This window comes from Carcharodon carcharias, chromosome 1 (assembly GCF_017639515.1).
Source record: "Carcharodon carcharias isolate sCarCar2 chromosome 1, sCarCar2.pri, whole genome shotgun sequence".
NCBI lineage: Eukaryota > Metazoa > Chordata > Chondrichthyes > Lamniformes > Lamnidae > Carcharodon > Carcharodon carcharias.
The window spans coordinates 154,682,905-154,804,800 of NC_054467.1; the positions used below are offsets into that span (position 1 = coordinate 154,682,905).

Sequence of the window (121,896 nt, forward strand, 5' to 3'; positions counted from 1 at the left end):
CAAAGGAATCTTCATCCCTCAACCCATCTCCATTGCAAATTTGCATTCAAATTTGTTTTAGATAGAAACGCAAATCAATTATCTTTAAATTTAAACTTATCCTTTGATCTGAAAAGTATATGGATACTTCAAAACCTGCCTTTGTTTACTAGTTGCCTTCAAGTCTTCTCTGATCTGGGGAAATTACAAGAATAATTTAAAGACTCTCTGCAGCCCTCACCGACAGACTATCTTCTCAAGAGATAGTTAACGAGGCTCTCAATGTTTAATTATTCAGACATCACATCATGGTTTCAGTAAAATAACAATGGCCTCCTTTAAATCCATATTTACCCCAGGCCAGTCAGCCAGCCCCTCAGACCAAGTATTCTTTAATTTATCCTACATTAAAAATTACAATTTGCAAACTAAAACTAATCTTACGGATATAAGTTTGTAACACAAGGCCCTGAATGAACCTAATTGGCTACCCACCTCATAAGAGTAGGAACACAGCCAGTGTTTTCTGCCCCATCTACCTCAATTCCAGACCTCGGCAGAGCCCAAAATTTACCACCACTCAGCTTTGAATCGCATTGTTTTATCCTGGCTCACACTTCTTTATCCCAGCTCCCAGTGCTTTAGCCCTGCTCTCACTCTTGCAGTTTTATCTCCGTTCTGATCCCACCACTTCATCCAAACTCCCGCTCCCACTGTTTTATTCTAGTACCTGCTCCCGCTGCTTTATCCCACTCTTACTGCTTTATGTTCCTACTACTTTATCCCAGCTTCCACTCTTGCTGTTTTATTCCATTCCCACTCTCTCTACTTTATCCCAGCTCTGCTCTTGCTGCTTTGGATGAAAAAGTTCTAGGATAAATTTAAAGCAATGATTAGATGATGCTATTTTTTTTTCTTTATGCCTGATTAATGTACAATGAAACAATGATTGAGGGAGGAAAATAATACTGCAGTTTTGAAATCCTAGGAAAGATTGCATTAGAGTAGGAGACAGTGTAATAAGGCTTCATCTCAACACAAAGGGGTTGCATCTCATATGATTGAAGAAGGTACTCCCTCCAATCCTGCAACTACCACATAGGCCAGTTGAAGAGGAGAAATTACAATCCCCAATCACACAGCGACCACAGAGACTCAGGCTTCCTTTAACAAGTTTTATTCAAGCATATGCAAGGGAGCCACAATCATTCCTAAGAATGAAGACCCAGCTCCCAGACTGATTACATTTCATTACTTTTGTACTTTTTCTTATCATAATACATTTGAGTATATTTGAATACATCCAATCGGTGACCGACACACCAGTCCCATGCTAACTCTATCCTATTGAGTACATAAACATGTGATTTTGCTAACCAATTATTCTATAGGATGTATACATAATTACATTATCCAATCAAAATTAAAACATATACGCAAAGACCTTGATTCCCACAGCTCAATACTGTTTGTCTTTCATCAAAGCCGCCTCTTTGTCTATTGTATGTCTTCCGATATCTAAGCTAAAACCATCTACCCCTTCCCTATGTGAGAGGGGAGTACACCTAATCTAACTTATGTCCTTTCTTGTGTCTCCAGTCTGACTCTCAAGGCTGTGCAATGTTCATCTGGCAATCTTCAACTCTCAATATGTTTCGCAACTATATCTGCCTGGAGTTTTTAAGTGTTCTTCAGTAAATTCTTAGTGTTCTCTTTTAGCATTTTTAATTTTCCCCTAACGTGATAAAGGCCCATAAATTCATTGCAATATCTTTCAAACAAGCTTCAAACTGCTATGAGCCAACAACTATTCATTTTTCATTGGTCTAGATTTTTTTCAATGCTGCTTTCTGAAATAGGTGAATTGCAATTTAACAATTCTTAAGATCATATGAACATATGTACAAGGAGCAGGAGTAGGCCATTCAGTCCCTTGAGCCTGCTCCGCCATTTAATAAGATGATGCCTGATCAGATAGTAACCTGAAATCTGTATCTCACCTACTGCCGATAACCCATCACCCCCTTGCTTCCCAAGAATCTATCTACCTCTGCCTTAACTCTGTTTCCACCACCTCTTTAGAGAAAGAGTTCCAAAGACTTACAACCAGATGTTATAAATGGGCGATCACTTATTTTGAAACAATGATCCCAATTCTAGATTCTTTCAAAAGAGGAAACATCCTCTCCACAACCACCCTGTAAAGCCTCCTTGAACTTTTGAATCAAGTCGCCTCTTACTCTTCTAAACTTCAGCGGATACAAGCCTAGTCTGTCAATCTTTCCTCATAAGATAACCCTCCCATTCCAGGTATTAGTCTGGTGAACCTTCTCTGAACATCATGTGTGATGCTCAGTTTAATCTCTCACTTTGAAACAATTTCTCCAGTCTGACATTTCCATTACATTGAAGTACTCCTTCTTTTCTCCTTTTTGTGCTATTCACACTCAAAAGGTTCTCTCTGAAAAAGTTGTTTCAGATTTAACAGATAATATTATCAATTTTGTATAATATGCTATTCTGATTTGTTCCACATCTCCATTCCTGAACCATAATGGGTACTGGCTACTTTCTTAATCTTGATGATATTTATTTCATTTCTGCTGCAATTTCTCTGTGCCATTCTGAAAGTATCATAAGTATTTTACGTCAACTCTTTTCTTTTCCGCCCATGCTGCCAGACCTTCTGAGTTTTTCCAGGTAATTCTGCTTTTGTTTTGGATTTCCAGCATCCGCAGTTTTTTGTTTTTATCTCTGTGTTTAATTGACTGCCACTCCTCTTCAAGAAATGCCTACCTTGAAGAAGTTTTGTTCCTCTCTGCGACAAGATTTCTGTATCTCTCTTTTGCCTTGCTCACCTTCATTGCTTTCCATTTCTCTCCTGGTATTTGACAAGGTGTTTACTAAAACCCGCTTTCACAGCCATATCTCCTTTCTCAGTGACTGTCTCCGTCTCCGACTTACCCCACGTGGATTTCAACTGAAATTCCACCCCTCATGTTTCGAACCCACCCAGGATTACAGGTATGTCCGGGACATAAAACGTTTCTCGGACTGCTGTTCCCGTCACATTCTGAGATCCACACTCAGTGCCATGCGCCGTCATATGAACACACTCGACCTCTCCCTCCAGCAGCACCGTCGCACCCTTTTTCAAAGCTGCGCGTGCCCCCAGTTTCATTTTATTCTTCGTCTCATCCAACGCCTCAACAAGAAACTTTTTCTCTTTCTCTCAAGTGCTAAGGAACGCAAGCTCCAACAACTCATCGACACCAACACCCATCTAGGACCCTCCACCCCTGCCTCTCCCTCCGTCCCCACCCCATCTTCCAATCCCAGCCCCTGCCGTGTATTCACTATACCCCCTGACCTTCACCTCTCCGACGCTGAACGTTCAGTGCTCAGCAAAGGACTTAGTTTCATACCCTTACGCCCTCTTCTCAATGAATTTCGAGCTCGGCACGATGCTGAACTCTTCTTCCGCCGTCTTCGTCTCCGGGCTCACTTCTTTGGGCAGGAGTCATCTCCCCATTCAATGGATCCTTTTACCCACCTCCAATATTCTCCCTCCATCTGGACTCCTCCCTCTGGATTCTTACCTTCTCTTGATCTTTTCATTGAGAACTGTCGGCGCGACATTAGTCGTTTCAATTTCTCTGCTCCTCTCATCCATTCTAATCTGTCTCTCTCTGAACTTACTGCATTTCATTCTCTCAGGTCCAACCCCAACATTGTCATCAAACCCGCTGACAAGGGTGGTGCTGTTGTTGTCTGGCGCACTGACCTCTACCTCACGGAGGCTGAGCATCAACTTGCAGACACATCCTCCTACCTCTCCCTGGACCATGACCCCACCACTGAACATCAAGCCATTGTTTCCAAGGCTGTCACTGACCTCATCTCCTCTGGAGATCTTCCTCCCACAGCTTCCAACCTGATAGTCGTCCAACCTTAGACGGCCCGCTTCTACCTCCTACCCAAAATCCACAAACAGAACTGTCCCGGTAGACCGATCGTGTCAGACTGCTCCTGCCCCACGGAACTCATTTCTCGTTATCTTGACTCCCTTCTCTTTCCACTTGTCCAGTCTCTTCCCACCTACATCCGTGATTCCTCTGACACCTTATGTCACATCAACAATTTCCAATTCCCTGGTCCCAACCGCTTCCTCTTCACCATGGACGTCCAATGCCTCTACACCTCCATCCCCCACCAGGAAGGTCTGAGGGCCCTTAGCTTCTTCCTCGAACAGAGGCTCGAACAATCCCCATCCACCACTACTCTCCTCCGTGTAGCTTAACTTGTTCTCACACTGGCCACCATGCAGGAGTCCTTCAACTGCACTGAACAATTTGTGACAACACTTTCCAGGAGGCCAAAGAGAAGAAACAGAAGATGAAAGAACCAGAGGAAGCCTCTGCCAGTAACGAGGCCGCAGCAAGCCCGGAGGAGCTGTCACTCAGCCTCCTACCAGGCCAGACCAAGCTGTCATCCATGCCCACAACACAAGCCACTCCCAGGCAACTGGAATTTCTCTTCTCATGATACTAAGTTATCTTGAGCGAGGTGAGTGATTGCTGTGTCAATGTGTCTGGGAAGGGAGGAGGGAGCTTAGACAGCAGCAAGTGAATGGTACGGTTCCCTCTCCTCACTACCTCCCTCTTTCCCTTCTACAACTCTCCAACAATGAAAAAATGCAAGGTACAGCATGGAGACAGACTTTCTTCCTATAAAATACATGTAGCCAAAATACATAAAATAAAAACCTGAAAGGTTTTCTTGCAATCTGGTTTGCAAGTATTGAAACTTTCCCCCAAATATGAATTTAGTGTCACCATGTACGAAGGGTGCAATGTGCAGAACATATTAATGAGGGAGTCACCAAAATCAGTGTTATCACCTGAACAGTGTTATAAATAACTAAAGGGATATTTTTCCTGTCAAAGTAACAATATTTCATGCTGTTAAAATAAAACCTGTACTCTCCAGTTTGTTTAAATGCCTCAGTCCCCAGAAGGAAAAACAGTAAAAACTGGGAATTTAGCACACTGGTCTGAGCTGTTTTTTCCTTCTGGGTAGAACCACCTGTAGGGAGCTCACAAGCTAACACTGTGTTATATCATTGCTGCTCTTAATATTAATAACCCATACTGCAGATATACAGATGATATTTGTATTTAGATGACAACAATGGGCATTATCATTTTACTAGGACCTTTCTATGATTGTTTGGTAAATTGATTGGTGAATCTTAATCAGAGAAAAAATAACATCCATGATTGAGGAGGAAGGTTAAAGGGGATGGGGTAGGGGTGGATGGGTGGAGAAGGGGCCTGGAAATAATAGAAGCACTAGGACCCATGATTTATCTTCCTGGCCATGGGCTCCAGTGATAGGGAGGTGTGAGACTGTGGAGAGATTGAAAACAAGGTTGAGAATTTTAAAATTGAAGCGTTGCTTAACCGGGAGCCAATGTGGGTCAGTGAGCACAGGTGATGAGTGAACAGGACTTGGTGCGAGTTAGGGTATGGGCAGCAGAGTTTTGAAGGACTTCAAGTTTATGAAGGTGAAAGGTGGGAGAGTAGTAAAGATGCGTCGGAGTAGTTTAATCTAGTGTGGCATGGATGAGAATTTCAGCAGCAGATAAACTGAGACAAGGACAGAGTTGGGCACTGTTAAGGGAGTGGTTCTGTGATGGCACAGATATGTGGTTGGAAGCACATCTAGAGGTCAAAAACAACATTAAGTTATGAACGATCTCTTCAGTCTCAGACAGTTGCCAGGGAGGGGATTTTAAAAAGAGCGGGGAGAATGGGGAGACATCATTTTAAGTAGAGTGGGGAGTGAAAGGGGATTTCATTTTAAAAAGAGCAAGGAGACTTCATTTTAAAATGAGTGCAGAGAACAAGGAGACTTAATTTAAAAACAGTGCTGAGAGTGGGGAGACTTCATTTTAAAAAAGAACGGGGAGAATGGAGAAACTTCATTTTATTAAGAGCATGGAGAGCAGGGAGACTTAATTTAAAAAGAACGGGGAGACTTCATTTAAAAAAGAGCGCAGAGAGCAGGGAAAGTTCATTATCAAGAGCAGGGAAAATTCATGTGAGACAAGCGGCAGAGTGACGTCACAAACCACAAAGTGATGCAAGTGCAGGGAAAGCAGTTGTTTGATGAATAGGATTGCTGAGTATTTCTAGTCTTTAAAGTAAAAGTAAGGTCTTTATTTTGCGTTTAGGTCCCTAGTCCATTTTTCTTAAAAGTAGCTTGTTAAGTATAAGATCGATACTGGTGTAAAAAAATTACAATGAGGTGTATAGAGTGGGGGATTCTTCAAGTGTAAAGAGTAGGGATACTAGAGTAATTAATTAATATATTAAATAAAATACAATAAATGGTGATGGTAGGACGGGTGATGTGTTGCTGCTACAGCACTTGGGTTCTGCTGGACCCAAAGTAAACATATCTGTCGTAAATATTTGCAGCTTTAAGTCCAATTTTAAGTCCAGAAGGCTGTAAAGTGCCTAATCGAAGGATGAGGTGCTGAACCTCCAGTTTGCTTTGGGCTTCACTGGAACATTGCAGCAGACCAAGGGTAGATATGTGGGCATGAGAGCAGGATGGTGTGTTGAAATAGCGAGTGACAGGAAGGTCTGGGTCATGCTTGCCGATTGAGCGAAGGTGTTCCACAAAGTGGTCATCCAGCCTGCATTTCGTGTTCTCACTGTAAAGGAGATCGCATTGGGAGCAACAAATACAGTAGACCAAGTTGAAGGAGGTGCAAGTGAAGCACTACTTCACCTGAAAGGAGTGTTTGGGGGCCTTGGACTGTGAGGAGGGAGGAGGTAAAGGAGCAGGTGTTGCACCTTCTGTGATTGCAAGGGAAGGTGCCATGGGAAGGGGTTGAGGAGTTGGGGGTGATGGAGAAGTGGGCCAGAATGTCACAGAGGGAATAGTCCCTATGGACTGCTGACTGGGGGGTGAGTGGGGGGGTGTGGTGACAGGAAGATGTGTTTAGTGGTGGCATCATCCTGGAGTTGGCAGAAATGACGGAGGGTGATCCTTTGAATGCGGAAGCTGGTGGGGTGAACAGTGAGGACAAGGGTGACCCTATCATGGTTCTGGGAGGGAGGGAAAGGGGTGAGAGCAGGGGCACTGGGGATGGGTCAGACACGGTTAAGGGCCCTGTGAACCACAGTAGATGGGAAACCTCAGCTAAGGAAGACGGAAAACATGTCAGAAGCGCTATTTTGGACAGTGGCATCATTGGAACAGATGTGACGGAGGTGAAGGAACTGAGAGAATGGCATGGAGTCCTTACAGGAAGCAGGGTGTGAGGAGCTGTGATCAAGGTAGTTGTGGGAGTCGGTGGGCTTGTATGAATATTGGTAGACAGAGAGGTCAAGGAAGGGAAGAGAAGTGTCGGAGATGAACCATGTGAAGGTGATGGAAGGATGGAAATTGAAAACAAAATTAATAAATTTTTCCAGGTCCAGAAGAGCATGAAGTGGCACCAAAACAGTCATTGATGTTCTGCAAAAAGAGTTGTGGGGTGAGGCCTGAATAGGACTGGAACAAGGAATGTTCCACATACCCCATAAAGAGACAGGTATAACTGCGGGCCATGCGAGTACCCATAGCCACACCTTTTATTTGGAGGAAGTGAGACAAGTTTAAGGAGAAGTTGTTCAGTGAGAGAGCAAGTTCAGCCAGGTGGAGGAGTGTGGTGGTAGATGGAGATTGTTCAGGCCTCTGCTCAAGGAAGAAGTAGAGAGCCCTCAGACCATCCTGGTGGGGGATGGAGGTGCAGAGGGATTAGATGTCCATAGTGAAAAGGAAGCGGTTAGATCCAGGGAACTGGAAGTTGTTGCTATGACATAGGACATCAGAGGAATCGTGAATGTAGGTGGGAAGAGGCTGGACAAGAAGAAAGAGAATGGAGTCAAGACAGCATTGCAGGCCTACTGGCATGCAAGGACCTGTCCTTGGCCACCATCCTTGGTATTGTCAAAGCAATGACAAGGACCATAGACCAGAAGGACCAATGCTTAGACTGAGAGAAGACCACCCAACTCTGCAATGCACATCATCAGCCCACAGGCTACATAACACTATTTGAACTAAATATGTATACAAGTTCTGAATTTGCAAATTTCATACTGCAGAACCAACACAGAATTACTATTTGACAGACAAGTGTGGACAAATCTCCCAAGTCATCATTCATCGTTAGTCCTAGGAGTACATAATGCATGATTCCCACGACCAGCATGTGGGTAACAAATTACTCAACCTGAGCATCGGACAAAGTTCAAGTACAACACCCAACTGATGGTACCTGGAATCCAGCAGATATTGTCAGCATATGCCCCAAACCAAGATCATATCAAGTATGAACACCAAATAGCATGGCAGTGTGACAAAACAGATGCCAAATCAGAACAATACCACAATCAGATACACCAAATAATTCTATTGCACCTAGAACATGGTCTAAGATGCAAGAGAAATAAAGCATCCCTAACCAGCATTCTGAAAATTTACAGCAGTCTCCATCACCATAACTAAAGCTGAAAGGATAAGCAAATCACTGATATGTTTCAGAAACTTGTAAATTTATTACTCTATGTTAAAGTTAATTCCGACACAATGTTATTTTCCTTTGCTGTCATGTAAATAGTTTGATTCTTTAAGTGTAAACTTTTAGTTCAAAGAAATGTTGTGATATGATCTGTGTACACCTTAAGCAACTGTCAATCAATACCACATTGACAAGATGCGATGCATTAGTCCCATGCCTTGTAGTCAGTTGGCAAGCAGTAGGGTAGAGATCATATGTACGATACTTAGTCTCCCAGTGAATGCTATCTGTAAATAGTCTTATCTTCAAATAAAGAACGCACATTATTGTGTCATCAATCCTTGTGTATCACTGGTACCGTTTACATCAAAAAGAATATAATATAAACCTCCTACCTCTTACCCTAAATCTATGCCCCTGACTATGGGCCCCTTAACTAAATGGAATAAAGAATTTCTACCCACTCTACCTAGACCCTTTATAATTTTATACACTTCAATTAAATATCCCCTCATCCTCTTCCATTCCAGAAAAACACAACCCTAACCTGTCCAATCTTTCCTCATAATTAAAATTCTCCAATCCAGGCAACATCCTCATAAATCTCCTCTAGACTGTGAGAAATGGTAATATTATTTTTAATCTAAACTTGTGGTTGAGACTTGCAAGGCTATCCAACCCAAGAACTTTGATAGTTTAAATGAAATATGGAATGCTGTTTGCTGTAGGCAGGTGTAAAGCAATTAACCAGACTTTACCAACTAGGCTAAAAGTCTTTTCAAACTAAAGTAATCTATTAAAAGGTGCGCCTTTCTTTTTTTTTACAGGTAAACAAGATCATCGGACTTTAATGGGCAACAACAAATTAAAGCCGTGAAATGTTTAGCAAGAGGCCCAAAGATCATAAATAGTACTGAAACCAATGACAGCAATATTTCAAACCTTTGTTTTACATTGATGCAAATTTAGAACCTTATAGAAATTTCATTTTTCAATAAACCTGATATGAAATTAAACTGGATGTAGCCAAAATTTCTGGGCTGAATTTTCCAGAGGACCTTGAAATCCCACCACAGAGGCCGAAAGCGGGAGGTGGCTGTCTCCATTGGGCTGGGAAAACTTAGCCCCTGTTTCAGGGGGTTGTGAAGTCCAACCTCAGAAATAAAAGATAAGCATGGCTGAACATGTTTAAAAACTCTAATTCACCTGATTTAACTGTTGCACAGAGTGTATTGAAAGCTGCACGAAAATGGCACAAAAGCTGATATTCAATGATGATATCAGGGTTTGTTTTCTTTTGAAAAACAGAGCTGCTCTTTCCAAAAGCAAGTTTTACCAGAAACATGTTTAAGAAACATGGAATGTATCTAGGTGAGATTTTACCCTATTGTTTGAACAAAGAATTTTAAAAATCATTACCAATTGTATATTATGGTGGAATTTGAGCATCCCTGTAAACATCTATGCCATGGAAAGAAGAGCATAAAGATCATTGCATGGAATAATTTGATGCTGCAGCTAAGCAAATTGATCAGTGCTGAAGAGTATAATCAACAGGAGGTGACCACCCATTGAACAATACAAGATAATGAGGGGGCTTGATAAGGTAGATGATGAGAAGATAATTTCTCCTCGTGGTGGAATCTAGAACTAGGGGCACAGTTTCAAAGTAAGGGGCCCCCCATTTAACATGGAGTTGAGGGGAATATCTTCTCTCAAAGGCTGTTAATCTTTGGAATTCACTGCCCCAGTGAGCAGTGGATACTGGGGTCATTGAATATATTCAGGGCTGTGGATTTTTGATCTATGTGGGGTCAAGGTTATGGGGCAGGCAGGAAAGTGGAGTTAAAGCCACAAATCTGACTAACAATGATCCTATTGAATGGTGGAGCAGGCTCAAGGGGCCACATGTCTGTCCACCACTCCTATGGCTTATTTTCTTACATTCTTGGGTATGTATAACCTTTTGTTACATACTTGTGACTAAGAGGTGTTTCATATTGTTAAAGGATGTATTGTATTGCTAATGGAAGTATGGATTTGTTCACTGCTATTACCACCAAACCTAATAAAGACATTAGAGCTATTTGAGCTTTGAATGGTGTCTTCTTATTTCTTGCAATTCTTCTGTTCAAACTATAATCTATCAAGGGTAAAAGGTTACAATTTACAGTACCTTTTTCTACTGCAATCGTATCTAACCTATCATCCGGTGACCAGACCCACATACAGAACTCCAGCTGTGGCCTAACTAGTGTTTTATACAGTTCCAGCATAACCTTCTGTTGAAGAGTCATACGGACTCGAAATGTTAACTGTGTTCCTCTCCGCAGATGCTGCCAGACCTGCTGAGTTTTCCCGGGTATTTTTATTTTTGTTCTGGATTTCCAACATCCGCAGTTTTTTGCTTTTATCCAGCATAACCTCCCTGCTCTTAAATTGTATGTTTTGGCTAATAAGTACCTGGATGAGTGAAGCTCCAACAACACTCAAGAAGCTTGACAGCATCCAAGACAAAGCAGCCCTTTTAATTAGCATTCCATTTTAATTGTCAACCAAATGGCTATTTTTGTATTATTTGCACACTTCTTAATCTTATGCTCTAGAATCAAGTCCAAAAACCACAAAGAGCAAGGGGCCCAGAACTGAACTCTGTGGGGTGCCACTGGAAACAGACTCCTGGTCACAAAAACACACATCAACCATTCTTCTTTTTCAGGTAGCGTCCTCGATAATGTGAGAGTTGCAGAACCATGGCTTATGCCATGATCTTTCGATAGTGCAGAGCAAGAAGACAGATTCAATGTTTACCTCAGGTGGAATGGAGATTGGACCCTATGCTGTTGGCATTATTCTGAACCAAAGGCTAGCCATCTAGCCAACTGAGTTAACTACTCCCAATTAATCATCACCCTTTACTTTCTACCATGTTCAAGTTGTTACAATGATGTGACTTTTGCATAAATGATATCAATCTGACATTTCACTGGCTGATCAAACATATAATGAACAGTTTAAAAAGGACTTTTTAAAAGCAAGAAAATACACTGACTTAAGATGGCTACCACAAGTCACCTGACATCGATATTGCAAATAAACCGGTTTTTGGAAAGTTCCAATGTGAATTACAATTTAGACATGCCACAACATCCTTCTATGAAATTTCACACCTGCTTGATGTCAAGAACTACTTCAAAAGATTTACTGAAACTGCATTGGACCTCACATTTGCATTTCTATAAGGCAACCTCTCAAGAGAAGACAGAAAGTCTACTAGGACAATTGCTACAGGGAAAGGAGCTCTTCCTATCTCATCAAGATGGATAATGGATATTCATGAGTTAATGGATGGGATGTTATGGAATCTAATCACCTTGGCCAGGAAGCAAAAGCCACAGTCTGTCCAGAAATCAGCTAAGCAGATACCTTCTGAAATCATTATGGGGAGAGAGGTCATATGACTGGAGTAACCATTTTTAAAATCTCTTTTAATAGCATGTAGGCTGCTAAAACAGTAGTCTGGAAAAGTTGCTAATGAAGCAATAATGAACTTCTTTCTCTTCTCTCCCAAGTTAATGCCCTATCTCTATTCCAGTTAAAAATCCAGCATAGAGAAAGTGAATTGCCATCAAAAGGAACCTAAAGTGCAAAAATCATCAGGTCCTGGAAAATAAGGATTACATTTTAAAAAGAAATTGTCTCTGGCATTACAGTTTTACGTGATCTTCAACTCCACATTAGATATGGAGGTGGAGAGAGATTGGACATACATTGTGAAAAGGAGACCCTTAGGGGCAGGAAACTGAAAACTGTTAAAGTGGTGGGCTGGGTTGGAAGAGTCACAGGGCTAGATGGAAAAAGAATTGGACAAGGGGAAAAAGTAGAATTGAAATAGAAAGAAATTAGTTCTGTGGAGCAATAGCAGGTTGAATGGGTTAACCAGAACAGTCCTGTTTGTGGATCTTGGGAAGGCTTTATAGAATTGGGGGCTATGAAGTTGGAAGGTGTTGAAGGATCTCCAGAAGAGGTCAGTAATAGTGTTGGAAACAGTGGTTTGATATTCAGTGCTGAGGTCATGAGGAGGTGTAGAGTGTTTATGTTAAGTCTCTACTCAGCTTGTGAAACAAAACGCCACCGTTGTGAGCAGATCTAATTAAAATGTTTGTGTTGGACTTCAGGGAATGGAGTGCTGCAAGTTTGAGGGAGATGTGTTGAAAGGAATGTAGTTAGAATAAAGAAAAAACAGTTCAAAATTGTCAAAAACCAGTACCACTGGGACCAGTTATATAGGAGTTCCATTTTCAGGTACACAAGACCAGTTCAGCCAGGACCAGTTATTTCCAAATTTTACTGCTTTTACCTTCTGCACGAAGTTCATCCTGTACAATTAAACAAAACAAAGTGAAAACTAAATCCGTTAAACTCTCAGATGTTCCGAGGAAAAAGACTCGAAGTGTGAATTTAGAGTAGTTTGGGATTATGATGCATCCTCTCCATTGAGAGCTGCCTAAGAATTGATTTGCCAGTCTCAATCATGGTTGTTTTCCTGTTGTCACATGTGCCTGGCGGGGCGGGGAGTTTTGGGGCGTGGTGGGTATGGCCGGAAGTGACGGAGCGGACTAGTTTCCGTTCTGGAATGGTGGCTGTTGGTTGTTTTTGAGGATCGGTTCGTGTCGGTGGGGCCTCGGGCTCTTGTTGAAGGTAAACACGGGGGATGGGAGTAGCGATAAGCGGGAAGAGAGCTGGAGTCACGGCGTTTGGTAACAGAGGGGCGGTTTGCTGCAAGGAATTTGATGAACATGCCTCTTTAAATCTGGAATGAAAACAAAACATGCTGGAAAAGCTCAACATCTGTGGAGAAGATACTGCCAGACTTGCTGGGTATTTCCAGCATTTCTTTTGTTTTTATTTCCGATTTCCAGCATCCGCAGCATTATGCTTTTGTATTAGGCTTTAAACTTGAACGTCAGTATTTTATTGTGATAATAAACATACATTACAAAGTAGGAAATGCCATCTGTTATATGTTCCTGTATGTTAAATACAGAAGTGACATTGAGGCCATTTCCAGTTCCTCCACTGGTTGGACCTATTTTGATGAGCCATTAAGGGTGATTGCAGATTGCCAGTGTCACTGAAAAAGAATCAGCACAAATGTCTCTTAAGGTGCTACTGAGTTGCTACATGCCAGAGCTGTTCAACTTGGCAAGGTTGCATGCCAAGACCAAAGTGTGTAATGTACTGGTCTGTATCTTGTGTGCTGATGATGCCGTGCTGGTATCCCATACTGAAATTCACTTGCAGTAGCTTGTAAATCAGTTCTTCCAGTCCAGCAAGGAGTTTGAGCTGACAATGAGCACCAGGAAGTCCAAAGTTAATGACCAGGACATAGAGACTCCACCTTCCATCAACATGGATGACTTCACTCTGGTGGTTGTTGACAGCTTCACATACCTTGGATCAAGAATTACCAGCAACCTGTCGGTTCATGCTGAAATCAGCACCAAGATTGCAAAGGCCACAGTTGTCATGTCAAAGTTGAAAGGTTGAGTGTGGACCAACAGCAAATTAACTGAAAATACAAAGCTCCATGTGTCCCAGACTTCTGTTTTCAGCACCCTCCTTTACAGTAGCAAAGTATGGACAATTTATGCAAGCTGAACATCTTTCATTGCTGCTGCCTCAGATGAATGTTGGGCATCTCCTGAATATGGAAATAAACCAGCATGCAGGGATCCCCAACATGTTTGTACTCTTGTGAAAGCGGTGACTCTGTTGACTGGGATTTGTGAGCTGACAGCCACATTCCCAAAGACATTATTTATGGCGAGCTTGCTATCACCTGCAAGCGAGACCTCAAGTTGACCTGGATTGGAGTTGATGCATTGGAAGTCCTCACTGCAGACTGAGTGCATGAAGTCAAGCAGCCAGGAAGGGTGTGGAAAAAGCGGAGGACAAAAGAGATGACCGCCGGAATGAAAAATGCATCAGTCAACCTTAGACCAACCATCTGTATTCATTGTACCAGCTGCAGAAGGGACTGCCGCTCATGAATCATCCTCTACAACCACAACAGAACATGTTCGATCCATAAGTGACATAACACCTTGGGTGCGGTCCGTCGTCTCCCGAGACAGATGGATGCGAAATATAAAAATGAAGCATATGGTCCAATCAAAATAAAAGACGCTCAGCATAAATTTTTTTTAAAAGTCTCAAGGAAAGTTCCAATTAAATCATAATAAACTCCAGTGCCCACAGGTTGTGAAAGATCCCCAGACACTCCATGTTCTATCTCCAAGTCCATCCAGACACAAGAGAGGCAGGCAGCCAGGGTGACCACTGTCACTGGCCAGACTCATCCTAGATCTGTAACTTGGCAATACCAACTGGTTAGGCCAAAGGGTTTGTTATGTGTTGTATGTTCTATGCAATTGAGGTTTCTATGTAGTATTTAACATGTAACAACTGCATTAGTAAATTTTGGAATTAGTATTTACTTACGCCATCACACCCCTGCAAAATTCCTTTGGTCTGAGCCTGTCTTGGACCAAGCCACCAACACCAGCCTTTTTGATTACAGCTGCAGTGCACTATCTTTGCCCTTACCATCCTCTCCATGACATTTAATTCAATGGACCATTTCAATTTCCTCCATTGCTAGCCTATCCAGCGACGCCCACATCCCGTAAATGAATAAAGAAAAGTCTGTGACACTGCTCATTTCATTTCACTGAAGCCTGTTCCAACGCAGCCTGAAAAATCTTTCGCTCTTACTGCTACATGGAATTTCCTCCACATTCCATTCCTGATTCCTTCCTACATGCTGTTCCATGGCAATATGAACTGACAACATGGGACTGGTTTCTATTTGTATGCCATTGATGGCTACTTCCCCTTCCTTGCCTACAGCTTGGGTTGTTAGACCTATCTGGTGGCCAAGTCATTGAGAACATTTGGCTCTCGCCCTAATTCCATCCCGCTCTTCAGTTACTCGGTCTGGCTGAACCAGACTCTGTCTCCTCAGTTCTGTTTGACCTTAGCTTCAAAATCCATATGGTACCAATCATCCAAATTGTTTATTTGCTCAGTCACAAAATTTTTTGTCCTTTGACTTGCCTTACTTGCCCTGCTGCTGAAACACTCACCCAATACTTTGTTGCCCCATCTATACTGCCTTAGTTGGTGCCTCCAGTTCTCTGTGCAAGCCTTAACTCATTTTAATGGCCTGCCACACATATTTTGTTTATCGTACCTGTCCCTATAGGTCTCCATTGGCTTCCAGTCCCCTAATACATTGATTATTAATGTATTAATACATGTTCTAAATTACAAATACCTCCACAGTCTCATCCCACCCTACCTTACAGTGTTCTACAGCTATATGTGCCATTCCACACACTTCTAACTCTGGTCTCTGTTCAGTATCTGAACTTTTATCTGCCTAAACCCTTCTGTCTTACCATTTCTCTTCTCAGCGTCCTCAAAATCTCCTTTTATGTCCATATTTTTGGTTATTTCCCCTAAGTCTTCACCAATTGTTCAGCATCCAATTTTACTTTTGTGAAATACCTTGGAATGTATTTACCTTAAAGGTGCTGTATAAATATGTTGTTATTGTCCTTTTAGGCTTTGTTTGTATTTCTAGAAACATTTACCATTTTGTAGTTTTTAGTCAATTTATTCCACAAAGGTAGCTTGCATTGCGCTTTTAAGTACAGAGTTATGGTCAAAAGTCAAAACACTGAAGGAGTCAAAAATCTGAGCAAATGCTGGAATGTTCAGTGGGTCAGGCAGCATCTGTGGAAACAACTGAGTTTATGTTTCAGTTGTGGATTTTTTGGCATGTTTTTAAAAAGGATTAACACCCAAAATGTCAACTACAGTGTTATGAGGTTTGAATTGCACTCTGAAATGTAACAATATAGGTTTGAGCTAGAGAAAAAAATGCTAGAATTACAAGCTTGGACAGAATAAAGTGAGCTGAACCTTCAGTTGATATCATTTTGATTTAAAAAAAAATTCTGATGGCAGCCACTTCCTTGTGTTTTATAAAGTCATTTAAACTGAATTTTGTCATTACAAGGTACAGACATGATGTAAAATTAACTTACTTTCCCTCCCAATCTTCACCTACCGGTCTTAATTCAGACTTGATTCATGAATTGTCAGCATGGATTCAAGAGGGAAAATCTTGCTTTACCAGCCTTATTGATTTTTTGAGGAGGTAGCAGAGAGAGTAGACAATGGTAATGTAGTTGATGTAATTTATCTAGATATTTGATTATCCAAGATGCCCCATAATAGACTAATGAATAAGATCAGAGAATGTGGACAAGTGGCAGAATTGATTGTTAGCTGGCTTTAAGACAAAACGCAGAGAACAGGAGTAAACGGTAGTCATTTAGAGTGGCAGAAGGAGGGAAGTGGTGTTCCACAAGGATCCGTTCTTGGACCAATGGTGTCCACAATTTACATCAATGGTTTGGATTTTAGAATCAAAAACAATTTCTGAATTTGTAGATGGCATCAAATTAGGAGGGATAGCCATTACTGGCACGGACTTGTTGGGCCAAATGGCCTGCTTGTGTGACGTATAATTCTGTGCTTCTTTCATGAGTGAAATGCTTTGTTTGGAACTTCACGTGGAGCCACCTACACATTAGTTTGGATTTTGATCAGGTGATAGAATGCTTGCCGTTCATTTTGCTTCCAGCTACCAATAGACCTTTTGTGGTTATTACCTGGCAGCTTACTGCTATCAGGTATCTGGTCTACCACAGTGCTTATTTTGAGGAATTTGGGACCTGTGTGAACAGGGCAAGCATCAACGTATCTCTTCAACCATTCAGATTAAAGATCCTTACTGAGGCATACAAGAGTCTTGTAAATGAGAATACTTAATTTGTTGTGATTCTAGCTGATGTTACTACTAGACAAGCCAGATTTCAGGGTGGACCAGACTTGATGGATCCTAACTTTAATTTTTTGTTTAGAAATGTGGATGGTGGCTGATGGATTTTTAACAAAAGAATAAAACATGTACCAAACAAGAAAAGAACTATATTATAATCTTTCACCCACAACTATACTTTTACAGATCTATACAGATTTGCAAGGATAATACAAGTTACAAAAGCTATGTTATACTCTCATGTTCACAGCAAGTAAACCAATAGACGACCTGTGGTCAGGCACAACACTCTGAGACCAAGTGACAGATGCCACCCCAAACAGATGCTATGGATCTCTCATCAACTCTCTCTCCCCCCCCGCAGCCCAAGACACTTGACACACCGTGCGCCAACCAGTCTCACTGAACTCCACCTTCACACGAGAGTTTCCAATCTCCACTCCCCAAGAGCCCGCTTTGCAATATTCTCCAAAATGATGCTTTCTCTCAAACGCTTACCACTAGGGTCCACCTCCAGGGTTTTAAGCTCTCCTTCCGATGTTCCTCTCCCTGGATCACCATGTGCATTCAGGCTTTGCCTTCCACGCCCTCTCATGCTCAGACATGCAAACAGAACAACATTGCTTCACATGCCCATAGTAAGGAGTCACCAACCTTTGGCTGTCTCCTCAAATCTTATGCCTTCTCACAAAGCAACCTTGCTTTATGTCTGTGCCCTGGAGCTTTCTCCCTTTAAGCTGGTAGTCTTCCTCTTTGCTCCTTACTTTCAATTCTACCGAACAGGATCTTATTTCTCTCTTAATTTCACTGTCTTCCTGGGACCTTTCTGCTATTCCACTTCCTGGTTTTGGGATTTTCCATTCTTTGGAACTTGCTTCCTGTAGTTCCCTCTCCTATTTCCAGCTTGTCCTGGCATCTGCTTCCAACTGAACCAAAAAAACTGCTGTTCTGTTTCCCCCTGTGTCTGTGGGCCCCCTGTTGCTAGACAACAGCCCAGTTTTCTACTTTGGGTCATAAAACCTCATTTAAAATGCAGGTATACCAACAAACCCACAGATTTGCAGGCAACTTTTAAAATGAAATCAAAACTCAAGTTCCTCCTTTCTTAACACACATTACAGAAATACAAATTAAGTTTAAAGCTAAAACTCATTCCTAACACCACAAATACAAATATAACTTAGTTAAACTATAGTTCCTAACAAATTTAATTTAAAATAATCTACAGAAAGAGAAATAAAGAGGGAAAGAAAGATGGAATTGAGAGATAAGAGACAAGTTAAATACGTCATTAATTTTTAAAATCTCCAACAATAATTAAAAATTGTAAGAATGAGATTCCATGTTGTAAAAGTAAATTTTCAGTGTGAGAAAGGTTGCTTGGTTGTAATTGAGATGCTGTTAAAAATGGACATGAATGGACAAGCCTTAACAATTTTGTGGCATGTTTCGTTGGCAGCTAATGGGTAAGTATGACATCTTCAAGTCCTAATGTCTTTCAGTACCGAGTGTAAGTAACGTATCTTTTTATTTCTGTTGGATTGTTGTAAAGAACATATATTTTTATTTTCTGTTGGACTGTCGGTTAAAATTACAATGGCTGCAGTTTGAAAGACATGTCCGCTGGGACAGGATGAGAGATATATGCAATGTTGCAGTTCTGGAACAGAGTGTGCCATGAAAGACAGAATGTTTCTGGAAAGGAGTCCTGGACCAAGGGAGCTGCCTGACAACAGCATTTTAATTCGCTCCTGACCAGGTGACCAGCGTTCTGTGAGAGCAGTACAGCTGAATAGCTCCTAGCCTGAAAGGAACAAGACCTAAAACCTCTTTCTCCTGTGGTGTGGAAGATTCCAGTAATTCCACAACAATGCTGTTAAAAATTCACTTACACATGAATGGACAAGCCTTAACAATTTTGTTAAGCCATTAGGCTGGCTTTTTCTCCTCGTATCACTATAACCTGCTCTCTCTCTGAAAACCCCTGTTAAGAGGCAATGGTGAAAATCACTGTTAGAGACATTGAAAGGCATGTGCTCAACCAGTGAACTAAATACTGAAAGTCCTGGAAGACCACCTCGTGTCATCAACAAGAACTGAAAAGAATTTGGAAGACATCGATAAAAATCAACCTATTGAATCCTGTACTCTGGAGTTGGTGCTGTTGAACTGTTTTATCCTACCCTTAGAATCCATGTTTTTTTGTGTATCTTATGTGTCTTGTATATCTGTGTATAGGGATTTAAGAAGGAGTAGCATTTAGGTTATGGAGTTAGAAATTCGCAGTCCACGTTTTTTTCTTTTGCCACTGGTTAACAACAGTTTGTTCAATAAACAGTTATTTACTTATTAAGTTTACAAACCTGGGGCTTATGTTCTGTTAACCTAAATTAAACAGTTAAGTAGAATTGGGGAAATCTGGTGGTTTGGTCAAACTTTTCACATTTGTCATGGCTCGGGGAACAGTGGGGCTTGATATTACAGCGCACTATTCCCTGTAAGTCGTGACACAAGTCTTTTGTCAAGGTACCGGTGTAGCGAAGTTTGTGGACGAGCAAGGCAAATCAGACAGCAATTTCCTGATTTCTATGTTAACAGCACATGTACAGAGGCCAGAGGTTAGTGTTTGATTTATTCCTTAATAGCTGTAAGCGCTGCAGCTTCACCATTAGTCATATAGTAAACTCCTGGGCCAGTAAATGTATGATCAAAGGAACCCAGCTGTTTTTAGTTGAGCGCTTTGTTACATGCTGTAGCATAGTAGATAGTGGCAGCCGTCCGTCTCATAAGATGATTGTTTGCACCATAGTGGTCAATTCTGTGTTAAGCATTGCCTGGTGTGCTTCAGGAGCCCCACTCTGGCATGGGAGTGTCTGCTGCATTTCCTACAGAGGAAGACAGTGGGCTGAGAAAGTGCAAGATTCTCTGGCCTCTATTTTCTCTGGGCCCTCTAATCAACCAGCTGAGCTTTTCATTTCTGCTTGCTACTCCTAATTCCCATCCAAACAGTCAGCCTCTAGAGATCACAGCCATTAGTGACTGTCTCCCAGTTGTCAGTGTCAATGAATGGCATCTTCATATCTCACTTGCAGGTGCCCTTGTAACGGAGTTATGGATGCTCAGGAGGTCATGACCCAATGGCCAGTTCACTGTACAGAAGGTCTTTGGGTATACGGCTGTCAGTTAGCTTAACGTCTGTCTTTGGGAAAATGTTTATATTATAAAGTATGTAATAGCAGAGCATTTAGAATTACATAATCTAATCATGCAGAGACAGCATGGCTTCATGAAGGGGAAATCATACCTGACAAATTTAGAATTCTTTGAGGAGGTAATTAGCAGGATCGTTAAATGGGAACCAGTAGATGTAATATATTTGGATTTCCAGAAAGCGTTTGATAAGGTACCGCACATAAGGGTACTGACTAAGTTAAGAGCCCATGGTGTTGGGGGTAGTATATTAGCATGGATAGAGGATTGGCTAACTAATAGAAGACAGAGTTGGGATGAGGGGGGCATTTTCAGGATGGTAACCTGTAACTAGAGGCGTGCCACAGGGATCAGTGCTGGGGCTTCAGTTATTTACAATATATGCTATTGACTTAGATGAGGGAAGTGAATGTACAATCGCCAGATTTGCAGATGATACAAAAATAGGTGGGAAAGCAAGTGATGAGGATGACACAAGGAGTCTACAGAGGGATATAGACAGATTAAGTGAGTGGGCAAAAAAGTGGCAGATGGAACATAATGTGGCAAAATGCAAGGTTATGCACTTTGGCAGGAAAAATAGAGGAGCTGTTTATTATTTAAATGGAGAAAGACTGCAGAAGTCTGCAGCAGAGGGATTTGGGAGTCCTTGTGCATGAATCCCAAAAAAGCTAATATACAAGTTCAGCAGGTAATGGAGATGACAAGTGGAATATTGGCTTTTATTTCAAAGGGAATGAGGTATAAAAATAGGGAAGTCTTGCTAAAACTACACAAGCATCAATTGACCACACCTAGAATACTGTAAACAGTTTTGGTCCCCTTATCTAAGGAAAGATATACTGGTATATGAGGCATTCCAGAGAAGGTTCACTAGACTGATTCTGGGTATGGAGGGATTTTCTTATGAGAGGTTGAGTAGGTTGGGTCTATACTCATTGGCGTTTGGGAGACTGAGAGGCAACCTTATTGAAACATAAAAGATTCTTAGGGGGCTGAGAGGCTGTTTCCCCTTGTGGGAGAGTCTAGGCCAGAGGGCATAATCTCCAAGGGGTTCCCAATTTAAAACCAAGATAGGGAGGAATTTCTTATCTCAGAGGATAGTTAACCTGTGGAGTTCTTTACTGCAGAGAGCTGTAGAACCAGGGTCATTAAGTATATTCAAGCAAAAATAGACAGATTTTTTATCAGTAAGGGAACCAAGGGTTCTGGGGAAAACACAGGAAAATGGAGTTTGAGGATTAACAGATCAGCCATGATCTCGTTGAATGGCGGAGTGGACTCGATGGTCCGAATGGCCTGCTTCTGCTCCTATGTCTTGTGGTCTTATTCATCCAATGAGCATGACCGAGCCAGTGTAGGCATCGTTGGCTTAGCAATGAGTGTATGCTGCTGGAATTAGCATGCTCCAGGTCTTCTGAGTTTGTGACCTTATTCTTCAAGAGGTGCTGAGGGTATATCTGAGACTGCAAAGTTGGAAATTGTTCAACCTTTTCTCCTGCCTAGCGTATGTTGTCCAGGCCTCACCACTGTAGAGGAATGTGGTGACGATACAGGCTTGGTAGACTTACTGCTGGTGTTCTCAGTCACGTTGCTGTTGTTCCACACACTCAGCTTGGACATAACACCTGCGGCTTTTGCGATGTACGTGTTTGTGAAGCCTAGATATGTGAAGCTATCAACAACTCCAGGGCCACATTGTCAGCGCTGATAGATGGCAGTATGACAAGTAAAACTGCAGAATGACATCAGGTTGCATTTTGTTTTCAAAAAGAATGGTGTGCCTGTGTATGGTTTTTCTTAGTACTTGGCTTGGATTTTTTTTAGGCTGTTGTGTCAGTGTTCGTTTGGGAATAATTTGCACAATTAGAGGATTTCCCCCTCCCCTTGTATCGGTGATAATTCAGAAAACATTTGCCAAAACAACTGAGGCTGTATCATTTTGGGGAGAAGGGGAACCCAGGGAGCAGCAATTGTTTAAGCTACCACTACCTCTGGCCGCTGAAGCCAGGTCTCAAATTTGATGTCATTTTAATGACCCAGACCCTGAAAAATGTATTAAAATATTGTACCAACAGCTTGAATCAGAACTGGCATTGACTTAAAGCAATTGTCAAAATAAGCAGAGCCAATACGGGGAAAAGCTTTTTTGCACAGTGGGTGGTTTTAATTTGGAATAGACAACCTGGTAGGATGAGGAATACAAATTCAAAAGCAGCCTCCAGGAGGGAAATAGATAAATACTTGGAAGAAGAAAACAATTGCAGGGATATGGGGAAAGAACCAGGGAGTGGAATAATCTTTGAAGAGAATTACTCGATGGGCTCAATGGCTTCCTTTCATTCTGTACTATTCTATAGCAACTGGCAGAGGCATTTGGAGAAAATAGTTAATTTTGCTGCTTATCTCATACATAGAATAAGTGATATATACCATGTACATGCTGACCATCTATTAATGCTGACATAGAATTATCGACCTGAAACATTGTCAGTTTTCCTCTCCATAAATGCTGCCAAACCTGCTGAGTAATTCCAGCATTTTCTGCTTTTTTAAAAAATCTATTATTGTTATACTGGGCCACGTGCATTAGTAAACTGTTGAATATTATTTTAAAGTCATACATTGGTTCAGTCGGTCCCAGCCAAAAGTGAATTAAATCCCATGATTAGTGACTTGCTGTAAAATAGAATATTATATAAATGTTTATTTAGCTTTACTTGAGACCAATATAGTGGACACTTTAATATCTTCTATGCCTTTCCTGAAGTGACTTCCATCTTTTTCTGCAGGAATTTTGTCAAGATCTTGACAATCCTACCAGTAAAGATAAAAATTAGAAACTGTAACCAGGTTTGGCATCAAAAATATATTTTGAAATGACTGGTTCCATAATTATTGGAAATCTGAACACGGAAACATAAATGATTGTTATACTGCAAGCGTACAATGGTCAGGGCCATGGAACCATAGAAAAGTTACAGCACAGAAGGAGGCTATTCGGCCCATCTTGTCCATGCCAGCCCGAGGACGCCCATAGCCGTGCAGCTTACAGCACTTAAGGTGTAGACTCAGGTACTTTTTAAAAGAGTTTAGAGTTTCTGCCTCTACCACCAATTTGGGCAGCGAATTCCAGACACTCACTACCCTCTGCGTAAAAAACCTTCTTCCTCACGTCCCCCCTACACCTTCTGCCACTTATCTTCGATCTATGTCCCCTGGTTCTAGAATTCTCCACCGAGGGAAATAATTTTATCCTGGCTACTATATCCCCCTCATAATTTTGTATACCTCAATCAAGTCACCTCTTAGCCTTCTTTGTTCTAAGGAAAATAACCCCAACCTATCCAGTCTCTCCTCATAGCTACACTTTTCTAACCCTGGCAACATTCTTGTAAACCTCCTCTGCACTCTCTCCAGAGCTATTACATCCTTCCTGTAATATGGTGACCAGAACTGCACACAATACTCCAGTTGTGGCCTCACCAGTATTTTATACAATTCCAACATTATATCCTTACTTTTATATTCTATACCTCTGCCAATGAAGGAGAGCAATCCATATGCCTTCTTTACAACCTTGTCTACTTGAATTGCTGCCTTCAGGGACCTGTGTACTTGTACGCCGAGATCTACCCCTCTGAGTATATTCCCATTTATTGTGTAATCCCTGTAACTGTTTGACCTCCCTAAATGTATGACCTCATACTTCTCTATGTTAAAAACCATCTGCCATTTTACCGCCCTCTCCACCAACCCATCTATATTGTTCTGGAGATTATGGCTAACCTCTGCACTATCCACTACTTGGCCAATCTTTGTGTTATCTGCAAATTTCCCAATCGTGCCCCCCACGTTCACATTCAAATCGTTAATATCTAACACAAACAGCAAGGGTCCCAACACCAAGCCCTGTGGAACACCACTTGAGACAACTTTCCATTCGCAAGGGCATCCATCGACCATTACCCTTTGTTTCCTGTTACAAAGCCAACCTTTTATCCAGTTTGCTACATTACCCTGAATCACATGGGCTTTTACTTTCCTGACCAATCTGCCATGTGGGACCTTGTCAAATGCCTTGCTAAAATCCATGTACACAACACCCACTGCACTACCTTCATCAACCCTTCTTGTCACTTCCTCAAAGAATTCAATCAAATTTGTGAGGCAAGACCTTCCGTTAACAAATCCATGCTGACCATCTCTGATTAGTCCATGCTTTTCCACATGACAGTTAATCCCATCTCTCAGGATTGATTCTACTAATTTGCTCACCACCTATGTAAGATTAACTGGCCTATAAAAGTTTGGCATTTTCTTTGATTCCTTTTTAAACAGTGGAACTACGTTTCTCCAGTCCTCTGGTACCTCCCCTGTATCTAGTGAAAATCATCCTCAGAGCATCTGCTATCTCCTCCCTGACTTCCTTCAGCAGCCTCAGAAACAATCCATCTGGCCCTGGTGACTTATCAACTTTCAAGGATTTCAACCCTTCGAGTACTACCTCTCTCTTTATGACTGTCCCATCCAATATCTCGCAGTGTTCCTCCTGGACTACTATATTTATATCCTCCCTTTCCTTTGTAAACATGGAGACAAAATATTCATTCAAAACCCTTCCCACAGCCTCTGCATCTATACGCATGTCTCCATCTTCATCTCTGATAGGTCCCACTTTTTCCTTAACTTACCTTTTAGCATTAATGTATTGGTAAAACATCTTTGGGTTATCTTTAACTTTACTTGCTAATCTCTTTTCATGCCCTCTCTTTGATTTCCTTATTTCCTTTTTTACTTCGTCCCTGCACTTCCTATATTTGTCTAGGCTATCTGCAGTGCTTAGTTCTTTGTGCCTATCATACACTTTCTTTTTCTGTTTGATCTTCCTCTGTATTCCTCTAGACAACCAGGGGGGTCTAGATTTGGCAGTACTTCCTAAATATGTCTGTCTTGCTGTAAAGTAGAATTGTGAGAATGCAGACTTATCACTCATCAGGCGACATTCAGACAGTTTTTGTTTGTGCCGAATACATACACAAACCCGCATTTTTCATGAACAGAAATTATGCTATAAGTGCAAAATAAATTTGCTAATGTTGCCACTGGGTGATTAATGAACCTTTCTACTGTTGGCATATGCAATGGAAGTAGAATATAGAGCACACCTTGTGCTCCAGGACCTCTCCAAACCAGTAAAATAAAATCAAAATACCAGACCATATAAATTGAGTTACAAACTACTAATTATTATTTTTTTAAAGTGAAATTATACTGTACCAAGAATGAAACAGCATTCAAATATAATAATCACTGTGTTTAACCTTATACAGTTGTGCCCAAACAATAAGCTCTGAATAGTAAGTGGTTTCCTTCAGTAATATTTGGACATGAATCCATGATGAAAATGTTTGTGAGAAATGAGCCATGCAAAGCTCCCATTAACTGCAACTTGTTTAGTGATTTGCTGAAGTAAGAAATTAAAGAACATGATACTTCATTCTGGACATATGTCCAAGTTATCCTAAAGGAGGATGAATAAAAATGAGATTCTTTCCAACCACTTGAAAACAGGCCACTTTGAACTACTTTCTACACTGACAGCCCAGAAATGAATGGAGTTGCTTAGTGATGTGTATCCCAATATAGAAGGCTTTGCTATTCTTCCTGTTGCAACACTACCCTAGAGCAAATTTGGTTCTTGAATATTTAGTCAAACATGACTTGACATAATTGAATTCACAATTTAGGTTGATTCTCCATGTTTTATCAAAATGTATGTGTATAGTTGTCTAAACGGTCCAGGCACACACACACGTGCAAAGTAAACCGAATAATTGCAATAATTCTAGCTACAAATTTATTTGTAGAAGCATAAAAATATAAAAATTGGACAGGTTTTACTCCCATCATATGAATGCATGTTTATGATTCTCCCTATTTTGTTATATAACCAGTTCTTAGGAACTAATCAAGTCTGGAAAGATTTTCCTTAATACATGCCCACCCATTGGAAAGTCAAACCTGACTTTGAGTTTAAAGCTGTGTATGCTGGACAGGGCCAGCTCTCTACAATTCAAAATTACTCATAGACAATTACAGCACAGAAGGAGGCCATTTGGCCCATTGTGTCTGTGCCAGTCAACAAAGATCTGACTACACTAATCCCATTTTCCAACACTTGGTCTGTAGCCCTGAAGACTATGGCAATGCAAGTGAATGTCTAAATACTTCTTAAATGTTATGAGAGTTTCTGACTCAAGTTTCAAGTAGTGAGTTACAGAGTCCCACCACCCTGTGGGTGAAAAAAATTCTCCTCAATTCCCCTCTTACCTTAAATCTACGCCTCCTGGTTATTGACCCTTCTACTAATGGAAAAAGTACCTTCCTAGCCACCCAATCTCTGTCCCTCATAATCTTATACACCTCTATCAGCTCCTCTCTCAACCTTCGCTGCTCCAAGGGAAACAACCCCAGCCTATCCAATCTTTCCTCATTGCTCAGACTCTTCAGCCCAGGCAGCATCCTGGTAAATCTCCTCTGCACCCTCTCCAGTGCAATCACATCCTTCCTATAATGTAGTGATCAGAACTGCATGCAGTATTCCATTTGTGGACTCACCAGCATTTTGTACAGTTCTAGCATAACCTCCCTGTTCTTGTATTCTATGCCTTGCCTAATAAAGGCAAGTATCCGATATGCTTTCTTAACCACCTTATCTACCTGCCTTGCTACCTTCAGGTATCTGTGGATATGCACACCAAGGTCTCTCTAATCTTCAGTGTCTGATCTTTCCAGGGTCCAACCATTCATTGTGTAATCCCTTGCCTTGTTAGCCCTCCCCATTACCTCATACTTTTCCGGGTTGAATTCCATTTGCCACTGCTCTGCCCACCTGACCAGTCCATGATAGCCTCCTGGAGTTTACAGCTACCCTCCTCACTATTTACCACCCTACTCATTTTTGTGTCATCCACGAACTTCTTGATCATACCCCTTATATTTAAGTCCAAATCATTTATGTACTGCACAAATAGCAAAGGCCCCAGCACCAAGCCCTGTGGAACCCCACTGGAAGCAGACTTCCAGTCACAGAAACATCCCTGTACCAGCACCCTCTGCTTCCTGCCTCTCAGGCAATTTTGGATCGAACGTGATACTTTACCTTGCGTCCCATGGGCTCTTACTTTCTTGACCAGTCAGCCATGAGGGACCTTATCAAAAGCCTTGCTAAAGTCCATGCAGACCACATCAAATGCAGTACCCCCATCAATACTCCTAGTTACCTCCTCAAAAAGTTTGATCAAATTTGTCAAACACGACCTTCCCTTAACAAATCCATGCTGACTATCCCTGATTAATCCATGACTCTCCAAGTGTGCCTGCTAAACTTATGGATAGGCTTTTAAATGAAAGTTGGAGGGAGGGGAGAGGTGAAGGGATATTTAGAAATCTAAAGAAAAAAGTTTAGGGAATAGAATGGTGTAACAATTTAGATAAAAACAAGCAAGTGGACAAGAAGTGATAGCGAGTTTAATGGTCATGCTGCATCAGCAATGCAAGGTCAATGCAAAAAATTGAGACAATAAAATTAAGCACTCTTTAACTGCGCAAAGCATTTGTAACAAGATAGATGAACTAGTGGCAGAAGCAGAATAAGTCAGTCTGTCACCATTACAGAGGCATGGTTGCAAGGTGATCAAGGCTGGGAAATACATATTCCAGGGTACCTAATTGTTCAGAAAGACAGGCAAAATAGAAAAGGAGAATTTGCCTTATGTTAAAGGATGACATAAGGTCAGTAGTAAGAAAAGATCTTGACTCAGAGGATCAGAAAGTAAAATCAGTATGGGTAGAGATTAGGAATAAGAAGGGTCAAAAAGTACTGGGCGGAGTGGTGTATATGCCCCTTAATAGCAGTTATACCATTGAATAGAGCTTTAAGCGAGAAATAATTGGAGCTTATACAAAAGACAGTCTAATAACTATGTGGGACTCTAATCTTTACATAGACTGGACAAAGCAAATTGGCAAAGATAGTCTGGAAGATGAATTTGTAGAATGTTTTTGCGACAGCTTCCTAAAACAATACATTATGGAACCAACTAGGGATAAAGCTAGATCAACTATTGTGCAATGAGACAGGGTTAGTTGGTAATCTCATTCTAAAAGACCCTCTTGGTAGACTGCAGGGAGGATGAGCGAACTGACCACAGCACCATGGTACAGAGCGCCATTCAAGTGGGGGGAGAAAAGAGAAATGTAGTAGTAGTAGTAGGGGATAGCATAGTTATAGGATTGGATACTGTTCTCTGCAGCAAAGACAGAGAGTCCCAAAGGCTGTCTTGTCTACCTGGTGCCAAGGTTAAGGACATCTCTTCTGGGCTAGAGGAACTTGGAGTGGGAGGGGAAAGTTCCAGTTGCTGTGGTCCACATAAGTACCAACAACATAGGTAGGACTAGGAAAGAGGCTCTGCTGAGGGACTACAAGCAGCTCGGGGTTAAATTAAAAAGCAGAACCACAAAGGTAATAGTCTCCGGATTACTACCTGAGTCACATGCAAATTGGCGTAGGGTAAATAAAATTAAAGAGTTAAATGCATAGCTCAAATATTGGTGTGGGGGAAATGGGTTCCTATTCATGGGGCACTGGCACCAGTACTGGGGAAGGAAAGAGCTGTTCCATTAGGACTAGCTTCATTTGAACCATGCTGGGACCAATGTCCTGGTGAATTGTGTAACTAGGGTTGTAGATAGGACTTTAAACTAATTAGTTGGGGGAGGGCTTGATTGAAAGGAAGTTTAGAAAATCAAAAATAAGTGAGAGCAGAGGTGCAGGGTAGTGAAGAGACAAACAATAATCCAAGTGTGACAGGAAGGGGCAGAAAATATAAGCAGAAGAGTGCAGCAGAAATTAGAACAAGAAAGGGTAATAATGGTAAAAAGTCAAAGCTTATGGCTCTTTATCTGAATGCATGCAGCATTTGTAACAAAATAGATGAGTTGATGGCACAAATAGAAATAAATGGATATGACTTGATAGCTGTTACAGAGACGTGGTTACAGGGTGACCAAGACCGAGAACTCAATATTCAAGGGTTTTCGACATTCTGGAAAAATAGGCAAAAATGGGGTAGCTTTGTTAATAAAGGAAGGTATCGGTGCGATGGTGAGCAGTGGTGCAGGTGCCATAGATTGTGATGTGGAATCAGTTTGGGTGGAAATAAGGAATAGCAAGGGGAAGAAGTCACGGGTGGGAGTTGTCTATAGGCCTCCGAAGAATTGCCTCACTATAGGGCAAAGTATAAATCGGGAAATAATGGAGGTGTCTAAGAAGGGCACCACAATTGTCATGGGTGATTTTAATCTGCATATTGACTGGACAAATCAGATTGTCAGGGGTAACATGGAAGACTAATTTGTAGAGTGCATCACGGATTGTTTCTTGGAGCAATACATTGCAGACCCTACCCAGGAACAAGCTATTTTAGATCTAGTAATGTGTAATGAGGTTGGATTAATAAGAGATCTCATAGTTAAGGGTCCTTTAGGGGGTAGTGATCACAACATGGTAGAATTTCAAATTCAGCTTCAGGGCGAGCAACTTGGATCTCAAACCAGTGTCCTCAACTTAAATAAGGGCAATTACAGAGGTATGAAGAAGGAGTTGTCTAAAGCGGCCTGGGAAGGTCAGTGGATGAGCAGTGACGGACATTTCAGCAGATATTTCATAACGCTCAGCAAATATATATCCTGGTCAAAAAGAAGGACTCTATGAGAAGGATGAACCACCCGTGGTTAACAAAGGCAGTCAAGGAAGGTATTCATTCAAAAACTAAGGCATACAAAGTAGCAAAAACTAGTGATAAGCCAGATGATTGGGAATTTTTTAGGAACCAACAGCAGATGACTAAAAAGCTAATAAAGAGGGAGAAAATTGATTATGAAAGTAAATTGGCAAAAAATATAAAAACAAACAGCAAGAGCTTCCACAGCTATATAAAAAGAGAGTAGCTAAAGTGAGCGTGGGACCCTTGGAGAATGAGACTGGAGAATAAATGATGGAGAACAGGGAAATGGCAGATAATTTAAGCCAAAATTTTGCATCAGTCTTCACAGATTGAGGGGTGATTTTATTGAAACGTATAAGATTCTGAGGGGCTTGACAGGGTAGATGTTGAGAAGATGTTTCCACTGGTGGGACTAGGGACATAGTTACAGAATAAGGGGACATTATTTAAAACTGAGATGTGAAGGGTAGTGAATGTCTGGAACTCTCTACCCCAGTGAGTTGTGGATGCTGGATCACTGAAAGTATTTAAAGTGGAGGTGGATAGATTTTTGAAATATTGGGGAGTTGAGGGCTATGAGGAGCTGGCATGAAAGAGGAGTTGTGACCTGGGGCAGATCAGCCATGATCTTATTGAATGGTGCGGCACGCTTGAGGGGCTGAATGGTCTACTCCTTCTATTTCTTATGTTCTAAATAGTTATCATAATAGAACTGAGTTCCATGTTATGTTTGTGAGCGACATACTCAGTCCAAAGTAAAAATCTTAAACAAAGTCATTTACCTCGCTCGAGAAAGAGAGAGAGAAACCCAAAGGGCTAATTAGAGTTAAGAACTTTAACTAATTAACATTAGAAAAAGTATTCACGCAACTTAAGGGACTAAAAACTGACAAATATCCAGGACCTGATGGCCTACATCCTAGGGTTCTAAAAGAGGTTGCTGCAGAAATAGTCAATGCCCTGGTTATGATTCTCCAAAATTCACTAGATTCTGGAATGGTCCCAGTGGACTGGAAGTTAACAAATTTAAATTTACACCACAATTCAAGAAAGTGGGGGAGAGAAAACGGAATTACAGAGCAGTTATCCTGACAACAATTGATGGAAAAATAGTGGAAGTCTTAACAATGCACTGACAAAAATCATAGTATACTCAGGCAGAGTCAATATGGTTTCACGAAAGGAGAATCATGTTTGACAAATTTCGTAGGGTTTTTTTAAGGATGTAACTATTGGAGTAGATCAAGGGGAACTAGTAGATCTCATACATTTATAAGGGCTGATGGGGTGGGGTAATATATTAGCATGGATTGGTTAAAGACGGGAAGCAGAGTAGGGATAAATGGGGCATTTTCAAGTTGGCAGCCTGTAATTAGTAGAATGCTACAAGAATCAGTGCTAGGACCTCATATTTACAATCTACGTTAATGATTTAATCGAAGAGACTAAGAGTAATGTATCCAAGTTTGCTGACAATGCAAAGCTAAGTGGGAATGTAAACTGAGGAGGATACAAAGAGGCTGCAAAGAAATAAAGACAGATTAAGTGAGTAGGCAAGAGATAACAGATGGAATATAATGTGGGGAAGTGTGAGGTTATTCACTTTGATAGTGAGGTTAGAAAAGCTGAATATTTTTGAAAGGGATGAAACTTGTAAATGTTGATGTTCAGAGGGACTTGGGTGTACTCAAAGGAACACAAAATTAGCATACAGGCACAGCAAGCAATTAGGAAGGCAAATGACCGTCACCATTGCTGCCTCAGAAGGGAGAGCTTGTGATCCTCGTTGGGGGCCGTGATCCACAGTTTGGAACCGCTACTGTAACCCCTCCAGTCCAGAATGCTTGGGACCAAGGCATTTCTGGATTTTGGAATTTTCTAGATTATAGATTAACATTAGAATGCCTCACTACAAGTGAATGAACCAGCACTTGTAACGTAGTGCAATCCTAGCTTTGGGTCTACTGATGAACGAAAGGGTTTGCTGCTGATATTGAGCGAAAATATGTTGCATTTATGTTGCTGATTCTGTCTCATCTAATCTAATGAAATACAAAGTGGTGTAAATTATGCAATTTATATTAAACTCTGGTTTGACTGCCTGTGGTGTATGCATTCACTTGTGGGCACTGCATCTCGGGAAGGATACACTGTAACCCAGTGCTTCCCAAGTAATTTTCTAGCATGATCCCATTTAACGCTTGAAAATTAATGTGACCCTAGACGCAAGCAAAAATAGAGCAGCAATAAAGCAGCATAGTAACATTCAATATATAATCATTAAAGTTTATGTATTATAGATCAACATATAATAAATACATCATGTAAACATGAAAATCTATGTGTTTAAAATACTTTGTAAAACGGTTATTCTATGTACTCATGTAAGTTACATCCAAGCTCTCCATATTCTCTGGTAACAGAAGACTTAGTGAAGCACCGTTGCTCCACCACACCACACACATGCGCACATACACATATCTCAGGACCTCTCCTCATCCCTCCCGCATACGCAATAATCAACCCCTTTACTGTCACCACTTCGCCCTGCTGCGGCCCCACCCCTTTTGGTCTGATGCCTGTAAAGCACAGATCTCAGCACTGAGTAAGGAGCCTGTACAACAGGAGCAGAAATACGGTTAAACTTGAAGCTGCCACTCACTTGCCCAGCTCAGCTGCATGACATCCTGTTTTTCCCCACACTCAGTCAGTGCCTGAGTTACACTTGTCAGTATCTGCCGGCGCCAAGTCAGCACACAAACACAACACTCAAGTTTAAAAGTGCTTCTTGAGATTAAAGAGCGCTTTGTACTCACTGTCTGCCCTTTGCTGTTTGACAGCATTGATCCATTGGGTTCAGGTGAGAGTCTCCTCTCCACAATCATCATTGCTTCCTCAGAGGAAGGGGAGCTTGTGACCACCATTGGGGGTCGTGACCCACAGTTTGGAACTGCTGTTGTAACCTGTACAGTCCAGAATGCTTGGGACCAAGGCATTTCTGGATTTTGGAATTTTCTGGATTATAGATTAACAAATGAGTCTCGCTGCAAGTGTGTGAATCTGATATAAATGTGTATCTGTGACATAAAATGGTGACAAAATATTATAAAGTGCTAATTAAAGTTGTTTTATTTATCCAAATACTGCATCTTCATGTTTTCAAAGTACTCTACTAAACTCTACTATACTAAAGTGATGCTGATGACTTCGCAGAAGTAGGTGATTCAAGGTGACCTGGAATTATCACTACCAACAGGCCAGATTATTTACTAAGCATTCGATATATAAAGAAAAATTCCTTTCCCAGAAACATTGGAAATTGGCAGTGTGAAAGACTACAATTTTTAATTTTAATTCCAACCTGATTAGCTGACTTTTCTTTCTATGTAATCTATCTCTTCTCTGCTGCAGTCTTCCCAAAGGCTGTTACTCTTACCTTCAGTAGAAGCAAGACCATTAGAATAATTATAAAGGCCATCACATTCACTATTGTGGGATTTGTTCTGTGCAACAAATGGTGAGTCTGAGAGTTGTTTGGGCCTACTCAAAAAAAGGTTCTGGACAAATGGTATTTTCAGATTTTGGATTTCCGGGCTGGAGAGATTATAGTGTACTAGGTTTGGTGTGGCTTGAATTCACTAGAATGAAATGTGATTAGAAGGATTAAAATGTGGGAAATAGGCTTTTATTTCCTTGAGTATAGAAGATTGAGATGATCTAATTGAGTTGTTTGAGATTATTAAAGGTTTTCAAAGGATAGATCGAAACTATTTCCTCTGGTGGGGCAACCCAGAACAAGAGGACATAACTTTAAGATTAGCGTTAGGCCATTCAGTGGTGATGTGGGTAATGGAAACCTGGAACTCACTTTCAATAAACTGTTGAAACTAGTCATAGGAAAATTGAAAACTGAATTAGATGGATTTTTGTTAGATAAGGGTATTAAGGGATGTGGAGCAAAGGTGGGTAAATGGAATTATGGTGCAGATCAACCATGATATAATTGAATGGTGGAACAGGCTTGAGGGGCTGAATAGTCTACTCCTGACCTGTGATCCTATAAAGCATTATTGGTTTGTCTTGTTATTACATCCAGGGTGCAAAAAATGTTACTTTGCTGATTGTCGATTGGTTTCAATTTTTTTGCCATTCTTTGCTAAGTCTACTCATTCAGCAAGATGTTGATGTTGCTGCTTATACTGCTTTACTTCCATGAATGCAAATAGAACAAGTCAGGAACTGTCATCACAATGGAAATACAACTTGCTAAATCTGTGTTCCTTCCTTCCTACACTTTGTCTGTTTTGATCTCTATGCATTATTCCCTTGAGGTTTGTTCCTAGGTGTGTGGTTTGAGCTGACTGGTGGAGCATTTTTAAATGAGAATAGCCCCTAGAGTTTTCTTGATCACCTCTCAGAATAAGTACTGTACTTTGCGTCAATTCAGTCTCATCACTGAAATTGGAAACTTATTATGCGAGGAATCTGTTCTATGGCATTGCCTGAAAATGTTCTGGTGTATTTTTTCTGCGTGTTCCCTCCTTTTACATGTCTGTCCTGTTGAATTTGTATGTTTATTGTGAAGAGAGTTCTAAGTATTTGAAAATCGCAATTCTTCATTTTTAACATTTAGAATTAGCATCATACCAGGCGATGTATGTGTTATGTACGTTTAAAGTTCCCTCTACTCTGCCTCAACAGTGTGCCTCAAACAAATCAGTTTGTACTCCAGAATTATAAACTTACATTTGTACTGTCTACTTATACCTTGGATGAACTGTACTTGAAACTATTGATTTACAAGCCTAATGGGGCTTATTCTGAGTCCAGGCTATATTTGAAGCCAAGTTCCAAAGGTGTGTATGTTCATTATTCAAATCCAATAAGCTAGCCATTCCCTTGTGCAGTTTTTAAGATAATGGAAGTTTATTTCCTGATAACCTTTCACTGACAAACCAAATGAATTTTTTTTTGTTCATCTTAGTGTTCAGAATGACGGCAATCAAACATGCTTTACAGAGGGATATTTTCACTCCAAATGACGAACGATTGCTCAGCATTGTCAATGTTTGCAAGGCAGGCAAAAAGAAGAAAAACTGTTTTCTTTGTGCTACAGGTACAGTTTAACACTGTGTACAGTCAGTTTTAATTAATGTTTTATGAGCATATATGCCTAGGGATGTATAACATTTTTCCATTCACAATCTAAACCATTGTTTTTAATACAGTTAATCCATACACCTTTAATTTTGACTTCAAATTGACTGAATGTGGCAAACATCAGATTTCCATAATTTTTGTCTCTTTAACATGAGAAGCTAGTTGACCTTTTGTAAGTTAAGCTGACTGATGAAGGACAAGTTTTGTTAACCTTTTATATGTTAAGCTGACTGAAGCAAGTCGGCCTTTTAAAACTATTTTACTGTTAGTACTTAGCTAACTGCATCCTATCACTGATCAAGAGACAACTACTCTCAGCATAAGTTGGTACTGTAGGTTTTAATTCTATTGTGATAGTTCCCAATGAAATATTCAAAAAATGTAAATTAATTTAAATGTTGCAGATAGCACTCTTTGCACTATCACTTCCAGAAGCAATGATTCCTGGTTAAACAAAAGTGTATTTTATTAATGAAATTGCAATGATTGTTTTATTGAAGTATATAATTGAAAACTGCCTGATTCCACCTCTGCAATGTTTCCCAACTCTGTTTCAATTTCACCCCACTGCTGCTGAAATTTACAACCATGTATTCGTCATCTTCATGTTTGATGTCCACACTTTTGTCACTGCTCTTCCAAAACTCATTCATTTGCAGCTCCACCACTTCTCAAATCCATTCTTGATTCTTCTATTCTAGACTGCACCCTTCACTCCTTTGATTCTCTGCTGTGTATTACCTTCTGTTCTACTATTACCCTGCTGCAAATCTTGTATGTTTTCAAATCTTTTTGTCAATGCTTTTCTTCCTTCCCTGCCCCTTCATAAAGCAATTTGGGAATTTCCCTGAATTAAAGGTAGTGTAAATGTTATGTAAAAGATAATTGGGCTGACTGTAAATACTTTGGTCTATTAAAATATTAAGCAGTACAATACAAATTAGGATTTATTTTGCTTTCAGTTTTTGTTACGTTATCAGTAGTTTAGCCAGATAACTTATGTATGGAATTCAACTTGATTTCTGCGTTGTGATCCTGCTGCAGTTTTGATTAACATCTATATTTCTAAAAATGTGTATATATTTCACCTTCACATATGATAGAATACAGAATACCATAAAAATTACTACTCGTGTGTTCTGGGACTAATAAAGTGTCCCTTTTACTGTTTGCTTCCAGGCATGAAATGCACCCCCATCCCAGCAACAACAACTTACATTCATATAGCACCTCTTGCATCATAAAACATCCCAAGATGCTTCACAGGAGTGTTATCAAGCAAAATTTGACATTAAGTCCTTTAAGGGGACAATAAGACAGGTGACCAAGAGCTTGGCCAAAAGCTGGGTTTTAAGGAGCATCTTACGTCTTAGCATAGAAAGGCAGAGATGTTGAAGGAGGGAATTTCAGAGTTTAGGGCCTCAGCAGCTAAAGGCATGGCTGTCAGTGGTGGAACAGTTAAATTCAAGTTTGTGCAAGAGGCCAGAATTTGAGGAACACAGAAATCTTAGGGGGCTGTAGGGCTGCAAGAGGTTAGAGCAATGCTTCCAAAACTTTTTCCTACTGGGACTCTATTTCAAAGCTTCAAAATTGCCTTGACTCCCTGAGTGAGAGCTGAGAGCGTAGATGGGTGGGTGGGGAGACCTGCTTTTGAGGGGAACAGAGATTTTAATCTTAACATATTTTAAAAACTTACCTTTTCATTTGTTTCTTTTCGTATCAGGAATAAGGCCTCAAGTGTCAGCCATTTAGGCCACGCCCACCATTTTTTTAAAAAGCAAGGATTTAAAGGGACCTTTGCAGTTGTTAAGATTCAGTCGGAGCTCCACGGCAGATATTGTTACTGCAGAGCTTGTGACCCCAGAATCTCATCTCATGACCCCCAGTTTGGAAAGCCCTGGGTCAAAGAGATAGGGAGGGGAGAGGACATGGAGGGATTTGAAAATAAGGATGAATATCGATGCATTGCTTAACAGAGAGCCAATGTATTTCAGTGAGCTCGGGTGACTAGGTGCAAGTTAGGATGTGTGCAGCAGAGCTTTGAAAGCACTTAAGCTTATGGAAGGTGGGAGGCTGGCCAAGAATGAGTTGGAATAGTCAAGCCTTGAGATAATAAAGGTACGATTGAGGGGCTCACCTGTAGATGCTCTAAGGCAGGGGCGGAGTTGGGCAATCTTAAGGTGGCAAAAATAAGCTTTCTTCGTGATGGGGTGGATATGTGGTTGGGAGATCATCTCTCAGTCAAGTATGACACCAAGGTTTGAACAGTTTTATTCAACCTTAGACACATATCAAGGAGTGGGATGGAGTTGGTCATTATCTCTGTTCCCCCTCCTACCCTATGGTCCTCTGGGTACTCTGCAATCTTCTAATTCTGGCCCACTAACAAAAGGTACCTGCTGCTTTCAATAAGAACATAAAAAAGAGGAGCCAGGAGAAGGCCATTTGGCCCCTCAATCCTGCCCCGCCATTCAGTAAGATCATGGCTGATCTGCCCCAGGCCTCAAGCCTTTCGTGCCAGCTCGTTATGGCCCTCAACTCCCATATATTTCAAAAATCTATCTACCGCCTTTTTAAATACTTTCAGTGATCTAGTCTCCACAACTCTCTAAGGTAGAGAATTCCAGACATTCACAACCTTCTGAGAGAAGAAATTTCTTTGCATCTCGGTTCTAAATGGGTATCCCCTTATTCTGTAACTATGTCCCCTAGTTTGTGATTCCCCCATTAATGGAAACATCATCTCAACATCTACCCTGTCAAGCTCCCTCAGAATCTTGTACATTTCAAAAAGATCACCCCTCATTCTTCTAAACTCTAATGAATAAAGGCCTGTTTAGCCATCCTTGATAAGTCAACTCTTTCATCCCAGGAGTCAGCCTAGTGAATCTCTTTTGAACTGCCTCCAATGCCAGTATATCCTTTCTTAAATATGGGGACCAAAACTGAACACAGTACTTCAGGTGCTGCCTCACCAACACCCTGTATAGTTGTAACAAGACTTCCCTATTTTTAAACTCCAGCCCCCGAGCAAACAGGCCCAAAATCCCATTTGCCGCCTTAATTACTTGTTGCACCTGCATGCTAACTTTTTGTGTTTCATGTACAAGAATACCCAATCCCTCTGTGCTGCACTTCTTTGGAGTCTCTCTCCATTTAAATAATAGCCTGCCTTTTGATTCTTCCTACCAAAGTGCATTACCTCACACTTTCCTACATTAAACTCCATCTGCCAAGTTTTTGCCCACTCAACTTATCTATACCCTCTCGCACTTATGTCCTCATCACAACATTCCTTTTCACCCATTTTTGTATTGTCAGCAAATTTGGGTACATTACACTCTGCCAACTTCTCCAAGTCGTTGATATGGATAGTAAATAATTGAGGCCCTAGGACTGATCCTTGTGTCACTCAACTAGTTACGCCTTTCCAACCTGAAAAAGACCACTTAATCACAACTCTTGTCTTCTGTGTGTTAACCAATCCTCAATACACTATTACATCACCCCCAATACGGTGTGCTCCTACCTTGTGCAATAACCCTTTGTGACACCTTATCGAATGCCTTCTGGAAATCCAAATACACTACATCTACCAATTCCCCTTTATCAACTCTGCTTCTTATATCCTCAAAGAACTCCAGCAAATTTACCAAACATGATTTCCCTTTCACAAAACCATGTTGACTTTATTTGATTGCATTAAGCTTGTCTAAATGTCCTGCTATTTTATCCTTAATAATGGACTTTTAGCATTTTCCCAACAACAGCTGTTAGGCTGACTGGTTTGTAGTTTCCTGCTTTTTGTTTCCCTCCATCCTTGAACAGGGGCATCACATTAGCGGTTTTCTAATCCACTGGGACCCTCCCAGAATCTAGTGAGTTCTGAAATATTTCAACTAATGCCTCCGCTATCTCTGCAGCCACTTCCATTAAAACCCTTGAATGCAGGCCATCAGGTCCTGGCGACTTGTCTGCCTTTAGTCCCATTAGTTTATCAAATACTTTGTCCCTCGTAATAGAGACTGTTACAAGATCTTTTCTTCAATTAGCTCCTTGCTTAACTGGTATCTTTGGGATGTTTATAGTGTCCTCCACCATAAAGACCAATGCAAAATATTGATTTAAATTATCTGCTATTTCCCTGTTCCCCGTTATCAATTCCCCAGTTACACCCTCCAAGGGTCCCACGCTCACTTTAGCCAATCTTTTCCTTTTTATATACCCATAGAACTTCTTGCTGTTTGTCTTTATATTTCTTGCCAACTTACTTTCATAATCAATTTTCTTCACTCTTTGTTATTTTTTTAATCATCCGCTACTGGTTCCTAAAAAAATAATCCCAGTCCTCTGGCCTATCACTAGTTTTCACCACTTTGTATCCCTTCATTTTTGATTGGATACTCTCCTTGACCACGTTTGTTAACCACGGCTGGTTCACCCTTCCCATCGAGTCGTTCTTTTTGACCAGGATACATTTTTGTTCAGCGTTATGAATTATCTGCTTAAATGTCTGCCACTGGTCATCCACTGATCTTCCCCTTAGTCTATTTTCCCAGCCCACTTTAGACAACTCTTTCTTCATACCTCTGTAATTGCACTTATTTAAGTTGAGGACACTGGTTTGAGACCAAAGTTGCTCGCCCTCAAAGTGAATTTGAAATCCTACCATGTTATGATCGCTGCCCTCTAGAGTATCATTAACTATGAGATCTCTTATTAACCCCTCCTCATTACACATTATTAGATCTAAAATAGTCTGTTCCCAGGTAGGCTCTGCAACTTATTGCTCTGAGAAACAATCCCTGATGCACTCTACAAATTCATCTTCCATGTTACCCCTGTCAGTCTGGTTGTCCAGTTATTATGCAGATTGAAATAACCCATGAAAGCTGTAGCATCCTTCTTACACAACTCCATTATTTCACAATTTATACTTTGCCCTCCACTGAGGCAATTCTTTGGGGGCCTATAGATGACTTCCACCCATGACCTCTTCCCCTTGCTATTCCTTACTTGCTCCCAAACTGATTCCACATCACAATCTATTGCACCTATGTCACGACTCACCACCCCACTGGTACCTTCCTTTATTAACAAAGCCACCCCACCATTTTTGCCTATTTTCCTGGAACGTTAAATATCCTTAAATATTGAGTACCCAGTCTTGGTCACCCTACGACCACGTCACTGTAATAGCTATCAAAGTCCTATTCATTTATTTCTACTTGTGCCATCAACTCATCTATCTTCTTAAAATGCTGCATGCATTCAGATAAAGGGCCTTAAGCCTTGACATTTTACCATTATTACTCATTCTGATTCTAATTTCTGCACTCTTCTGCTTGATTATCATTTGCCTCTTCACTACCCTGCACCTCTGGTCTCTCGTTTCTTTTTGATTATTTAAACTTTCCTTCAATTGAATCCTGCAACCCCCCCCCCACACCACTAATTAGTTTAAAGCCCTGTCTACAACCCTAGTTATACGATTCGCAAGGACACTTGTCCCAGCGTGGTTCAAATGAAGCCCGTCCCAACGGAACAGCTTACTCCTTCCCCAACACTGGTGCCAGTGCCCCATGAATTGGAACCCATTTCTCCCATACCAATCTTTGAGCCACGCAGAGGTATAATGAAAAATGGATAGCACAAGAAGAATAAAGAAACTGGGATGGCTTAATGTTCAACAGGGCGTTGTTCACTTTTTGTGTGCAACCTTCCCAGAGTATGAAATAAACATTAGTTGTTTGATAGTATAGAATTGCGTATTGCTGAAAAAAGAGACATGTCTAAGCTTTTTGTCTTGCACTCATCAGGACTGTTCCGCAAGAATACTACTGTATGTGAAGAGAATGCTGATTGGTTGACAAGTGGACCCTGACTGGTAGAGACTTTGCCGTGGTGAATGCACCAGTGTTGGTGACTGACAGTTAACTGCCAAGCATTGTTTGAAATTTAAACGAGGCAGCTTGACCCTGATTGGTCAAGGCATTGCCCTGAGGAATGAGGCCACGAGCAAATGGTCGTCACTTATTTTGTTTAGCTGAAACAGGCACAATGTGTGTGCATGTTCTTTCTGTCTGCAAAGAACAGATCCCTGAGCATTTAGATATGTAGCAAAACATGTACATGTATATATGTATAAATATATGTAGAAGCTACATATATTAAGGCGCAGGGCCCTGTTCTTTGCAGACAGAAAGAACATGTACAAGCATTGTGTCTAAACAAAATAAGTGACAGCCATTCGCTGACTCATTCCTCAGGGCAATCCCTTGACCAATCAGGGTCAAGCTGCCAGGTTTAAATTTCAAACAATGCTTGGCAGTTAACTGTCAGCCACTGTCACTGGTGTATTCTCCATGGCAAAGCTTCTACCAGTCAGTGTCCACTTGCCAACCAATTAGCACTCTCTTCACATACAGTTTAAATTGTTAACAAAAATAAAAATAACTGGAAAAACTCAGCAAGTCTAGCAGCATCTGCGGAGAGGAACACAGTTAACGTTTCAAGTCCATATGGCTCTTTTAACAGAACTAAGTAAAAAAAGAGAGGTGAAATATAAGCTGGTTTAAAGGGGGTGGATGGGACAGGTAGAGCTGGATAGAGGTAGGTGGAGATAGCCAACAGATGTCATAGACAAAAGGACAAAGAGGTGTTGAAGGTGGTGATATTATCTAAGGAATTTACTAATTAAGGGTAGAAAGCAGGACAAGCAAGGTACAGAAAGCCCTAGTGGGGGTGGGGTGAAGGGAAGGATTCAAAATAGGCTAAAAGGTAGAGATAAAACAATGGATGGAAATACATTTAAAAATAATGGATATAGGTAGGAAAAGAAAAATCTATATAAATTATTGGGGAAAAAAGGGGGGATCGGAAAGGGGGTGGGGATGGAGGAGAGAGTTCATGATCTAAAATTATTGAACTGAATATTCAGTCCGGAAGGCTGTAAAGTGCCTAGTCAGAAGATGAGGTGTTGTTCCTCCAGTTTGCGTTGAACTTCACTGGAACAATGCAGCAGGCCAAGGACGGACATGTGGGCATGAGAGCTGGGTGGAGTGTTGAAATGGCAAGCGACAGGGAGGTCTGGGTCATGCTTGCGGACAGACCAAAGGTGTTCTGCAAAGCGGTCACCCAGCCTGTGTTTGGTCTCTCCAATGTAGAGGAAGCCACATTGGGAGCAACAAATACAGTAGATTAAATTGAGGGAAGTGTAAGTGAAATGCTGCTTCACTTGAAAGGGGTGTTTGGGCCCTTAGACGGTGAGGAGAGGGGAAGTAAAGGGACAGGTGCTGCACCTTCTGTGGTTGCATGGGAAGGTGGCGTGGGAGGGGGTTGAGGTGTAGGGGATGATGGAGGAGTGGACCAGGGTGTCCCGGAGAGAATGATGCCTGCAGAATGCCGCCGGGGGGGTAAAGGGAAGATGCGTTTGGTGGTGGCATCATACTGGAGTTGGCGGAAATGGCGGAGGATGATCCTTTGAATGCAGAAGCTCGTGGGGTTATAAATGAGGACAAGGGGGACCCTATCATGGTTCTGGGAGGGAGAGGAAGGTGTGAGGGCGGATGCGCGGGAGATGGGCCGGACACTGTTGAGGGCCCTGTCAACCACCGTGGGTATCTCTACCTTTTAGCCTATTTCGATTCGTTCCCTTCACCCCACCCCCATTAGGGCTATCTGTATCTTGCTCATCCTGCTTTCTTCCCTTAATTAGCACATTCCTTAGATAATATCACCACCTTCAACACCTCTTTGTCCTTTTGTCTATAACATCTTTTGGCTATCTCCACCTATCACTGGCCCGCTATCCAGCTCTACCTGTCCCACACCCCTCTCCCTTAAACCAGCTTTTATTTCACCTCTTTTCTATTTTTACTTAGTTCTGTTGAAGAGTCATACGGACTTGAAACGTTAACTGTGTTCCTCTCTGCAGATGCTGCCAGACCTGCTGAGTTTTTCCAGGTATTTTTATTTTTTTTTTTGATTTCCAGCATCCGCAGTTTTTTTGCTTTTATCTTACGGTATAAATTGTTGTTTTTCCCTTATGTTGGTAGTCTTGTGAAGTGTCCTGATGAGTAAAAGACATAAAGCTTTGACATGTCTCTTTTTTCAGCAATAAACATTAGCTCTGTAGTAGCATTTTAGATTGTTATTTAGTCCCCTTTAGTAACATGAAATACTATTTTGGTGTTTACAGCACATCTGATTTATCAACTTCTCAATGTTCAATATTTACAGTAACAACAGAGCGACCAGTCCAAGTAAATGTTGTAAAGGTGAAGAAATCCGATAAGGGAGATTTCTACAAAAGGCAGACTGCGTGGACACTGCGAGATTTGGCTGTCGTTGATTCCAAAGATGCCAACAAGGTATGATGTGAAGCAATTAAATGCCTCAGAGTCCACTGATAACCCTTATAAAGGTGTTAACTGTGAACAATTAAGAGTTTTTTAAATTCATTCACGCAATGTGGCTTCGCTGGCTGGGCCAGCATTTGTTGCCCGTCCTTAGTTGCTCTTGAGAAGGTGGTGCTGAGCTGCCTTCTTGAACCGCTGCAGTCTCTGTGGTGTAGGGACACCCACAGTGCTGTTAGGAAGGGAGTTCTAGAATTTTGACCCAGCAACAGTGAAGGAACGGTGATATATTTCCAAGTCAGGATGGAGAGTGACTTAGTGGGGAACTCCTAATGGTGGTGTTCCCATCTATCTGCTGCCCTTATCCTCTAGATGGCAGTGGTCGTGGGTTTGGAAGGTGCTGCCTAAGGAGCCTTGGTGAATTCCTGCAGTGCATCCTGAAGATGGTATACACTGCTGCTACTGTACATCGGTGGTGGAGGGAGTGACCGTTTGTGGATGTGGTGCCAATCAAGCAGGCTGCTTTGTCCTGGATGGTGTCAAGCCTCTTGAGTGTTGTGGGAGCTGCACTCATCCAGGCAAGTGGGGAGTATTCCACCACACTCCTGACTTGTGCCTTGTAGATGGTGGAGAGGCTTTGGAGAGTCAGAGGTGAGTTACTCGCCACATGATTCCTAGTCTCTGACCTGCTCTTGTAGCCACAGTATTTATATGGCTAATCCAGTTCAGTTTCTAGTCAATGGTAATCCCCAGGATGTTGATAGTGAGGGATTCAGTGATGGTAATGCCATTGAACATCACAGGGTGATGGTTAGATTCTTTCTTGTTGGAGATGGTCATTGCCTGGCACTTGTGTGGTGCAAATATTACTTGCCAGTTATCAGCCCAAGCCTGGATATTGTTCAGCTCCTGCTGCATTTGGACATGGACTGCTTCAGTATCTGAGGAGTTGTGAATGGTGCTGAACATTGTGCAATCATCAGCGAACATCCCCACTTCTGACCTAATGATGGAAGGAAGGCCATGAAGGCGGTTGGGCGTAGGATACTGCCCTGAGGAACTCCTGCAGTGATGTTTTGGAGCTGAGATGACTGACCTCCAACAACCACAACCATCTTCCTTTGTGCTAGGTATGACTGTAACCAGTGGAGAGTTTTCCCCCTGATTCCCATTGACTCCAGTTTTGCTAGGATATCCAAATTTGCCACTTTTTTGTTTAACCGGTCAGTCATTTTAGATGCTTTAAAATGCACATAACTTATCACTCTGAGCTAGTTTTTCCCTTCCCCATCTCCTGTTCTGCCATATTACCCAAATGTTGGAAAGACATTTTGGGTTTCATAACACTTAATTCATGACAGTTTAAATTAGATGTTGAATTGAATACTCTGAGGCTAAGTAAATTAGCAGGTGTGCAATGAACTCGAGAATAATTTGCTTTCATTCCACTGCGCAGCTGCATATGTTAGAAAATGGTTTAATAGGGAAAGAGAAATTGGCAAATCTCCAGATTGCATCCTGGAAGTGCACACTCTGTCAATTAATTGTGAAGCATTGGCTTTGTTAAGCATGGAAGTCCATAGCCCAGTGCAATATGCTACCAGTAAAAGTGGTGACAAAGAGAATACAAAATAGAGGTCTAATGGGGAAAAACTGATTTGAAATAGAAAGAAAGTGTGCAGCTATATTTTCAAGTGAAGCATTTCTCCACCCCCTAATCCCCCTGTGCCAAAAAAGGTAAGTTTAATTAACATTTAAAAACCCTTCCCTTGTAGGAGATATTAATCTTTATTTACTCTGTTCCACAGAGCTCCACCAATCTACACATTCAGCAAGATGTACCAGTACCCAAAAATGGGAGGGTGAGTAAGCTAAACAGCTCCATAGGAAATCTTAAAAGCTTTCTGATTTTGGATGCTAGTTGGGAAATGCCTCTGCTGGGAAAACAGAAATCCTGGGCAAATACAGCAATGCTCAGTTGGTACTGAAATTTCCCACTTCAAACCTCGCAAATAGCATCCAGAACTGGAAAGGATACTGATCTATAGGATTTCCTGTGGAATGTTTTGCTGACAGTTTGGAGCTGATGTTAGGTGAGCAGCTGCAGAGAAGGAGAGTCTAGAACTGCCATTGGCTCTTTTTGTTCAGTATTTGTGTTGACATCAGTTTGTGGAACCAAAAGATTTTATTCCTTTAATTTAGCACAATAATGATTACCACTGGGCTGGCTTTCTCCTTCCTGCAGTGCAGCCACTACCACAGCTGATGAAGATGATCGGACAGAAAGTTGCGCATTTAGTTCTTGTGAATACAGTCTTGCCATGTGCCTCTCATTGCCAGTGAGAATCTTCATTTTAGTTAGACAGTAAAATATAACTGGTGAACTTTGCTCTTAAAAATTGGTACAATTTAATGTGTTTTAAGAAGGTCACATTATGGGACACACTTGGCAATGAAGAGTATCACTTCTAACATTTCATGATATTGACAGCTCTATAGCTATCACTAGCAAATTACATTTATATAGAAACTTTAATGTAGAAAAACATCCCACAGTCCTTCATCAAAAAACCAGCACCAAAACAAGAAAGGAAATACTAGGAAGGGTAACCAAAAATTCCCTCAAAAGGCAGGTACTTTAGTCAGGTCTTAAAGGAGGAGATGGAGTTAGCAAGGCAGAAAAATTTAGTGAGAGAATTCCAGGGTGTGGAACCAAGGCATGTGAAGGAACAATCTCTACTGGTGGGACAAAAGTGTACAACAAGCTGGCATCAGGAATAGTGAGTGAGTTAGGAGAGGGATGTTGAGGAAATGGTTAAAAGCTCAGAGGAGGGGACAGAGAAGAGCAGGGGAAAGACCATGATTGGATTTAAATATGAGAGTGAGAAATTTAAATTTGGCTACCAGTCCTCCAACACCTCAGGGTCAGTGAAGAGAGGAGCAAGATTTGATGCAGGATAGGATACGAGTATAAGAATTTTGGATAAGCTGAAATTTACAGTGGTTGAAGACAAGAAAGCAATGGAAATGTCTGGAGAAGCTAAAGGCATAGGTAGAGTTACAGCATCGTGTAGGACACAGGAAATGGTATGGCAGTGGAAGTAGTTTCTTTTGGCAATGCAAAGAATATTGGGTTGGAAGTTCAGCTTGGGGTTTAACAGGACGGCAAGATTGTTAACAGCTTGGTTCACCTTTCCAATATTGACAGAAAAGAGCCCATCAGTCTTGAACCAAAATTCAAATGCAGCTTTTGAGCTCAATTCTTTGAATGTGCAGGGATTATTAATTTGAGTACACAGTTAAGCTGTGCAGAGGAGCCTGAAATGTATCCATAATATCCCAACTACTTCTTCACCTCAAATGTTTTTCTAAAATTCAGTGCTGTAACTAAATGGGTTTGTATTATTCATGTTTACAGGAGAATCCAGAGTTCGATTTGCACTTTGAAAAAGTTTACAAGTGGGTTGCCAGCAGCACAGCAGAAAAAAATGCTTTTATTTCCTGTATTTGGAAACTTAATCAGCGGTACCTTAGAAAGAAGATTGAGTTTGTCAATGTTAGCTCACAGTTATTGGAAGGTAAGACCTGGTATGATGACCTTTTTTAATAAAATTGCTGGTCTTTCTTAGTGGTAAGAAAGTTTAAAAATAAATTTCCTACCTGTGTTACATTATTGTGACGATTTGTCAGTCATTATGGACAACAAAGTTTCCTTCCAGTCTCTTTCTTACACAGCTTATTTTGTTCATTGCCTTTCTTTCCATGCCCTGTTACCTTTGCAGTTCATAGTATTTAAATGCAAATATGTGGCAGATGAGAAAGTTATTACTAAATATTCATGTGATGGATAATGATGTACGTAATTTAATATTGGTCTTTTTCTGCAGGCCTGAATATTAGATCCATTACAATTTTGGAATTTCGGCTTTGTTTATGATGGTGATTGCTTTAGATCAAGTCCAGTTGAAAGTAACACTATTGTAGGCTATTTCACTATGTTTTATCTCTTGTCCTTTCTAGAATGCAGTGTGGCCAATGACTGTAGGATGCCCTGCTGTACATAAAATTTGGATTGGTATAGTGCTTTGTGAATGAGTATTTTAATGGCTAGTCATCAGCATGTTCGCTTCTGTAAATACTTTTTTTATCTCTAAATTTTAAATTATTGAAAACGAAAACTTCACTTGCAATGCCATTACTTGAAAACCTATTGCGATGATGGATGTGGCAAGCCCAGCTGTGTTAGAGAGCTTACTGTAATATGGTACCTTTTGTAATCTGTATTGCTGTCTGTTGCTGTAATATTTCTTTGCTTACCTTCCTTTAATCCTCTTTCTCTATTCTTTCTCTGCAAAGAACTTCCTAAAGTTACAGAAGGTTGGTAACATTTTTCTTACTTTTGTCCTTTTGATGTAATTCTGTAATTTATGTGCCGCCTTATCTAATACAGTACAGGGGTTCAAATAAAGAAAAGAAAGAACTTGCCTTTATATAGTACATTTTACGCCTTCTAAACATCCCAGAGCACTTCGCGTACAGTGGCTTGTTTGTCCAAACCTCTGCTTTTCTTAGTAAAAAGAGACTTTCTGATATAATGTGTTTGACTATCAATAGGAATTATTGTAATGTACTAATGACCTCTGCATTGTCTGATAATATGGTTAACTGTGTTATGGATGGACCATCACCTTTCAGAGAGCTTATTAAAATACCTAGACCCCTTTCTTCCAAGGGTGCCTTTTTTTTTTCTCTCTGCCAAGTTTAAAAAAATACTTGATCTTTGGGAATTAATCCTTAGAATCCTGAATCTGACTTTATATCCAAAAACATAATTTAAAATAAAAATTACAAAAGATAAAAAGGATTGTTGACCTGTTGTTTCCTTTCCCCTCAAGCTCAAGTCTATAACGAAGCTCTCTTGTACCCCTTCTTTTACTTGAGGTATTATCTCCACCTGAAACATTAACCTATCTTTTCAGATACTGATGAACTTGTGTATTTCCAGCATTTTCTCTTTTAATTTCTAATATTTGCCTGCTTCCTGAGTTTTTTTTGTTCTGATTCTGAAAACAGGAGACAGCAGTGTTAGCAAGTGGGTGCCTGCTGCAGATCATTTTGGTTGGCATCATAAGAGTGCATCCATTCTGTTTTAAGAGTGTGACTGAAGGCTACAACTTTTCTTTTGAAAACTTGCTGTTTCATATCTTAAAATTATAGTTTTTGATTAGTTGCAAGTCAAAAGCTAACTGTAGTTTTCACTAGACTGCTCCATGTTCATTCATTGGATGGCAGGCCAAGTATGTCAGCTGACACCTGTGACATGGAGATTTTCATGGCTTGGAGAGAACAATAACCCTTAAAGTCAAAAAGTTGAATATTTCAAAGTGTCAGGAGAGGTAACTGAAACCATAGTTCGAGAGACGCATTTTGAAATAGAAGGTTTGGAGAGCATGTTACAAGCAGTAGTGCGATGCCAGCTACAGGCTGTGCCACTGAAGATGGGGATGGACGTGATGAGACATGCAAAGGTGAGTCAGAAATACACGGAGAAACACAATTCAAGAATTGCCAAAGCAAGTGTAGCCTTCAGCAGCCTTCAGACATCAGTCTGGGAGTGAAGAGGAGTAAGCCTGCCTACCAAACTGAAAGTCTATAGAGTAATAGCCCTACCCACTCTGCTCTACGTATGGGAGACTTGGACTGTGCACCAGTCACCATGAAGCTCAGTCACTTTAACTTGAGATGCCTTTGCATGCTCCTGAAGATAGATGGTAGGACAAAATATCAATTTCTGAGCTGTTCACCTGAGTTGGCATCCACACCACATTGAGACAGTCACAACTGAGTTGGGCTGGTCATGTAGCTAGAATGGCACTTGACAAAGCAAATCTTCTGTGGAGGGCTTAAGTCTGGGGTGCGCTGCCATTGCAGTCAAAAGAAGTGCTACAAAAATGGCCTGAAGGCATCATTTAAGAGTTTTGATATCAACTTTAAATCCTGGGAGAAGCTTGCCCAGGATCACCGCACCTGCCACAACCAAATATAAAGTGGCGCAGCCTCCTTCTAAAGCAATCACATATCAAAGGCAGAGAGAAAGCACAAGGAGAGGAAATGCTGAGCGAGCAACTCATCCAAAACTCGGTCGTCTCTGGTAACGTGTCCTATTTGCAGCAGAGCCAATTGGGTGCAGATCAACCTTAGCAGTCGCTTATGTACACAGAGGAACCCTACCAAATGCCCCAGATGATGAACATGGCCATTTTCACCTCAAAGGACGAAGAGGATAAATGATTTTGAATTTATGGAGGTCAAAAAAAGTGTTGGTAGAATCCACTCTTGGGATAATTATGGAGGTAATAATAAATTTGAGTAAGCCCATCTTTAAAGCTACTGTGTAGTTTTGGGCATTCTATTATTGGAACGATCACTAAACCCATAGAGATGGCATAGACTCAACAAATATGAGCTTAGATAACAAATTTTATTTTGAGGAGAGGTAAGAAACTATAATTATTTCTACTTGAATGGAGAAGACTAAAAGGAGATTTAATAGAGGTCTCTATTTGTTCTACCAATAGCATTATATATTTAAAGAAAGTCAATTTGCTCTGATTTGCTCGTCAGTGATAAGGGGCCATAATGGAAAGACTGAATTCCAATCCCTAGCTACTGACTTCATTTCTCTTCCTGGCAGTCTGATATTAAGCCAATCTGTTCACAGCCTTGCTGTCACATTTGATCCTGAGATGAGCTTCCAGCCTCTTTTCATGCCATCACTAAGACTGCCTATTTCCACCTCTGTAAAATTGGTGCTTTAAAATTTAAGTTCAGAAATTATGCTAAAATTGCAAGTGAATATCACAGAAAATATTGTTAGTTTGCTGTCAGAAGATATGTTAATTATATTCTTGTACTTAACCTTTTGCCTTGTAGAAATGAAGAAAAGCTTTCCTGCAAGATGCCACAAAACAATTATTTTTAATAAAGAATTAAATTAGGGATTTTGGACTGGAAAATATTAGTTATATAATCAGTATTAGTTTCAACATTATCTTTTCACAGTGTGAGCTTGACGATTTAGTGTTATAATTTTATGATTTATGAAAATGTAAAGAGGGTTATTTTTGACGAATATATATACCAAATGATCAATTATTCTAAAAGAATCATTGATCCTCTTGTTTTAAATATGCTAGCTGAACACTTTGTGGGTTTTTTCTCAAAAAATATTGAAAGGAGATAGTTCATCTACTCTGGCCCTTTTCATTGACTAGTTTTAAAAATAGTTTCATCAGGAATTGTGAATTAATAATGCTATTTCAAAAATAGGGATTTAAAATGTGATCTTTTGATTTTGAAGCAAAAGGTATTTGGACTTATCCAAAAATCTTATTATTCATAATGCACAGAAATCCTCAGCTTGTTAATCCAACCCTCATTGGAATTTGATTACTTATTTGAACCCCTGAGTACAATATGATCACATTATGTTGTGAACTGCTTTTAGATTTTTTTGTAGGCCTTAGTGAAATGTGCAAAAATAAGATACTAATGAAAAATGGAATATTTAACCCAGCATTCTTTAAAATACAAACAGTTTTCCTGTCATATAATGTGCATGTGTGATTAATATTACAGTATAGAAATGTATAGAAGCTTAGTAATTAACACAGTTCCTGGAATAACCAACATTTGTGCATTTCATTCATGTTTACCAACCTGCTGAATATACTCTGCATTATGCACAAATATTTTTCACATATCCATTAAGGATGTATCACTAAACCTTATAAAAGATGACTAATAAAGCATACCACTAGGTTTCTGTTTAACTGGAAAATATTTGTTTAAGTATGTATTGCCATACTTTTAAACTCAAAACTACTTAATGAGAGGTAACTTCAGAAAATGTCACCATTTTCAGTTATGCTAGGTTTCTGGTCCTTTTCAGCATGTTACCAATAGCATTGTCCAGTAAATGAGTGATGAAGTGTTGGAATGATCAGTTAATTGGGTAGTCACAGTGGAATTTTGGATCCAAATTTGTCCAGAGAAAATGATAATATAATAAGTTTGAATGTAAAATAGCCATTAGTTTATTGAATTGAAGGAAATCGCGTATAGCTGCTTTCAATTTTTTGTCCTATTGCTTAATATACCTATTGATATAAAAGATGGATATGCCATAACTGATGGTAGTACAATTTTTGCCTCTCAGTGGACTTGTTAGGAAATTTACATTTACTTATTTGAAAGTTGTGTAGTGTTAGCAATTGTAGCTGAAGAGTATTGCATTCTGTTTCAGGAGCTGCTTCTTGGTCCTAGTCTTAATCAGTGTGTAACTCTGAAACTTGCTGCATGGTTCATATGTCCTGTTAACCCTCAAGTACTTTGTTGAAGTCACCATTCTGCATCTGTGAGCCTTGATGATGATTGTCAGCACAGTATTTCCACAATAGGAAATATTGCAGTTGAGCCTGAACCCACATAGTTACTAAACGTGTTGTTGCAAAGCAGCCATGTTTGAGAACCCTGGTTTACATTCCTGTTAATGAAACTAGAAACACTGAAGCCTATGGGATCCCTCTCCCTCACCACTGCCACAGCTGAGATTGTATAACCCAGTACTGACCAAAACGACATGAGGGACTTCATTGGCCTGTATGACTCAACACACTGAATAAATTCAGTTGCGCACTTGATAAATTAAATCATCAAATGTATAGGCAGTGCAATGATCTACATCGCATCTTTTAACATAAGTGTGTTATTAAAATCTGTAATATTCATGAAAATCATCAAGCATAATGGATGTGTGCAATTTTAATTATGTTCCATCACATGTATTAAACATAAATCTACCAGCTTGCTTAATAATCACACACAAGGAGAGTTATCAGACAACGTTTGATATTTTCTGTGCAGCCAGTAACTAGTAAGTCATTTTAAAATTGAGAGATTTCCTTTTAGTGCAGTCATTCCACTGTTTTACCCCTTCACTTATTTAATACTGGTTCTGAACTATCTTTTTAAATGTGACTTTAAAGGTACCAAATGTGTTCGCCTGGAAATGATTTGTACCTTGCTGCCAAATTACGTAATTTTGAATCATATTGTGACATTATGAAATTTAATCGAACGGTATTTTATCAATTTCTCCAGAGTCTGTTCCGAGTGGTGAAAATCAGAGTGTGACTGGTGGAGATGAGGAATCCTTGGATGAATACCAGGAGCTGAATGCAAGAGAAGAACAGGATATTGAAATAATGATGGATGGTTGTGAATATGCCATCTCAAATGCTGAAGCATTTGCAGAAAAGCTATCTAGAGAATTGCAGGTGCTGGATGGGGTGAGTATTAGAAAATGAAAACCATTGCTTTAATTGTTTGCTCTATAGGACCATTTCCTGTTTAGAAAAGATGGTTTGTCTGAAATTTATTGAAACATGTGTCAAGCTTTGCCCATATATATTTGATGATTGATACATTGCAAAACACATTTGCTTCATTTTTTGGTCAGTTCAATCATTTGGGCTGGCTAAAGAATGATGACTGTGATAAAGGTTTGTTTGGCTGCCCCTTTAAAGCTCAGTCATTGTACAGAGACCTTATTAGCTGACAGTTAAGTATGTTAAGTTATCCGGTTTAAACACTTCCCTTCAGGCTACCATGGATGTCTTCTGGTCTTCAACAATGAAGCTCACCACAAGTAGGCCTGCAGCAGAGCTCTCCTTGAGGTGTTGCCTTCTAACAGCAACCAAGATGTAGATGTGTCCTGATAGCAAGCTGCTCACCTGCCATTATTTATATATGCTAGGTGCTGCTGCTTCCAATGGAGCCAGCAGAAGAACTTTCCTGCATGTTTTTGTGGCAGGGACCTACCGTTGGGCCCACTGGGGAGAGGGTGGCATAGTGATAATGTCACTGGACTAGTAATCCTGAGGCTCAGGCTTGTTCTCGGGCTGTGGGTTCAAATCCCACCACGGCAGTTGGTGGAATTTGAATTCAACTAAAGCTAATCTCTGTAATGATGACCATGAAACTATTATCGATTGTTGTAAAGACTCATCTGGTTCACTAATGTCCTTTAGGGAAGGAAATCTGCCACCCTTACCTGGTTGGGCTACATGTGACTCCAGGCCCACAGCAATGTGGTTGACTCTTAAGCATCCTCTGAAATAGCCTAGCAAGCCACTCAGTTCAAGGGCAATTAGGAATGGGCAACAAATGCAGGTCTTGCCAGTGACACCTACATCCTATGAAAAAAACAAAGAAACAATTTAAATTTAATAAAATCCAGATCTCTTGGTAACTTTCAAGGATATATGAGACTGTTGTGTTTGAATTGAGGCAGTTGAAAAGTCATGCGAAAGGCAGTGCTTGAAATTTCAGCAAAGCAGCCAATGGCAGTGACAGTTTGAAAACATTCTGACAGTTTCTCCTTTTTTTCAGGAATTTCCAGCTGTGTGTATTAGAAGTCATTTATAAGATATGAATTAGTTCTGAAAGTCGCAAAGTATTTTATGTTTGAACTCTTGGCGATAAATAAAAGACTTTTAATTTTAGTTGGAACTATTATGTCACTTATTGTATTCACATTTTTATTATTTGTGTTTATGCTTCATATTTTAAATATTAGATCAGATTAATGTGATTCTCTACCATTTTCAAAGGTTGAAATGGGATCTTACAGATGTATAAAATAGTGTAATACCTAAAAGCATTTACTGAACAGTACTTGCTTTTTGTTTCCCCGGGTTTCTGAAGGCATACCTAGATTTTAAGAGGAAGATGGATCAAAGATTTGGGGAGCTGGGACTCGTCGGTGAGAGTGATTTCAGAAACAAGAGCTAAAATAACCTACTCTAAGTGGTTTTAAAAAAAATCAAAAAATGTAACATTGACATATACTTTGCCTAACATGGAAATTGTCTTGTCTTCAGGCCAACATCCAATCGATTATGGCTTCGGAAAAGCAGGTGAACATTCTAATGCAGCTGCTGGATGAGGCACTTAAAGAAGTAGATGAGATTGAGCATAAACTGAGTAGCTATGAAGAAATGCTGCAGAGTGTAAAGGAGCAGATGGATCACATCTCTCAAAGCAATGACCTCATACAGCTCAGTAACACTAACAATATGAAGCTTCTGGAGGAAATAGAATTTCTCGTGGTATGTGAGATATTCTTTCTTCCCATCCTCCCATTCTAATAATGAATTATTATTGGTTGCTGAGTTAATGTTGAATGTGCCTACCTCTGCAATTTTGCAATAGTATTTGAAACACTGTACCTAAGATATACATACTAGTCAGTCACCTTTGGTATTTTAGTTCAGAAATCAAGACTAAGTAAATTCCCTACAGGATCAGAAGCCAGGTGATATTTGTTTGTAAAGTCATTCATTTTCCATTTTGCCCTCATTTTCATCTAATTCCATCATAAATTTCCTATAACCACATACAGAATGAAAGCTGCCTATGTAAACTTGTCAAATAGTGAGAATATCTTCCTTCCAGTGGTGGTGCTGCAACAACTAAATTGGAGGGAATGTTTAATTACAATGTGACATTTAAATAGGCAGTTTCAATTATAATGATGGGCATTAGAATTTTTAACAGTAAACGTTGGCAGGAGATATGCATAGATGTAAATTTTTAGTGGATTTTTACTCAATCTCCTATGGTATTATATATTATTACATATAAACCAAGAGCAAGTGAAGCAAGGTTACAGAGGTATATCAAGCCAGGCAGAATTTAATTCTCTTTTTAAATTCACACATTCTGTCCTTATTTTCATATTACTATTACTAACTCAGTTGGTAGGCCTGCTTGAGTCAGAACGTTTGTGTTCAAGTCCCACACTAGAGACAAGAGCTCAAAAGCCTCGGTTGACACTCCAGTGCAGTACTGAAAGAGTGCTGAATTGTAAGAGGTGCCCCCATTTAAATGTGACAATAAACCGAGGCCCGATCTGCTCTCTTGGGTAGATGTAAAAGATCCCATAACATTACATCAAAGAAGAATAGGGAAGTTGTATAGCCAATGAAGAAACACTGCATTAAAACAGACCTGCATTTTATGTAGTGTTTTTCATGACCTCAGGACACCCCAGAGCATTTTATAGGGCCATGAAGTAGTTATGAATTGTAATCACTGTTGTAATGTAGGAAATGCACAGCAAGCTACCGCAATCAGCAATGTAATAATGGCCTGATAATTTGGTTTTTAATGATGTTCATCGAAGAAATATAAATATTGGTGAAAACACTGCGATACCTTCCCTGCTTTTAGAAATAATGCCATGGAATCTTTTAGATCCACCTGAGAGGGCAGACAGGGTGTCAGTTTAACAGCTCATCCAAAAGATGGTATCTCCGCAGTATTGCGCTGGTGTGTCAGCCTAGATTTTTGAGCTCAAATCTCTGGAATGGGCCTCAAACCCACAATCTGGGGCAAAAGTGCTATCCACTGAGCCATGGCTCCTACATATAAGCTAATCAGCTGCTAGAAGGCATTAACCAAAGACATGCTTCTATATCCAGAGCTCACTGTTGAGCATGATTGGGTTGTATAGAGGTATAGTGGCTTAAGCTGTACATCTCCAGCTAGTAGAACGTTGCATAATGGGATATGGCATATGCCCATGCTACAGCTTGGGTGATGCACTCTCAAACTTTATGATGGGTTTTGCTGCTTACTATTCTGCTTGTGAGGAGCATCTTGTTCCTGTTGTCTGTTTAAATTCAAACTGCACCTTGCCAACTGGACTACCCTTCCATTCATAGGAAAGTGAAACAGTGGGGTTTTTTTTAACAGATCAGGATAGCTCCGCAAAGGCATGCATGATAATTTCACCACCAGCTAGAAACATTCAGCTCATTGGTACACAACATTAATAGGTTTTCTAATTATCTTATCTGGTCCAGGAATTGGTTTGCAGGGTGACAGAGGAGGGGATCAGGGTGTCGTGGAATGCTGACACGAGAATATTTGTTTGGTGGTGACATCATGTTGAGGTGACAGAAATGTTGGAGGATGATCCTTTGAATACGGAGGCACTGGGGTAGAAAGTGAGGACAGTGGGAACCATATTGTGGTTCTGGGAGGGAGGGGAAGGGACGAGAACAGAAGTGCACAAAATGTGTTAGACACAGTTGAGGGCCTTGTCGACCACAGTGCAAGGGAGGAAGTCTTCGGTTCAGGAAAAAGGAAACATCATGGTGGAAGGAAGCATCATCAGAACAGATGCAACAGAAATGAAGAAACTGGGAGGATAGAATGAAGTCATTACAGGAAGCAGGGTCTGAGGAAGCTATGTGAGTCGGTCGGCTTGTAAGGAATATTATTAGACAAGTCTATTCCCAGAAATGGAGACACAGAAGTAAAGGAAGGGAAGTGTCAGAGATGGACCATGTGGAGGTGAGAGGATGGAAATTGGAAGCAAGTAATGAATCTTTCCAGTTCCAGGAAGCGGCACCAATGTATTCATTGATGTATTAGAGAAAGAGTGGTGGGAGAGGACCTGAGTGGAACTGGCACAAGGAATGTTCCACGAAAAGACAGGCATAACCTAGGGCCCTTGCAGGTAACCGTGGCCATACCTTTTATTTAGAGGAAATGAGACAAGTTAAAGGAGAAATTATTCAATGGGAGAACAAGTTCAGCCAAGTGGAGGAGGATAGTGGTGGATGAGGATTGCTCTTCCCTACATTCGTGAAGAAATGTGGAGCCCTCAGGCCATCTTGCTAGGTGTTAGAGGGATTAACGTTCATAGTGAAGAGAAGCAGATAGAGCCAAGAAACTGGAAATTGTTGAAATAACAAATGGTGTTAGAAGAATGACTTATTTGATATTTATCCCCACAACCTCTAAACTAACCCTGACCTTCCTTTTTGTTTCATCTGACCCCCTACCCTCTTTTTCAGTGGCATAAGAGCCATCATATTTCTACCTCTCTTCAGTTCCAAAGAAGAACCATATTGGACTTGAAATGTTAATACTTTTCCTACCGCCACAGATGCTACCAGACTTGCTCAGTTTTTCCAGTACTTCGCTTTTATTCCAGATCTCCAGCATCTGCAATATTTTGCTTTAATTATAGCATGAGAAGTAGTATGAGAAGTTAAACTGTCTTGCAAACTAAAACACAATGCTCAGTTGCATTCTCAAAGCTGCATTTTGCACATACCCACTGGCATGCTTGAAGGCGGGGGTGTGCTTGTGAAATCCAGGACGTGGCCTTCCTGCAGCCTACCTGCCCACCCCTGATCGGTCTTAAATTTTACAGGGGTTGGTTGAGGCATTGGATGGCCTGCCTGCCCTTGGACCTATTGAGGCACTTAAGTTGCCAATTAATGGCCATGTAAGGGCCTCATCCTCACCCCACCCCCATTGCTATTCTACCCACAGTTGGTAGGCCCCTTCCTTATGGGACGCCAAGCAGCTTTAGCTGCGTGGGTTGGTGTCTAGCAAGCGGGGGGTGGGGAAACCTCCTTTGTGGATTCCCTGGACCCACCACCGCACCCCCATGCTGTCCCCAATATCATACCCTACCCCACTTAACTTGTTATCTGGCTCCAGCGATGATCTCCATTGGGGACTGCCTTTTATCCCACCAGTGGCCACTGCTTCCACCTGGGATTGCTTTGACTAAAGCGTTCCTAGCCATCCAATTGACCAACAGCTCTCTGAGATAGCACTGGCTGTCCCTGAGGGGTGGAAATTCTGCTTCCAGCCTGTTAACAGCCAATTGGCCAGTAAATGTAACAGGACAGCCGTTCTTTCCCTATTAAGGTTCTGCACCAGCTTTTTACCTGGGTGGGATGGGGGGACAGGGGGTGGTGGTGTGGTGGTGTTTGGGATGGGAGGCCAGTGGGGTGGGGGACATGGGATGGGAGGCAGGTTGGGGGGTGGGGGTACCCAATGTGCCCATTAAGATCTAACCCTATATCTAATTCATGCATTGTACATCTTTGTGAGATTTAACGTGCAATGGAATGTACAGTGAACATCTGCTTATTTTGCAGAACTATTTGGACTTATCCAAAGGCCATATTAAAGCCCTTACAGATGGGGATCTTTCCTCTTCAAAAGGTATTGAAGCATGCACCAATGCCGCAGAGGCCCTTCTGCAATGTATGAACGTAGCCCTTCGACCAGGTATTATGACGAATGTTTTATTAAACATATCTTAATCTTTTTTGTATGTAAATAATCATCCATCCACATTTTAATTTTCACATTTTGTTGCATTACTTTGGAAAACATAGAACAAGAGAAGTCTTTTTGGCATATGCATTCCATTCTTTCCACAGCACAGGATGCCAAATCATGGACCCAATGATGTTTAATCTGCAACTATATTAAAATCCCTATATTTCAGCCCAAACAAGTTGCTTTAAACAAATGGTATTTCTAAATATCTAATATCTTTTCCATGTGCCATCACGTGTACCCTTCCAATATTCTGGCAGGCAATGAGACCACACTGAGAGTATACAGTTATGGTCTCCTGATGTAAGGAAGGATATATTTGTCAGACAGCGAGTACAATGAAGGTTCACCAGACTGATATTTGGGAAGGCAGGGTTGTCCTATGAGGAGAGATTGGGGAAATTGGGTCAGTATTGTTATGATATGGAAGGTGATATGTGCCAGAAGGACCAAATCCACAAGGGAAACTTAGCCACATTATTATAGCAGTTTTGCAATTTGTATTTATTACGAGAAGGCTTATGCACTGAATTCAGAAGAATTGAGTCCACTAACACCTTCAGAGATTTTAAAATTAAGTTAAAATATTTATCAACAAAAGAAAAAAAATAAACACACACAAGATTACAGTTACACAGTTATTTAGTCTTAGCTGTTACCAAAGTTCTTAATTAAACAAGCTGCCAACTACACATCTTTAAGGCAACAGTCCAAAAATAGATGTGAAAATATAATATCAATCCAGCAAGGTTAGCACAGCACCCACTCGACAGTGGAATTCCAAAGGCATTTTCCAACTTTGGTTACTGGACAAAGCAGACTTCTTCAAAGGTGTCTCAAGGCTTTTCTTCAAGGACTGCTTCACATGGTGTACCTTTCAATCTCACATGGCCACCACCCACACCCCCTTTAATTTTCCATCCTTCTTTTAAATACATTTCTTCCTCTTTAATCTGTAAATTCCATTGCTCTCCAAGCCTTTGGAAATTTACCTTCCCACAATATGAAAATCTTTCATGTTGTCAATATAGCCTGTCCTTTTGGGAAAAATCAAAGTAATAATGTTACCCTATTCATCTTGCCAGTCATAAAACCTTATAAGAACTAAGAACAGGAGTAGGCAAGCCTGCCCCGCCATTCAATATGGTCATGGCTGATCTCATTTTGGCCTCAACTCCAATTTCCCACCCTCTCCCCATGACCTTTCAACCCATTACTAACTAAAAATCTGTCTATCATCTCAAATTTATTCAGCGTCTCGGCATCCACTGCGCTCTGAGGTAGTGAATTCCACAGGTTCACAATCCTTTGAGAAAAGTAATTCCCCCTCATCTCTGATTTAAATCTACCACCCCTTAGCCTAAAGCTATGGCCTCTTTCTAGAATGCCCCACAAGGGGAAACATCTGCTCCACGTCTACTTTGTCTACCCCCTTTAGTATCTTATATACCTCAACTAGATCTCCTCTCATCCTTCTAAACTCTAGCAAGTATAGGCCTAAACTGCTCAATCTCTCCTCATAAGACAATCTGGAATCAATCTAGTCAACCTCCTCTGAACCACCTCCAATGCAACTACATCCTTCCTCAAGTAAGGGGACCAAAACTGTGCACTGTACTCCAGGTGCGGTCTCACCAATGCCTTGTACAGTTGCAACAACACTTCACTATTTTTATACTCTATTCCTTTAGCAATAAATGCCAAAATTCCATTTGCCTTCCTTTATTACCTGCTGTACCTACATACTAGCTTTCAGCGATTCATGCACGAGGACACCCAGATCCCTCTGCTGTCTCCTGTAAAAATCCAGCAACTCTTCCCCTTATCTAAAAATGCCAATTTCATTCACACCTTATCTGTGGAACCCTCATCCTCGCTTGTTCATCTCCATTTCAAAAGTCTCATTTCCACCTAACTTTTTTTGATAATTTCAATCTTGCAGTCCACCTGACTCTGATGCAATTAAATCAGTCTCACAGACAGAACCATTCACGTTCATACCCATAAGCCTACAATTATATTATGAAAAATATTATAGGTTCGTAACAGTATTTTCTAGCATTTGAAGAATGAAGGCAATCTTCCTTACAGGGCTCGACAAAGTAAATGCAGGAAGGATGCTTCTCCGGGCTGGGTTCTAGAAGCAGGGGAACTCTTATCTCAGAATAAGAGGTAGGGCATTTAGGCCTGAGTTGAGGAGGAATTTCTTTAGTCGGGAGTGGTGAATCTTTGGAATTCTATATCCCAGAGAGCTGTGGAGCCTCGCTTTTTGAGTATGTTCAAGACAGAGATAATAGATTTCCGTATAGTAAAGACATCAAGGGATATGGGGATAGTGCAAGTAAATGGCATTGAGGTAGAAGATCAGCCATTATCTAATTAAATGCTGGAGCAGGCTCGAGGAGCTGAACAGCCTACTCTTCCTATTTCCTATGTACTGGTGCACACTCTAGTGAGACAAGGTTGATGCAAAATCAAGAAACTTATTTATTTTACTGAATGCTTATGACTGAACAGGATAGTACTTACCTTCTTTAAAGCTTCCCATGTAAAGCAATTAAAAATGCTCAAGTTTGGGTTTTCCTTTTTTGTCAGACTATAGCTATAAAAACAGAGCAGTCTCTACGATCCTTTAGTGGAGCTGCCTAACTCTGCTCTGATTGCCTTTGTCTGTCTGTTACTCTCCAGTCTACAAAGCCTGGCTTGGTTCTTGATTTTTCCACCTGTGTTAAGTTGGTCAGTAAAACTGTCAGTCAATGTTGCAACACTCATCAAAACAGTGGATTCTTGACAGACTATTTTAGCAACTGACCTCTGAAGTGCTCAGGTAAACAGGGTCATGGCATCCATAACAGGTGTGGATATTTGCTGGGAACTCTGAAGTAAGGTAACACCTCTCCATGTCCCCAATTCTCCCAAGTCACAAGGAATGTAGCTTCTTGATTGTCATCTATGTTGGCTGCAGAACTTTTTTTCTAGCCCTTGCTGCAAACTGAACTTTAACCCTTTGGGAATTTATTTAAATTCAGATACAATGATTTAGTATAACAATTCCAAGTTTTTTCTGTGGAGAACATATTCAAATAATCAAAAAAAAATGTGACTGGCCTTGGCAACTATAAATTAACATAATCTGTTTCAACATCTAATTAAGTGTCCTTGAAATGGATCCCAGTACTTAATTAACTTGCCTGGCCTAAATAGCCAAGTGGTTATGATACTGGGTTTGTAACCCCAAGATCAAGAGTTCAAATCTCACAATGGCAAACTATGAAACAATGTAACTTCATCTGAAACAGATGGAAACAGGTTTACTCAAAAGAGTATCAAGAGTTCAAATCTCACAATGGCAAACTATGAAACAATGTAAGTTCATCTGAAACAGATGGAAATGGTATTGTACTCGAAAGAGTTACTTAATTAACTTCTTGCTTCATTCTTTTATTTGTAAAGAACTGATTTATTAAGAGCTACAATTATGATTGTGATTTGTGAATTTTGAAAAAATAATGCCAGTAATACATTATTACAGCAGTTACCTGTTTCAAAGATGCTATAACAATGTTAAAGCACATATTCAGGAAATCAGTCCATGCTGTGATCAGCCTGAAATGAGTATTAAGTGTTGGATTTCATATAGAAGTGCATTTTGTACCATGGTGACTTTCAACTGAGGATAAATGGCAGAAAGGTGCAAGCTCTATGGTTCTCAGAATTGCTACTCAACTTACACTGATGCAGGTTACAGGCATAGGGCCAGACAAGAGCACAAATGGAATTTAAAATATGGAATGCTCTACTATAACCAATAGTAGAAATAATACTCCCTAATAGCTGGATATGCATTTCAAAAAGGAAAACTTAGAAAGAATTTAGAGAAAGTACAGAGGAATGTGACAAAGTGGATAGTTCTTGCAGAGACCTAGCACAGGTTTCATGGACCTAGTTTTTTCAATGAGAAATCTAATAAATACCTTGAAACCTGGAGGAGAATTTTTTTCCCCGTCAGGCAGGCTGGTTGGGAGCGGGCACGAGTGGGCGCGGAGCCGATCGCCGCTCGCGAATGGTTGTGTGCCGCCATTTTACATGGGTGGGCCAATTAAAGCTTGCCCAGTGTGATGTGCACCCAGAAGCTCTCAGTACTACTTGTGCAGGGGGGGGAAGGAGGGAGGGTCAGGGCCTGCACTCTTTTGCGCAGAAATTTCTTGAAACATTTTATTGAATTAATAAACCCTTCATGAAACCTCATCCCGCCTGTGGATGAGGTTCTATGAAAAGTGCGAAGGCCGCCTGGGCTCTTCGCCTGCCTGCCAAACTTAAGGTTGGACGGGCAGCCCTGACAATTACTTCAATTAGATTATTAACGGCCTTAATAGGCCTTTGACAGTTCGGCAGGCGCACAGCTGACCCTGGTGCACGCCCACCAAACTGAAGATCAGAATTGACGCGCAGTGACGTCAGGACGCATGCCCAAAGTCATTGCGCCTCATTTTATGCATCGGGGAGCAGGGCCCATCCCCTTAAGCCGAACAGAAGATTCTGGCCCTGATTGCTAAACTATTATTTTATACTTCAATATGTATGTAGTTCTCTCCTGAGAGCTAGCTGGGTCATCTTATCCCTTCAGAAGTTCCATGTTGATTTGAACATTTGTACAGTCTGAGCTAATTAAATACATCTGAAAAATATTTGGGGCTCCTTGGTTTTTAATAATTGTTGGCTAACTTCAAAAGGAGCTGCTGGTCATTTTTCTTTGTAATATGTGGCTAATCAATAGACTTTCTGACAATCAAATAGAAGTACAAGCAACATTTGTATTGAGTTAGGTTGGGAACATGATTCTGAATGCAACTTTTTTAAAACTTATTGTGACTTAATTAAAGGGAGAAAGCAAGATGTAGTTCAATATATGACACTTTAAAAGGCTAATCCTGTGGTTTTGCGGGAGGAGAACATTAAAAAGAATAGTAAATTATCAGTGTTGCCAGTTTTGTGTTCCTACAAAACGTGTGTAAAATTAAGCATTCTTTAAACAAAAATCCATTTGCAGGTGGTGATCATTGTTCATTTTTTTCTTCAAATATTTACCTTCATTTGCTGGCCATTTATTCTAGGACATGATGAGCTTCAAGCAGTGCAGCAGCAGCAACAGCAGTTCAAAGATCTTCGGGAACAATTTGCCAGGAGACTTGCTAACCATCTTAATAATGTCTTTGTCCAGCAGGTATGTCAAATAATGAATCTTCATCTTACTTTAGGATTACAGCATGCATCATTTTCTGCCTTTCATTCTGATTGTGTATCTTTAATATACATGTGGGGGAAAGATATCTTCTACTTGCCATATAGGATATCTAACTTTGTTTCTTTTCAATGACACACTGAAATCAATGAAAACGTTTTATGTATAAAAGTAACCTGTTATACATCCAAGCTTGGTTGCATGGTGCAAGTTCATCTTAACAGTAACTTTGCTGAGTTGAAGGAAGTTAGGATAACCAAGTGAAGAATCTGTAAAGAGGGCACCAAGCTTGTATTCAGACAAGACCTTTCAGCATCCATCTTGAAGAAGAGACCTTGTGGCCAATATGGTTCAAGACTGATTTTGAAAATGGAAGCCAAACTGCTCCAGATCACAGAAAAAAGAGCAATAAATCATATTAGACAGAATGCATCATTCTGGTTTGACTGGTTAAACCAGTCTTCAACTATTTGGAACAGCTGATGCTTACCTAAGATGCCCTTTTGTTATATTTAACGATTTTGTATCTCCCAGGTTTTCCATTGAATTACTCCCTCATTTTTCTCATCTTTTTCATTTATGTTATGGGCAGGGGAGAGAGACAGACTGAACTCCCTAATTCTTCTATCTTTCTGACCGTAATCAGTGTGGTTTAATTTTGATAAGGCTAGGCTGTGTTTTTTCCAAAACCTGTTTGTGTAATCATTTTATTTACAAAGTCATTAGCAGCACACGTTCTTGGATTTTTAAACCAGCAGGATTGTTTATTCACAAACACCCTCCTGGAAAGTTTTATCACGACCACACACACACACACACACACACACACACACACACACACACGTATGCGTGCACAGGCACGCACACACAAAAATACAGTTGGAGAAAGGTGATTCACTTCTATGAATATTAAAATATAACAGTTCACTTGAATATCAGAGTCCAGTGAGATGGGTTCTTTCACTCAGGATTTAAAATTTAGGTGAGTTAAGGTAGCTGAAGTCAGGATTTTGTGGAGTTTGCTACTGAATAAGAGATGTGCAACAAGTTGAGAGAAGCAACCTAAATAATACTTATAGCTAGAAGACCAGTTTGGTTTTCCAGGCAAACTTAGGATCTTTCAGAAACAGGTTTCGTGGAGGCCTTAAACTTTAATTCTTGGTAAAAAGGCTAGGTGATATACCCAGGTTTCTGCTGTGCTGTTACTTCTGGATTCTGCAGTGTTGTGCTTTGTGCAAACAAACAGGACTCTTCATAAAAAGGCTTTCAGAAATGAAAGTGATGACTGGAAGCAATCAATAGCCTGTTCATATTAACAAAGTGGCTTGCAGTCATATCCTGAGACCCACACTCGGTGCTATGCACCACCATATGAACACACTCAACCTTTCCCTTCAGCAGCACCGACTCACCCAATCTCAAAGCTGCCCTTGTCCCCAGTTTCATTTTATTCTTCATCTCACCTGACGCCTTAACAGGAAACTTTGTCCCTTCCTTTCAGGTGCTATGCAACACAAGCTCCAACAACTCATTGATACCAATGCCCATATAGGACCCTCAACTCCTTCCTGTCCCTCTGATCCCATCCCGTCCCCTAATCCCAGCCCCTGCCTTATATTCACCATATCCTCTGACCTTCCCCTCTCTGATGCTGAATGTTCAGTAATCAACAAGGGACTCAGTTTCATACCCTTACATCCTCACCTCAGCGAATTCCAGGCTCGGTGCCATGCTGAACTCTTCTTCCGCCGCCTTCATCTCTCTGCTCGCTTTTTTGGGCAGGAGTCCTCTCCCTGATTAACGGATCCTTTCACCCGCCTCCGGTATTCTCCATCCACCTGGACCTCTCCCTCTGGCCTCTTACCTGCTCTTGATCTTTTCATTGAGAACTGTCGGCATGACATCGGCTGTCTCAATTTCTCTGCTCCTCTCACCCACTCTAACCTGTCTCCTCCTTAACTTGCTGCACTGGGTTCTCTCAGGTCCAACCCTGACTTTATCAAACCTGCCCGACAGGGGTGGTGCTGTTGTTGTCTGGCGTACTGACCACTACTTCACAGACACAGCGCCAACTCTCAGACACTTCCTCCTACCTACCCTTGGACTATGACCCCACCACTGAACATCAAGCAGTTGTTTCCAGGACTGTCACTGACCACACCTCTTCTAGAGATCTTCCCTCCACAGCTTCCAACCTCTGTCTCCCAACCTTGGACAGTCCACTTCTACCTCCTCCCCAAAATCCACAAACAGGCCTGCCCTGGTAGACCGATCATGTCAGCTTGTTCCTGCCCCACGGAATTAATTTATTTCTTTCTTGACTCCATTCTCTCCCCCCTTGTGCAGTCTCTTCCTACCTACATCTGTGATTCCTCTGATGCCCGTACATCATATCAACAATTTCCAGTTCCCTGGCCCTAACTGCTGCCTCTTCACCATGGATTTCCAATCCCTCTACGCCTCCATCCCCCACCAGGATGGTCTGTGGGCTCTCCGCCTCTTCCTTGAACAGAGGCCTGAACAATCCCCATTCAGCACCAGTCTCCTCCTCCTGGCTGAACTTGTTCTCTCACTGAACAGTTTCTCCTTAAATTTGTGTCACTTCCTCCAAATAAAAGGTGTGGCTATGGGTACCCACATGGGCCCCAGTTAATCCTGTCTCTTTAAGGGGCATCTGGAACATTCCTTGTTTCAGTCCTACTCAGGGCCCCTCCCACAACTCTTTTTTCAGTACATCGATGATTGTTTCAATGCTGCTTCATGCTCTTGGCTGGACCTGGAAAAACTTATCAATTTTGTTTCCAATTTCCACCCCTCCATCACTTTCACATGATCCACCTCCGACACTTCCCTCCCCTTCCTTGACCTTTCTGTCTCGATTTCTGGTGGTAGACTGTCCATCAATATTCATTACAAGCCCACCAACTACCACAGCTACCTCACCTACAGCTCCTCACACCCCGCTTTCTGTAAGGACTCCATCTCATTCTCTCAGTTCCTTCGCCTTTGTCACCTCTGTTCCGATGATGCCACTTACCAAAACGGCGCTTCTGACATGTCTTCCTTCTTCCTTAACCAAGGTTTCCGACCCACTGTGGTTGACAGGGCCCTCAACCATGTCCGACCCATCTCCCGCGCCTCTGTCCTCACACCTTCCCCCCCCCTCCCAGAACCATGATCGGGTCCCCCTTGTCCTCACTTTTCACCCCATCAGCCTCCGCATTCAAAGGATCATCCTCCACCATCTCTGCCAACTCCAGCATGATGTCACCACCAAACACATCTTCTCTTCACCGCCCACCCCACCCCCCGGCATTCCATAGGGACCGTTCCCTCCGGGTCACCCTGGTCCATTCCTCCATCACCCCCAACACCTCCAACACCTCAACCCCCTCCCATGGCATCTTCCCATGCAATCGCAGAAGGTGCAACACCTGCCCCTTTATCTCCTTCCTCCTCACTGCCCAAGTGCCCAAATACTCCTTTCAGATGAACTAGCGCTTCACTTGCACTTCCTTCAATTTGGTCTACTGCATTCGCTGCTCCCAATGAGGTCTCCTCTACATTGGAGAGACCAAACGCAGACTGGGTGACCGCTTTGTTCGCAAGCATGACCCAGACCTTCCTGTCGCTTGCCATTTCAACCATCCTGCTCTCATGCCCACAAGTCTGTCCTTGGCCTGCTGCAATGTTCCAGTGAAGCCCAATGTGAACTGGAGGAACAGCACCTCATCTTCCAATTAGGCACTTTACAGCCTTCTGGACTTAACATTGAGTTCAACAACTTCAGACCATGAACTCTTATCCTCCATCCTCACCCCCTTTTTATCCCCTTTTTTCAATATTCATTTTTATTTTTTGATTTTTTTTATGCGCTTATTTTTATTTTTATTCATTTTCATTTTATTCATTGTTTTATCCCCACCTTATTTCCTATTTTCTATCTTTTTTCCCACCACTGTCCCCTCCCCCCACCCTACCCCCCACAAGGGCCATCTGTCACTTGTTCATGTTCTTTCCAAAGTGCTTACCTTGTCATGCTATTATCACATTCTGCTTTTTTATCTTAATGCCACCATCAGCTCCTCCTTTAGCCAGTACCACTAACATTAACACCCCTTTGTCCTTTTGTCCATGACATCTTTGTCAATCTCTCCTTTGCCCCCACTTATTGCTGGCCTTCTATCCAGCTTCACCTGCTCACCGTCCTCTACCGCCGCCCCCCCCCCCCCCCAAACAGTATAAGTGTCATCATATTTTAACTTTTCTTTAGCTCCAAAGAAGAGTCATATGGACTCGAAATGTTAACTCTGTTTTTCTCTCCACAGATGCTGTTAGACCTGCTGAGTTTTTACAGCATTTTCTGTTTTAGCTTCTATCTCCCATGGTCAAAATCATCGACATACAATGGAGGCAGATAAGTCTTCTTTGCACTTCCTTGTGCATAATTAGTTTTGGTAGCTCCCCTTTGTTACCTGGCAGTTCTGGAAACAGGAAGTCTAAGAAATATTATTGTCCTTACTGTTTTGGTGTGAGTCCTGACAATGGCAGGTGCGACATTCTACAAGGCTGTGGTCATTGTAAAAGAAAGTACAGTTTTTAACAATTTGTAATATTCTCATGTCTGCTCGGCATGGCACTTAAATGGTTTTTATAATTGGACAAATGCAGAAGTTCCAGGCTTGCTTCAATGGTTGTGTTACTAGTATCTATGTAGTTTTCAATTGATGTCATAAGCATCAATATCCTGGCATATTCTATCTGTTTTCTGCTGCTTGGATGAAAGTCAAACTTGGTTAGTAACTACGTATAAAACAAGATTTGTTCAAAGACCAAGTGGGAAAGCTAAGTCATTCTGTACCGAAACATTTATGACAAAATGAAGTGTCAGTTATTGAAAGATGGACTGTGGATTATAATTAAGTGATCCAGCATGCTAGCATTACTTTCTTAAATATGCTTTGCCCAAACTCTAAATGCCGAGTTATATTTTCTTCGAGCATTTAGCAATATGTATTGTACTAACTTCAATACTTGCTTTGAGGTAGAATGCTGATATGGTATTTGAGTACAGGAAGAATGAATATACTAGTAAAAGACCACAAGAGAAAAAAAGCTGCTGCCTGCCTTTTCTTCCTGATAAGTGAGGGTTGTGGTATTATGCATCACTTGTCTTTCATGCAATACTGTCCCACTGCGAACAGCAAACATGATAGCAATAGACAATATGAAATTAAATGGTAAAAGGACCTTTAGCAAAATGAACCAACTCTAGTGCAAAACAAAATTCTGTTTCTGTGTATATCTATGTGTACTGGGATATACACCTAAATATGTAATATTCAGCCAGTTTGAATGATGCTACAAATAGAGTCTCTGGGCTCATGGTACCTTATCAACCAGACAAGGCAATCTCTGGCAGTTTGTTCTCTGAACTGTAGGAGTTACAAGGACCTTTTAACCCTTTGATTTTGTTGAAATTTGATAACTTGTTTGAAGACAGATTGTTTTTCCTACAGGCTGCCATAGATTTGCCATTGTCAGTATCCCAGTGCTGGTAAATTTCTATATTGATTCTCCTTTTCCTGCGTCATACTTTCATTTCATGTTTTTGTTTTCAATCAGTTTACTCAGACTCTCACCCTGCACTATCGTAGAGCCTCCTACCACTCAGTTTCTGTGAGTACGCTGAGCATGGAATACAATTTCATCCCTCGCTGCTTGTCTTTGAGTACTAAACCTTTGAGTACTAAATGCAGTGTTTTGAACTTTTTTTTCCCTTCAACAGTATTGTGAAATTTTCAAAGTTTTGAATTGCAGACATTGCCCTCTCATTAAACAAAGTAAAACTTGCAATACCACTGCATTCCTCAAAATTTTATGTCTATTATTTGTAAAGCTTAGTAACGGCTGATGCCCTGCCTAGCATCTTGAGGCACTGTTTTCTAATCTTATCTTAGGGTTTATGATCTAAGTCATCATAGACCCAGAATTTACTTTACCTTTTCTTAGTAAAGTTTGAATCCAAGTATGTTGTTCTTTTGTTTGTTTTAACTGTTTTGAATTGAAACAAAATCACAGCAGGACCATGTTGATATCATTTTTGACTCGCGCAACTTTGTATAATTCTTCTATATTATACTGGGGATCTGTACACTTGCCAATGGTAAAAATAGAAAATGCTGGAAATTTATTTATTTGTTAACAGGATGTGGCTAAGCCGCAAGTATTGCCCCATCCCTAATTGCACTTGAGAAGGTGTAGGTCAGCTGCCTTCTTGAACTGATGCAATCCAGTCCACATAATATTATCTGCGAATCTTAGAATCAAATTGCACAGAAGGAGGCTATTTGACCTATCATACCTTTGTTGGATTTTTGGAAGAGGTATCCAATTAAACCCTTGCTCCTTCCCCATAGCCTTGCACTTTTTTATTTTTCAAGTATATATCAAATTCCCTTTTGAAAGTTACTATTGAATCTGTTTCCATCGTCCTTTCAGGCTATTTGTTCCAGATATTAACAACTTGCTGAGCAAATGAATTTCTCCTCATCTCCCACTGATTGTTTGGCCAATTACCTTATTTCTGGGTCCTCTGGTTACTGACCTCCCCTGCCAATGCAAACAATTTCTCTTTGTTTACTCTATCAAAACCCTGCTATCAAAGAGAAAAGATGGTCATCATTTGGGTTTAGATACATTATAATAATTTATCATTGTCTCCCTCGTTTTCTCTGTAATATTGTTTTATACTATCGAATTGCTGTCCCAAACCAGCAGAAGTTTTGTGTAGAATTCACCTTCATTATAATTAATGAAGACTGCTGTACAAAGCTCATTATCCTATTCATAATCTCACTGGATTAGGGCTTCCTGATATTATCAAGCGAATTCTGCACAAAATGATTTCCCTTACTCTGCTTCTGCCCAGCAGTTTCAAAGCAACTTGTGTACAGATCCCTTTTCTTAATTGTAATACCATTATGTTACTGTTAAGCACAACACTTTAGACCTTTAAGCCTGTGATGATTTGGCTATATAGTTTACCGAGAATATGTTATTGGATAATTTGAATTTAATCAGAGAATCACTGAAAAACAACTGTCCCCACCCACCAAGTTTTGATAGCAGTTTAAATTTGTTCTTCAAAAATGATGCATGGAGTATGTGCTGAATTCTAATGTCTCATTTGCATTGTCCTGCCAGCTAAATTGCTTTTTTTCTAACTTTAGTTTTATTTTAATTTGTGCAATTCTAAAATTGCAGGAAGGTGGCTGTTGCTTTGGCTGGCTTGCACAAGTTACTTAGTAAAGTCATTTGTCTAAAATTTTAAAACGTTTGCTTATAAAATAACTTTTACAAGAATGATTGTAACTAGTAAACTGATTGTTACATTGTTAGTCTTGGGCTAGATAGCCTGTTTTGGAATCCTGGTTTTGGTTAATTTTTGCACCCAGGTTTAATTGTAACACTTTGCAGGCCTGGATCGCAGAAACGGGAGTCTTTTAAAAGGAGTACCTTCTTCGATGCCTCATGCCGTGTCAAAGGCATGAGCATTAGTGGGCTTCAGAGTTGTGTAATATGAACTGTACTGTCCAATATGCGGATGCAGTTGGGGACTATCACCATTTTCACTTAGTGAGGAAATACATTTTTTTAATTAACTAAGTGCACTTTCAACATTAAAAATATTGTGATGGGAAGAAAAATCTGCACAATCTGATAGAATGCAAGTTGTCACAAAATAAAGAATAGTATTATTGTCACTCACCTTTTTTAAGAATGTGGGAGCTGCTCGGGGGATACACAGATGATTGCTCTGATGGTGATTGCACGTTCACAAATGTGAGTACTTATTGGGGCACTTCAACGTAACACAGTTGACCCAGTGTAAAAATAAAGTGTTTTGTAACACTGACACCTTTGGAAGCATAACTGGTAGCATAAGTGGGGCAGCAACCTTCTCCCCATTCAAAATACAGAAACACACTACCTAAAACTGGCTCTCATTACGTGAATGAAAGTTTTTCTTTGTATTGACTGTTGTATTTACTATCATTAAAATGTTTGATAATGTTAAAACTTTACTTTGAGCGTAGTACAATTTCCAGCAATTATCTATAAAATTAATTAACCGTGGATTTTTTTTGTTGTAACAATCTATGATTGTGATTCTATGATTTTATTCTTTATATTGATTTTTAATTAATGTAGGGAAACCAACCAATCCCAGTAATTAAAAGAGCTTTACACTGATGCTCACTCTGAAATATAAAATATAGATTTCAATGAAAACAGTAAATCAATCTAGTTGCCATTCACTCTGAAGAAAATAAGAGAAAATCAAATACATAGTACTTACTACTGAAATGTTCAAAGGTTTAAACTGCAGCAGTTATCGCTCTTCTCTCAAATAGATATTATGGAACCCAAATTAATTGTTAAATAACATCTAATTTGCTATTTGCAATTCAAAGTACAAAATATTTTGTGTGTGGTGAGTAATAAGCAAGCACTTACAGGGCTGTGGGTTTTAGCGGTTATTGGGAGGTCTTATCAGAGAGCAATCTACAAGTGATATGCAGTTTGCTCAAAGATAAGAGAATTGGCCATCCAAAAGTAAATTTTAAATTCAATTTCATGCAACAGGATACTTTTAACTAATTTTTCCCACCTACATCAAAGTTATCTAATGGCTGAGTTACATGAACTTGAACAGTTTAACCTCATGCAACCATCTGCTGATAATGAAGTCTGAATTTCTTTCATTCCTTTCCATCGGTAAAATTGACAATATAATTTGTGCGCGCGTGTTGTCCTCTACAACTTGAAAAACCACAGTGACTTTTGAAATATAACTAGCTGCTTCTGTTTTTAGAATGGTGCTATCAGTACAGTACACTGGATTTTATATTGATTAGATTTATTTTAATTTCATTAATGAATCATAATTCTCCCAATGGCTCAGAAAGTTGCCATGTATTGTGACACCAAGTTCAATTCTGGCCTCTGCAGAGTTATAACTTGATTAGGATTTTTCCAGTCTTCAGTGCAGCAGTGGATTATTTGTGGTGTTTTTGTTTTTAGGGTCATGATCAAAGCTCCACCTTGGCCCAGCACTCCGCTGAGCTGACTCTTCCTAAACACCTTCCTTTCCATCGAGATCTACTTAGATATGCCAAGTTAATGGAGTGGTTGAAGAATACTGACCGTGAGAAATATGAAGGCTTGAATAAGGTAAGTTGATGACTAGCACCGAATCGTAGATATTACCATCTATTTTGTCTTTAATAATTAAAATGTTCATTTGGCCATATTCACCCTTTTTCAGATATCTGAGGAAATGGGCTGGACCAGTCAAAATGGTGCAATTTGTTGTTTCAATCATTTTTGAACTGGATAATGCACCAGTACAGTGCAAAATATGGCCAATTTATTGCATTTTGATCATTGTTTTTGTTTGTCAGCAATCACGCAATATTGCCTTTTGGAAGTAGTTAAATCTTGCACTAATACATGTAGAAACTTCCTTCATATAAATTACTAAACTTGTTACTTGAGGAATCCTTGCATTATTATTTTTTATGACACCAAACCACATATGGACCTATTAGATCAGATGACTGGTCAAAGAGTTAGGTGAGGACACGGCCATGATTAGTGGAACAATAAAAAGCAGGATGCTTAATAAGCAAGAATTAGATGAGCGTAGATATGTTGGAGGTTTTGGCTGGAGAAAATTATAAAGATAGAGAGGTGTGAGGCCGTAAAAGGATTTGATAGCAAGGTTGAGAGTTTTAAAATCATGACGTTGCTTAACCAGGAGCTGATTGTAACTCAGTTTAGGTCAGCGAGCACAGGGATGATGGGAGGACAAAGCTTGGTGCAAGTAAGGACATGAGCAGTAGCATTTTGGATGACCTCAAGTTTCGCTACTGTGGTACAGCGGAGGCTGTTTGGAGGGATTCAAGCGTGGAATTCCAGGAAAAGTGGGCACAAATTTGGAAGGTGACAAAATGTTCAACGACTTTGGAGAGGAAAGAAATTTGGGATGGGGCATTAGTTTGTAAGGGCAATGGGGTAACAGATTTCTTTGAAGAGAATGGTGGTGATGGCAGATTTAAAGGAGAGTGAGATAACACATGAAGAGAGAGAAACGTTAACAATGCCAGCTAATATGGGGACCAAGAGGGGAAGTTGGGTGGTCAGCGGTTTCGTGAGAATAGGATCAAGCGAGCAAGAGCTGAATCTCTTGGACAAGTTGTATTAGAAATGGGTATGATGGAAGATAGGAAAGAAACTACAGAAAGATGCAAGTTGAAAGCCGGGGCAGGGAGGAGTTTTAGAGGAATTTTGACTTAGTGAGAGGGTGGAACTTGGCAGAGGCAGATGATTGGATGGTCTCAATCTTATTGACAAAGTCCATGAGCTCTTCACACTTATTATTGGAGCTGAGGACGGAGGGGACAAGGGAGGGCAGTTTAAAATGATAGTTAGCAGTAGAGAACATGCACATTCGCCTGGACATCCCGGAAGAAAAGGATTCTGGCTGGTAGGTGGGGAAGTGGAAGGTGATGCCAGGGGGGTTAACAGTAATGGGGGAAAGGACATGGGGTGACTGAAGGAGGTGAAAGAATGGGCGAGCTGAAGACAAACTTTATCAGTACCATGCTTCTGTAGTCGAAAGTGAAAGGGAACAGGTGCGATTATGGGGGTGTGATCAGTGAGTGGGCGGAGATGCAGATGGATAACTGAAAGAGAGCCTCAGCAGGCAACATTGAAAAGGCTCAGGGCTATGAGATGACTGTGATGGAGAGTGATTGTATGAGGTTCCAAAAAGCCCTGTCACATACACAATTCTCTCTTCAGAATCACGTGTGGGCTAGCTACATGCAGCTGAACTGCTAGTGTTGGGGGATGCAGGGGGAGGACTCGTGAAGCCTGACAATGAAACTGAAAGACACCATTACGTGTATTTTCAGGTTATAAAGTGACAACCACTTGTGATCAGCAAGTTTTAACTTTACTAGGTCTAACACTTAGGTGCTGCCCTGAAATCCGCAGCAAGAATGGAGACAGCCTGTGTAATGGCTGGCCGTGTTGCCTCTGATGATTTCAGCATGGGTCCTCTGGAGAGCCGAGGCTTTGAGGGGCTGCCCTCCTGTGAGCCAGCTACTCCCTTTGTAGTGGCAGAGGACAAGGTTAAGGGGATCAGAAGCAAAGGGGATGTAGAACGAGGTCATTCTCTGAGATTACTGAGTGGATGACCCAGTTGTGTCCAGCTGCTGCTTCTCCCTTTGGGTGCCTGAGCGCCCTGGCCTGACTTCTTGAGGGGAAGGAGCACCTGGAGGGATGTTGAGTTGCCCCATTTCCCTCTCGCATTGCCACTGCAAGAACTTACCCATGGCTACCGCAATGGAGTTCAGGTCTGCGTGCATCTCTGCATCCTGGTGACCAGGATCTCCAATGTGTACACCATTCTTCCCATGGAAACCTCCATACATGCACATGTGGGCAACACTTCATCAGAGAGCAGGCGGATGCACTCTGCTGACTCGCGTGCCACTGTTGAGGGCTTCCAAAGCTCTGCGTGATGTTCCCCCGCCTTCTGCTGACCCCACAATGAGTTGGAAGGCCAAATCCAGAGACTCATTATCTGACTTAGACCTCACAGATGCCTCTTCCCCAACAGTCCTCCAAGTGCCGAGGAGCTCGGCTGAACCTGCCTCCTCCTGCTGCGGACATGTGTCCATGCAGTGACCACCAGATTGCGAACCCAAGCCTGCTGTAGATCTAGATCGCACTGACGTGTGTCTCTGCGCTGGTGAAGAGTGTGGGTAAGCGCTGTGTTGGATCGTCCAGGCTGATTTATTTCTAGCTCTTCAATGGAGGAGGTGTCCTTCTTCACTGGAGGTAAGGACCTAGATGGAGCTGGCTGAGGGTATTGGTCGCTTGGCAGAGCTCCCTGTGAACCAAAGTAGAGTTGATCAGTGCATGGCAGCAAAGTCAAAAGCAGAAGAGAGAGTACTCACAGTTGCATTGAGAGAAGGATGATGTGGTGCAGGAGCCTCACATGGTTGTTCGCCACCGACCTTGCCGTCGTCGCAGGCACAGGCCATGTCTACACCAGTCAGCACGATGGCACACTCCTCAAAGTGAGTGAGGGGCCTAATGTGGGCCACCCCACCCCAGGTCTGGAACCTCTTCCTGCTGGTGTGAGCAGGACACATGGCACAGTGTGGAATGTTTGTGCGGTGAGCAGAGCCATGGACAGGATGAGGACGCGAGCTCCAGAGGATGTCAGCCTGATGGAGATGTGAGGGTGGAGAGCTAGTGATGTTGTCCTTGAGGTGTGAGATCCCTGTGAATGTGTGATGGGTTTGTGAGTGCGTGAATTGAGAGTAATGAGAAGAGTGACTTACCCTGGCAGAACGGGGGAGATCATTCGTCCTCTATCGGCACTGGGTGGTTGTCCTTTTTTTGCAGCGTGTTGTTGCTGACAACGGCTGTCACAGCCTCCCATGCTGGATTGGTGATCTTGCTTACTGGCCTTCGTCCAGAGCATGGGTAGAGGACTTTGCGGAGAGCCTCCACAGCATCCAGTAGGTGCTCAAGGGAAGTGTCGCTAAATCTGGGGGCAGCATGTTTCCTGCCTTTGGCAGCCTTCAGTTCACAACAGTCTTCTATCCCTTGAATTGTGCTAGCTCTTTGCAGGGGCTGCCTTTAAATATGGCGTCCGGTTTGCTGAAGGCCTGAGGTGACAGCGAAGCAGGCAAATCAGAGGACGCCTCACCAGTATCCCGGCATGTTTCCCAGCAATGCATGATTAATGTGGTGGGATTAGGACGATACAGCATGGAAAGCCGCCATTGCGGCCAGTGGGTAAAACATCCTTTTTCTCACTCGCTGCCACATTTAGTACAAATCTTGGATGATTCCATCCTTAGTTTTAGGTAGCGAAGCTGGATGGACGGAAGGCGTGGTGGTTGGGGAGCATTTTGGTGATGGTGATCATAATTTAGTTAGTTTTAACATAATTATGGAAAAGGACAAAGATTGAACAGGAGTTAATGTTCTAAGTTGGGGTAAGGCCAATTTTACTAAGCTGAGAAGTGATTTAGCAAAAGAGATCAGGAAACAGCTACTTGAATGTGAATCAGAATCAGAGCAGTGGAAGGCATTCAAAGGGAAGTTTCAAGGGGTTTAGAGTAAACATGCTCCCACAAAGAGAAAGGGTGGCACAGCCAAGTATAGAGCCTCCTGGATGTTTAGGATCGTACAGGGTAAGATGAAACAGAAAAGGAAATCTTACATTAGACACCAAGAACACAATACTGCAGAAAGCCAAGAAGACCATAGAAACTGGAGGGGTGGAATCTAAAAGGAAATTAGGAAAACAAAGAGAGGTCATGAAAGAACATTGGCAAGCAAAATCAAGGTGAACCCAAAGATGTTTTATCAATACATTAAGAGTAAGGGGATAACCAAGGAAAGAGTAGGGCCCATAAAAGACCAAAAAGGTAACCTATATGTGGAAGTTGGAAAATGTGGGTATGGTTTTTCATGAATACTTAGCATATGTCTTCACAAAAGTAGGGGATGATGCAGTCATTGTAGTTAAGGAGGAGTCTGAAGTATTGGATGTGATAAACATGGAGAGAGAGGAAGTATTCAGGGAATTGGCACCCTTGAAAGTGGATAAATCACCATGGCCAGATGAAATATTCCTAAGGCTGTTAAAAGAAGCCAGGCAGGAAATAATGTCTGACCATTATTTTCCAATCCTAACTGGATACAGGTGTGGTGCCAGAGGATTGGCGGTCTGCTAACATTGTACCTTTGTTTAAAAAGGGAGCGAGGGGTAGACCGAATAATTCCAGGCCAGTCAGTCTAATCTCGGTAGTGGGCAAATTATTGCAATCAATTCTGAAAGACAGGATAAACTGTCACTTAGGAACAGATTAATCAAGGATAGTCAGCATGGATTTGTTAAGGGAAGATTGTGTCTGATTAACTTGATTAAATTTTTTGAGGAAGTAACAATTAATTGATGAGGGTAGTGCCATGGTCTCTTACAATCTGCTGCCACCATACATGTTGAGGGTCTTGATCTGTCTCTATGCTAAGCAAGATATTGAGACTGACGAAGGTTCCAGTCAAACACAGTTAACTGAAGTTTATCACTAGCAGCAACTAGATACAGCTTTGCACAGGTCTTGATCTAGCCTGGGTCCTAACAGTTACATAGGCTGATTACTTGACTATATGCCTGACTCATAAGTGTACATAAGATCTTAATGATGCAGAGTCATAGACAGTAGTGAACACCTGCAGTAGAGATCACAGGCAATAGTGAACATCTAACATGGAGGCTGTACCTGTTATCCTCCAGCCTTACACACAGTGATGTCACTACGCAGCTTTTTAAAGGTACATGTCATTGTCTGCATTGGCATGCATATACAATCACAGCAGGTAGTGCAGTTGATGTGGTCTACATGGATTTTTGCAAGGCTTTTGGCAAGATCCCACATGGCAGACTGGTTTTAAAAAAATAAATGCCCATGGGATCCAGGTGAACTGGACTGCAGCAGCTCAAGAAGGCAGCTCACCACCACCTTCTTGAGGGCAATAAATGCTGGCCTAGCCAGCCATACCCACATCCCATGAATGAATAAAAAAGAAAGCAAGCTGGATACAAAATTGATTCAATGACAGGAAACAATGGGTAACCATTGACGGGTGTTTTTGCGACTGGAAGGCTGTTTCCAGTGGGGTTCTGCAGGGCCCAGTACTATGTCTCCTGCTTTTTGTAGTATATATTAACAATTTAGATTAAATGCAAGGGGGAAGATCAAGAAGTTTGCAAACGACACAAAAATTGACCTCGTGGTTGATAATGTAGTGGATAGCTGTAGACTGCAGGAAGATGTTAATAGATTAGTCAGATGGGCAAAAAAGTGGCAAATGGAATTCAACCCGGAGATGCTTGGAGACAAACAAGGCAAAGGAATAGACAATAAATGGGAGGATACTGAGTGATGTAGAGGAAGGGACCTTGGAGTGAATACCCACAAATCCCTGAAGACAGCAGGGCAGGTTGATAAGTCATCCGAAGGCATATGGAATCCTTTTCTTTATTAGCCAAGGCATAGAATATAAGAGCAGGGAGGTTATGCTGGAACTATTAAAGCATCAATTAGACCACAACTTGAGTACTGTGTGCTGTTCTGGTCAGCTCATTACAGAAAGGATGTAATTGCACTGCAGAGGGTACAGAGGTGGTTTGTGAGGATGTTGCCAGGACTGAAAAATAACAGCTATCAGGAAAGATTGTATAGACTGGGGTTGTTCTCATTAGAACAGAGAAAGGTGAGGGGAAATTTGATTGAGATGTACAAAATCGTGAGGGGCCTGGATATGGTGGATGGGAAGATCATGTTTACCTTAGCAGAGAGGTCAGTGACTAGAGGGCATAGATTTTGTGGTTGGTAGAAGGATTAGAGGGGAGATGAGGCAAATTTTTTTTCACCCAGAGGGTGGTAGAGGTCTCGAACACACTGCCTAAAAGGCAGAAAGCCTCACCTAATTTAAAAGGTGCCTGGATGTGCACCTGAAGTGCTGTAACTTGCAGAGCTACAGACCAAATGCCGGAAAGTGGGATTAAGTTGGGTGGCTCATTTTTATCGGCCATTGCAGACACGGTGGGCAAAGTGGCTTCCATCTGTTCTGTAAACCTTCTGTGATTCTAACCTTTAATGTGGTTATCTAAACATGTTGAAGTTGTAAGGCCTCTGATTTTCCAGGCTCAGAATGCTAAATGTTTGCAGAAAGTTTGAAAATGTTAAATTTGTGCACCTAAATACTCCTCCAATTGCTTAATTGCAAGGCTGTTGTTTCTTTGAAGCCATAGATTCCCCCTTTCCCTTTTTGGTGTCCTCACAGGTAGCATTTGACATGCCATGCCCTTTTTCTTTACTTAATATAAAGGTTTTGACATTAATGAATCAGTTCCTTCCTGGCTTTGAAGAAATTCCACTTTTATTTAGAGTAAAGTGGTGTCCTTAATAAAGGTTTAGATCTTATGAAACTTTTCTGTGAGGTTCAAAGCCATTCCAGTTTCCCTGTGATTTCTAGCTTCTGTCCCACCAATTTACACTATTGATTTCATTAGCATTCACTATTGTAAATGGAGTCCTGAAACTATGCTAGTACGTGGGATTGAATTCCAAATCTGAAAAACATTTCACTGCACCCCTGGAGCCCACTTTATTGTACTCATTAGCATGAACTGAATTTGTATGATATACTTATTGCCTTACTAAAATTGTTGTTGCAATATTATGACAAATAAAATATTTCTAAATAGGCCTTTAGCATTCAACTCGATTAGAAATACAACTGTCCACATAATTATGTCAGGTATTTTTTAATAGAAATTTTGTGTAGCCCTTAAATCATGAGTGCATCAACTGCTGTGTCTTGCTGACGGTATTTCCACTTCTGCAAGGGTAATAATGTTTTATCTTTAAAATAAATATGCAATTCTAAACTTCTGTTTTTTTTTCTTCTCTTAAACCTTTTCTCCTAAAGTTTGTAATAGCCTTGATCGGAAGAAACAGTTTAGGTTAATGGATGGTATTGAATAACCGAGCTGTAGTTAACTGAGGATTATGATAATGCACTGTAAAATGTAAACTCATGATTTCAGAGGGCTGAGGACATTCTTTTAGCACTTTGATTAAATATCAACAGCTATGCTAAAGTAATAGTGAATAATTTACATCTATGGACAGAACAGCCATGCAGGATTGGAATGGAATTAATATCTGTATTAGAAAGGAGACAACATGTACCTCTACTAAGTTACCAAGGATATTTCTCAGTATGTTTATATTATTTGTGAAATCAATTAGAATGATTATTGTGGGTAAAAATAGTTCATAAGAGAAAGGTGTATTGGTTTTTCCCTTTTATGGGTTGGGTGGTGTATTGGGAACGTTGCGATCGTCCTTTGAACTAAACAATAACAATTTGCATTTATATAGTACTTTTAACATTGTTAAACATCCCAAGGTGCTTCACAGGAGCAGTGCCAAATAAAATTTGACACCGAGCCGTATAAGGAGATTTACAGACAGATGGCCAGAAGCTTACTCAAGGAGATAGGTTTTAAATGACGCCTTAAAGAGGAGAGAGGGGCAGGGGGATTTAGGGAGGGAATTCCAGACTTTAAGATTTAGACAATTGAAAGCATATGGTAGCCGTGATGTGATTTAAATAGGGGATGTGCAAGAAGCTAAAATTGGAAGAGCGCAGAATTCTCAAGAGGGTTGTAGGGCTGGAGAAGGGTACAAGAGATAGGGAGGGGTGAGGCCATGGATGAATTTGAAATCAAAGATGAAAATTTTAAAATTGAGGTATTACCAGACCAGGAACCAATATAGGTTAACAAACACAGGGTTGATGCGTGAATAGTGATGAGTTTCAGCTTATGTCCTACTACTTTGTGATACAGTCTACATTACTAGTTCAACATACTAAGTGGCTGTTATGTATATATGGAACATCTTGACTTCTTTTTGAGACTGGAGAGATGGTGGGAGAAGAAGGGGCAGGTAGGGGAAGTTAGCAAGTCTTTCTGGAGTTGAGATAACTCCAAGGTAATATATTTGATGATGTAATTTGTAGTGAGTAAACCATCCGTGGCAGGTTTCAGAATCTGCTAATTCAACCAAATAGTTCTGCAAAAATCCAGGACATTGATTGACTAACCATCTGGCTTATTTTTGGCTGTTTGTTGTTAGTCTCGAAACTGATGGTTGGAATTCTTCCCACACAGCTCCAGGCAAACCAATGCCCTAACAGTTAAAATAGTTCTGGCTGGACAAGCAGCAGTGAGATCAGTGTTCAGTGCTGTGGGTCTGCATGGTCCTGGTTGATTAACTCTATATACTCTTATTCTACTTGGAGTTTCTAAACTTGACAATCTACCCTTTATTTCTCTGTACATAGTTCAGTGGGATGTATTTTTACAGAAAGACAGCCTGCACTCTACGACAACTAAACAGAAACTGGATTACTGAGAAGTTAGATTTTTGACTCAAACTCTAGCAGCTGACTATTGCTGACTCATTTTTTTATCTGTTTAAGATTGTGTGCCTTCATACATTTATATATATATATATATATACACAGTTGAATTGCTCAGTAGAATAGAGCATATTAAATATATGAATATGTAGCCTTTTTTCTTTGCAGAACTATGTAGACTACATTTCCAGGTTATATGAAAGGGAAATTAAGGAATTCTTTGAGGTTGCAAAGATCAAGATGACTGGCACATCAAAAGAAGGAAAAAAGTTTGGTAAGTCTATCCTTACATTAGCAGGGGTCTATCCCACTCAATAAGGCTCTTTATAAACAGTGCCTAGCTCCCAGTCTTTAGAAACGCAAAGAAATTTGCAGGAAGGCTAGTGTGTCTTGGGTGAAACTAGTATCATCCTAATAATTGGTATTTTCCTCCTCCAGAAGTTGCATAATGTGATTTTACTTTTACTCAAATTTAGGGAAACGTGCTTCACCTTTTGATTTGCACTTAGCATATTTGCAATAGATTGGCTGAGAAGTGGCATCTTAATTATGATCAAAGGTAAACATAGAAATTAATTCAGCTGGTCAGTTAGTGAGCCATGTTGTGAAGTTTTCCAAATGCAGATATAGTCTAACTATTAATTTTAGAATAGTTTTTCATCTTTGCATTCGATAAATTGATCATGATTAAATATATCATCAGACTAAATTTTAAGTGTTTTACATAACTAGATGTTGCATGAAACTCAGTCCATCTTTTGCTTATTTCTTAATCTGATTGGATTGACGGAAAATATGCCAGTATATCAAGAAAAGATAGAAGTAACTCTTATGAACAATTGAATAAATACATAACTTGAAAATTTGACGCATTAGACTTTCATGGCAATTGAGTTAATGCAAATTTAAATTTGAATGCTTTTTTAAATCATTTCCAACTTTTGAAACTCTATTTGTGAAATAGCTTCATTAGTTTTAAGCAATTACAAACTTTCACTGATTATGTATTCTAAATAGATTATGAATCACCTTGTAATTGCATTGTAACTCTGGCACTGCTTAAATGATTTATGTTGCATTATTGGCACAATTACAATTTTGTCTTTTCACTAAACTCAAGCAATAAGATATAGTGGGTGGGGGTTGCTATCCTTGGTCATGTTTAAAATGGCTTCCTGAGTCAACATTTTCCACTTCATTTAGCCAAATTCAGCAATCTGAAATTAAGCCATACTTAATTTGCTGGAAACTCTGTTCTCATGGTATATAAATTCTATTTAGATGGTTCTAAATGATAGAGCAGCTTTTTGGAAGAACAAGACGCATTGTTATTATTTGCAAAAGGGTTAGGACCAATTGGTTTTTTAACTTAAGTTGCATGAAACTGATATTTGTGTAATTAAGTGGTTTAAAGAGTGTTACAGTTGATTGGTATTTCAGTGGGAGGACTCCACAAGTTAATTGGCTGCTAATCAGAAGTAGTAATTTGTACATTTCAGATCCATATAGGAAAAGGAGTTTTGGAAAAAAAAGTGTAGTTGAGTGGAGAGACATTTTGGCAGAACAAGATGTATTTTTAAGGGAGTTGGAAGTGAGGGAGTGGTTATGGTGGGGGAGACATTAATCTATAAAAATTTGAAGTCCCAACACACAAATTGAGATGGCAATTGGGAATGCTAAAAAATTGGTCTGTGTGACATACAAGATATGACCTATCCTGGATGCTTGAACTATCTAGGAGGAATACATTTGCATGAAGTTTGTCATCAATAGCTGGACCTGTAGTAACTGTACATCATATATAAGGAAGAAAAATATCTGAAAACAAAGAGAAGATAACTGTATGGACTAGTAGGAAGGATTCAAGTAATTGCAGAAAGCAAGATAGAAATGATTAAATATTTACAATCGTGAATGCAAGAAGCAGAATATGTAAGTTAAAAGTGAGTATAAATAAGACTAATAAACATCTTAGGACTTACTGAAACTTGACTAAAAAAAGATGACTGAGGAATGTCATGTGTTTCAGTAAAGATAAAGGTGGAGTAGCAGTGTTCCTCAGGGAAGGTTTATTTCCTGCTAAAAGAGAGAAACTGGGAATCGGCAGCAGGATAGTCAGCAAGAGAGTCAGCAAGGTGTGTGGGGAGGTTTGGAGTGGAGTAAGTTGCCAGTGGGAAGTTGTCAGTGAAAGCTGTTGGTAGTGAAGTTGCACAGATATCAGGATTGAAATGATGTTCATTATAATTTTATGAACGAGTTGAAGACCAAAATTTTGTCTATGATATCAAGTTGGATAGAATGGATGTAGATGCAAAACAATGTGAATAATCCAAAGGGATCTGAATAAATTAGGTAAATGGGCAGAGAGATACTGAATGGAATGTAAAGTGGTGATCCATACATTGATTTTTACAGCACAGAATGGGACTAGTTGGCCCTTTCTGCCTATGCTGGACCGATTTAAAACTAATCCTTCTTCCCAACTTGCTTCCCATAGCTTTGTGCCTTCCTCTGCTTGAAATGATTATCTGTTCATCCCTTAAGCTGTAACAAAGCATTCCATGCTCTTAGAACAGCATAAGCATTCTCTTAACCCCTCTCATTATTCTTTTAACTTTAAATTGATAACGCCACCTCCACTCATCGTAGACTCCCAGAATAAATATTCTATCCCAATTCATTTTGTCAAAACCTGCATAGTGTTAAAAACTCTCTAAAATCCTGTCTGCTCTAGTCTCAGTGTCTCAAGTGTACTCTCATAATTTTTTTTATTCCTGGCATCATCCTGGTGAACCAGCAACCTAGAATTTCCTATGAAGCTAACGGGAACAAGTGAGGCTGTAAAGTACATATATGGCAACCTGCCTGGAGTAACAGCAGGAAGGATGTTTAAAGGTTTTGATCGATAGGTTATAAAACTGTCACATCAGTATTTACAACTGGTCAAAAAAAATCAAAGTGTTGAGTTGCAAGTCTTGGGAGATGATGTTAATGTTGTACCTGACTTTGTATGATGCTGCTTCTGGACTGCTTTGTTAATTTTTATCTCCATTCCAGGATTGAAGTAGACTTATTGGAGAAAGTCCAAGGGGAAGAGTATTGGGGCTGGTTACTAAACTAGGAGAGCTGAAGGAGGAAATGTCTCCTGGGACTTTGCTGTTTGGTAATAAGGGAAATTGGTGGGGATGTTTAAGATTTTCAGGGTTGGAGAAAGAAAGTTCTTCTGTAAGGCAAAGGACTAGAAGAAAGGTAGGGCTGTTGAAGGAAATCTAGGGAACTTTTTTTTAAACATAAGTGAGGAGTGATAGAAATGTGAACAGAATACCAAAAGGAATGGTGGCATAGATAACCATGATATTTTTTAAAATTAGGTAATTTCCTCATGGGTCAGGGGATACAGTGTATATTATTGTACAAGATTATTACAACCACAAGAAGTCCATTAGACTATGTGCATGCGAAATAGGAGCAGAAGTAGGCCTGCTCCACTATTCAATAGGATCATGGCTGATCTGTTTGTGTTTTGAGTTCCACATTCCCATCTATCCTAGATAACCTTTAATTTCCTTGCCTAAAAAGAATCTGCCTTAAAAACATTCAATGGCTCCGCTTCCACTGCCTTCTGAGGCAGACTACCGTTCCAAACCCACTCAATTCACTCCATCAAAACCATTTTTTTTAAAAAACCTCAGTTAAACCTCTTTCTTAACCTTCATGCTTAGTGTTCCAGATAATCTTTGATAGCTTTAATTACAGCATTAGTAACGTGTGCCATCCTTGATACTGTCAGGATAATGCCTGCCGAAGGGAACCAGGAAAGAAAATATATATTTATATAATAACAAGCTTGGCTGATATACATAATAACATCACCATAGCTGTGCTTTGCATGCATGTGCTTATCTGTCTGCTTAGTATCTAACAAATGTCATTCATCTACACGGTTTGTGCTACAGGCCTATAATCTAACCTATATTTGTGTTTCGATGCCTGCAACCTAATCTCACACAGCTACACTTCCTCGAAAAGAGAGTGCTGTCAAACAAGATCTAGAGAGTGAGTATTGTCTCCTTTGTCAAGCTGCTATCTAATATTAAAGCCTTCCAAAAAAATAAAAAATGTTAACAATGTTTTCAATTATCTGTAATATGTTGGATAATGGCTTTCTGACCTGAATGTCTAATTATATCATTTTAAGCAGGTTAGTGAAAATTGATGATTTTTTAAATTAGGGATGAAAGTTCCTTCCTTCGAAGAAGGTACATTAAGTGATGTGTCTTACTTATTTGCATGGATGAAGACATTAGCATTTAAACACAAATGATATATACTTTAAATCTAACCTTTCCTTTTCTCTCCTGAGTTAGTAAATTAGCTTCTGAGGTTCATCTGCTGTGAAGTGCACAGAATCAAAATGGGGGGCAGAATTCATGTTCTGGAATTGTTGAGCTCAATGTTGAGTCCAGAAGGCTGTAAAGCGCCTAATCGGAAGATGAAGTGCTATTCCTCGAGTACTTTGCATCTGTATTCACTATATAGAAGGACAATGTAGGTATAGAACTCAGGAAGGGGAACTGTGATATACTTGAACAAATTAGCGTTGAGAGGGAGGAGTTATTAGCAGTTTCAGCAGGCTTAAAAGTGGATAAATTCCCAGGCCCAGATGAGCGGTATCCCACACTATGGGAGGCCAGGGAGGGGATTGCAGGGGCCCTGACGTTAATTTTCAAATCCTCTCTGGCCACAGGAGAGGTGCCAGATGACTGGAAGAGTGCTAATGTGGTATCATTATTCAAGAGGAGTGGTAGGGATAAACCAGGGAACTATAGGCCAGTGAGTCTAACATCAGTGATAGGGAAACTTTTGGAAAAAATTGAGGGACAGAATTAATTTCCATTTGGAGAGGAAAGGATTAATCAAGGATAGTCAGCATGACTTTGTCAGGGGGAGATCATTGATTGATTGAAATTTGATTGAGTTTTTCGAGGAGGACACTAGGTGTGTAGATGAGAGTAGTGCAGTTGATGTAGTCTACGTGGACTTAAGTGAGGCTTTTGACAAGGTCTCGCATGGGAGACTGGTCAAGAAGTTAAGAGCCCATGGGATCCAGGAAATTTTGGCAAATTGGATCCAAAATTGGCTTAGTGGCGAGAGGCAGAGGGTGATGGTCAAAGGTTGTTTTTGTGACTGGAAGCCTGTGTCCAGTGGCGTACTGCATGGTTCGGTGCTGGGTCACTTGCTGTTTGTAGTGTACATTGATGATCTGGACATGCATGTAGGAGTTATGATCAGTATGTTTGCAGATGACACGAAAATTGGTGGTGTGATAAATAGTGAGGAGGAAAACCTTAGACTACAGGACGATACAGACTGGCTGAGCAGAACCATCTGGAATTTTTAATCCTGAAAAGTGAGAGGTGATGTGTTTTGGCAGCATTAACAAGGAAAGGGAGTACACAATGAATGGTAGGACCTCAGGAAGTACAGAGGGACCTTGATGTGCATGTCTATAGATCCTTGGAAGGCAGAAGAGGTGGTTAAGAAGGCATATGGGATACTTGCTTTCATAAGTTGAGGCATTGAATACAAGAGCAGGGAGGTTATGATGGAGCTGTATAAAGTGTTAGTTAGGCCACATCTGGAGTACTGTGTAAAGCTCTGTTCATCGCACTAAAGGAAGGATGTGATTGCACTGGAAAGGGTGCAGAGGGGATTCACCAGAATGTTGCCTGGGCTAGAACATTTCAGCTATGAAGAGAGACTAGATAGGCTTTAGTTGTTTTCCTTAGAGCAGAGAAGGCTGAGGAGGGACCTGGATTGAGGTGTACGAAATTGAGGGGTGTAGATAGGGTAGATAGGAAGACACTTTTCCCCTTAGTGGAGGGGTCAATAACAAGGGCCGCAGATTTAAGGTGAGGTGCAGGAGGTTTGGAGAGGATTTGAGGAAAAATGTTTTCACCCAGAGGGCAGGGGGTATCTGGAACACTCTGCCTGAAAGAGTGGTTGAGGCAGGAACCTTTGCAACATTTAAGAAGTATTTAGATGAGCAGTTAAAATGCCATAGCACACAAGACTTTGGGCTAAGTGTTGGAAAATGGGATTGGAGTAAATAGGGGCTTGATGACTGGCGCAGACACGATGGGCCGAAAGGCCTCTTGCCGTGCTGTAAAACTGTATGACTTGCATAGAGCTTTACTGGAACACTGCAGCAGGCTGAGGACAGAAATGTAAGCATGAGAGTAAGGTGGTGAATTAAAATGGCAAGCAACCGAAATCTCAAGGTCATGCTTGCAGACTGAGCAGAGATGTTCTGAAAAGTGGTCACCCACTGCGTTTGATCTCCCCAGTGCAGAGGAGACTGAGCAACGAATTCAGTTTACTAAATGTAAAGGAGTGCAAGTAAATCCCTACTTCGTCTGGAGAGTGTTTTGGGCCTTGGACAATGAGGAGAGAGGAGTTAGAAGGGCAGTGAGATGCTGTTAATGTTGCATTGATAGTAAATTAATATATTTCTGCAATATCATTTTTCTCAAACTGATAGCATAGAAATATATGAAGTATGATACTCAAACTGGAGTTTACTTACTGACAGTAAGATGTATTCAGTTATTGAAAGGGTAAAATAATGCTTTGTTTAAAAATAATGGCCAGAATTTTACAGGCTGGCTGTGGCCCTGATTGAATTTTTAACTCCCTCATAATTAATTGCCTGCAGTCAGGGCACCTGATCCTTTAAGGGACAAAGCCCGACCTCCAAGAGCTGCCGTCCAGTTGAGTAGCCGGCAACTCTTCAGTCCTACCTGCGCCACCGGGAGCTGCTGGCCAAGAGCAGCGAAGATGGAGTAGGCCCTGGAATGAAGATTCTTTCAACTGATATGGCCCTTGCTGCCGGGTGAGGTTGGGGGAGTGGGGTGGAGGGTGGCGCTTCCCACAGGATGCCAATCAGGAGGAACTCCCCATCCCTTCCCAAGCTTGCAGCAAGGCCACCAGGGTAAACCTATCTTCCCACATTGCGAAGTCCCACCTGCTGCAGGTTAAATACCAGCAGCAGCAAGAAGAGGCCCTCAAGTGGTCCTTAATTGGCCACTTAAAAGCCTCAAATAGCCTAAGGGCAGGAGGTGAGTATGCCATCTTCCCCACTGCTGGTTAAATTCCAACAGCGGGAGTTTGGCGACAGGCATATCAAGGTCCATTATGAGGTATGCTAGTTAAATCAGATCATTAAGAATACATGATGCAAAATTTGATTTAAAAGCTTGTGGCTTGTAGGAAATGGAACACTGAGAAATACGTTCCACATTATTAAGATCTTAAGGAAATATGAAAATATCCTATTTTCCTTTCATTATTGGGATCTCCATTTCAATCTGGAACAGGTTGATGATGAATGATTCTTTCCTTTCTTACAGCATTCCTATCTGAAATGAGCAGTTTTGCTGCAGATCCCAGTAAACATGGGCCCTAAATGGTGCAAGATGCTATGGGAAAGAATAATGTTACAATGTTGCATATATGGATTTTCTTTTGAAGATTGTTATTTCCATATCTTCACACTCTTCCCTTGGAATAGTGTCAAATAATGGAAAGATTTTCAGTCTGATTAACACTGACAGACCATAGCCATCTTTATACCAGCCAATAGCCCTGCAAGCTGAAGGATTTTATGGGCTCACACAACTCATGTGATATGGGGGAGCACCCACCCCCACTGAATGTGAGTATCACACTGGATGCCAACCTGGAATTCAGAGCCAGAGCTCTGCTCTGTACTCATCAGGACTGCCTGGAAGCAGGTGCATTCGCTGCAGTTTCTGGTCCAGTGGCCTTTCTCCTCCTCTTATAGTTTAGATATGTTCCTGGGGCAGAGGCAATGATGCTTTTCTTTCTGTTTATTCTGTGCTATACGTTAGTTGGTTAATTTTGTGGTGATGTTCAGTGTCCAAAATAGGAAAGTGTTATATTTCCCAGCACTAAATATATCACATTAATGAGAGAAAAAAAGACCAATAATAGTTTAAATCTTTCTATTATCAAAATAAAATAATATTGGTTATGATGCAGTTCAGAAGTAAAGTAGTTCACTGATAAATATTGAATTTTAAGCTTTGTGCAGGTTTACATTTAGAGATATAAGTGCAGTTTGGATCACAATATCCTCAATTATACACAAAATTTAACAGTTTTGCTTGATTACTTTATTAATAAACTTTTTGTTAACTTTTGTATGTATTTTGAATATCTCATGAGTTGCTTCATTATGAAAGTCAAGTTTTTCTGGATCTTTCAAACACAGTTTTTCTTCTAAAAATTGTAAGAGTTAAAGAGTTGTAAAATTGTTTGGGACAACTATGAATTGTTGAACTATAATGATCCAAACTTTAATACCAGAAAAAGAAAACATTTCAAATACGTACTTAAACTGCAGTGGTTGAAACACTGCTTTTATGCCTCTGAACTTGGTTATAATCCTGCCCAAACTCCTAGGATAAAAATCTCCTCTTTGCAGCAAATGGAACCAGTGTCCGTAATTTAAAACATATACTTGAGGTTGTGTCCACCCCGCAGTGGGTTTCACAGGGGTAGAGCCAGAAGGATGTGAACTGACAATGGTTACAAAATATATATCTCTTCCTCCACATGGAGCTGCCAATCCTGTGGCATAACGCCTGCCATGAGAACCAAGTTCCTTAAGTTCAAGTTTCACTCTTTTCTTCTAGAAGTGTCAGTATTGGCTTAGTAGTTATACTCTGATCCCTGAGTCAGAAGGTTAATGGTTCAAATCCCATTCCAGAGACTTGAGCCACGCAATCTATGCTGACACTCCAGGGCAGTGCTGAGGGAGTGCTGTGCTGTTGGAGATGCTGTCTTTTAGATGAGACATTAAGCCAAGGTCCCATCTATCTTTTTGGATGGATATAAAAGATCTGATGGCTTTATTCAAAGAAGAGCATGCAAAGTCATCCCAAGACACTTCACAGGAGCATTATAAAACAAGCTATGACACCGAGCCACATAAGTATATATTAGATATCGAACTAAAACAATTATCTTCCCATTTGCCTCATTGTTATTTGTGGGATCTTTCTCTGCAACTGGCTGTCCCGTTTTCTATGTTGCTACAGTGCTTTCACTTTAAATGAACTTTATTGGATTTGAGGCACTTTAGGACATCCTGAAATCATGAAAGGTGCTATAAAAATGCAAGTTATTTCTTTTAAATCAAATATAAATACAGTAGATGTTTCTATTTTGCTTTTGGTATAACAATCAATATTTGGTCTGGATAAAAGTGAAGTATTAGAGTTGGCTTCTACATTAGTTCTTCAGTATTGATAACTAATGTTATGTAACACTGAAGTCATAATCTAACAAAAAAATCATAAATTGTCTTGCAGTTAATGAGTTGAGGTCAGATAGACCATACTGTGGTCACAAAAGTATGCACTAATGTAGAACTCACCCATTATAAAGTAAGCATTGTTTAGGAACCATATGTCTAATGTATTTCAATCCTGCGGACACTTGCGACAAATCAATTTGCAAATTGTTTGCATTTTTGATCATGTACCACAATACTATTAAAGTTGCATTATACCATTTAAAGAACTATTTTTAAAATTAGCTATAGATAACTTTGAAACATAATAACAAGGTCTTAGATTTTACAGAATCTTTTAGTGTTTTGTCCATGCATCCATGAAGAACTGAGTTGAGACTACCCAAGCATATAGAACTGTTACTGTCAGTGGGAAGTGATAGTTACCCCATTAATGTGGGCTGCATTCTCAAACTAGGAAGAATGATCACAGTGTTAATCCATTGTGCCGTTCCTCTTTGTTTTTGATATTGTATTCTTCCTTCGATCATGCCTCAATCTCCATGTGTATAGCTGCTTCCATCAGCCTTTCAATTCCCCCTTCATTTTGTGATTCATATTTGTATATATTAGTTTGGCTTTATTGTTCTACTTTTCAAAAACACTGAGGGCATTTCCTGGGATAAGGTCTTGTATACAGCAGAGCCTTGAATAATCCAATTTGATATGGCTCCAAAGTGTGGTGTTAGACTTGAAAGAGAACACTATACTATGATGTTTGTCTTGTTTGGATGTAAAATTTAAACTACTTTAGGAGAAAAGCACATGATCTAAATACTGATTTCATACTTAAGTATTAAGGAATGGCTCTTTTACACTAAGAATAATGTGTGTGAATGTTTGAGTGGTTTTCATTGGATCTGTCTTTACTGAGGTCTAAAAGTCCAGGCGATCTTTGCTTTGTTATGCTATTCACATGCAACGAAACTTTATATAGATTTATAATGTTACAAACGTTCTCAGATTATTTACAGCATCTGGAGCTCTATCCAGAATGATAGTAAGCCATGCATTCCTTTACTTTCTTTGCTTATACAAATAAGGCAACATTATAAATAGATTTTAGCATCCGTTAGTTAATGTGCAGTTTCACATGATACAATTTTTTTAAAAAGAGTTCAGTGGAATGAGGCAGCAAAACTTTCTACTCAAAGCAGATACTTATCAAATGAAAACTGTGTGACTGGAAAGTTTTCAAGGTGATGTCTCTCACTAACTTAATTTTATTTAAACAAGTTGTCAAGTACAATTTCAGGGAATTGAGTTGCCCTTATGTCTATGAAGGAAAACTGGGCATCAATGGTAACAAAAGCTTAGGTTGAAACCAAATGGCCCCTGGACATAACCCCTGATGGCCATGTACAATTTATTCAAAATCTGTTTTGCACTAAAAAATTGATTTCTGCAATTATTTGTATTAACAAAGGAAGTAACAGCAAGGAGGAATTAAAAACTCCAATGATCTTTCATTTGAATTAAGCATATTTGTGTCATGAGTAGATTTTAGATGAATGTGTGTAATTTTGTTTTCAATGAATTCAATTTTTTAACTGCTTTTTTTATGCAATGAGTGTAGAAAGAAGTCATGGACAAAAAGTATTATTTAAGGACAAATCTAATGGCAAAGTAATCCATGTCATAAAATAAATCAAAATTATTACTTCAGAGTAGGCAAAAGAAAGTAGAACCAGAGGGCATAAGTATAAATTATTGCAAAGTAAATTTAGAATAGAAATCAAGAAAATATCCTGAACTCAGTGATAATTATTAAGAATATTCTTATTAACCAGGTAAATAAATTAAAAGTGTTTGAACCATTTAAAATATAATTAGATGTTACAATAGGACAGACTAATACTGTAAAGGTAAGTTTCAGTATGCTAAATGGCCTTCTCTCAACCCTGATCTATCTTATGCCATTAATTTGGGTTCAGTGACACTATTAAAACACATAAACCTGTGTAAGTAAACTTTCCCTTACTGAAAGTGATATTGTTTTGGACTATTTAATTTCTTACAATTCGATGGGGAAATTATTTTTTTTAAGATTATCCGTCAGAAGCATACATTCAAGCAAGTAGTTGTGGTAGTTTTAATTAGATGGTAATGAACAAATATTCATGATGAACAGACATGCACTACCAGTTAATAAATAGAATTCTCCTTAAAGACTCGTTAAAATGTTTTGATTTTTATTGAAGATATTATTCCCTAACCATATCACTGACATTTAAAGCTGTACACTTTGGAATCCCAATAATGTGATTGGAAGCTGCTGTCATTGATTTAGATTTATCGAACTGCAGGTCTCCATGGAAGTTCTGGAAAACTTACTGGTTCCACCTCCAGCCTAAACAAACTGTCTGTTCAGGGATCAGGGAATCGTCGATCTCAGTCATCTTCACTACTGGACATGGGAAACATGTCTGCATCAGACCTTGATGTGGCTGATAGAACTAAGTTTGATAAGGTAAATATCTTAAGTAATAAAAGGGTGCAAATGTGTATGAGTACATCTGCTGGATTTTAGAAGAGCAAGAGGCGACTTGATTGAAACATATAAGACCATGAGAGTTCTTGACGGTGCACGTGCAGAGGATGTTTCCTCTTGTGGGAGAATCTAGAACTAGGAGTCACCCATTTAAGACACAGACGAGGATAATTTTTTTCTGAGGGTTGAAGACAGGAAATCTTTGGAACTCGCTTCCTCAAAAGGCAGTGGAAGTAGGGTCATTGAATGTTTTTAAGGCAGAGGTAGATAGATTCTTGATAAACAAGGGGTGAAAGGTTGTCGGGGTAGACGGGAGATTACAATCAGAACAGCCACCATCTTATTGAATGGCGCAGCAGGCTCAAGGGGCCGAGTGGTCCACCCCTGCTTCTAATTCACATGGTCACATGCAGCTTTTGGGCAATTCCGTTTCACATTGTGAAATGCTTCCACCAAGACACAAGCATCAATGTGTTTTTATTATTGGAAAATGAAAATAGATGTGTCATTACAATTTTGATGTTGAGGTTTGTTTGGGGGTGTGGCGGGGGGGAGCTGTGTGTGCACTATAATGTTGATAAAAAGCATTGCATATTTCTTTCTAGTCTTTACATTTGGTCCTCATTTCAGATTTTCTTCCAACTTCATAGTGTGAACCTGATTAACAACAGAGAAAAGAAGATTCTCGAGTTAATATCCTATATAAAGTGCACAAGGTTTCTATGAATAAGTGAAATAAAGTAAACAACTTAGACTATTTAAAACAAAACCTGTTACATATAATCCTTGATTTTATGAAAAGCAAAATACTGTGAATACTGGAAATCTGATTTGAAGACAGGAAATGGTGGAAATGCAGCATCTGTGGGGAGAGAAATAGAGTTAACATGTTGAAAGATCAATGATTTAAAACATTGGGGGGGCGGAATTTTAACCTTAAAAAAGGCAGATTTGGGTCGCATGGGGGCTAAAGTCTGTTTTCTGACCCAAACGCACTTACAAACCTCTCATTTCCAGTTTTGACTGAGGTCAGAAAGTGAGTGCGTGACCAATCTCTTCCAAGTGGGGAACGTTGGAACTTTAAAAATGACACTAAGGCTGTGAGCCATATAAATACTGTGATTAGAAGAGCAGGTTAAAGACTGGGAATTCCGTGGCGAGTAACTCACCTCCTGACTGCCTAAAGCCTGTCTACTATCTACAAAGCGCAAGTCAGGAGTGTGATGGAATACTCTCCACTTGCCTGGATGAGTGTGGCTCCAACAACACTCAAGAAGCTCAACGCCATCCAGGATGAAGCAGTTCACTTGACCAGCACCTCATCCACCAACTTAAACGTTTACTCCTTCCACCATCAATGCACAGTGGCAGCGGTGTGTACCGTCTACAAGATGCATTGCAGCAACTTGCCAAGGCTCCTTCGGTAGCACCTGCCGAACTTCGACCTCTACCACCTAGAAAGACAAGGGTAGCGGCTGCATGGGACCACCACCTACAAGTTCCCCTTCAGGTCACACACCACCCTGATTTGGAAACACACTACCATTCTATTTTTGCTAGATCAAAGTCCTGGAGTTCCCACCCTAACAGCAGTGTGGGTGTACCTAAAGCAGATGGACAGTGCAAATGTCGGTGCAGACTCGATGGGCCGAAAGACCTCTTCTGCACTGTGATTCTGTGACTGCAGTGGTTCAAGGAGGCAACTTGCCACCATCTCAAGGGCAATTGGGAATGGGCAACAAATGTTGGCTTTGCCATTGATGCCAACATCCCATGAAAGAATAAAAAAAAATGCATGTAATATGCAAGGGTAACAGCTATAATTATATCAGTGAGATGTTTGAAGTGTTTGGATAATGAAACCACTTTCTATTTGGGAATTTTGCTAACGGTAGTTATAAATTTCCTTTAGATTCTGGCTTAACAATACACAAAAGCTCACTAAACACAGGCAAGTCTTGAGCATCTTCATGCAATAACTTAATATATGTGTTTTTTAATCATTTTATTGGTTTAGCATTGGATCCCATTGTAGGTAAGATAAAACTTGATGGTCTGATACTAAACATTGTTTCTCCTTTGCAGATTTTTGAGCAGGTCCTAAGTGAACTAGAGCCCCTGTGTTTGGCTGAACAAGACTTCATTAGCAAATTCTTCAAGTTACAACAGAACCCAGCTTTACCAGGATCTGTAACGGTATGGCTTTTTCATATTACATAAGTAAATCTATATCTGTGGAAAAAGACGCAATCTTTATGTCTGAAAAAGCCAAATAGTCATGCATTATTTTTATCATGATGGTTTGTGAGACAGTTATCCATTGAATAATTAGCTAAAAACTAAAATTGCTTAATCCCTTTGAAGACTGTGGCTTTTTAAAAATTGCAACTACCAGTATAGCTGCGGTAGATAACTGCTGTAAACAGTTTTCTCTTTTGTTCCATCTGAAATTTTCAGAAAAGGCATTTAAAATTATTAATGCCACAAAGAATGTACTAACATTTTAATACCTTCTATTTAAGATTAAAATAGAATTTAGTGGTTTAGTCGTTTATTAACTTAATGCATTTCCTTTGTATTATGCAAGTTGTCTGAAACGATTAAAATTGTATTGCTCATCAATAACGATAGCGCCATGCAATCATTCTCTTGAATAATAAAGCTTTACTGGAAGTTCAGCAAAGACATGAAAACTGATTATACATTACTAGTTACAAAGAATTGGCAAGGTAGGAATACAATGTGTTAGCAACTTTATACTCATGTCAGTTTCAACATGTAGTGTCATAAAATTTATGCCCAAAACACTTAAACCATGTTATTAAATATAGACTTGATCTGTTTTTTGATTAACAGGTGGTATAAGTCATACAAATTGTCAAATATTTTGTGACTGTGCATCTTAATTTTATCAAGGTATTAAATGCAAAATGCCTGGCACGGCACTGAATAACTACTCATCCTTTGTCATTTCAATCTTATCTCTGCTCCCCATTCTCCTTCATATAAATTCTATTAGCCATTTTTACAGTATGCTCTTCATCCGCACCAGCTCCTGTTAATGTCAATCACTATCAAGGTCCATGCTAGCAACCTTCCCAACCTTCAATGCTCAACAAAACCTTCACTCTCCTCAATCCTGGTCATTTTCACCTGGCCTCAGTCTTCACTTCCACATATCCAAGCAGGAAAACTTTAATGTACTTGGCACACGACTAGCTTAACCATCCAATGTGGGGCCTAGCTTAAACACATCAAACTCTGCTATCCTTGCTGTCCTCTGCCAATATGGACCACTACTGTGGGATATTCCTGGATGGCAAAGCCCCAGGCTCCTTTCCTCTACTACCAACTTTAGCTTTAAAACCAACATCTGCAATTTTTTGTTTCAATTTCCTCTTTAAACTCCTCTCTCTGCCCCTTGGCCCAATCCCTTCAGCTACATCTGCTGAAAGTGTTCCTTTCTAAACTGAGTCAGCGCGAGTCTAGCTCATAAAGGGTGGAACAAATTAGGTAGAAAGCACTTCATTCAGAGTGTGACAAATTCTGAGGATATGAATCTCCTTACTTGATAGCAGCATTGTCAGTTGCTTGAAGACAGGTTTTCCATTTCTCTCTTCAGTGTGCAACACTGCAAGGGCCAAAAGAAAATAGACAAATTTAATTAAGAAGTTATACCTTCTCAGCCCTTACCCAATAATAGGCGGAATTTTAGACGTGGGGAGATAAGGTTTTGAGGCGGGCCTAGGAAGGAAATAGGAAAGGTCAACATTGGGTCAGTGGCCCAACACATTCCTGCCTGCAGGCAATCCCACCAGAGATGCATGAGCAATGGAAGTGGCTACCCATCCAACAGCAGTAGGTGGGCACTAATAAGCCATTGAGGAAAATTAGGGGGACTAGGAGCGTTCCACTGGGATCTTCCTGGTGGCCTGCATGCAGGTTCCCTGGCACAATTCCACCCCCAGGTTATTTTCACGGCAGCAGCATGAGGCAGGAGGCACAGCTACCTACTCATAGATGGCGAGTGGCCGACCCAGCTTTCCAGTCAGCCACATGGTTTCTGCAGGTAGTGGAGGCCAGTTTAGGTGCTTAGAGCCAGGGGAGCCAGCATTCCTGACAGGCCTAGAGGCACATCCTTTCTGTCTGGGTGCTGCAGCATTAGAGGGATTGTTCCAACCCCCACCCCACCCTACCCCACACCACAGTGATGACCTGGCTGCAGAACTCATTTTTAAATTATAGTGTAAAACAGTTGGAGTGAGGATGCTTCCATTTTGATGCGCCCTCTCCACTACTTACCTTTTATTACAGCCTGCTGCTCCTCTAAATATGGAAGGCCTCAAATTGGCCCTCGAGCCTCAGGAGCCCATTCAGGATGACGAGCCCACCCTCTGCCATTAATTGGTCACCCTGAGGAAAATCACAATGAATGACACTTTCCCACCTAGTGCAAGTTTCTGACCCACATTTCAGTCTGATGGCAGGGTTCTGAAGCCTGCAGGGAAAATTGTCAATTGCATTGAAAACAAGATTTAAAACACTATCAACCCTCGAATCTTGTATGTACTGAGATTTTTAGTTAATATGGACCACTGCAACATTTTCTTAGTTCATTGAAATTATGGCCCACTTCCTTTTCGGGTTAAATTGTTTGTAGAATTGAAATTGAAGATGCAACAATATAAACTAGACTTAGGCAAGAAATTCGACGTGTAAAATGACGCGGAATGACGTTGGGCGGAACTCCTGATGTCATCCTGTGTCACTTGAATTTTCAGGTAGGCGAGCCAAGTCAGCTGTACGCCCACCGACCTGTCAACAGCCTATTTAGGCCATTCAAAAAACAATTAAGCTCATTAGTGGACTTGCATGTCCAACCTTAAGGTTGGTGGGCAGGTCGGGAGCACTGGCAGCTACATGAAAAAGCATGAAACCTCATCCATGGGCGGGATGTGGTTTCATTGCTGAATCAAAAAATTAAAAGACACTTTTAATTAATGTTATGTCCATGTCCCAACTCATGTGACATGAGGGAACATGGATGGTGAATGAAATTTTCTGCAGTAACTTTCTTACTTTGGGAACCGATCTCCCTGAGGCAGCACTTAGTCTCAGGGAGATCAGAGCGCTCCTTTGCATGCATGCGCGAAGGAGTGCACTTACGAATTTAGGAACCTCCTCCTCTACCCACCACACCCCCCCCCCCCCCCCCCCCCCCCCCCCCCCCCCCCCCCCCACCACCACCCCCCACCCCCCACCCCAAAACACAGGAAGCACATAGGGCTTCTCTGCGGACGTGATGCTGGGCGGGCCTTAATTGACCCGCCCACTAAAAATGGCAGCGCCCCCACCAATTGGGAGCGCTGACCGGAGGGCCATCCACAGCCAACCCCCCTTTTGCCCTTGGTTGCAGTGGACTAAATATGGGTAAATAATTCATTAAATCGAGAAACTACAAACACAGTTGGGTTTCTTTTAAAATCTGTGTTTTATTCTTCTTTCCTGACATGTTTATTAAAAAGAATTAAATGTAGCATGTTACAGTTATCTTAAATAGAATGACATTTAGTATATTAAAGCTACTTTGTTTTTTATTCATAATAACAGGCCGACTCCACTGATATAGATGGGGGACTTCTGTCTCGACAACATAACCTTTTGGGAGACAGGCATTCAGTACCATCTGAGTAAGTAATGCAGTTAGAATTATCAATGTGCTTGGCAACAACATTAATGAAAATTTTCTTTGGCTTGTGAATTATTAAGGGAAACTTTCAGCCAGCCTCTAGGACTTAATTTTGTGGGGTCTGATCAAATTTAAGATTGCATGATAATGATGATGTGAGAACCTTACTAAATGGCCATGAAGAATGAGCATGAAGAAATGGGACGTACTAGAATATTTTATTTTTTGTAAGTATTGATCATCTTGTAGTTATTTACCCATTTCTCTATTCCTATGCCCGCAATTTTAACGGTTTCCCCAAACCTTTGAAAAGGAAGTGTGTAAGAGTGTTAATGGCTGATTTTATAATTTGGAAATCTACAATGTAAAGAACCAGCTTTTATAATCCTGTATCAAACACTCTGTGACAGAGCACATTGCACCACTGCGCCATAACAATTTTTGCTTTATTTACCTGTCACGTCCTAACAGGAAGCTTACATGAAGCGCTCAAATTTTAGCAGCCATTAATGTACTGTATAATAGAATAACTAGCAAAATGATGCAGCACTAGTTAGTTTTTCAGTCAGCATGAATTGATAAGATCAGGTTTTTAAACTCCAGTTTAAGGCTTCACCTGACAGTTACTGAAGCTAAAAATCTTGTGTAAAATCCATTTGTGCAACTAGGAATCAACAGAACACTACTGCAAATCTGCTATTACAGTGCAAATAATTATTGAAATGTAATCGAACACAGACAAATCAAGAATTAAAAAACCATTTTATTTTAACTTTGCAATCTTTGTCATTTCTAGAGATTCTCTGCTTAGAGTAAATCATACATTGCACAAAGCTTAACAAAATTTCCCTAGCAACTAACTTAAGTAGTCTGCAATTTATCGCATCCAAGCATGTGGATGTAGAAAGTGCTTTTGCCTTTCATTTTTAATACTATTTTCCCCTTCTCAGCACCAAAGATTCATTCCCATATGCAAGCCCTCATTTCACCCCCTGCCTGATATCTGGTGAGGTAGTGCAGGAGTCCCCAGAGGTCCCGCTTACTAACCAGTTTTCCATTCTGGATATCAGTGAGGGCGATGGACTCTTGGAGGAGTGCAGCAAGAACCAAACCATGTCACCACAGGTGGCCCAGCTGTACAGGAGGGGAGGAAGAAGAGCAGAATGGTAGTACTGATAGGGGATTCTTTAGTTAGGGGAGCAGACAGGCGTTTCTGCAGCTGTCAGTGTGACTCCAGGATGGTTTGTTGCCTCCCTGATGCTCGGGTCAAGGATGTCACAGAACGGCTGCAGGACATTTTTGTGGGGGAGGGCAAACAGCCAAAGGTCGTAGTCCACATTGGTACTAACGACATAGGTAGGAAGGGGGATGTGGTCCTGCAATCGGAGTTTAGGGAGCTAGGTAGAAAATTAGCAAGCAGGACCTCAAGTAGTAATCTCCAGATTACTCCCAGTGCCATGTGCGAGTGAGTGCAGAAATAGGAAGATAAGACAGATGAATGCGTGGCTGGAAAGATAGTGCAGGAGGAAGGGCTTTTGATTCCTGGGACACTGGGACTGGCTCTGGAGGAAATGGCACCTGTACAAGCCGAACGGATTTCACCTGAACAGAGCTGGGACTGAGTTCCTTGCAAGTCGCTTTGTTAGTGATGTTGGAGAGTGTTTAAACTAACTCAGCAGGGGTGTGGGAACCAGGAGAGAATATTGGAAAGTAATACCAGAGGGCACAGAATATTGGGAGAGGCAGATAGCATTAAAATATAGAATAGTAAGTTAATAGATGGAGTCGGAGTAAAGGAGTAAGTATGAAGTCTAAATCAGGATTACACTGATTTATATGTATATAATGCATAGAGTATAGTTAATAAAATTGGGGAGTTACAGGCACAGATTGCCTTGTGGGATTATGATGTTGTGGCGATGACAGAGACCTGGCTTAAGGAAGGGCAGTTCTGGGTGCTAAATATTCCATGTGACAGTGTTCAGAAAAGATAGGAAAGGGAAAAAAGGAGTGGTGGCGTTTTTGGTTAAGGAGAGTATTGCAGTACTGGAGAAAGAGGATGTGTCAGAGGATTCAAGGACAGAATCGATTTGGCTAGGGCTAAGGAATAAGAAGGGTGCAATTACAGTGGTCTGTGTAATATATAGACCACCTACTGGGAAGGATATAGAAGAACAAATCTGCAAGGAAATTATAGAGACGTGTAAACATCGTAGAGTAGTTATAAAGGGGGATTTTAATTACCTGTAGATAGACTGGGATAGTGGTAGTGTAAGGGGCAGTGAGGGACAAGCATTCCTAGATTGTGTTCAGGAGAATTTCCAACAGCAGTATGTATCCAGTCCAACAAGAAAGGAGGCACTACTAGACCTGGTTCTTGGGAATGAGGTGGGCCAATTTGATCAAGTGATATTGAGGGAACATTTAGGGGACAGTGATAATTGTATCGTTAGGTTTAGGATGACGGTGGAAAAGGATATTGGTCAATATAGAGTAAGCATAATCAACTGGCACAGAGTGCACTTCAGTGTGCAAAAACAGAACTGGACGGAATAGACTGGAACTAAAGGTTGGCGGGAAAAACAGTAGCTGAACAATGGGCTCCCTTCAAAGAGGAGATGGTTTGGGCACAGTCAAGGTATGCTCCTTCAAAAGGGAAGGGTAAGGCAAACAAATCCAGAGCTCCCTGGATGACAAGGGAGATAGAAATTAAATTAAAGAAGAAAAATGTGCTTACGACAGGTGTCAGGTAGCAAATACAATTGAGAATCAAGCTGAAAAAGCAAATATGAGAAGCAAACAGGGATTATGAAACAAGACTGGCAGCTAACATAAAAGGAAGTCCCAAAGTATTCCATAAGCACATCAAAAATAAAAGGGTGGTAGAAGGAAGAGTGGAGTCGATTAGGGACCAAAAAGGGGATTTACACATAGAGGCAAGAGACATGGCTGAAGTGTTAAATTAATACTTTGCATCTGTCTTTACCTACGAGGTAGATGCTGCCCAGGCCATGGTGACAGGGGAGGAAACTCAGTCACTAAAATTGTTTAAAACTTATAAGGAGGAGGCATTGGATAAGGTCAGTACTTAAAGTTGAAGAGGCACCGGGACCGGATGAGATGCATCCAAGAATATTGAAGGAAGTGACAGTGGAAATTGCAGTGGCACTGGCAATAATCTTTCAATGTTCCCTGGATTCGGGGGAGGTGCCGGAGGACTGGGGAATTGAAAACATTACGCCCTTGTTCAAAAAAGTTTATAAAGATCTGCCCGGCAATTACAGATCAATCCATTTAACTTTGGTGGTGGGGAAACTTCTAGAAACAATTATTCGGGATAGAATTACTAGTCACATGGAAAAATGTGGATTAATTCGGAAGAGTCAGCGTGGATTTGTTAAAGGAAAGTCATGTCTAAGTAACTTGCTAGAGTTTTTTTGAAGAGGTAACTGAGATGTTTGTTGAGGGAAAGGCCGTTGATGTGTACATGGACTTCCAAAAGGCATTCGATACAGCGTCACACAACAGACTTGAGGAAAGTTATAGGTCATGGAATAAAAGGGACAGTAGCAATGTGGATACAAAATTGGCTGACGGATAAGAAACAGAGTAATGGTTAATGGATGTTTTTCGGACTGGAAGAAGGTTTGTAGTGGATTTCCCCAGGGGTTGGCATTGGAACCCTTGCTTTTCCTGATATATATAAATGATCTAGATCTTGGTGTGCAGGGGATAATTTCAAAGTTTGCGGATTACACAAAACTCGGGAGAATTGTAAACTGTGAGGAGGACAGTGTAGAACTTCAAAAGGATATTGACACATTGGTGGAGTGGGCAGATAGCTGGCAGATGAAGTTAATTGCGGAGAAGTGTGAGGTGAGGCACTTTGGTACAAAGAACATGGAGAGACAGTATAAAATAAAGGATACTATTCTAAAGAGTGTGCAGGGCCAGAGAGACCTGGTTGTATATGTATATAAGTCATTAAAGGTGGCAGGACAGTACAAAGAGCTGTTTCTAAAGCATACAGTAGTCAAGGCTTCATTAATAGGGGTATAGAGTGTAAGAGCAGGGAGGTTTTGAGGAACTTATATAAGACACTGGTTGGACCTCAGCTGGAGTATTGTGTACAGCTCTGGGCACACTATAGGAAGGATGTGAACACATTGGAGAGAGTGCAGAAGAGGTTTACAAGAATGGTTCCAGGGATGAGACACTTCAGTTATGAGGAAAGATTGGAGAAGTTGGGACTGGTTTCCTTGGAGAGGGGGAGGCTAAGAGGAAATTTGATAGAAATTTTCAAAATCATGAGAGGTCTGGACAGAATAGATAGGGAGAAACTGTTCCCGCTTGTAAATGGATCGAGAACCAGAAGGCACAGTTTTAAAGGGTTTTGCAAAAGAAGCAAATGTGAGTTGAGAAAAAACTTTTTCACACAGTTTGGGATGCACTGCCTGGAAGTGTGGTGGAGGCAGGTTCAACTGAGGCATTCAAGAGGGCATTGGATGATTATTTAAATAGAAATAATGTGCAGGGTTACAGGGAAAAGGCAGGAGATTGACACTAAGTTAAAATCCTCAGAGAGAGCTGGGGCTGACATGATGTGCCAAATGGCATTCTCCTGCACCATAACAATTCTGTGATATTGTGAACCAGTGGTTGATGGAAGCCCTTGTCGTCGTCTCTCACTTTCTGAATACATTAAGATCTTTCTTTTGATCTCAGACAGTGGTAGTATAATCATTGAGATCACTTTGGCTTTGAATTATGAACCAATATTATGAAGAATATCAGATAAGTAGAAACAAAGTCAACACAGCAGTTTGCATCATCTTTGTAGAACTTTTAATTCACATTTGCTCCTCGGATACACAATGACAAAAGAATGCAACACTTGGCTAACTTATGTGCACCTAACTTATAAGTGGAGTTTTGTTGGACCCAAGCAAAATCCAGCCTCCATCTGGGCCTCTTGATTTATAATACCTTGTTGAAAGCCTTTTGAGATTTGACTGGGACTAAAGGAAATCAAAAATCTCAACATTAAATAAAGCTTCCAATAAAACAAATACTTACACACATGGCAGATCTCAGTAGTTCTAGGTACCATTCCCTGGATCCATATAATGGATGACACAAATCTTATGTCATTTGGTTCTAAAACCATATCTGGATTAGTTGATCACTTGGACAACAAAGCAAGTCAGCGTGCCAAAAAAACTTAACTGAAAGACATTAATTTACAAAACATGTCAAGAGTAAGGACACTTCCAAGAGACAGTCTATTTAATTAAATACAAAGCCTTGGAAAATCATCTGCAGTGACTTTTCTATATCAAACTGAACATTGATTGTCAATCAGCAAAATATAAAGCGATTGTCAGTGATTGACATAATCAAATGTTTGACCTTCTGATTAGAATTGAAACTGAAACTCCCTGTTTGTCATTGTACTTTTTCATTCAAAAGCATAACGTGTGTGAGCTATAAAGGTAAATTAACTTTGTTCTGAAAGATGACATCCTTTGGATTTGATTCATACTTTTCCTTGAAGGAAGTTATTCAGTCATTTTTTTTACAGTTTATATTCCAAGTACACTCGTAATAAGTTTTCAAAAGATCAGTGAATCGTCTAATGGCTGCACTATCCTTTTTACTTGTGTCCTTTTGGACCGTAGACTAATATTAATGGTTTTCTATGTCAAAAGGGCTTAAAACTGAGTTCAGTGTGTAGGAATTTTTCAATGTTTGTATGTTCAAAAGCCTTGTTGTATGTAATTTCAGAAAAGAGGAGGCAGGCGTTATTCGATCAATGATGATAAAAGTTTTCCGCTGTATTGAGCCAGAGCTAAACAACCTCATTTCACTTGGAGACAAGATTGACAGCTTTAACTCATTGTATATGTTGGTGAAGATGAGCCATCATGTTTGGACAGCAGAGAATGTGGATCCTGCTTCCTTTCTCAGTACCACATTAGGGAATGTCCTTGTAACAGTCAAGAGGAATTTTGATAAATGCATTGTAAGTATTTTTTTAAAGACAATTTTACCTGAAACAAATAATTTATTAATTCAAGTTATGCCTCATGGTGTTGATTGTACTTATTTCATAAGTATTATGTCTAGCAGGTTCCATCCGTAACCAGAGGTGTGCACAGAAATTATTTCCCAGTTTGGAACTTATAGAAAAATAGGAGCAAAACTGAGAGCCTTGAAATGGATAATATGAAACAGGTTAGGGGGAGACAATGGTGTAATGGTAATGTCACTGGACGAGTAATCCAGAAGCCCAGGCTAATCCTCTATGAACAAGGGTTCAGATCCCACCACGGCAGCTGGTGGAACTTAAATTCAATTAATAAATTAATAAATCTGGAATTCAAAGCCTGGCTCAGTAATGTTGACCGTGAAACCATTGTCAATTATTGTAAAAACCCATCTCGTTCACTAATGTCCTTTGGGAAAGGAAATTTTACCTGTTCTGGCCTACATGTGACTCCAGACCCACAGAAATGTGGTTGACTCCTAACGGCCCTCTGAAATGATGCGGCAAGCCACTCGTCCCAAGGACAATAGGGATGGGCAATGAATGCTGGCCTTGTCAGCAACGCCCACATCCCATGAAAGTTTTTTTTTAAAGTTGTATGATAGGCAGAATCTTCTCAAGGTAATGAGAAAAAAAATGCTGGTTATTCTCTCATTGTCATGGACTGTTGCTATTTCATATATAATTTTCAGTTTTTTACTTTTTTTACTGTCAGTTTTCTCTACTGAAAATGTTGGCTTCATATTGGGTACATTTCCAAGGAGCAAGGCATCCTTTAGCATCTGACCCATCTTTCATGTATGAGTTTTGGAAGGCTATTTCAATGCATGGGGCATCACAGCCAAGCTGATCCTGTCCTCACCAACTCTCCACCTATATGCACTTCCATTTAGAGCCACTGGATAGCGATTAAAAGTGGGAGCTCTGTGCAATTTTCCACCCTTAATCCAGGGACATTGAAGTTAATTTTGGCACCCACATGTCAACTGATCTTAGTTAACTCAGCATATACTGGGAATTAACCTGAGCCTTACTTGATTGTGGGATTCAGCTGGTGAATGTAACAAGTAGCTGAGCAATTGAGGAGCCTCAGTCCAGTTTAATTGGTTTAGATTGTTTACTTTTTGGTCATGTGGCTATTTAAAAATCTTTTCTTTAAATCAAATTTCCATAGCCCTGGGTGAAGGAAAGCAACTGTTACATTTTAAATAGTCGCCATTGTTGGCAGCAGTTATCCCTTGATAGGAGGATAACATATACTCAGGGTCCTGAGTTTCTGCCATGGGTCTTCATGTGACTGAACGGGCCAATTCTCTGATCTTTGGGCACATGGGGCAGGACGTCCCATGAGGTAATAGGATCCAGAGTGAGGGTTTGCTTTCTTTTCTTCTCTGTTGCCGCTCTGCCTCATCACTAAGGTTTTCGGACTCAAAGTATGATGCAACTTGATAGACAAGCTGTCATCCTTTTTAACAATTGGTAGCTCCTCCTTGACATTAATGTCAATGCGACCACGTTTCAAGGTGAGCTTCCAAGTGACTTTGAAGCATTTATTTGTCCTTCCCTCGAATGCTGGCTATTTGAGAATTGAGAAAACCAGACCTGATGGGGAGGAGACTTTTGACCAGCATTAGGTCGATGGTCCTCCCGTTGAAATTGGAGGATGCAGCAGAGGCATAGCTGATGGAATTTCTCTAGCGCTGTTATATGTCACTGACAAACAGCCCAGATCTCACTGCAGTACAGGAGTGTAGTAACGATCCCTGTACTGTACTTTGTTGACTTGCGGGAGTCTTTGTTGTCAAACACTCACTGCCGTAGACTGTAGAAGGCCAAGTTGATGTAGCTGATCCAGTGTTGGATGTCCTCATCAACGGTGGCCTTTTGAGAGAGGTGGCTGCCAAGGTATGGAAGGTGCTCAACGTATTCCAGTCTCTCCTCCAACCTATTTGGGAGGTGGAATATTTGGCTGACAAGGTGTGGGTTGATATGAGCTTTGTTTCAGCAATGTTCAAGGACTAGCTGAGTCTCTTGTGTGCAGAATTGAAGAGATCGAGAGTGGTTGCAAATCTGGTGCACAGTAGGCATTGATACTGCAGTCATCCGCAAGCTGTAGATCATGTACGTCTATGGTGGTCAGTTTAGTTTTGGTATGAAGATGACTGAGCTTAAAGAGTTTTCCATCTAGGTGGTATTTAATACTCAAACCAGGGGGGCTGTTAATCTTTGGTGCAGTGAATAAACACTGTCAGGTAACTTGTCAATAGCATGGGGGTTATCTCACAGCCTTGCTTGACATTGATCTGGATTTTGAAGGTGCGTGTTTCAGATCTCCCACTCAAGACAGTTGCAGTCATATCATCATGAAGCAGTTGCAATATTGTGATGAAGTCTGTTGGACATCAAAATCTTTGGAGCACAATCCACAAAGCCTTGCAATTTACTGAGTCAAATTCTATGGTCAGGTCGATGAATGCAGTGAAGAGTTGCTGGTGTTGTTTTTGACAAGCTGGTGGGCTTTTGCTCACACCATGATGCCATGCACTCACCCTGCGGATTTTGGAGGAAAAAGAACAACCACCCCCCACTCCCTGACTAACAAGATTGATTTTGAGTATCATTGAAAAAAGAGACATGCAGTATAAATCGTTGTTCCCTTTACTGTTGGTTTATCTTGTGAGCTGTTCTGATGAGTGCAAGATGAAAAGCTTCAATAGTATGTCCCTTTTTTCAGTAATACTTGAGTTCTGTACTACCAATTTATTATTTAAAATTGATTTTGTGGCTGCTGAATTAGAGGCAAGTTACAGAGCTTATTAAATTGCACATAATATACATTACTCAAGTTTCTGTGAGTTTCTTATGAGATTTTCTTTTGCCTCAAAATGTCTGATCTGGTCTGGTCATTGCGATGGATAAGGGGACTTAGATGATTGTACAGTATTTATAATATACATTAGCAATGGTTAAAGGTTGTAGACTTCAGTCTGATGCCCAAATTTCAGATATGTTAAGACAAAGCTGAAATAGTTTGCCAATTGTATGTTCTTTCAGTTGAATCAAGTTAAGCAGATGGAAGAAGTGAAGATATCAAAGAAGAGTAAAGTTGGAATTCTACCATTTGTTAGTGGGTTTGAAGAATTTGCAGAACTGGCAGAGTCCATCTTCAGAAATGCTGAGCGCAGGGGGGACTTGGACAAAGCCTACACCAAACTAATTCGGGCTGTTTACAACAATGGTGAGAGGCTGTTCAAATGTGAACTGATTACACAATCTAATATTTGTATTTGTGACAGTGCTCCTTATATGATAATTTATCATATATTCCATCCTCAGTGGAAAAAGTGGCTAATGAAAGTCAGAAGACTCCACGAGATGTTGTGATGATGGAAAATTTTCACCACATTTTTTCAACACTCTCTCGTCTTAAAATTGCATGCCTTGAAACAGAAAGGAGAGAAGCCAAGCATAAATATACAGAGCACCTGCAATCTTATGTAATATACTCTCTGGGACAACCTCTTGAGAAACTTAATGTGAGTTTTCTTTATTCCACTTAAGTAGAAAATTTCAAGATTGCCCTTAATCTGAAGTTGCCAAGAGTTCTTCAGATAGTGTAGTTTTTGGTAGAACAAAAGATGAGTAATGTTTTGCTCAAACATTAACCTTGGGCTGGATACAATAATGTTTAATCATCTATGTTGAAATTTTTTTTCCTGTTCCTGGCATTACTTAAAGGACTGCTGGAATTGTCGATAATATGGGACTTTCAAAGTTATAAGGAACCACATGATTCTTTGGCTCATGAAGAAGCTTGCTATTCAGTTAAAAGTAAATTAATGTTAAACCAGAACGTTAGAAAACAATTAGTGATAACTCCAAACATGGAGCACCATGCTTTTTCAAAAAATATATAAAGGCAAAATGACTCTCTGAAATATTTCTCTCTAAAGAAACAATGCAAAGCTTTATAACCTCCAGCTGATTTTTAAAGTAAAACATTGTGTAAGTGACTTCATTATGCAAAGTAATTTCAATTTCCATTGTTATTGTTTGCCATGGCATAACTATTCAGACCAGATAAGAATACAAATAACACCACTGGGAAAATATATTTTTTGAAGAGATTGAAAAAAGTTATATCATTGGAAATGATGAACGAAACTAAAGTTGAGTTCTTCTAAATTTTTCATATTTATATAGTCGGAACTCCTAATATGACAACATGTTGGAATATTAATGAAATTTGCATTCAGTGGAAAAATTAGTATAGGTAGAGTCTAAAATATAAATAGTATTTTACATAGACATGTTTGAAATCTGACTGGAATTAAAAGAAATTGTGGGCAATCAATCATATTTTTGTGAACATGTTCTAGGGGTGCACATCACAACAAAAATGCTAGCCCAGACAAACTAGAGGGAGCTACTAGTCTGATGATAATGCTAGTTTGCTGAGATGTACTGATTGAAATCGCATTTACTGTGGATTAAATTTGTCATGAAAAGTCCTTTGGAACATTGAATAAACTAAAGCTTTTTAATCTGTGGTGGCGTTACTGTTAATTAGTTTATTGTGAATGCAGCATTTCTTTGAAGGAATTGAAGCTCGTGTGGCTCAGGGTATCAGGGAAGAGGAAGTGAGCTATCAGCTAGCCTTCAACAAGCAAGAACTGCGAAAGGTAATTAAAGAATATCCTGGAAAGGAAGTGAAAAAAGGACTGGACAACCTGTACAAGAAAGTCGACAAACATCTCTGTGAGGAGGAAAACTTGCTGCAGGTAGGTGTCAATGGAATGTCTAAAATTAAATTTTGGTTCAACTTAACATTTTTTAAATTCATTCACGGATGTAGGCATTGCTATCTCAGCTGGCATTTACTGGTAATTTCTAAACGCCTTTGAAGGTGACAGTCAGCCGCCCCCTTGAAACTCTGCCATCCATGTGATGAAGGTGCTTTCATAGTAATTTTAGATAGGGAGATCCAAGACTTGACCTAGCAACAAGTGGCGATATGCTTCCAAGGACTTGGAGGGATTGTTTAAGATGGTGGTGTTCTCATGTGGCTGCTGTCCTTGGCCTTCTGGATAGTGAAGGTCATGGATTTAGGAAGTGCTGTCAAAGAAGCCTTTTCAGTATGCTGTGGTGCATCTTGTAGATGGTGTACACTGCAGCTACAGTGGTGGAGAGAGTTTAAGGATGGGATGCCTATCAAATGGGCTTTTTTGTCCTGAATGGTGTTAAACTTCTTGAGTGTTATTGGAGCTGCACTGACAGAGGCAAGTGGAGAGTATCCATTGGACTCCAGATTTGTGGTTTACGGATGGTGGAAAGGCTATGGAGCGTAAGGTGTTGAGTCACTCATCACAGAATACCCCACTTTTGTTGCCACAATACTTGTGTCTGGCCCAGTTAAGTTTCGACTCAATAGTGATACCCAGGATGTTGGTTGTGGGGGATTCCATGATGGTAATGCTGTTGGCTGTCAAAGAGAGGAGGTTAGACTTTCTCTTGTTGGAGGTGGTGATTGCCTGGCACTTGTGGCATGAAAGTTATTTGCCACTTACCAACAGAAAAGTAAAAGTATTTGTTGATGCAAAAAGTGGTCATAAACTGTGTAAAAGTTGGAAATATGGTGAGAATGAAACTCTAGTAAGTCGTGGGTGAGTAGTCTCAAACTGAAATTTTGTTAAATTTTTTGAATTTAACTTAGAACTTTAAAAACCTGTAAAAGTAACTGCAAGTTAGTTGTCACTTAACTATTAACAGTCAATCAGCTGCAAGTGATAGCCTTAATAGGGGTTAATTACTGTGAGCAGAGTTGAGTGAGTACTTGTAGTTTGAACAAGGCTTGAAAAGGCGTGGTATTTGCTGAGGCACAGAGTGGTAAGAAACAGTGTAAAAGCTGGGAATTTGGTGAAAATGGGATTTCATAGCAGCGGAAGGAGATTCTGCTTTTTATTTTCAGTACTTGGGGTTAGTATTACAGGTAAATATTTCATGCCATTTACCTATAACTTAGATCAATTAATTATTTTAAAACATGAGCTTATTTGATTACTTAAGTAAACTTTAAATAAGCAAGGTTAGATAAGGGATGTCTGTGCCACAGCTAGGACAGGTGGTGTACAGCTACACCATGTGGGTGTTTGTGGAGTGCATTGTGATCCCAGAGAAACACATCTGCAGTGTCTGCATCTCGAGGAATTTTAGCTCAGAGTTATTAAGCTGCAATCAGAGGTGAAAACATTGTAGGGCATCAGGGAGGGGAAGAGTTACCTGGACATTTGACGCCTTAAGTTAGAAATTGGTACAGGTCCAGTTAATTTTTAAAAATTCTATTATGGGATGTGAGCATCGCTGGCAAGGCCAGTATTTGTTGCCCACCCCTAATTACCCTTGAGAAGGTGTTGATGAGCCGCCGCCTTGAACCACTGCAGTCCATCTGGTGTAGAAACATCTGCACTACTGTTACGATCATGGACAAGATAGAATAAGTTAGACATATAAGGGCATTGCTGTAGGAGCCTCAGTCTTCATCTTTATCCAAGAGTTAACAAGGTTCTTGCTGCAATTTGGATTAAGGTCTGCTGATCATGGCACTGTTTTACAAGAGGCTATTCAAGTGGGGGGAGTGAAAAAGAATGCGTTAATGATGGAGGACAGTATAGTCAGGGGGATAAATACTATTATCTGCAGCCAAGACCAGGAGTTACAAAGGTTGTGTTGCCTGCCCAGTTCCTCACAGCTGGTGAAGAACTTGGAAGAGGATGATCCAGTTGTTGTAGTCCACATAGGAACCAATGGCATAAGTAGAATGAGGAATGAAGTTCTTTCTGATGGAGTCTGAGGAACTAGGGTCCAAATTTATAAGCAGATTATTACTGAAAAAAGAGACATGGTACTGAAGATATTCATCCTGCACATATCAGGGATGCAAGAATGCAAAATTTTGAAGGGAACAACAATTTTTATTGCATGAGAAAAAGGCTGCTGTTTGGTTGGCAGATCAGCTTTGATTGGTCCAAACAATGGCAAATACTCCAGGGAGCTATAGTCCCCCAGTGCTGCCAATTGCAGAACAACATCTCATGTGAGACATTATGTTCTGAGTGTTGCAAGCATGGGTTGAGTGATCACGGTCTCTACTCTGCCTATTGTGAACAGCCGAAGGAACGTGTTGTTTGATGTGATCTGCCAGTCATTGGGATGTACAGCCTACATACCAGGCATCGCACTGCCATTGAAATTCTTATGCCTCATTACTTATTTGTGAGGTAGACAGAACTTCTTCTTGACTTGATGGCAGCATCCTGTTCGTTGAAAACAACACTCGTGTTGCCACTACTTTATAACTGCATGTAATGGCTGGCTTCACCTGTTGCTCAAATTTTTGAGATACTTTACATCTCCAGGGTAATTTGAAGTAGACTGGGCACTTTTCAGGTCTGAAGGTGGCAGCTTTCGGCCAATTTGGGAGTATGCATGTGTTGTGGGTCAAAAGCTACTAGGAGTCCAGAGTGAACTGAAGTCAGAAAGTCTTTATTACAAGTATTACTAGCATAATGCAGGGCAAAAGCCCTCAATGAACAGAAGACTCTTAGAAATTCTAGTTACAGAAGTATCATATATAACCGTTTTAGGAGACAGTGCCCCCTTTGTGTCTTTGTAAAGTCACATTTGCGTCTTTCGTGTTATCACATTTATCTCATTTCTCTCAGCCAACATATTTGATGTCTCTTTGAATAATCACGTTCATCTCAACACTCCCAATTAATAAATGTGTGCCTCTTTATCTAACCACACTCATGTCTCTTTATTTGATCACATCCAGAAGGGAAAAGCAATTTTAGCATTATGAACTCGTGTAACCCCTCTCTAGTAACCCTTTACAACATATGAATTCTAGTAACCCTTTATTTCCTACACCACATCAGTGAGCAATGATCTGATTGAGGTAGCCATTATACCACAGGATAGCTTTATGCACCCCATTTTGGTGTCAGGCCAACGAGGTGAAGTCTAACAATAATGTCTAACATTACTTGTGATTCCACGATTGGATAGCACATGCTGAACAATCCCCAGTATACTCAGAATTACACTAACAACCAATTTAAGATTATCAGTCGAGCTCGCAATGTGGCTCACTTACGCTTGCCAGAAGCTACATATATTCATATGCAGGGACCTGTCCTGTGCAGGAAAAAGAAATATGTCCAGACATTGCATCTTTTTTGAATAAACAAAAGCATGGGGGAGAATAGTTCTTTCATGCATTTGCTATCGCAACATCTTGACCCATCAGAGTCAATCTGCCAACCAGTCAGCATACCTTCCCTCAGTTGTTATTTCCTTTGAAATTTGGCATTCTTATGTCTGTCCTGATGAGTCCAAAAGCTTTGGCAGTTTGTCTCTTTTTTCAGCAATATTCAAGTTCTGTACTACCAAGCAACTATTGATAAGCAGATTCTCAAAGATGATGTCTGGATTACTACCTGGGCCACAAGAAAATTGGAATTGGGTCAAACAGTTCTCAGAGTTGAATGCATGAATGAAAGAGTGGTGTGGAGACAGGAGTTTTGATTCATGGGGTATTGGCACCTTGGAGAGATTATTTTTGTGTTTTATTCTTCCCTCAGTCTAGGATGTGTATATGGGGAGATGGGGTGAGTGGATGAAGAGAAAATAACTAAAGGAGCTTTCTTTATATTATAAAACTATAAACCAAATACAATATTTATAAAAATTGTATTTTAGAATATGGAGAATAGTTTTGCCAGTAATATATTGGTGATACATTGGATTTCAGCTTGTGCAATTTTTTTTCTGATTGTTAATTCTGACATTTCTTTTCTCAGGTTATGTGGCATTCCATGCAGGATGAGTTCATACGTCAGTATAAGCACTTTGAGGGTCTGATAGCTCGCTGTTATCCTGGCTCTGGAATTACTATGGAGTTCACTATTCAGGATATATTAGAGTATTTCTCTAGTATTGCTCAATCTCACTAAAAAATAATATAGTCTGAACAGTAACAAGGGATCAGGCACCGTTTTACGTGTGTCTGGTGCAATTTTCACAAAATGTCCATTGTTAAATCCTGTAAAAGCTCCTTGTGGAAGAACTTGACATTTAATGCTGGCTTCATATTATTTGTATATAGAAAAATAGATACTCACCTAAGCAGGCCAAAGCTAAAAAGCAGTTAGTTCTTCTGACACTGCCTTTTAACTAACTTACATGTACACCGAACAGTACGTTCAGTTAAGGATGCAAATGCATGATACTGTGACTTGTTACTTCATATGAGGGAAGAATTTCAGGTTAGAAAAATTTTGATGCAACATACTTGCAATTTTATACTTGTAGCTATATAGATTGGTAGTATTCTTCAAAAAAAATACAGCTTTTTGGCTCTATCTTAACATCTAGCAGCATCTTGGTGTAAAATATTTAATCACAATTTCTGAGGTATGGAAGATCTATGTTGATGTTTCTTTTGTGGTAAAGTTTTGTGGACGGGTTCATAGATGTTGAAAAATTATTGAGCTTTATGGTGTTTCCAAAGGAAGCTTTCTTTTTTCCAAAGTAAACTACTTCTAACAATTCATAACTTAACCATCTCTTGTAATGAAAATGGTTGCCAAATTCCAGAATAATATAAAATCTCTGCTGATCTACTTATATTTACCAGTCAGAATATAAAGTCTACCATGAATTCAAAATTGCTTAATTTAAATTATCATATTAACTTATATTGTTTTCACTTTGTTGTGCAATTTCCATTGATTAATTCAAATTCTTGGATGATTCATTTTTTGTGTATTAAAACTATTTTGAATTATCAGTAAACTGTATACTGGACCAAGATTGTTAGTTATTCTTATATCCATCTTGGTTATTGAGTCAGTCAAGAACTACAACCCCCAGTACTTCCATAGACTAAAAATTAATCATTATCTTTTTGATTTAATAGCTTGAAAGGTTGCAGTCATTACTAAATCCAAATAATAGGCATCAAGAGACAAGTTGAAGATGGGAAACTGTGAACTTTCCTCTCATTAGAAGTCTCTTCATGAAAAATCTCATTGCTTCAGATAATGAATGTCACTTATTGAAATGATATGAACTGCATTATTTCCTTTCCTGAATCAACTTTAATAGTAGGTAGTGTTTTTCTTTGCTGTCCATTGTCCTGATTTGGAAGGTTATATGGGATTACAAAATATTAAACAGATGGAATAATTCATCCTGTTCTTGACTGCCAATGGATACTTTGATTTTTCAATAAAACCAATTAATTAGACTGCAAGGTAATGCCATTAATTACACTGTTCAGGCATTTTCACAACATGTTTATCCTGTGAGCTAAACTGAGCTGTAACTTTATAGTAAAAGAGTTGCTCCTATATTTTTAAATTTCTTTGGGTCAGTCATGTCAAAAACTTAAGCCTGCATTACAACATCATTTCACTTAATGTCTAGCATGTTGTTTTATTCAGCATAAAATAAAAATGTAAAAAACACATGCTAATTTACTTTTTACTCAAGTGTATGAGGAAAAAGGGATATTAACATGCACCAGTTCAGAGAGGGAAAATTGAGCATATAGAATACCAAAGGCAAATGAAAACAAGATTTTATGAAATACTCTACCTTTCTCAAGAAACATCCTTGTTGATTTGTTTAATTAGAAACACAAATATAGATTTTGGAATACTTATGGAAATTCTTCTTCAGTAAATATGATCCACATAAAACAAATTTAGGATACAGAATGCAATCTAGAAAGGCAGAGAATTAAGGCATAGCACTCTTCCAAAAATATGCTTTTAATTTTATACATCTGAATCCCACTAACTTGAGTAGAGCAGGACATTTATTTTACAAAACAGTGCAAGTTACTGTAGAAAATCAAAATTATTTAACACTAGAAATGCAGATAGCACTGGTGTACTCACACATGATAGTCTGCAAGTTCCTTAACTTTGATTTTGATATTCCCAAAATAGAAATAAAATGAAGATACTCATTTTGACTGGCATAAATCTGTTAGGTTATTTTGTGATGAATGTGGTAATATGTGCATTAATTCTTTATTAAACACTAATCATGACTGTATAAAATTTACTGAAAGAAATGTTCTTATGCGTTATTGTGAAATGGGGAATTAGGCTTTAAAATACCTACAAATATTAACTACAGTAGTGCATAATCCAATGTTAAAATTGCACTAAAAAGGTAGTTCCTTAATCATAAACAGACAAATGATAATTCATGTAGCAGGCAATATTCAGTATTTCAGTACATTTATTATAATTGAGCAACTGCCTTTTTAATGCAGAAATTATAACAAACGTGTCTCCTAAATCTTAAACTCAATTCCTAAACAATGGAATTTTATTTCAGTATCATAATGTGTCTTTGGAGGGTCTAACAGATGACAGGGAGATATTTCAGTACAGGACATGCTGATGAAGTCTGAAGTGATTTTTTTATCGCATTAATTTAAATAACTTGACATGCATTTTGTATGCAGGTAGCACTTTTGTTTCACAAGCATTTGAATGAAACTGCATGGTTATTAAGTGTTAGTAAAGGAAAATTTATATATTTAAATTAGCTCCTATCTGAGAATGTATTGACTCCATATACCTTTCTGAAAATTTCCATGTTCATTTGCATTATGACTATATTTAAGCTTATTAACATTAAAAGGAATATCAGGATATTTACATTCACTAAGGTGTTCGGATCTGTTACTTCACGTACCTACTGATAATGTTAAGTATGCTTTTACATTTTGTATTCAATATTACTCTGGAAAATTACTGTTGGTGCAGAATCCTTGTTTGAGCTGTAGAGATTGCTATTGATATTTTACTTTCTGAGTTGGATCATGTTGTCAATGTCTACAACAGGAACCTGTCAATTTGCTTTGTAAACAGTAATATTCTGTGAAGCAACTGATGAAGTGTTGATCTCATAACAATGTATCGTTGCATTAAAAACACTATCAATAAAAGAAAGTAAACTTCCTACTCGTGTAATCTTTAACCTGTGCCTTGCTCCATAGTTTTTAATGCACCAGTGCGTTAAAGACACATAATTGAAATAGAAAATTCTGGAAATATTCAGCAGGACACCAGCATCTGTGGAAAGATGTTTTAACTGTTCAGATATAGCACCTTGTCAGAACTGAAATATCCAATTATCCAGTCTCTCACCAGATGCTGACTGATCTTGAGCTTTTCCAGAATTGTCTCCTTGTTTCCAATTTGCAATTAATTGCTTTGAGTTTGGACATAAATATTTCTTCTGCTTACTAATACTTGCTGGTGTTTTGATATTTATTGTGCAGAGTTAAGTGTTGACACTACTGGACAATTACGTACCTGTTCCAGCTTATGATAATTAATAGTATTGAAGCAATAGTATTCTCCAACTAAATAAAAGCTTAGGGTACAATCATTCCCTGGTTCATCCCCCAGGGCAAGGCCTTGACCAACCAGAGTCGACCTGCCTGGTTTGAATTTGAACAAAGCTGGACAGTTAACTGTTCCATGCTGCATTCTCCATGGCAATGCCTTCACCAATTACAGTCCACTTGCCAACCAATCAGCACTCTCTTCTCATGCAGTATAAATTGTTGTCCCCCCATTACTATTGGTGATTTCTTGCAAGCTATACTGATGATTGCAAGATGCTATCAAATCTTTTCATGTCTCTTTTTTTCAGTAGTACTCATGTTCTGTACTACCAAATGACTATAGGTTTACATTTGCAGAGAAACCACGACCCCACAACCTTCTGATCTGGAGACTGACACACAACAATTGTGCCACAAACTCCAGGAGAGCATTTCCTGCATTTACTTACTTTAATATTCAAAACCCACTTGCAGTTAAATATAATGGCCAAGATTTGGAGGGTACCCCAAAGATGGGCTGGGGAATCCCTCTGGGAAGTTCCCAGGTAAGGGTTTGCATAGCAATTGCCCCGAAATGCACACTTTCTCCAGACAATTGTGCTGTGCTAGGAACTATCCAAAAATGTGGTTTAAATCGCAAACTTCAGGTGGTTCTGAAAGGGTTACACTAATAGTTACCCAGAAAAAGTTAGAAGAATTAACACCTCTTCTAACTTCTGAGTAACTATTGTAAAGATCCAGACTGACCCCAGGGGGCTCCCCCCATGGTACTCTTACCCCCTCTCCAGCAACCTCTGACACCCCCAACCAACCCTCCCATTTCCCCCATCCCCCGACCTCCAACACTAGTCGGAAGTTATGACCCCACGAATAATTACTGTTAAGAATTCAAGACAGGTGCTTTCAACAAATCTTGAAATGAACTACCTACCACTTTTAATACATACACGCAATGAGCAAAGACCCGGTACAGTATTACACAGAGGTGTGGTAGTGTAGTGGTTATGTTACTGGAATAGTGATCCAGAGGTCTGGATGAATAACTCTGGGAGCACAAGTTCAAATGCCATCATAACAGTTTCAGAATTTGAATTTAGTTTAAAAATCTGGAAATAAAAAACTGGCAAAAGTGACCAAGAACTGTTGGACATTAATGTTCTTTAGGAAAGGAAACATTCTTTACCCAGCTGGGCCTATGATTCAAATTCCACACAAACGTGCTTCACTCTTAACAGTCCTTTTAAAGCAGCCTACTTAAGCCTCTTAGTTGTTTTAAATTGCTAGTAAGAAAAACATTGGGCAGGATTTTACCGTCAGAGACGGGGGAGGGGCCCACTCGCCGACACGTAAAATGACACAGGATGATGTCGGGCAGAACTCCCAATGTCACCTCACTCCATTTAAATTTTCAGGAAGGCAGGGGCTCAGCAAAATCAGCTGCATGCCTGCAGACCTGTCAATGGCCAATTGAGGCCATTGACAGATCAATTAAAGTAATTAGTGGACCTGCCCATCCAACCTTAAGGTTGGCGGGCAGGCCAGGAGCCCCAGTGGGAAGTAGAAAAAACATGAAACCTCATCCGCAAGCAGCAAGAGGTTTCATGTAGGGTTTTTAAAATTTTAATAAAGTTTTTTTTGAAAATCATGAACATGTCCCAACTCATGTGACATTGTCACATGAGGGGACATGTAAGGGAAATTATTTTTTCTATTTTTAATACTTTTGCACGTAGAGCCGATCTCTCTGAGGCCGCACTTAACCTCAGGCAAATGAGTGCGCTCTTTTGTGCGCATGCACGAAAGAGTGCACTCTCGATTTTAAGCATTCTCCCCCCAGCCCGCACAGAGAGCGCATAATGCTTCCCTGCGGACATCATGCTGGGTGGGCCTTAATTGTCCTGCCCACGTAAAATGGCGCCGCGCCTTCGACGGGGGAATGTTCAGCCCATGAATACAACTGGATGGACTTCTCCTATGACTTAAGAATCACAACAGGTCAGGACAAATGTGTACCCAATTGCAAAGGCTTCATCACCAAAGCTGGGAGAGCTATCTCACAAGACTAGACTAGTCAACCATTGTTATACTTGCCTTTCGAATCATACTTAACATCCTAGCTATCACTGATACATAGAATCATTGAAGAGTACAGCACAAAAGGAGGTGATTTGGCTCTTTGAGTTCATGCTGGTTCTTTCGAAGAGCAATCTAGTTAGTCCCACTCCCCTACTCTCTCCCCATGACCCAGAAATGTTGTTTTCTTCAATGAATATGTCCAATTCCCTTTCAAATGCTCGTGTTGAATTTATACACAAACAAACATACAAATTAGGAGCAGGAGTAGGCCACTCAGCCCCTCTAGCCTGCTTTGCCATTCAATAAGATCATGGCTGATCTGATTGTAACCTCAACTCCACATTTCCACCTACTCCGGTAACTTTTCACCCCCTTGCTTATCAAGAATCTATCTAGCCCTGCGTTAAAAATATTCAAAGACTCTGCTTTCAACGCCTTTTGGGAAGAGAGTTCCAAAGACTCATGAGCCTCAGAGAAAAAAAATTCTCCTCATCCCTGTCTTAAATGGGCGACCCCTAGTTCTTGATTCTCCCGCAAGAGGAAATATCCTTTCACATCCACCTTGTCAAGACCCCTCAGGATATGTTTCAGTCAAGTCACCTCTTACTCTTCTAAACTCCAGCAGATAAGCCTAGCCAGTCCAACCTTCCCTCATAAGACAATAGTTCCATTCCAGGTATTAGTCTAGTAAACATTCTCTGCACTGCTTTCAACGCATTTATATCCTCCCTTAAGTAAAGAGATCAATACTGTACACAGATTTCAGATGTAGTCTCACCAATACCCTATATAACTGAAGCATATCCTCTCTACTTTTGTATTCAATTCCTCTCGTAATAAACGATAACATTCTGTTAGTTTTCCTAACTACTTGCTGCACCTGCATAATAATCTTTTGTGATTCAAGCACTACGACACCCAGATCCCTCTGCATCTCAGAGCTTTGCAATCTCTCATGATTTAGGGTATATGCTTTTTTATTCTTCCTGCAAAAATGGACAATTTCACATTTTCCCACATTATACTCCCGGATCTTTGCCTATTCACTTAACCTTTCTTTATCCCTTTGTAGCCTCCTTTTGTCCTCTTCACATCATATTATCTTACCTATCTTTGCATCATCAGCGAATTTTAGTAACCATGCCTTTGGTTTCTTCAACCAAGTCATTTATACAAATTGTAAAAAGTTAAGGCCCCAGCATTGATCCCTGTGACACACCACTCGTTCCATCTTGCTAACCAGAA

General features: G+C 40.3%; 1 protein-coding gene across 7 annotated transcripts; it reads left to right on the plus strand.

Moving 5' to 3' along the window:
- Positions 1-13,178: 13,178 nt before the first annotated feature.
- Positions 13,179-118,183, plus strand: exoc1 (exocyst complex component 1). Of its 7 annotated transcripts, XM_041183769.1 has the most exons (21): positions 13,179-13,258; positions 35,457-35,588; positions 43,874-44,004; positions 47,408-47,567; positions 48,346-48,366; positions 53,152-53,339; positions 54,933-55,160; positions 59,019-59,151; positions 64,320-64,429; positions 70,073-70,126; positions 73,535-73,684; positions 82,709-82,814; positions 86,552-86,596; positions 94,223-94,386; positions 96,493-96,603; positions 100,018-100,097; positions 105,881-106,118; positions 109,197-109,380; positions 109,479-109,678; positions 110,729-110,923; positions 115,004-118,183. In XM_041183769.1, exons 2-21 carry the CDS (start codon positions 35,465-35,467, stop codon positions 115,154-115,156), a joined length of 2,775 nt encoding a protein of 924 aa, XP_041039703.1. In that variant the 5' UTR covers positions 13,179-13,258; positions 35,457-35,464; the 3' UTR covers positions 115,157-118,183. The 7 variants fall into 7 exon arrangements, with proteins under 7 accessions (XP_041039703.1, XP_041039724.1, XP_041039734.1 ...); XM_041183790.1 differs by lacking the exon at positions 86,552-86,596 and having other exon boundaries at positions 13,189-13,258; XM_041183800.1 differs by lacking the exon at positions 70,073-70,126 and having other exon boundaries at positions 13,189-13,258.
- The last annotated feature ends 3,713 nt before the right edge of the window (positions 118,184-121,896 follow it).

Coding starts and splice junctions, on each gene's coding strand:
- exoc1 (XM_041183769.1), top strand. CDS start 35,465: ATGACGGCAATCAAACATGCTTTACAGAGGGATATTTTCACTCCAAAT. Junction 44,005..47,407: donor ATTCCAAAGATGCCAACAAG/GTATGATGTGAA, acceptor TCATGTTTACAG/GAGAATCCAGAGTTCGATTT. Junction 48,367..53,151: donor ACTTCCTAAAGTTACAGAAG/GTTGGTAACATT, acceptor CAATTTCTCCAG/AGTCTGTTCCGAGTGGTGAA.